The sequence below is a fragment of the Pinus tabuliformis genome, chromosome 5_2, assembly GCF_031772625.1.
Source record: "Pinus tabuliformis cultivar Carrire ecotype Pingquan chromosome 5_2, CPIR1, whole genome shotgun sequence".
Classification (NCBI taxonomy): domain Eukaryota; kingdom Viridiplantae; phylum Streptophyta; class Pinopsida; order Pinales; family Pinaceae; genus Pinus; species Pinus tabuliformis.
Genome location: NC_142306.1, coordinates 194,982,454 through 195,126,632, shown reverse-complemented (window position 1 = coordinate 195,126,632; position 144,179 = coordinate 194,982,454).

Here is a 144,179-nt window from a genome sequence, read left to right as displayed (position 1 = left end):
GAAATCGAGAAGCCTCGAGCACTCGGTCACGTAAGGGAGCTGGAGAACTGCAGGCGAAAGGTGAAAAGCACTAAAGGACAAAGGCGGGACCCACAGTTTGGAAAACCATAGGTATTGATCGTGACGCCCTCAAATGGTAAGTGGTTTTGGTGAAATTGGAGCGATCCCACAAAATGATCGACGCATGGCAAGCGGAGGTGGGAGAAAACTGCCACTGATCACGTGCTATCAGTCAAGCAAGTCAACCGCACGAAACATGCGTATGGCGTTGGATCTGGGGGACCCAGATCAGATAGTTGAGATCGCGCCTAATGGAGGAAGTGAAATTGACGAGGGATTAAGCCACGTTTTAGAAGGATTTGGAATCCATTTGATCGCCACAGTGGAGGAAAGATTCATCCATGACAAAGCTAAAGAAATGAACCAATGAAGTAGGTTGGTGCCATTTAGAGGAGGACATGTAGCCACTCACTCAGTGTTGATGATGACACTGAATAGGGAACTCCAAGAGTAGCTACAGAAGGTGAATCAATAGAGGCAGAAGAGGAGCCAAATAGTCTTGGAAAGAATGGCTAAAAGCCATGAACAGAGAAAGAAGACAGTTATCGAGAGGGACAAAGAACCCCTAAGAGACAGAGAGAAACCAAAATCCTGAGAGGAGGATGGAACATGGAGAAAGAAGACAGTGAAGCAAAAGCAGAAGAGGAAAGATGGCCGAGCTGACCAGAGGCAGTGTCATGCACCAGAGGCTTGAGAGATCCGAGCCATCCCATAGAGGATCTGTCCGGGCTGAGCACCACGTTGGGATCTTTCCACTGTAGACTAGAAGGTCACAGAGTGCGTAGGAAGAAGAATTCTATGTAGTCAAGTGGCTTGGGGAATCCAAGAACCACCCTACCAGGAATATCTGTTTCAGGTGACTCATATTGAGCTCCTACATTGTAATTCTCTGCTTAAAGACACAATAAATTAAGGCCACCACTGAGAGCTGGACCAGAGATGTAGCCTTAGAGAATAGGGTGAACTCCTTATTAATTCCTTGTGCTCTTGTAATTGCTTACTGTATTTCTCTGCTATGTTTCCATTTAACTGTCTGTGTATTGGTAATCTGATTGATCCATTGCTTCAGTAACATAGAACACACACCAACACATGAGTCTGTAATACCTTTGTTTAATAAATCTTCAATTGATGTCAATCATAGGGTGATTATCAGATCAAGTGGCATTAGAGCTTTAGGCTGTAAGGTTAGACAAGCTTGTGTTGGTTAGCTGTTGAATGATCACTAGATCAAAGCTCAAATTAGGAGAAGGAGAGTTGGTGGAAACTAATCCTGAAATTGGGAGAGTGTATCCTCAGAAAACAATGGCAGAGGAAGGTTTTGTGGGGCTAGACCCTCAATTCATAAAGAGTTTCCTAGCTATAAAGTCTATGGTAGAAGAAATGTATAGCGACTTTATAAAGCATAAGGTTGAAGACTCCTCAGGTTCTAAACAAGATAAAGAAGAAGATGAGTCTCACTTCCATGACCACTCCAAAGGAAAGGGGAAAGAGGAAAGCTTTCTCACACCTCCTAATAGCCTTGTGCATAATAAGAAAACATCTTTTATTAAGCTAGATGTTGAATTTGATTTACCTATATACGATGGAGAGCTAAATGCTGAAAAGTTGGACAATTGGATTAGACAAATTGATGTGTATTGCAGGGTACAGAACATAGACTCAGGCAAGGGTAAGATTCAACTGGTAAGCCTATGCCTACAAGGTACTGCCTTGGTTTGGTGGGAAGGCAGAACCCAAGATGTCATGAAAAGACATGGTAAGACCATCTCTGTCTAGAGTAAATTTGTTTCTACAATCAAAAAGAAGTTCTATCCATTGGCCTACATGCAACAAGCCATGATGAGTTGGAAAACTCTTTGACAGTTGAAAGGGCAAAGAATGAAAGGGTATACTCAAGGATTCAGAAAGATAGAATTGATGTTGGGTATCTCATTAGACTCACCAAAGACTCTTTTGAAGTACATTGGTGGTCTACACAGCTACATGAGGCATGCCATCCTCATGTTTAATCCCACTAAACAATGTAAACTTTGAAATGGGAACTGATACTGTTACCCGTTTTGTAGAGGTGGCAAAAAAATGACCCGATTTTCAAAAGTGGTGATGCAGAATACACATGTTTTTTTTAGAACATGGTTTTTGGAACTTTAATTTTTTTCATGTGCATTAAGTTTTAGAATGGTAGTGAATGGTAGTGATTTTCATCCTGATTTTAAAAAGTGAGTATTCTGTATCACACCCTTTTTTTAAAAGACCTATTTTTTGACTTTAAATTTTCTAGTGTGTGAAATGTAAAAAATTATTTTCTAAATTTGATAGTTTTTGAAGTGGTCATTTTATTCATATTTTCTTGTTCTCTATCTTAATTTTTTTTTTTTTTTAGTGGGGTTTTTATTGTTTTGCGTTTTTAAATTAGAAAGTCGATAGTTTGAATTTTAGATAATCTACATATTTATACATCCTTAATTAATTTTTCAATCCACATGAAATAATTGTTTCTAAAAAACAACATTTTTTAACAATGGACATAAAAATAACCATTTTTAACATAAATATAACAAAAAAACTAAACGTTTTGATAATTTTTTGCTAGAATTAACATGTCAAAATCACAATTTTTATACAAAAATATTAACTAAAAATGGTCAAATAATAGTTTTTTTTATGAATTTCATGTCAAAAAAATAATAATAACAACTTTTTTTTTCAAAAAATAATAATTAACTTAAAAATCAATGCGAAAATCACAGTTGTGCTCTCCCCCGCCCACCCCTCCACCGCCACCGCCCCCGCCCACCCCTCCACGGCCACCGCCCCCTCCCCGCCCACCCCGCCCACCCATCCCTCGCCACCGCCACCGCCACTGCCCCCTCCCCGCCCACCCCTCCCCCGCCACCGCCCCCTCCCCGGTCCCCCCGCCCACCCCTCCACCGCCACCGCCCCCTCCTCGCCCACCACCACCGCCCCCTGCCCGCCCACCCATCCCCCGCCACCGCCCCCTTCCCGGCCCCTCCGCCCACCCTCGGGCGAGGCGGGGCGGCCCGAGGGTGGCTCTTTGTCACATTATAGATGCAATTTCCAAATTCTCCCAATGAAAAGGAATTCATTTATTAAACCCATTGATTGAATAGATAAAAAAGAAACACTAATGCATAGTGCCCTAGAATAAATAAAATATGATAAGTCAACTAATTTCTAAGATTTCATGGATGAATTTAGTTTAACAAAAACTCATTACATCAAAGTACATTGAAACCCTCAATAATGTTCCTAAAACTAAAACCATCACAAATATGGAACAGTAGATTTACAATCAATATGCCACATTTATAGAATTCAAATACAAATTCTCAATATGTGCCCAACCTATATGTTGTAGGGTCATATTGGAGTTCATATATGCATGGTAAATTATTAATAATATTATAACTATTATTATGACAATCATTATTTAGCAAATTGAGCGGTATGCAGCAGAAAGTTAAATATTTATATCTGGAACCCTTAAAATAAGAGTTTAAGGCTACAATAAGAAAAGAAAACCAACCCCAAGTGAATACTGCAAGTTAATAGCTTAACGATAATAGTAATGCTTAAATTCTATTTCAATATGTTTTAGGTTTCATTTCGAGTTAATAGTTTAATGATATTAGTAAGGGATGTGGATAAGTCTTATAGAAATGTGAATGTTTATTTATGTAGATATATTAATAATTTACATGCACATTAATAATGAGATATATTAACCAGTACACTGATTAAGTAATGAGCTATATGAGCTAATAAACTTGTGCATTAATATTAATATGATACATTAATAATGAGATAGATTATTTTTTTTTTGGCTAGGGTAATTGACAACTCAACTTGTTTTGTATTAGTGTAACAAAGAGTCAGTCAAGACCTCGAGTCAGCATAAATCCCTTGGGCGAGTCAAGCACTCGACTAGGTGCACATGACACTTAGGCGAGTCATGGCTATGGGAGTGCCTGTATTGTGCATCAGGCATGTGGACGTAGTGGCAAGTACATCTATTAGAATTATATTCAAGAATTCACATCATTGATTGCAAACTTCAAATACCTTATTTACTTCAAAATTTCCACCATATTCTTAATCCAAATTGAATAAAACCAAATTCACCTTATAAAATATCATAAGAAAGTAAAAAATTCCCAAACCTCAAACGCATAGTAAGTAAATACTCATAACCAAAAACTAAAAAAAATGATAATGATCTGTATTAATATAAATTTCAATAATATTTTGAATTGATGCTAAATTAAATCATAATAGTTCATAAAAACAAAAAAAAAAAAAATTCTTTACTAAAAATTCATTATAAGGATTTTAATAAATTGGATTATCTAAACTAAATAAAATTTCAATAGAAATCAATTTACATAATATATGTATATGCTACAAATTTACATTGAAAATTATTATTCATTCTAGACAACCCATATCACGTTTAGAAACTCCTTTCTAGGTCATAAATAACTTTCTTTCATCTCCAAAATTAACGAATACAACACATTCGATATTTGCGTTTGACTCTTATATTGTAATAAATTTTGTAATAAGCTTTAAGTGGTAAAGACGTTCGGGTTGCAGCAGTGAAAGAAAACCAAGCGGTTGACTATATATTACACACATGTTGGACTTGGAGATTCTTCATCCATAACCACATCGTAGTTTTAAATAACGATCCATCAGAGGCCACAGCGGCTGTATGTTCACGGCCACATGCAATATAACTCACGTTGCAAGCGCAAAGACCTCAAGAACCATGAGAATATAGTTTTTACAGCGGCAGCGGCACCCCCGGGCCACCCCGCCCCGCCCGACCGGCGGCGGGTCGATTCCGGGAATCGACCCGCTGCCGGTCGGGCGGGGCGGGGCGGCCCGGGGGTGCCGCTGCCGCTGTAAAAACTATATTCTCATGGTTCTTGAGGTCTTTAACCCTGCTTCCGATATCAATTACTTAGGTATGAATTTATATTCACTATCCATTTAGTGTTTCATATTTTCATGCCACCCTCTGCAGACTCAAACGTATTTTTTCGAAAATACATACAGAGTTCCGACGTGTGATACACCTAAAAGTTTTTCGTTAGCTGAGGAAAGGTAAATAAGAAAAATTGGAATATATATAGGCGGGTCATAAATTGTTCTTAGGATCAAATTGAGAAAGAGGATCTGCAGAGGTCAATTGGATTTGAAGGCAAGGTTCTAAGACAATTTACAAGATATGGTGGTTTCCTCATAACCAAGAGATCTGGCAGGCGATAATTTAATGTTATTGTGCAGCTGTGGGGGTATCATTCTGCCTACTGCAAGAAATTGCGATGACCATCAACTTCATTATGTTGGAGGAGACACCAGACTCGTAAACGTCACTAGAAGCATTTCATTCGAAGGTAATTTGTCTCCTGCAATTTATACGTCACCATGTGTTTCTCATGTTTCTGTATATTTATTTCGATTTCGTTGCTACCAGATTCTTCTGTTTCTCACTGCCTAACAGAAAATCCATATGATATTTATTATGATCTCGTTGATTTTTCTAACCATAGTCATAGTTTATGTAAATTATTATACTGTAGATTTAATGAAAAAACTGGAGGATTTTTTCGGGGTAAGGGAAACGATGTTAAAATGCAAATTGCCAACGTTGGATCTGAACGTCTTGGTATCAGTCACATGCGATGAAGATTTACAGAATGTTGTGGAAGAATACGACCGAGACAACAGCTGTCGTTTCGGTCATCGACTGAGAGGCTTTCTATTTCCACTAAAATATTCACCAGCAGCTGAATCTCAGGCTCGAAAGCAGATATATTTTAATCGACAAGCCCAAAATTCAGCAAAAAAATTGAAGTAGGATCGTGCTAGTTTACGAAAATATGCAATTAATCGAAATGTTTGCATACCTTTTGCATCTCAATCATTGAGAAGAGCTTAAATTTAAATTTTTATTGCAGTTATGTGTCCACAATTTCATTCATTCAAACGGGCTTTTGGTGTAAATTGCATTATGTTCGTAATATAATGATGTTGACGTATTCACAGTTATAGTCGATTACTAGTCCATTAGTTTTTACAGCGGCAGCGGCACCCCCGGGCCGCCCCGTCCCGCCCGACCCGCCGGTCGGGCGGGGCGGGGCGGCCCTGGGGTGCCGCTGCGGACGGAAGATAAAATAACTCACGTTGCAAGCGCAAAGACCTCAAGAACCATGAGAATATAGAGTTGGGAATATGATTCATTTCATGAAACTATGCATATTGGCAAAAAATGGGGAAAAAATCAACAAACATATTTGAATGGGGCATATGTTCTGGAAATAGTTGATATTGTCAACATGGTTCAATCAAAGAAAACTACCAGTACGAGATAGAAAAAAACACAGGAACAATATTTGAATAGTACATATCTTTTGCAAATACTTCATCATCGCAAGAAAGTGTGATCTCTCAAGTTAGGAAAAACGAAAATCTACATACTTAAGATTCAAGTATTTTATATGTGTTAATAATATGAATGTCGCACTATTTGACCCAAGTTCTATTAATTTCTTTGAGTTTATTCGATTGCCAAAGCACCTAATTACTATGAATTTTCCATATAGAGCATAAGTGTGCTCACAATTGTGTCCATGACTATATATATATGTGGAGAAGATTGTAAATGTCTCTATAATTATTTTTTTGCAATCCATAATTTGTTTTCAATGGACAATAACATGTTTAGATACATACATATATTCAATTGCCAAAACCTATAAGAACTATGATATGCAAGTCATTTAAATTTTTTATAAGTAAAGAGAATATGTAAATCTAATGAACTTTCCAAGCCACATAACAATATTTTTGTCACAAATGTTTATAAATGTTGCATCACTTGAATTTAATACACAATGAGTTTTAATTATTTTATTCTAAAATTAAGGTGTTATCTAATTGCATTATATAGTCAAACAACCACTTTGTGTTGAATCCATGCAACCATTGTTGTGAAGATTGGGAATTTGAATTTTGACGAGCATAGAATCAAATATCCATAGTGAAATGTCTCTTTTTGTTGGGGGGCGGGGGGAGGGAGAGGGGGTGTGGGGGGGAATTTTCTCTAAAATAATAATAATAATAATACACAAAATATTCTACAAAAACATTTTTTAAAGAACTGCAAAGCAAATGCAAATATAGATTCTGAAAACATCGAACTCTGATCAATAGAACCTTACTATTTTTCTTTCTAAGTGAAAATATAAGAAATGGGACAAAATAAACAAATTAATTTGATATGGTTTGGATATGAAGAGACATATTGTATTATTCAGTGAAAACATATGCACCAAAATAACCTATATCTAAGTCACTTGCCACCACTTTTGCATTAAGGGTGCCTAGCACTAGTGTTCTTATTTGCTTTATGTCCATAGCGCTATATGTGACTATTAGTCTCTTCCATTTGCGCGAGTTACTATAGAACTTTCTGTGTTTGCATCATAGCATATTCTATGATTGCAATTTTTTTCATAATTTCATAGTATTGTTTCTCAGTAGAGCTTATCTAAACAAATAGACAAAGCCTAACTTCATTTCAACATTACAACAAAGAACAACATAGTATACTAAAGAGTTGGGGAAATGGTGCATGGGTGGGTGAGTTGGGGGTAGCAAGGGCTGGCGCATGGGTAGGGCAGAAGGGGGGAGAGGGCATGGGTGAATGGGAAAGATCGGTAATGGGTTGGGGGAAGGGGGCACGACGACAGCCTACCCATGGTTATTGGGTTATTGAGTTTGAATAATTGTTTAAGACAGTTTATATAACTGATGTATGCATCGTATCTTCAAATAAAATTAATGTTTTCCATATTTTGTTAAATGAGAAGTTATGAAGCATTTTTATGTTGTTGGATTATGTCTTAAGTATGATAAATTTAAACTACAATGCAATATCGAATTAGAGATATAATGTCTGTTTTATTCAGTATACAAATAAAGACTTTTGAATTCATTCAGTGATATAATTTGTTCATAATGTCATGTTTTTTTAGTTTTATAGTTGAAAAAATTTCAATTTCTTTTGTATCTAGCATGTTGTGGTTGAAAACATGTTAAATTTATACTTAGGAAAGAAAAATGATATTCTACCAGAAACATTAATGTTCTTTTTCCTTAAAATTTAACTTTGTTTGAGACATAAAAATTTGGTTTTATTAGCATTTTTTAAAAAGTTTGAAAATTGACCCTAAAAAAAAAATCATTATTCCAGTATCAACACTTTCGTTTTGAAGCTATATTTTGCAGGAAAATTTCGTAGAAAATTTCGTAGTCACTGCCATTTTTAAAACATGTTGAAAATTTACGCCTAAAAAAAAAAACATCGTTCCAGTATACACACTTTTCGTTTTTAGCACTGTTTTTGTGGTTTTTTTGGAGTTTTTGGGCCAGAGTTCCCGTTTTGAGTTTATAGTTCCCGTTTCAAAGTTTACATTGTTACTAATATAGATGAGTTATCTATACAAGGTACTCATCTAGAATCTAGAGGAAAGAATGGCAATCCAGAAGTTGGGGGACCATCCCAGCACACTGTAAGCAAGAGCAAGGAGAAAAGAAAGCAGAAGTGGAAATCAAGGAAGGCTAACACTGCACAGAAAAGCAAAGCTTCATGCACTCACTATAAAAAGGATTGGCATGATGATGAGCATTGTTGGATTCGACATCCGGAGCTGAGACCTAAGAAGTCTGAGGGAAAGAAGAAGAAGACTACTGTAGCTATTCAGAAATATTTGGGGTCAGAATCAAGAGATGAAACAACTATAGTAGCCATAGGTATAAAAGGTAAGAATTCTGAAGCATCTACTAGTAATTTTTCTCAATCTGTTATTGATGAAGAAAATGAGAGAAAAAGACATGAGATTTTTCATATTCGAGTTATTTCCAAAAATCAAAAGATTGATACTTTGTTTGATAGTGGCTCACAAGTAAATTTGATTTCTGAAGCAATTGTAAAGAAATTGGGATTAGCAACTACACCTCATAAGAAACCATACCCATTAGGATGGTTGAATGATAATGCACAACTACAAGTGACTAGACAGTGAAAACTCAAGTTTTCTTTTGGGTCAGCATTTATAGATGACGTTGAGTTAGACATAATTCCTTTGGATATATGTGGAATTGTTTTAGGAAGTCCTTACTTGTATGATAGAAAGGCTATTTTATATAGATCTGAGGACAAGTATCTACTTGTTAAAAATGGAATTGAATACTTTGTAAGAGCTCATAAGCTCAAGAATAATTATACTCTCGTAAACTCAGGGTAGATGAAAAGAATGATTAATTCATGCAAACAATTCTTATTGATGGTTGTAAAGGAAAAGAAACCTAATAAAACCAATGTATTTGAGGGCTGTAATGCTGAATAGCAAGCTGATATATAAAAGTTTGTTTCATAGTATGATGTTTTGTTTCAAGAACCTAAAGGTTTGCCACCCAAAAAGGGAATAGTACATGATATTATTTTGCAGCAAGATGTTCCATTGCCTAAAATTAGAATGTACAGGTTGTCTGCTTTAGAGAATGCTGAAATCAAGAAGCAGGTGCAGGAGTTGCTCGAGAAAGGGTTCATCAGGCCTAGCACATCACCATGTGGGTCACCAATCATTTTGGTGAGAAAGAAAGATGGATCATGGAGAATGTGCATTGACTACCGAGCATTGAATAAGATAACAATCAAAAATCATTATCCCCTTCCTCGCATAGATGATCTTTTAGATCAATTGAAGGAAGTTGTTTATTTCACCAAGCTGGATTTGCACAGTGGATACCATCAGGTCAGAGTTGCAGAGCAAGATGCACGGAACATTGCTTTCAAAACAAAGCAGGGATTGTATGAATGGTTGGTTATGCCTTTTGTCTTGACCAATGCTCCTGCTACTTTCATGATATTAATGAATGATGTACTCAGACCTTTTCTTGATGGTTTTGTTATTGTGTACCTGGATGACATTTTGATTTATAGTAAAACGCGGGAAGAACATTTAAAGCATGTTAAGCATATATTAGATGTTTTGAAAAGAGAAAAAAAATATGTTAAACTCTCAAAATGTGAATTTGGTAGAACATCTCTAAACTACTTGGGTCATATAATAGGGGGAGGTGAATTGAAAATAGATCCCTCTAAAGTGGCAGTCCTTGTGAACTGGCCTAAACCCAGGTCTGCTACAGAAGTGAGGAGCTTCTTAGGAGCAGCACAATATTGGACGAAGTTTATTTCTAACTTTTCCTAAATTGCATCTCCCTTACATGCTTTAACAGGATTGAATAAGGTGTTTCAGTGGGGAGGCAAACATCATAAAGCCTTCGACACCTTGAAAGAAAATATTAGTACAACACCTATACTAGCATTGCCAGATCTACAAAGACCATTTGACATCCAAATTGATGCCAATGACTATGCCATGGGAGCAGTGTTGACACAGCACGGTAAACCCATATGTTATCATTCTGAGACTTTTAATCCTACAGTAGTTAACTATCCTACCTATGATAAAGAATTGTATGCATTAGTTCAGAGTGTGAAAAAGTGGAAACATTACTTAATGGACAAAGAGACAGTAATACATACTGATCATCAACCACTTCAATATCTACACTCACAAACTAAGTTGCAACAATCAAGACATTACAGATGGATGGGTTTTCTACAATAGTTTCATTTAGTCATCAGATATAAAAAGGGTATACATAACAAGGTTGCAAACATGTTGTCTAGACCCATTATAAATGCATCTACCATACTTAAGCATAATTCTATACTACATGAAAGCTACATTGAACAACATGTTCAGGATATGGAGTTTAAAGATGTATATGGAACTTTCAGTCAAGGAAAAAGAGTAGAAGAATTGGATTATCATGTGAAGGACCAACTCTTATATCATTGTGGGAAACTCTGCATTCCACAAACTGAGAGGATAAAGATAATTAGGGAAGAACACACTTCTCTGATATCATATCACTTTGGGGTAAGTAAAATAGTTGCATAGCTGCAAAGATTCTCCTATTGGCTGAAAATGACTGAGACAGTTTCTAGATATATAAGAAGGTGTGCTACGTGTGCTAAAAGCAAGCCCAGCAATAGAAAACTAGGCTTTTACACTCCATTGCCAGTTCCTTCTCACCCTTGGGAAAGTGTTTCCATGGATTTTGTTGGAGGACTGCCTAAATCTAGGAAAGGTCGTGATTATCTATATGCTGTTGTGGATAGGTTAGAAAATTGTGTATTTTGATACCTTGTACTAAACAGATTACAGCTGAATAGACTACAAAATTGTTCTTTGAACATGTATGGGTTCAATTTGGATTACCCACTTCCATTGTATCTGACTGAGACACCCGATTTGTGGGGAAGTTTTGGTCGAGTCTGTGGGAACTGATGGAAACCAAATTGAAGAAAAGCACAACTTTTCATCCACAAACTGATGGCTAGACAGAAGTAGTAAATAGGACAGTGATCCAGTTACTGAGAGGTTATTGCAACAAACATCTTAAGCTTTGGGATGAACACTTGTGTTGTGTGTAGCATGCTTACAACAGAGCAAAACACTCTTCTACACAAAGATCTCCTTTTGAGACCTGTTTTGGTTTCATACCAAGGTCTCCTTTGGATTTTGTCTTTGGCAAAGATACCATGGTTGAAGGACACAATGATGTGGACAAGGCAACTAGGTTCATTGAAAAGATCCAGGAGATCCACCAGGCAGGACAAGAACAACTGAAAAAGAGCCAAGCCAAGTACAAGGCTAGGCATGATAAGCATCAGATGGGGCACAGTTTTCAAGTTGGAGACCAAGTCTGGCTACATATCAGCAAGGACAGGATGCAAGGTGAAGGTAAAAAGCTAAAGCCTATCAGGTATGGACCCTTTAGGATACTTGAGAAGATTGGTGAAAATGCTTTTCACCTTGATTTACCAGCTTACATGCACATCTACTCAGTTGTAAATGCAGATTGCTTGAGATTGTTTGAACCTTCAATGATTGAAGATCCTGAAGAGCATAGTCAATTGCCTTCTATTGATGACTTGCTACCTGAATATCGTAATGAGTTGCAGGAAGACACAGTGCTGGACAGGAAGGTGAGGAAAATGCGCAGGGGAGATGTTGAGTACCTCAGGATTGGTCTCAAAGGTTCAAAGCCAAGCAGTGCAGAGTGGATTGAGATTGGACAAGTGAGAAAACAATACCCTCACTTAGCCGATGGTTGAAAGCCAACTTTTGGTGGTCCAAAAGCTTTTTCAGTGTGAAGGTCGTGATCCAAAATTAGATCCAAAAAGAACTGTCAAGGAACCATGACTCTATCCGGTCAGAAAAATATCAAAGAAAGCAGAACCATGATAAAAAACACCCCTGAACCAGTGGCAATGGAAGCCAGTGTAGAATGACGAGGACCTCGGTCAAAGTGCACTGACCGAAGCCCATGGAGACTGCGCGGGAGGTCAAAGTAGCCTCTGGGAGGCCCGGATAGGGAAATGGAGGTGATTTTTGATGTGCAATATGTTGGGCAAAAGGGGATGAAATGGAGAATCCCCAAGCACTCAGTTGCGTAGGGGAGCCAGAGAACCGCGGGCGAAAGGCGAAAAGTGTGTTGGAAATAATACTGAGAGGGGGGGGGGGGTGAATCAGTATTATCAGATCAATCAAACTTTTTCAATGCTCAGAAACATATACGCTACTTCAGTTAAGTGAACCAGCGTGTACACGCTACTGTGACTAAACAAAACAGCGTATAAGAAGAAAACTCATAATTTAGTCAGCTTATTCTTCAGTTAAGTGCATCAGGACATTATTCACCACATTAACAGTAAACAGGTCCAGTATAACAGAACAGATCAAAAATCACACACATGAACACCAAGATATAAGGTGGAAACCCAATGTGGGTGAAAACCACCTGCTGCAAGTTGTCTCTGTCTTTCTTTAATATGAAACTTCAGTTTACAATCTTTTTGTACTGGTGCAGCCTTATACCAGTACGCAGGCTACAACCTGCAGAAGGCTACAACCTTCTCTCGTTCTCCAAACTTCCTTGGAAGGGAGCTCCAACCCCCTTTGCTCTTGTACTAGCTAAGATACTAGTACATAGGTGCTGACCTACAATCTTCTTTCTTTCAGGTACCACCTTTCATACATTTTCAGACTGGATATTCCTGAAGCACAACATTACAATCTGTAGACCCCAATTCATTCAACTTTCACAACAGATCATTGAAGCATAAAACAACCAATACTAGCATTATCAAACTTTGAATCACTGAACCACTGAACCCTGTCAATCACCAGATACCAGAACACAGAGCAGTCTACAGAACTCTGCAATAACAGTCAGATCCAAATGCAAACCCAAAAATCAAGCTTCAAGAGATATACGCTACTTCGATGAGCGAAACCCGCGTATACACGCGCTTTTACCTAAGCCAACCTGCGTACAGATCTAAAAATAAATTCTCTCAACTTGCAGCTGTACCAGACATCAGTTAGACCCAGAACATAATATTGCGACAGTATGCAGATCTAGAAATACGCATAATCAACCATATCATAATAGTGCATTTCAAACCATTAGATCCCGATTTATCCTTAGATCTAGTCTTCCATCAACCGATGTGATTTCTCCTTAGCTCAGATCAAGCAACCCAGACCCTGCATATCAGATCTCTTTCTCTTTTAGATATTCAAGCCTTGTCGAAAAAGATAATTTTTCCTAATGATCTTCTTCTCCTTATATAGCCTTAGGCCTTGCTCAATACCAAGAGCCAAAACCATAGTAACACAATACCATCAACTTCAAAACTAGGGATCGACACGCCCGTCGAGACACAATGGTCTGAAACCATAGGCACAACTTCCAAGGACTAACCGCCATGGACCAAAGGTACTTTTCCACATACACGCTCTTTTGCTGAAGCCAACCGGCGTGTACACGCGACTTGGGCTTAACGAACCTGCGTATATGAACTTCCTTGGCATGCTGTACTAGGATCTGTCTTCTGATTAAGTTGCCATCACCTGTACCAACCTCTGAGCACCTGTACCAACCTCTGAGTGAGTTGCCATCAAGGACAACACTTGAATCATAATGCCAACAATCTCCCCCTTTGGACTTGATGGCAACCACCACACCAAGTCACTCTCCCCCTTTGACATCAAGGGCAAAGGGCTGTGCTCCCCCTGAGGACATGCTGATACCTCTGCTTGGCTGTGCTGACTCATGCTCCCCCTGACAGTAGGCCAGATCTGCAAAAGATGTTCTTCAACAAGAACCAAGACTTATACACCATAAGGGACCTTCCTATCACCAAAAGACTCAATACATACATCCATACTCCCTACCAAGAGGGGACATATCAGAAACAACCAATTATATTACAGCATTCATCCCAGGCATAGTGGGGAAACCAACATAGGCCGTTACATGACCTTGACACCATAAAAGAGATATCACAAGAGAGATACATGACATAGAGACAACAGATCTAGACCAAGACTTATGAAAGTCACCAGCAGCATATGATAAACATCTTTTTAGATCAGCAACCAGGATTTCTTTCTGAGCTCCTTTTCCTGAAATCAACAACCAAAACATCTGAATGCCAACAATGCTTTATGAGACTTTTAAGCTGCTCCCCCTGAACCTGTGCCTGCTGCACCCCCTGAAACCGTGCCTGAAGAATTCTGACATACCCATTGCTGTTCAGAACTCCAGAGTTTGCCCTTGCTGTTCAGAACTTCATATACGCGATTTCTCCTGCATGAAACAGCGTATGGACGCGGATATACTCTCTGCAACAAGCGTACACCATACACGCGACTTTCCCAGCATAAATCCGCGTGTATACGCGTATATACCTTTCGTAACTTGCGTATACCAACTTTTCTGTAGAACAGACAAGCTTCAACAGCAGGATGAAGCATCAACTACTCCCAGCTTTTGTCTGAGATATTCAAAAGTTTCCCTGGGCAGTGGTTTTGTGAGAATATCAGCAACTTGTTCCTTAGAAGGAACATACTCCAACTTGACCTTCTGCTCAAGCACTTGTTCCCGAAGAAAATGGTACTTGATTGGTATGTGCTTGGTCTTTGAGTGCATGACTGGATTCTTTGAAATGCTGATTGCACTTGTATTATCACATAAGATAGAGACTGGTGGAGTGCAAGTGATTTGAAAGTCCTGCAAGGTCTGCATCATCCAAAGAAGTTGTGTGCAACAAGATGCTGCAGCCACATATTCTGCTTCAGCTGTAGATAAGGCAATCGAACTCTGTTTCTTGCTGAACCAAGATACTAATCTGGAACCCATGAAGAAAGCACCACCACTTGTGCTTTTCCTATCATCCACACTTCCAGCCCAATCTGCATCTGTGTAAGCATGAAGAGTGAGATCTGTATTTCTAGGATACCATAAGCCATAGTTTTGGGTCCCTTGAAGATATTTGAAGATTCTTTTGACTGCCTGAAGATGAGTTTCCTTTGGGTTGGCTTGAAATCTTCCAACCATTCCTACTGCATGTGTAATATCTGGTCGAGTACCTGTCAAATAAAGCAAACTCCCAATCATGGATCTATAAGTGGGTTGGTGAACTGCTGCTGATTCATCATTTGCACTGAGGCTGCATCCTGTAACCATGGGTGTACATACTGGCTTTGACTCTTCCATGCCATACTTCTTCAAGATCTGCTTGAGGTATTTGGTTTGAGACAAGAAGATACCTCCTTCATTTTGTTGGATTTGCAATCCAAGAAAATATGTCAATTCTCCAAGAAGTGACATTTCGAATTCTTTCTGCATAACCAAGGCAAAGTTTTGACTCATAGTCTCTTCATTGCTGCCAAAAATAATATCATCTACATAAACAACAAGAATTAGCAATTTGTTATTTTCAACTTTTATATAGAGATTGCTATCTGCTGATCCTTTTGAAAAGCCTTGTTGGTGAAGATATTTGTCCAACCGATAGTACCAAGCCCTTGGAGCTTGTTTGAGTCCATAGAGAGCCTTTTTCAATCTGCATACAAGGTTTGGATCATTTCCAAGAATGAAACCATCTGGCTGCTCAATATATACTTCTTCTTCTAAGTCTCCATTCAGGAAGGCTGATTTCACGTCCATTTGAAATACCTTGAAGTTTTGAAAGCTTGAGAGAGCAAGGAACATTCGGATGGCCTCAAGTCTTGCCACAGGAGCAAAGGTCTCTTCAAAATCTATTCCTTCTTGCTGTGCATACCCTTTACAAACAAGTCTGGCCTTGTTTCTAATTACTTCTCCATTTTCATTTAATTTATTCTTGAAGACCCATTTTGTTCCTATTACATTTTTATCTTTTGGTCTAGGAACTAATTCCCAAGTGTTGTTCTTTTCGATTTGCTCAAGTTCTTCATCCATTGCTTTGACCCAACATTCATCTTTGCATGCCTCTTTCACATTTTGTGGTTCAGTGGAGGAGAGTAATGCCAAGTAGCTTGAAGCTTCTGCAAGTGTCCTTCTTGTTTGTACTCCTGCTTCTTTCTGCCCCACAATCTGAGTTTCTGGATGATTCTTTTGAACATATCTGGATGGAGTCTTCTCTTCTATTCTTGTCTGCTCCTCTGGTTCTTCTTGAGATTCTTCTTCTTCTTGAGGTTCTTCTTCTTCATCATTTCGCCTTTGAGAGTAGCCTTCATCTTCTTCAATGTCTTCATGATGAACTTGCCTAGGAATATATCCCTTCTCATCAACCACTACATCAATACTGTCAACAATTCTGCCAAGTCTTTTATTGTAGCACTTGTATGCTTTGCTATGTGGAGAATAACCAAGAAGAATGCCCTCATCTGCTCTTGGTTCAAGTTTGCCAAGTTGCTCATCAGTATTCTTAATATAACATTTGCTCCCAAAGATTTTGAAGTGCTTCACGGAAGGAGTTTTACCACTCCAAAGCTCATGAGGTGTTTGAGTGCTGTTTACTCGGACATTTGTTTTGTTAAGAATAATAACAGCAGCATGTGCAGCTTCACCCCAGAAGGTTGCAGGAGTACCTGATTCATCGAGCATAGCACGAGCCATTTGTTGGATAGTTCTGTTCATTCTTTCCACAACCCCATTTTGCTGAGGAGTTCTAGCTGTAGAGAATTCTCTTCTTATCCCATGTTCATCGCAGAAATCGAAAAATTCATTTGAGGTGAACTCCCCACCTCTGTCAGATCTGAGGCACTTAATTTTGTGTCCTGATTCATTTTCAACCAATGCTTTGAAGGATTTGAATTTTTCGAATGCTTCATCTTTGTGCTTCATAAGCCCTAACCAAACAAACCTTGAGAAATCATCAATGAATAATATCAGATATTCTTCTCCTCGAGGTGTCCTTTTCCTAAATGGACCACATACATCTGTATGGACTAGCTCAAGAGGCAAGCTAGCTGATCCTTCCTTCTCTGGAAAGTTAGTTCTGGTTTGCTTTCCAAACTGACAAGATTTGCATATGGTGTTGTCTGGAATTTTGATATCTGGAAGATCGCGAACTGCCTGATATTTGCATGCTTTCCTTATTTGTGAGAAGCTTAGATGTCCCAACCTTCGATGCCATAACCAGTGCTCTTCATCCTTGCTAAGATAGCATTGTTGTTGTCCTTCTTCAAATATGTACAGATTATTTGGAGTTCTTTTGCCTTTGAGAACTGTTTTACCTGTATCAAGATCACGAACAAGACATCCATTCGATCTGAAAATAACCTCGGTTTTTTGATCACACATCTGGCTGACACTTAGTAGATTATGCTTCAATCCATCAACATACAAAACATTTCCAGCCTTGACCTTTTCTTTCAAAGGAGCAATACCTTTTCCTTTTATAGTTGCAGGAGTATCATTTCCAAAAGAAACTTTCTTTCCCTTTTCTAAAGTAGAATAAGATTCAAGTTTTTCTTTATCACCTGTCATATGTTTCGAACATCCACTGTCAATGTACCATAGATTTTCCTGTCCTTCTGCATAAAATGCTATCCCACATCTTTCTGTTTGAGGTTCCTTTATTCTCCATGTTTTGGTGCTTGTGGCTTGTTCCTTTTTCTCCTGAAACCTGCTCCTGCATTCAGAGTCTTCATGACCAAAATTATTGCAAATAGAACATTCAACTTCATTTTCAAGAACCGAAAAGTTGTTATAGGTCCTTTTTGTAATCCCTGTCATACTTCTTTGTTTTTGAGCTTCCCTAGTCATGATTGTTTTATATGCAACACATTGAGCTGCTTTGTGACCAAAGTTATGGCAAGAAAAGCATTGTCCATTGAAGAAGCTTCTGCGGTTATTGAATCTACCAGCCAACTGATTGTAATTTCTATTTTCATCTATTCTTGAACCAAACTGAGAAGATTTTACCTGTGGCTGGTTGTAGCTTTTGTTCACCCTTAAGATGGATTGTCCCTGATAGTTTCTGTTTGTAATTCGTCCCTGCTTTACCTGATTATCTTCATTGTTCTTCTGCTCATTTCTTCTTGCTGCATCAAGATAACTTTTTGAGGTGGATGCTTGAGAGGTTTCTCCATTATAGCCCAAACCTGTCTTGTTTAGAGGAGACCGCTGCACATTGATAATCTCATCCAAAGTTTCAGATCCTTTGACAAACTTAAGATTAATAGCTTTTGTTTTCTCAATTTCTTTTCTGAGACCAACAATTTCACCTTCTAGTTTTTCAAGATGTTTTTCCTTTTCATCAATTTGAAATTGCAAAGTATCAATGATCACATTCTTTTCTTCTATGCATCTCTTGAGTCTAGTAATTTCATCATAGAGATTATCCACATCTACAGCATCCTCATAATCATCATCTTCAAATGCCATTAACAGCTTATATTTATTACCTTGTTCATCTTCATCACTGTTTGATAAGCCATCACTATCTTCATGGGTGTAGTAGCTTTTCTTATTTGCACTTTGTTTCTTGTTCCATCTAGCAGGTTCTTTTCCTTTATCCTTATAAGGACATTTTGCAGCATAATGACCTACTCTTCCACAAGCAAAGCATTTGAAAGGTAGCTTACCTCTGAACCTTCCAGAACCCCTTTGAAGATTTCTGACAAAATTTGATTCTTCTTCCTCTTCTTCTGGAACATGGCTTGCTTCATAGTAATCTTCTTTTCCTGATGCCTTAAAAGCAGCTTCCCTTCTGTCTGATGGACCTCCCTTTCTCATTTCATAAGCAGTTAGAATTCCATGTAGCTGAGACATAGTGAGAACACGGAGATTTTCCTTTTCTTCTATTGCAGATACTTTAGATTCAAACTTGGGGGATAATGATCTTAGAATCTTTTGAACTACTATAGTCTCTTTTATTTCTTCACCCAAATTTTTCATACAATTAACAATCTCATCTACCCGAAGAAAATAATTAGCCACACTTTCATCATTATACATCTTGAGAGTCTCATATTGAATCCTGAGAGTTTGAAGTTTAGCTTGTTTTACCTGTTCATCTCCTTCATAGCTAGTGACCATTTTGTCCCATATCTCTTTTGCTGATTTGAAGTGCATGACCTTCATGAATTCTGTTTGGGATATACTTCCTAATAGAGTACTGACTGCTTTTGCATTTGTTTCATACTGCTTTTTCTCAGCTGGATCTGTAGGAGTAGCTGAAGGAAAAGCATAGCCTGTTTCTACAATGTTCCAAACTTCTGTACCAAGAGATTGAAGATATGCAGTAACTCTTACCTTCCAATAATTGAAATTTGTCCCATCAAAAATCGGTGGCCTGATTGATGCTTCTTTCTCGTAGTTGCTCATGATGAATGATCTACCTTCAAGCGATCAAGCTTCTCTGAAGGACCTGCTCCGATACCAATTGTTGGAAATAATACTGAGAGGGGGGGGGTGAATCAGTATTATCAGATCAATCAAACTTTTTCAATGCTCAAAAACATATACGCTACTTTAGTTAAGTGAACCAGCGTGTACACGCTACTGTGACTAAATAAAACAGCGTATAAGAAGAAAACTCATAATTTAGTCAGCTTATTCTTCAGTTAAGTGCATCAGGACATTATTCACCACATTAACAGTAAACAGGTGCAGTATAACAGAACAGATCAAAAATCACACACATGAACACCAAGATATAAGGTGGAAACCCAATGTGGGTGAAAACCACCTGCTGCAAGTTGTCTCTATCTTTCTTTAATATGAAACTTCAGTTTACAATCTTTTTGTACTGGTGCAGCCTTATACCAGTACGCAGGCTACAACCTGCAGAAGGCTACAACCTTCTCTCGTTCTCCAAACTTCCTTGGAAGGGAGCTCCAACCCCCCTTTGCTCTTGTACTAGCTAAGATACTAGTACGTAGGTGCTGAACTACAATCTTCTTTCTTTCAGGTACCACCTTTCATACATTTTCAGACTGGATATTCCTGAAGCACAACATTACAATCTGTAGACCCCAATTCATTCAACTTTCACAACAGATCATTGAAGCATAAAACAACCAATACTAGCATTATCAAACTTTGAATCACTGAACCACTGAACCCTGTCAATCACCAGATACCAGAACACAGAGCAGTCTACAGAACTCTGCAATAACAGTCAGATCCAACTGCAAACCCAAAAATCAAGCTTCAAGAGATATACGCTACTTCAATGAGCGAAACTCGCGTATACACGCGCTTTTACCTAAGCCAACCCGCGTACAGATCTAAAAATAAATTCTCTCAACTTGCAGCTATACCAGACATCAGTTAGACCCAGAACATAATATTGCGACAGTATGCAGATCTAGAAATACGCATAATCAACCATATCATAATAGTGCATTTCAAACCATTAGATCCCGATTTATCCTTAGATCTAGTCTTCCATCAACCGATGTGATTTCTCCTTAGCTCAGATCAAGCAACCCAGACCCTGCATATCAGATCTCTTTCTCTTTTAGATATTCAAGCCTTGTCGAAAAAGATAATTTTGCCTAATGATCTTCTTCTCCTTATATAGCCTTAGGCCTTGCTCAATACCAAGAGCCAAAACCATAGTAACACAATACCATCAACTTCAAAACTAGGGATCGACACGCCCGTCGAGACACAATGGTCCGAAACCATAGGCACAACTTCCAAGGACTAACCGCCATGGACCGAAGGTACTTTTCCACATACATGCTCTTTTGCTGAAGCCAACCAGCGTGTACACGCGACTTGGGCTTAACGAACCTACGTATATGAACTTCCTTGGCATGCTGTACTAGGATCTGTCTTCTGATTAAGTTGCCATCACCTGTGCCAACCTCTGAGCACCTGTACCAACCTCTGAGTGAGTTGCCATCAAGGACAACACTTGAATCATAATGCCAACAAAGTGGTAAAGGACAAAGGCAAGACCTGCACTCTGGAAAACCGGAGGTATTGATCAAGGTGCCCTCAAACGGTAAGTGGTTTTGGTGAAATTGGAGAGATCCCACCCAACGATCGATGCGTGGCAAGCGGAGGTGGATGAAAACTTCCATTAATCGCGTGTTATTGGTTGAGCAAGTCAACCGCGTGAAACGTGCGTATGGCGCTGGATTTGGGGGACCCAGATCGGATGACTGAGATCGCGTCCGATGGAGAAAGCAGAATCAATGAGGGATTAAGCCGTGTTTTAGAAGGATTTGGAATCTGTTTAACTGCCACGGTGGAGGAAATATTCATCCATGACGTAACTGAAGAAATGAATCGGCGAAGCAGGTTGGCACTCTTTAGAGGAGGACATGTGGCCACTCCCTGAGCGCTGATGATGATGCTGAACAGGGAACTCCAAGCGTAGTTGTAGAAGATGAATCGACAAAGGCAGAAGAGAAGCCAAACAATCTTGGAAAGAATGGCTAAAAGCCATGAATAGAGAAAGAAGACAGTTATCGAGAGGGACATAGAACCCCTGAGAGACAAAGACAGACCAGAATCCAAAGAGGAGGATGGAACACAGAGAAAGAAGATAGTGAAGCAAAAGAAGAAGAGGAAAGAGGGTCGAGCTAACCAGAGGCAACATCGAGCACTAGAGGCTTGAGAGATCTAAGCCATCCCATAGAGGATCTATCCGAGCTAAGAACCACATTGGGCTCTTTCCATTGTAGACCAGAAGGTTACAGATCTGGTAGGAAGAAGAAGTCTGTGTACTCAAGTGGCTTGGGGAATCCAAGAACCACCCTGCCAAGCATATCTGTTTCAGGTGACTCATATTGAGCTCCTGCATTGTAATTATCTACTTAAAGACACAATAAAATAAGGCCACCACTGAGAGCTAGACCGGATATGTAGCCCTAGAGAATAGGGTGAACTCCTTATTAATTTCTTATGTTCTTGTAATTGCTTACAATATTTCTCTACTGTATTTCCATTCAATTGTCTATGTATTGTTAATCTAATCGATATGTTGCTTCAATAACATAGAACACACACTAGCACATGAGTCTGTAATACCTTTGTTTAATAAATCTTCAACTAATGTCACTCATAGGGTGATTATCAGATCAGTGCTCTGATTGGTAGAATCAAATATGGATCTCCACGGAAATCCATCCCTGAGTATGGATGCTCCTCGATGACAAGATTTTGTCGCTCGAGCCAACTGATGAATGCAGTAGAAAAAATTATTGTTGACTGACTCATATGTCGAGCCATCAATTCAACCCACGTCTGCATACGTGGATCTCTAGGACCAACTACACCTAGTGATACATGCTATGGTTGCATCAATGGGATTCTCTCTAAGGTAAAAGCAATTAAGATTGAACCATAGTAGAAATTCTTCGTCTTACCACTTTTTACCTTATTCAGTTGTTCTTTCAGAGAGGAAAGCACAATCTCGCACCAGTTGAAAACTTTTGACTCTAGACACTCTAGTGCATACTGCATATAAGATTTGTTCGCCAAATGTAGTGTCACACTGCCAGCCAATCTTTTGATTGTGAAGAGGATCATTCTCAAAGGAAAATCACCTACATCCCTGATGTTTATTTTCCCATTCTTGCTAGGCTGTGTAGCTGGCCGACAAAACTGTCTAATATAATATCTCACTGATTCACCTTCTTGGGAAAGTCCAGAAAGTGAGATGGGGGCACCTAGCCTTGACAATCTGGTAAGAAAGTAAATATCATCAATGGTAATAGGGACAATTTTGTCCCTAATGTGAAAATTATGATTTGTTGAATCCCATGCATGAACAAGGAACTGCAATAGTTATATTTGTTGCCTCTTTCCGGACAACTTAAATTATTTGAGTAACCCGCAGTTTTTGAGGGCCTCAACTATACCCAGATTATTTAGGGCAACCATGTCTTGTTCTTCATTCTCTCTTTCTCACCATGTAATCGGCATTCTGATCTGATGAAAACCTGAAACACAATCATAATCTTAATTAGGATCCTTTCCATGCAAAAAACAGGACAAATTTTGGAGCAGCAGCTGAATCAAACTTGGGAAATTCACCCAGTGCAGCTCATGCATAGAGACAGTGTGTTGTAGAGAATCCATCCTTCTATCTGGGTGCTCTTTAGCACAATTTCCGATGTGAAAGCCTACACTTATCCCAGGGCAAAAAAATGAAACCCTAGGGCCCCAAAATAAAAACCCTAAAACTTGCATGAAATGACAAAATAATGACTTGAAAATAAAGTAGATAGGTTTAGTTCCTACCTAGTCCATATGGCTCGAGAAATGGTCTGTAGAATCTCTAGCAATCAGCTGGTGAAGATCAAGGTAAAAAACTAGCTCAGAGAACAAAACTGAATGGTAAGTTCCAAATGGTAAAAATGTCATGCTAAAAATTTGTTTTATGCTTATTTCATGTTCATTAATAAAGTAAACATTAGTATTTACCTATTTTTTCCTATGAAATAGATATTTTTAATATATTTGATGGTGTTTTGAGTAGGATTTGCAACTGACTGATAGAATTCAACGTGCTTGATTGTAAATTGTACCTTTGACCATAGAGCACACTTTTATCTCTTTTTCAAGCTCGGTTAAAAATGAATAAGGTTCCTCTTTAAGCTCTTTTTAGACTCTCTAAACATGAAAAGATTGTCGAGCACTTGTCCTTTCCAGCTCATTAACGGATTGGAAATGATATCTCTCTTGTATTATTTTACACTTTTTTAAACCTGAGAGATTAATTTACGATAAATAAATTATGGAGTTTTCTTTTTGTCCTTTTTCAAACTCTCTAAACATGAAAAGGACTGAGTTATCTTTGTCGTTAAACTCTTTAAAACATCAAATAGTGAAAAACTTGTCCATCTAGACAAGACCGAGTTTCACCTTCGCTAGACTCGTTAAAACATCAAATAGCGATGGATTCACCCAAAGCGTGAAATTATACAACAAGCATATGTTATCCTCCTAAAGCTTGATAAAAATAAAGAGGTATTGGTTAGCAATGACTTGGGAAAATTGGAAAAAGGGGAAAACCACTTTATGGTAGCAGGTCACTTTTGAACATGACACTTTCACTCCATCACTTTGACTATCTAGGTTTGGTTATTAGCTTGATGGTTATCAAACCATTGGCCTATCATACCATCCATCACTTTGTTTTAGGTCAATGATACCAATTCATTTCAGTGACGCTGACATGTTCAAGAGAAGTCATTCAGTCAAAATTCATCCTTTGCATTACCACAAACCTTCATTTTCATGACCACCATTCCTAAACCTTGTGTCGTCAGTCAAATTCCATATCTAAAATCACTGTACTCATTTTTTGTCATTGGTGTGGGATACATCAACGTCGTCTTGCAATGAGTCACTTCTTGTCGACATCAGCTCATCATCCAAGAAGTTGACTTAGAAACACGCTTTCAGTACCTTGAGGCTTGCATGCATCAATGGTGGGTTTCTCGCTTCCGACGATAGGCATACATCAATGGCCTTTGACCGAAAGAATTTGTATGGTGTTCGACATCAAAATCATCCATTCACACCATGCAGAATGTATGGCAGTACCTTGAGGATCATTATCATTATCAGTGATTTCTCTCAAATCTATTAACAACTTAAATCATTAGCTGGTAATCAGCTGGTCTCTTCTGATGTTCAACCTCGGATCTAGTTTCATCCATTTAGGTTGTGATTTTAGGAGTACTAAATCATATGTACAATGGCTTTACATTGGTTGTCATTCCGATCATGGGTCTATATCTGTAGATGAATGTTTATGTACATGTAATGAAATTTTATGAGATGAGCATGGGTATGCCTTCCCTCAGCAATTCATGTAAAATAAAATATCATGATATATGTATTGTAATTGATGTAGGTCACCTTCCACTTCGATACCCCCTCATCACATCATAAAGCATTTCATTTGAAATTTGCATTTTTCCGACTTCATGCTTTAGTGGGCAGCTATTAAAGATCCATTTGGGCACATGAAATCCCAACATCTAGATCAGTGTTTTAGGGCTCATCAAACCTTAATTTCAATTGCTTAATTCTGTAAACAAGTAACCCCTTTGAATGCCTTCTTCCCAGACAGTTTCATGACTTGAAGACATCCAGAAATAGCCTCTAGAGGGACCAGTGCAGGTAAGCCCTTGTGAGGGTACACTGCAAAGTAGTTGATTCCACTACCAGGGTGCTCTGTAGAGCACTTAGGCTTCCTTCCACCTGCGCTGGTCGAGAATGAGCGAAATTCACATAGGGTTTCAGGAATATTCTTATATTTTGGATTCATCTAGAAGGTTCCCTCACTTATCAACTCCTATGATCTCACAAATGGGTGAGGAATGAGTTAAGGTTCATCCTATACTCTCATCCATTCCTCCATGGAACTAATTCTAAGTACGGAAGGCCATTCAATGCCACCATTTATGACAAAACCTCCTTCATCTTCCTATAAATTGACCACTCATATAAGTGATCAGGGGGCTAGATTATGTTGAATTGTAAGTAGATAATGATGCTATGAGATTTGGCTTTGAAGCAAGTATTGTAATGCTACAATTTTGTCATGTTTTTGATGTGATGTGGACGGGATCCAAGCTGGAGGAATGGCTTTGAATCAGACACTAATGGTTGTATTTCCTTCTTCTATCTAATAAAGTGTTTGAACCTTTTTCCCATATGTTTGTATTGTTTCATAATGCTTGTATGTGTGAATTGTATATGATTCCTTTCAACTTATATTCAATAGATCATGTGCTTTGTTCGGTTCTTTGTTTTCTGTTGTGTTTACAGGGTACTTCTCAAGTGTGTTAAGTATGGGAAGGAGTGATAGGATCGATACAAGGGAGATGAGAGGAAAGCAGAACTACAAGTAGGTCTTCTTATCTTATCTATTGCTTATAGGAAAAGTCTAAAACACTTTGAATTGTTTTTCTAGATACAGCTACTTATCTAGGGAATTAGTATTTATCTGTAGATACCAAATTCTCCAAAGCAATCATCCCTATATAAAGGCCTAAGAATCATTCTCCAAAACACCTAAGTTTCTTATCTTAACTACCTAATTTAAGTGATTTTAAGGCCTAGCGCACTCTAGTCCTTTAGGGAAACAAGTTTAGTAGTAGGTTGCTCCATTATGGACCTGCATTAAATAGCAGCAAGCTATCCCTTTCTAGTTGTGTGCTAATTCTAGAAAATCAGGAAAAATAAGAAGAAACCCTAAGTTGCCTCTTTTATAAGATTCCAAAGGTTGTTTTAACCATTTACCTTGGATAATAACTTTGAATCCTATTTGATCCTACCTTGGATATTTCACCTCTTATCTCTTGAGCTCATCCTACCATCTCATGTGGATGTCAAGCCTAGATTGGTAAATGGATAAGAATTCCTAAAATACTATCATCTTGTATATATTTGTTGTCATCCAAAAGCTAGGGTTTGATTTTGGAGATTGATTATGCCTTCAAGCTACCTCTTTGGATGTGAGAGAGTCATTATCTTCATGAGTTAGGGTAACATAGAGGTGTGATTTGTGGCAAGGAAGGAAAAGTAATCTTGCGGAGTTATTGTTTGACACCTAATCCTCAATGGGTTAGTGTGGAAGCTAAATAGACAAAAGGAGTCCAAGAGACCTTGGGATGTGGAACCCAATGGTAAAACCATGTACTATAAATGTATATCACTTGTTAATAAAAAGGTATTCTCATGTTTCATCTTTCTGATTATGTTGTTGTCATGTGTGTGTTTATCATGGTATTAGAGCCAGCTCCCAAAATTAGTTTTTTTGTGTAACTCCTAGTGTCAATTTCGTGCCTATATTCTACCTAGTTGCCTGAAGCCTGCCCCAAGTAGTGTCATACACGTTTTTAAATATTGTCTATGCCCTCTATCAAGTTTGTGCCCTTTGTCAAGATACCTGCTGCAAACACAGTCTCACTACGTTAGTGTCAAAGACGTTTTATATTCTCCTATACTCCACTGAAAAATTTGTCTCCAATGCAAACACTATCTCCACTGCAAATGTTTGGTATCCTATACTCCACTGAAAATGTTGTCTCCACTACAAATTTTGTCTCACTGGGTCAGTTTCATAGACATTTTACATTCTCCTATACTCCACTAATAACATTGTCTCCACTGCGAACGTTTTCTATCCTATACTCCACTGAAAACGTTGTCTCCACTACAAACGTTGTCTCACTGCGTCAGTGTCCAAACTGTTTTGTTGGGGTAAGGGTTTCGTTGTGATTCGGTGGCCATGGTCTAGACATATGAAAGTATATGGTGTGAAATGATTGAATTCATATGCGAAAGTTGTTCTGTGGGATACCTTGTTGCATTGATTCGAGTTGCTCTAAAAGTTATCGGTGTGGTGTGATGTTTGCATGATGCCTTTGATGCATTTACATAGAATGCTGTGAATGTTATTACGAGAGCCGAATGTTGTTGAAGCATTGAAATTATCCATAGGTGTATGTTGTGTTGTATGTGGAATGGTGTTGGTTCGTATGCATTGAAGGGAGTTTATTAGTTCCTCTTTGTGCACTGAAGCATGAGATCGTGAATCTGGTTGGAGGCTTACCTCTCCATATTCTTTGTTGCAAAAAAATTTGGCATACACACAGTGAGTATTATTGTACATTGGTGATAGTGTGGATGAATATTGGTTCACCCATAACTATGTTCTTGCATTTACGTTGCTTGTTATAAGTCACTGTATGCGTTACCGAAGCAGTCTAGTTTCTTGAACACTGGAATTGATGTGTTTGTAAGGTTGTTATAAAAGTGTTGTGGTATAAATTTGGTGCATACCCGGCATTGAAGTTTGATTGTTACAATATTCTGTTGGTAATAACGATTGTATAACTTCTGGTGTAGAATCCCTCTCCTCGAATTTGAGCATCAAATGTAAATGCCATGCCATGAATTTTGTGAGCTAGAATCTGTTGTGCATATGGATGGTTGTTTATATGCTATTGTATGATGCATATATTTGAAAAACATAGTCAAGTTTCCAAAATTAGTCTTTTTACTATGTAACTCATAAGTCTCTGCAATATTCTTTGTTCCTGTGTTTTATGTACATATGCATTGAAAGAAGCAACTTTGACAGAAGATAATGCGGTGGTGATATGGTCAATTTAGGTGTTGGCTTTGGGTGTTCAAGTCCATATGCGATGACCATGTTCAAGTGTAGGTGGCCGTAAATTTTATGCGCTGGTAAGTTCCTCTGCGTTAATTCCTTTTGTGAAGGTTGTGTACGTTGGTATCATACGTTGCCCCAGTCATTGTATTTACACTCAACATTATATTGTGGAAGCACTAGAATCTGTCGATTCTCTCAAAATTGTCTACGCGTTGCATGAGTTTTTGTAATGCTGGGTGAAATGTTGAATCTACTTGAGTGAGAAAACCATGTGTTGAAGAGTCTTCAAAGAATGTGAAAAATGTTGCCTGTAGATGGTTATGGCCTCTGAATGGTGTGAACGTTGGCTTTGACTATATTCAATCAGGCGTTGCAAGAAAATTTTGAATGGTATTTTGTTTGGTGGATTGATAAACCGTGGTGCCTCCAGCGTAATCGTGGTGCAGTGTAACTGCGGTGGAGTGTAATAATGGCACCTCCATAGAACGTATCCATGATACCAAGTCTCGTGGTGTTGCATGGTCATGTTGACCAGAATGCTTGAATTTAAATGCTCATCATACAACAAAGCGTTGGAGTTTGTATGTCGAAGGCACTATAGCCTCGAAGCCTTGTAACATAGAATCGAGATATTGCGATACAGCGATGACATCAACATCAATATCTGCCGAGGAAGTAATCATATGAGTCGATTTTCTAATAAAAAGATTACACAGGCTCCTGCATTTCTCGAAAGCAATTATTGAAGATTTGTATAAAGTATACGGGAGAGGAAGATCCCATGAAAGCTGTCAAATCACTTCATGAATCCATACAACCTTTCATAGTTAGTGATTGTGTCTATCTTCGACCCCAATAGACGTCAAGGCCAATGGTAGAAATTTATGCGCTTTTTTGATAACTATTGTTTTGATATATATATATAGATATATATATATATATATATATATATATACATTGTTTTCATAACTGTTGTTTTGACATATATATGCAGTTCAACTTTTGCACAACACAACAAGCAATTTGCAGTTTATGAGATTATGTACAACTCTTTCTCTAGTGATCTGTAATACCACAATTGCAGTTGTTCCACATGCTATCATCAATGGTTACAAGAATGTATTAGCAGTCGCTATTGAACTTGACTATTCTTTTCCACTGGCCAAGAAAGTGAACGAGTATTTGAAGGATCCAAGCAAGTTTGCAGTTGCTTCTGCCCCATTGTGGCATTGTATTTAAAACTCATTATAGTTTTTTGTCTACATATATATGCATTGATTCCTTGATTTGACTGTTGTATAAGAGTTTGGTGGGCTGTATAAAGGAAATGATTGTTCTGACAAATAAAAGTAATCTTTTGTGGAGAAAAGTTTAGTCGGTTGTATTGTCAGAACATGGTGCTGGTCATGAGTAAACTCTTATTGTTATGTAATGGATTGTAATTGGTGCTTGTTGGTTGCACACTAATCATTTGTTGCACATTTATAAAGGATATTGATGTGTATTGTGAGTGGGTATTACTTTTCTGCATTGAGTAGTAGTTGTGATTAGTTTTTAAGGTGTAATTCTAACATTGAAGAAAAACAAAAAAAAAATGGCCAGAATCAATGAAATATTACAGTTCCTAAAAACTCTCATATTGTCTACTACTCATGATACATTAAAAGTCAGCAAAGTTTCTCTCACAGACATTCAGGTCTGTCTACAAAATGCACAAGAGAAAATTGATTTTTTGGAGCTCGAATCTAAGCTACAGCAAGAAGAATTAAAACAGATGAGTCATTCTGAACCTGTTTTTGTTCAAAAGATTGAAATAGACTCCCATAAAGTAGCAGTTGTACATGCAGATGTAGAAGTTCGGCTTGCACTTCCCAAACCCATCATCAGACCTTGGGAATAGCTTGTCCACAACAAGAATAGAACTGGCGTTGGATATGACAAGGACGTGTCCTTTCATATTCTAGACTACTCAAAACCCATTTAGTTTCAGAGTGTTTGATCCCTTCATGACAGTTCACCTTCAGCTGTTCCAGACTCTGCCCTTCTTCCACAACAACAGATTGTGAAATTCCAACACTGTGACCGAGTTGGCCATTTAAAAGATCATTGCTTTGATCTTCATCCATATGAGAACTTCCATAAAACCAGTCATTCTTCAAACAAATGCTTCAGAAACAAATGTCCTGCGAGAACAAAGATTCATCTTGGATGGATCGCTTCTTAGCAATGGGCATCAACAGCCAAGAAGATATTCTAATCGTATGTCAAAACTTGTTCCAGAGTATTGAATAGTCTTGCAGTTGAGTTTTCTCCATCATCTTACCTTGTATCTAATAGGGGGGGGAAATGATGGTCATCTACAAGATTCAAAGTCACATCAAGCGAGCTTGAGCCACAACCTGCCACACCAGTTTCAGAGTTGTAGCCAGAAACAAAGTTTCCTTTGAACATGTCTTCAGTTGGTAATCTGGGACACTTCTCTAGCAGAAGACTTCAGCTTCTTCTTAGTTTCGGAAGAATTCCAGGAACAAAATTGAGAACACTTCCTCTAGCAGAAGACTTCATATTCTCGCCAATTTTGGAAGAGTTCCAGGAATTGCATTAAGCATTCCAGAGTTGTTGGTCATCCTTAAACCATCATAGGTTGAGACTTCCCTTTTCAGGTTGAAGTTCTCCCTTTTATGTGGGGTGAGACCTCCCTTTGATGGTTGAAGTTTCCCTCTTCAAAACAATAGGAGAACATCCTCTAGCAGAAGACTTAAGCTTCTTGCCAGCTTTGGAAGAGTTCCGCGAATTGCACTATGCATTCCAGTGTTAGTGGTCATCCTTAAACCATCACCCCTTATACCAACATTTCAGAGAGAACATTCAGCCTAGTGCTGCCATGCATTTTTTCACATTTTGTATTACATCTTTCTTCTTGGACTCATACATAACCCTTCAGATTAAGGGGGGAATGTTGGACACCTAATCCTCAATGGGTTAGTGTGCAAGCTGCATAGACAAAAGGAGTCCAAGAGACCTTGGGATGTGGAACCGAAAGGTCAAACCATGTACTATAAATGTATATCACTTGTTAATAAAAAGGTATTCTCATGTTTTATCTTTCAAATTATGTTGCTGCCATGTGTGTGTTTAACAGTTATCTAAGAGATCAACTTCTATATTTGGTTATAACTCTCTCCATTTCTATTAATACAAAGAGTATAATGTTTTCCTATATGTGATGTTATGTTTACATTCATATATTTCAATGCCTTGCTGATCCATTGAATAGAATAATTGGATTATGCTACATAGATGTCGTAGATCTTTGGCTTGTGTTGATTGAATGTGCAAGTTATAATTATAGCAATCGAAGCTACAATTGGAGAATACAATCTAAGAGGAGAATGAATCTTACGATAGACTCCAAGTAAGCCTCTCTCCATTATCCAATTACTTTAGGAAAACATTATATTCTTTTACTTTTGTCTTCTAGACCTAGCCACTATGTCTAAGGAAGATAAATTTGTTCACAGTTGTAGATTCCACATAACAATATGGTAACCTTACTAGGGATCAACTCATTCCCTTGGTGGTTTCCTCGTCCTATGTAATTGTCTTGCCTCTTGTTCAGATCTTCATTATCTCACTCAATCCTGAATTGGCCTAGGAATAACTTTCATTGAGCTTTCATTGCATTTTTTTTGTCACAACTTGGCTTACCTTTATTAGCACTCCCTCTGGTCTGGAGGCAAAGCATTGCACTGCAAGCTAGCCCTCTTTGCACTTGTGCTTCAGAGCACTGTTTCCTTTTCAACACCAACACTGACTCCTGTTTGATGCAAAAAATAGCATTTTTGTGTTTTTCTCTCTGTTTAGCTTTGTTCCAACTGCTCTTCCTTTTTCCTCTGTGTATTTTGGTCTCTCAGAAGCCTTCACCTTGTTTTCTTTTGGTTTTGAGTGCCTTTGATGACAATTTGTTTGGATTTTTCTTTGTTCTTTTCATTAGGCCATTGGTAAACTAAATTGTTTTATCATTGAGTGCTTGAAAGAATTGGTTTTCCAATTATTGTTCTGAATAGTTTACTTTATCATTGATTAGACATACATCTCAGTTTTCATCTCATTTGAAAATTAAGTGGAATTGAAAAGAAAAATATATTTTCATTGCATATAGGGGAATTGAATTTAGTATATTCACTACAAGTAAAAAGGTCATTGTGGAGCAATAAAAAGGTGTCTTTTAAACTCCTAATTACCTTCACATTAATTATCAACCCAGGGACGACTTTTTATTTCAAGAGTGTACTCAGTCTGAGGCGGCTATTTACTCAAGAGTAATGTTTTGTAGTATAGTGCTTAAAATCTACAAAAGTAAATGAATGTTTGAAAAAGAAATCTAACAATAACATAAACTCAAATGCTCTGAAATCCAACTATTCACTCAGCAAACATCAATTGAGGATACAGAAGCAATAACTCATTCCTCTAGAGATTGATGCAATTGAAATCAAACCGGAACAAGACAATCAATCTGGGAACGAGGAAGCAATAACCAATGTTCTCTACAGTTGACAGTCCTGCTTTAAAGCAATCAAAAGGAAATCGAACTTGAACTAAAGCTGCCATTGAAAGTAAACTAGGAAAACTCTTTAAAAGCAAACTAGTGAAATTAATCAATAGAAATGAACAACAAAGTAAATGGGTGCATGTCTACAACTTAACTACTTCAAAAGGCTAAATCACACCAAGCATTGCATCAGTCGAAGGTTCGGTAGCAATAACCCATCCTTTTCGTAACTGATGAGAGCAAATCCGAGGTCTGGGAGCTAGGTAGCAGATGCTGGGGCTCACTACAGCCTGAGATCGTCCTTGATGAATAGAAATGAAATGGCAAGTAAAGGAAATAACGATGAAATAGAACAGCAATTGAAATGAAACAACAATTCAGAAATGGAACAGCAACTAAATATGAATGTACAACAATCCAAATCAAGCACACAACACACTTATCGTTAAAAGGGACAGTAATCCAAGCTTCGATACAATATGCATGAATCACAGTTATAAAGTAACAACAATTGCAACGGAACAACAATCCCGAATAAACAACAGTCAGAATTTAAGAATACATCATACAGTTGTACCGATTTAGGAACATACAGCGCGGTTAATCTATAATCGAATGACAATCTGTAAGGAACAGCAATGTTATATCAATTATCAAAAGGAACAGTAATGCGATACAAAGTTAAAATGATAACAGAGCATTCCTGTTGCAGATAACGATAGTATCCAATCAAGTATATCTAATAGCGCTGATATGTAAAATAGTAAAGTGCATCAAATTACTGAACAGAGTAAAAGAAAGAAATCAAACCACACATGAAGCATAAAGATATAATACAGCAGCAGCGTACTCCACCAGAGGCTGGGCCCTTAGCCGCCAGCGGATGCTGCTGGGTTACTTCAGGATCAAAGATGAAATGACAACTAAATTTATATTAAAATATCAAAGCAGAGTTACAGTGGATTACAAAAAGAAGTCTCTCAATCTCTCATCCATTATCCATTCTCTCTGCCATCCTCAATTCTGAATCTCTAATTCATCCTCAATTCCATCATTCGAATCCCTCTGAAATCACCCCCAAATCATCCCCTCTCTGATCTCTATTGTGATTTAAATAAAGGGAGATCAGAGAACAGTTACAATCAAGATAAGTACAACATAATTTCTATTACAAAATTAGATTGTTTCCAACCAATTGATAAACAAGAAGATATATTTCCATCCAGCTTTCAACAAGAGCAAGACGAATTTGGCTTTGCAGCTGAGATTTGGAGGACGGTCGCAACAACAAATCTGAGAAAATCATGCTCAAAGAACCCTACGTTTCTATCAGTACAAGCCGAATTTGGGCAAACCGTTCTATGATAAAGTTAATTTGGTCCGTTTTGGACAAAACCCATGTTCCAGATTTTCCATATTCTGCTTCATTTGCTCAGAATCTCAACCGCAAAATCGTCAATTCTTATTCCAGCGAATTTCTGAGTTGGCACTTTTAATGATCAAGTCTTCAATCTGGAAATTATCTTGGAGGCTAAAAATGGTGAATAATGTTACAACTGATTTATTAAAACTATCATTGATAAAATCACGCATAATCATCAATTTATTAGAAATAAAGGAGAATAAATAATATTCATCCATAAGAGCATAAATCATTTATAAAATGGATTTAAATGATAAATTATAATAGATGATATAATAGAGAAGAGTAAAAATGGATGAAATAAGTGTTACAAAGTGGTCGTATTCATGGCCCAACAGTCATTGGTGAGGGTCATGCCTGTGATGGACCTTTTAGGTCCATCACCAATGTCGCATATGGTGATGGTCTTTAAAAAGGTGTTGTTGTAAGTGTATATAGTGATGGTAATTTAAGGTTTGTCACCAAAGTCATTTTCAGTGACACTTTTTGGTGAGGGTCATTAAAGGCCCATCACTAATTCTCTCTTCGGTGACACTTTTGGTGAGGGTTGTTAAAGGCCCATCACTAATTCTCTCTTTGGTGAAACTTCTAGTGACGATCTTTCATTGACCCTCACCAATGCTCTTTTAGGTTACTTTTGGTGACAGTCAAAAAATGTTTGTCATCATTGATCATTCCAATGATTTTTTGATGATTCTTTATGCCTGTGACAGACCTTTAAGGTTCGTCACAAGTGTCGTATATGGTGACGGTCTTTAAAAAAATGTTGTTTTACGTGTATATAGTGATGGTCCTTTAAGGTTTGTCACCAAATCCATTTTCAATGACACTTTTGGTGAGGGTCGTTAAAGGCCTATCAATAATTCTCTCTTTGGTGGCACTTTTGGTGAGGGTCATTAAAGGCCCGTCACTAATTCTCTCTTTGGTGACACTTCTAGTGACGATCTTTTATTGATCCTCACCAATGCTCTTTTTTGTTACTTTTGGTGACGGTAAAAATATGTTTGTCATCATTGATCATTCCAATGAGTTTTTGATGACGTTATGTACCTGTTACTATATTTTTTTTCAAAAGATAACGATTTAAGACCATTGTTGTGGAGTATTTTTCATTATGTGTCCAAGGTCATAGTGGTTATAGTCAGTCAATTTGTTAAGAATTAATTAATGTGTATCATTTCCCTCAAGTCATAAGAATATAGTTTTCCTATGAGTCAACACATGATTCATCTCTATTAGATTTATTATCTAGAAAATTTCCTTTAAATAAATTTCCATTAGTGTGTGTAGGAAACATATTATTTAATACATAATCAAGCTCTATAAATTCTATTAATGAGAGAGACCTAACACTCCTCAACACTCATGTCACACCTTAACATTCTTTGGAACGATACAATAACATTCTTGCAACACCTCACATGTCCTATAACATCTTTGTACCTAGAACATTTTTCCATGAGTAGGATGCCCAAGCACATGTTGGCATGCCCTAGCATAGCATAGCACTCCCCTATCATTTGTTGGCATGCCCTGTAGTCCCTAGCATGACCTAGAACACCTTGGCATAATATTGCATTGATAGATATTAGCACTTGGCACACATTGGCACTTGGCATGTATTGGAACATATTATTAGTGTGCCTAGCATGCCCCTTTTGAAAAATATAAAGTCCCGACTTATTAACCCTCTTATGTGTTCATCTCCATACATTTTATCTTGGTTATTCCTTTTGTTGCCTTGAAACTCCTTGACACATATTGGCATACTCTAGAACCTTGCACATCCTAGCATGTCTTAGCACTTGGCATGCCTTGGCACTATATGGCACATGTTAGCACACCCCAGAACTACCTAGCACACTCTAGCACTTCTTTAAATGCCATGATTTTCCCTAGCGTGCCTTACCCATACTTAGCATACCTTGTCACTCTCTCCTTGGCATGACAACTATCAGTCCTTGACACTCCCCGACACACACTCATATTCATTCACTTCCATGCATTTTGACCTAGTGCTCCCTTGTGTTTTCCTAGTACTACCTAACACTCCTCAGCATGCATTGGCACTCTCTAGCACACCTTAGTACTCTTTAATATGCTCTTCCACTTCATAACATGCATCACACTCCCTGGCGCACATTGGGACTTGGCATGTATTGGCACTTGGAAAATATTATCATGTTTGGCATCCGTTGAGATGACTTGGTATGCTTTGTCATGCTTTAATATTAAAGTTATTTGAGATCAATTATTGGAAACTATATGAGAATAAATGGAGGAATATTTGACACTTATAATGCATTGACACTTGGCACTTCCCAACTATTGGCACCTAGTGTTGGTGTGCCTACCATACCCTTCATGGAAAAGGTAAATTGATGACTTGCTAACCCTAATATGTGCTCATTTCCTTGTATTTTAACTTGTTCCTCCCTTTTTTTTCCTTGAAAGTCCCTGGCATGCATTGTCACACCCTTGTATATCTTGCAATGCCTTATCACTTGGCACATCTTAGCTTGTTTGACATGTCTTCGTACAATCAAATAGATGTTAGCATGCCCTAGAATTCCCTAACACACCTTGGCAGTCATGACCTCACAACTAGCATTACATTTTTCTATGACTTGGGATACTTACATTCACTAGAACACCTTGTCACTCCCTAGTTGTCATGCCCTCTGTTATCCTCCACAATGTCCCGGGCTGATGAGGAGGTTGACAAAGGTAACCACAGACCAAGCTTTTAGTTTGGTAGCTAGCCCTACCAAACCATATAGGGCTCCCTCTATGAAATCTTAGGCAAGAGATGATTGGAATGTAAACGATTTAAGGCTAGATAGATAGGCTTGGGTGCGTTTTGGAAAATTTAGGGTTTTGTTACTTGATAACGGAGAAAAACTAGGTAGCTAAGTTAGAGGATCAAAGGGTTACATCAGAAAAGATATAAAGGAGCAAGGTAGCATTACTTTTGTGATGGATCTTAGGTTTTTTCAGTGTAGTGTAGTGTTTAGAAGAAGCAAAAGGTCTTAATGAGCATAAAACGTGAATTCATTAAGCAAGAAAGAAGGTAACACATAATGATTTTTCCATCAAAACGGAGCTTTATGCAAAGAATTATGTTTATAATCTGTAAGGAAAATAATTGAAGAATTGATGAATGGAAAGAGAAGATGAATATCTTTCATATAAAGCTATAACAGAGAAAAAACAACATCACAAACTTATTGCACATGAATTCCTAGATAATAGCTGCAAACTGTGTCCTTTGATTTCCAAAAAATGTCCAAGTACAAGCTACAATAGTTCTCTCCTCTCAAATCCAACCCGTTCTATCACTAAGAAACTAATACATAAAGACAAAAAAAACATCTCCCCACTCTCAAATATTGAATCCATGACTCTAGGAACTTTTCCATGAGTTGTTCTAACCAAACACTAATGTCTAGGGAAGTTAAAAACAACTTCTACAATTAACTTTGACTCCAACCTCTCTCATAAATGGGGTCAAATTTACATCAAAATAGCTTACAAAGACTAACCACCCATTATTTACATTTACGTTTACCCTCACACTCATCTACTTCACCATTTTTACTTTTACCAAAGTCAAACTAGGAATTACAAAAAATTACATAGTGAAAATTTTACAAAAATCTAAAAAATTTCCAGGCACATAGTGAGCTGTTGGAGGCCATTTTTGAGTGCCTTTCTGAAGTCCAAATCTAGATATAAAGCCTTTTATGGAAATATAGGAGAGTGTATATGTCTTTAGAGTATTTTTTCACTCAAAAGGACCCATTTTTTGCTTGATATATGGCCATTCTCCCAAGGTGTCTCCAAGTGTGCACCGAAATGGAAAAAGAGGGGCAAAAAGGTGATTTTTGGCCTCATTTTTGTAATTTTTTCAAAACCTAGGACCCAGAACAGGAAAGTGGGAAAATTGGTTTTGAGAGGGGGTAATAATTTTTCCAAAAATTCTATTTTTTCATCATTTAGAGCTTTGAGGAAGAAGCGCAGTGTGAGCTCGCTGCACTCCCAGACAAAAAATTGCCAAAAAATTTCAAGTGTGCACAAAAAAACAATTTTTTCTCGAAATCCTCCCGAAATTTGTCCAGAGATGCCTAATGAGGTATGTTATGCAATAATTGATGCATCATAAAACAAATCTAACTTACCCTTCTCCTCTTGGCTGATTAGGGTTTCCTTGATTTTGACCTTGGCAACCTGATTCCTTGTGTAATAATGGATGGCCATTTTCTTTTGCAAATCGTTATCCCCATTGGCCTTTCCAAGTAGATTCTCAAGGTGGAAATTGAATTTTTCAAGCCAAAAATCCTTGTCCTCATTTATTTCCATGGCAATCTTATCTTCAAAGGTCAATTCTTCCATTGGTGGATTTTGTTCTTTTTCCCTCTAAAGTGCCTTCCTAAGACCCATTGTCCTTGGTCTCTTCCTTGTGACATGTCCTTAATGCTTCTTAGTGTCCTCATGGTCCACCACATCCTTTCCTTTCATCTCTTATTTCTTGGCTTTGAATTTCTCTTTCCCCATGACTAGTTGTTTTGCCTTAAGTTGAACGTTTTCTTGCTCAAGGAATGAAATGATGAATTTAGCCCTTTCCAAATTTTCCTTGACCTCCACAATCTGAGAATCCTTATCTTTAATGACTTGTTGGAGGGTTCTATTCTCATCATGTGCCTCTACATCAACTAGGTCAAATTCATGCTCATTGGGCTGCTCATCATGAAAATAAGCCTCATGATGTGATGGTGATCCTTGTTCTATTAATGTAGTAGGGCATGGCCCCTTCCTCAATTTGAGGAGAAAACACATGCCTTTTTCCTCTATGATATGTCTTGGTCGCCTCAGACCTTGGTGCCTTGGAAACCTCATCATGTTTGCTTGATGACCCCACCTGCATGGGATGTATTAACATGGTTTGGTGCTAGCATGGTAAAGTGGTTATATATGTTTTCAAGGTTGCCTCAATGAAGGTGTGCCATGTCACGTTCTTCTCTATCAAATGATGGAGTACTATAATATTTATGAGGCTATGGTGAAAGAGGCTAGGATAATGCACTTTTCCTTTCAGTTTCACCCTTTTAGACATTTTGATTAGGCTCATATACAAGTAGCTGGACAAATTTAGAGACTTGGCAGCTATAAAGTCCATGAGCAGTGTTATGTGGTATTGATATAGCCTGGAAAATATGCCCTCACATGTGAAGAAATTCATGACAACCTTCATGAGTGGTGCATATATCTCCAACAAGTATCTAAATGGGAAAACATGTGAGTGAGCTCTTTTGTATTGTGATTTCAAGTAGGGTTTTTACTCTTCTAGGTCTAGGTTCATGCCTTTGAACCAGTTTTCACCATGGTTTGGTATGCATGTAGCTTGAGAGACGGCATCCACTGAGAACATGAAATTAATCCCTACAATGGTGATATTTTCTTCCTTCAAGGTTAGGGAAAATATAACAGTGAGATTCTCATGGTAGCCTACTTCTTGCACTCTTTGACAAAACGCTAAACAATTGACATCTTCAAAGCATTTCATGACAAATGGGGATGAGGTGATTTCACTGGAATTAGAGGGCTCAAACCTAAATATCTTTACCCCCTTATTGTACTTCCTCTTCTCTGATGGTGATGAGTGAGGATCCATACTTCAAACCCTAGGCGAAAGGTTAGCAACAACAGTGAAATTTGCTACTATGAGGGAATGAGGTGGTATGATGGACTTAGGAGTTGCCTAAATTTGTAAGGAAATTTAGGAGGGTAGGCGATGATGTCAGTGAGTAGGGGAAAAAGGAATTTTGGGAAATGAGTGAGGGGAGGGGGTGGAAAAGGAAAAAACATAGTCCTATCCTAGAAAGAGATAGGGTAGATTAGGGTTTAGAGGAAAATGATGGAAAATGAGGGGATAAGGCTTTGTGATGGATGGAAATGGTGTATTAGTTGCAAATAGAGGTGTAGGGACAAGGAATATATGGTTTAGGGCAGCAACTCATCATTTGAGGATCAAAACCATGAAAATCATGTAAACCCTAGAAGAAGAAGTATTTGATAATTTTCTTGTCATATGAGGTAGATGAGGGCATGAAAATGATTAAAATTACTTGCTATAGAGCTTGGAGGGTGAAATTATTGAACAAGAGCTTTGAACAATGAATTTTGGTGGTCAAACAACAATTTTGGACAGCTCTGCCCTGTGCGCAGTGAAAGCTTCCTGTGCACAACGTGCTATGTAGGTGCACATCGAAGGCTCTTTGTGCATAGCGAGAGTCAATTTCTTCCAGTGAGGGCTATGGAATCACAATTTTTGCAAAGGAGAGGGGGGATCTCGTTACTAGGATGGTAGAAAAGTGCAAATGAGTGTGAATGATCTCCTCCATGTGCTTTTATAATTTGCTTTTAGTTTCTAAGTGATTAATGAGGTAGGATGGCCCACCTCACCAATTCACTTTATTTTTGAGTTTTGTAGCCTTAGGACCTCTTCTTGCAACTTTAGAACCTTAGGAACATGATTACATATAAAAACATAAATTACATTTGAAATCAAGTGTTATTGAACAAATTTACCTGTTGCTTCTCCTCATTTGTCGAATTTATACATGAAATGACTGATTTTGTGACCTTAACCCTAATGACCTAATGGTGACACTGAGCTAAATGCAGACCATGATGATGTGACTGAAGTGATATTAATGATGTTTTCATGATGGTAGGCTCAACTAAATGATGACAGTGACCGACATATGAAATTCTTGAGAGAGTGGAAGTAACCCTAGACACACTAGCCAATGACCAAATTTTTATTTGAAGACTCACCGAAATGACAAAAATTTGACTTGACACCCTAATAACACCTTGCAAGGGCATATTTGATCACTGGTGATAGGCTGAATTGATTGACACTAACACCCTCTAATATAACCTTACTTTTCTTCTAACTTGGGAACCCAACCAATTCATTAGCAAAACAATATTGTGCCCAACCCAAAGTCTCCCTTTCTCCAACTTGAGGTCAACAATGCCAAGTTGGAGGTCCACCAAGTCGAATTTCAAAAGGTTCTAGAAATGAGAATTTTTATATTTTTATATTTTTTTAAGATTAAAATGAGAATTTTCTATATTATTATTGGACCAAAGCCCTAAAATTTACTCATTTAAAAGAACCCGGAAATTACAAATTTATTGGTCACATGGCATTTGTTTAGCCATCTTCTGCGAATGTTGGTTCCACACATTCAAAAAAATAGAGGTAGGTCTTCAGAATGATGTGGGTGTGCTAAGGAGATCACATACCTCTTGATTGCACATGACTTATGCAAGCTAGATGTGTAACACCCAACAAAAAAATATTTTTATCTCATGAGGTGAAAAGTTGCTATAATATAGTAGGGCTCATCTTAGGACACTACTAGCAGCTCTACTATGGGATGGAGCTTACTAATCTCATCAAGGAAACCTCAAATAGGTCGTCTATATCACATATATTTGGAATTTCTCTTTTTGATTACGACATATCCCCAGAGATCAATTTTAGGAAATTCCATTCTAACTAAATAATAAGAATCTTTTTTTTTTATCCTCCATGAAGAAAAGTAATGGTCATAAGATGCATCGAAAATAGATTTTGGATATTGCAAAATTCCAAATCATAGGGGTTTTGATTTAAGATAAGATGATCTAGTACCACTCATGGATTCTTTTCATCATAGTTGTAAAGATGAGAAGAGGTTTGCACTGCAAATCTTAGCTACCAGGAAGGAATTCTTGGTCGAATCTAATCAACTAGTAGTGGTAACATCATCCGAATTGACTAATGCTATATGTTGGATGAACTTGTTTGCACCCCTCGTTGGTGTGTATCTTCTTTTATGCCTTCTTTTATGCTATAGCATCTTATTGTTGTCCCTTAATGGAAGTCAAGTAAAACATAGTTATCAGGCAAGCTCTATCTCTGTCTATCGCAAAAGGTTAGACCAATGTCCACACACACATAGGAGGAATACACTCATCCCTAACATATATGGTATGGGTTTCTTATGCGTAGGAAAAGGAGATACTTATCAGTGATGTAAACTGGCTTTGATGTGGAGACTATGAAAAAGAATAATATCATGTGGCACATTAGACACATTGAACGGGTTTGAAACCCTCCTCTTGCATAGATACACACCTTAACATGGGGTGAAACACTCATAAATCAATAGGACACATTTAATGGCTCTGATGAGCCTCCAAGCTCCCTCCATATAACACTTGATGGGTTGAAACCCTACATCTAGAAGTAAGGAAGGAAGGATGGGCTTGCATTTTGGTTGCAGACCATCATAGTCGAATGGGGAAAGTTCAACGTCTTGATGCAACTTTCATCGAGCCTCTTAATTGAAGGCATCCTACCACTATTATGGAAACCCCCAGAAATGCCATTTTTCCCAATTGATATTGCCAATGTGGGATTTCCTCATTGAACCACTCAAAATTAGATTTTGATACTATAGCAAAATATGAAATGAGAGGGATCTGCTGGAGTAACTATCATGCTAACTATTTACAAGGAAGGAGGGGTTTGCATAATGAACCATAATAGTAGGTAGGAAGGAATTGGTGTTTGCATAGCTCTCAACCATAACTACTCTCATGGTGGTGCCCTTTCATGGTGGATAGTTCAGTTTAACCACCTCATCAACTATGCAGTTACTAAAAGCCTCTCCTATTTGTTTTGTTGAACCTCACTAACTTCATGGGGAACAACAAATTTGGCTATCCAAACAACCATATGAAAAAGATTCGGCTCGCTCGACCTCAAATAAATCCAAGGGGACACTCCCTAACACTCCCTGGCACACATTGCCACACTCTGGAATTTGGCACAATCTTACCATCTCACCCTGGCACTCTAGCATCCATTAGCACTACCTAACATACCTTTTCACTCCCTCCTTATCACACCTATAACTCACTGACACTCCCTATCACACACTCTTATTCATTCATTTCCATGCATTTGAAACTAACACTCGCTTGTGTTTCCTTGACACTCCATAATACTCGTTCATATACATTGGCACACCATACCACTTAATAGATCTTGACATGTTGCTTTGGAATCTATATTGTGGGGAGCGATTAAAGTTGTAACCCAATTCAAATAATTTACACATCCAATGTAAATGACATCATTATATGTTTGTGTTAGGTTGTTAGAGAGGTTATTTATAGACAATACATTTAATGTACTTAGACTTCATCTTTTCAGGGCCTCAACTTTAACATGGATTTGTACCAAGAACACTTCATGCAAATGAAAGGGGGCCTTTTTGTTTAACCACATACACATAAGACCACCAAATTCTGCCCTTCAAATCCCCTGTGGTGTGTTCAAAATGGGTTTACATTCACATCGAGTTGAAACATAATGACCTTCCTCTTCTTAATATCAATGACAACAAACTCATCTTTGACCTTAGACAATCTTGTAAGATATGAAGTCACTCCTTCACCCTGTATCATCTTGGTGTACTTCAACTTATCCGCAAATACAAGTACCCATTTCTCGTTCTTAATCTAGAACAAATTCTGAAGAGCCATCCACATCTCATGTGCAGTGTTCTTCCTGGACACTTCCAGCTCCTTTAGATCAGTTGGCTTCTTGATGGCTTTCTTGGTGAACTCCCAAATCTTGTTGACCTACAAGACCAACTTGATCCTTTCCTTCCATGGAATATAGTTGGACAACCCCTCCAACTTGTCCTCATGCTGGAGACTAGCCTACAATTTTGACTTGCTTTCTACTTGCTCAGCTGCTCTTGTTCTCCCCTGCCACCTTTTCACAACTGCTAGACGACTCCTAGTTCTTGCCCCCCCGGCTGTTAGCTCCGCAACTCAACTGGTCGTCCCCAACACCTGTTATTTTCTTGTCTTCCCACAAAAACTCAAAACAAAGGCCCCAACAACATACCTAACATGTGTTTGAACTGTCTACCATGTGTTAGCACTTCTTGGAATTTCCTGGCACATGTTGGCACTCCCTAGTTTTCATGCCCTTATAGATTTTCTTACCTTTTTGGTGACTTGGAAACCAACCAAGTCATTGAAAAAAAATGTTGTGCATAGCCCTAACACTCCCCAACACTCCTTGGCATTCATTCACATTGTCTAGCATGTGTTATCACACCTTTTCATTCCTTAGCATGCCTGGCACTCCTTATATATCATGCCTCACAACTACCCTTAAATTTTTTGCAACATGGGAACCCAACCAAATCCGGCCTCAACTATAACACCAACTTGCAAACTATAACAACATCTTGACCAAGTTACAATTACTACAAGTATACTATGCCTTGTTCACCTAATCACTTCCTATAATTCATCTTAGGCTACTCGTGTTGAGTATCAACTCACACAACTTAACAAGTTACGAATACAAGGCTCACATCCAACTGTGGTCGTAAAACAACTAAGCAACAAAGTTTACATCTTGACATGCGATAACATCTGGCATGACTAACAATCCATTGACACTATGTAGCACGTGTTAGAATCCCCTTCATTTCTTGGCATGCTTTGGGACTCCCTAGCACATCCTAGCACTCCCTCATAGTTACCACACCTACTATTTCCAATGTGTATTATTTTTATTGTGTTCACTTAAACACTCTTTTCTAACTCTTAATGCTTTGGCTATAAGTTTTAATCTAAGTTGTTCTATGGTGTTTCATATTTTTTTTCATATAAGCGTGTCATCTTGATGGTTTGGGTATATTCTTTGTGATTTGAGTAGGTGCCATACATTGATCTTATTATACCCCTTATTTCCTTTAGTCAAAATTTATCCCATGTCTCTCTTAACAACACATGTGAAGGCCTTATAAGCTATGGCTAGATTCTAATAGGCTATTTTTAAGCTCTAATTGAAATTCCTAAAAAATAATGGGCTACCTATAAATATTTAAGTTTATTGATAGCCTTATTTACATATTTAAGCATATTTTTCACCTTCTTAAAAATTGATAGATATTTGCCTTATGTGTAAAACTGATATCCATTTTCCCTCCTTATATGAACATACTTACATATATTAGAGAGGCATCATATAGTTTTTATTGATGACCTAATTAGACTAACATTATTACTTATCTTCAACATCATTATATATAACTTCCATGTGAGATGACATCCTTTTGCTCAAACAAAAATAAACATAATGAAAACCTAAGTGACCATAGAAATTGATTTATAATATTTTACTAGCTATTAAAATCTAATTTAGCAGCTAATCTAAAATCTAAATGGACCTATTAAAATTTATTTTCCTGCCGCTATTCTCCCTTGCCAGCTTTGGGACTCTGTTTGCTCTTTCTCTGCTCATAATATTTATGAGTTCGCAGCAGATTTTGTACCCTTATATGATATTCAATTCTTCATTGCCTTATCGATTCCACTAGATTTTTCACATGTATTTATTATATCAGATTTTGGTTCGCTCTTTTTTGAGCTTTAATTGATATATTCTTCTCCTGATTTGGATTTGGAGGCCTTCGCTGCAATTTAAAGCAGAAAACATGTTGTCTGCATATGAAGATAAAATTACAACCTTCAAGAAATCCGAGATGTGTGGATACATTTGAAAGGTTAGATCATTTCCCCCTTACAAATTGATTTTCCACTTGTCAATTGTGCAATGTTAGCATAAAACCTCAGATTAGAGAGAAAGTGGAAATGTTGGCCATTCATTTCCAAGCATGAAAACTCACTAGATGTTTTAAAATTGAAGTGCTTGATTTTATTTATGCTTGTTACACAGTAATTTGTCAGCGTTTGTCACCATCCCTGTTACCCCTCTCCCGCACACTGGAGGACTCATTCTGGGACCTGTGAGAAGTGGCATAACCTAAAAACACTTGCATTATATCCCCTTGAGTATGTACTTCATATGCCCTGAAGACACCTTCTGTAAAATACTCATAAAAATAGCCCTTTTTCCATTGGCGCAGTTCCACTGTGTATCACTCGTGCCAATAGGGGAAATCCTCCAAAGAGGGCACGCCAGCTGGCGCTCTGTCTCAGAGTCACACTCGCGTCAACCCAGTTGGGTAAAGTTTTTAACAAACAAACTTACGAAGGTTCTTCCTAACCTATTCATGAATTGATTCCATCTTGAGTTAGTTTAGTTGGGCTTCAAATCTCCATAGAAGGGAAGTAGTTCTCCACCTCTCATGGAAGCTTCTTAGTGATAAAGCCAATCCCATGAATCTTGTGGATGGCCCTAACTCCTTCTCCTCTATCTATAAAAGCTTGTCCTTTTGCCTTTGACAAGTTAGTCTCCAAGTCCCAAATTCTAAGTCCCAAAGTCTGAGAATTGCCAAGTTCATGCTACAAGGAGCCTTATTCATTCCCATGAGGCTAAATCTTAAGTGAGGAGATTCTTGTCTAAGTAACCAAGGAGAGAGAGGCTTGTTCCCCATTCCCAACAAGCTTTGCAAGGCATGTGTTGCTTATCACCCAGCCAAAGGAGGATTTGACGTCAGAACTATGGTTGTATTCTTCTTTGTTGTTTATCAATAATAGACGACTATCATTATGGTTCCACTCTTATTGTCTTTGTAATGATGATTGAGTTATATCCTTTCTGACTGATATATAGTTGCATCAATTGGATTTTATGCTTGTGTTTGTGTCGTTCTTTTCATGTTGAGGTGTCCGTTCACGAGGATCGTGGGGATTGTGACCAGCCGGAGCAAATGAACGGGAGTGACGACTCTTCTACAAGTACTAGCGTTGGATTCCAGGTAGGCCCTCATCATTGGTCTTTGATTTGCAATTAGGAACCTGCGTGCTAGCGTTGTTTGATTGTTGCTAGACCCTATTTGGGCTAGTAGGGATTGCCTCTGTCCGCAGAGGGGACTTACCTCCATAACAATGCTTAGAGTTAGATGAAAGGCTATGTGCAAGGAAACCAAATCAAAACTTTATTTATGCTAAATTCAAATGATAAACCTTGAGAAAAACTATTAGCATGACAAGATATAAGTTCAAAAAATTGAGCAAACACAATAAATCCTTATATCAAATAAAAGGAAGGTAATCCAATTTGGAATCAATCCCTTTTAAATGGACGACCTGTAGATAATATCATACAAACAACAAATAAAGCTAGAGATTATGCCATCTCTTATGGTTGACCTGGAGAACAAAATATATTTGTAACAAAAGGTGAAGAAATTAGCTCATTCAAATAGGAAAAAAGAAACTTAGTTCTAAAGGTAAAGATACACAAGTCCTAGGCTACAAGTAAACAAAATTTAGAGGAAAAACTCAAAGAAACGATTGGAAAAGAAAAGAAAAGGCCCTAGATGCCTCCTCTAGGAATGGCATCTTATCTTGACCCTCAAGTAAAAGCATTTTTTCCTTGTATTTATGAAGTTTCTACACGTTCCTTGGTGAATGCTTGGAAAACATCACTCTAGGAAGCCGGATTGTATAGAAATCAAAGAGAGGCTATACTAGCATTAGATCTAGCATAAGTAATGCAACTAAAAAACATTAAAATTTCTAAGCTCAAATGTGAAGTAAAGAATTAAATTCTGAAAATAGCCAACCCCAATAATAAAAAATTAGCTTAAATATTTTGACAATGCAACAACATAGGAACACTCCATATCTTAATTGCATTTGTTCATGTTCCACTAGCTCCTTCCTTCAATGTAATGTGCATGCCAAAAATCCTTTCTATTTCTAACATGAGACTAAATGTTTAAGACATAGGAAAAATTTCATACCAATAGTGAGAAAATGAGAGTTTTATTCCATTTCCAACCATGCACAAATGAGAGGAGTGCCATCCTATTATAGGAAGAAAGTCCTCCTAAGCCATCATTACAAAACCATGTGCCACCATGAAATGATGTGCTCAATACAAGCAGTAAATAACTAACTCCCAACTAACTTCCTCACATGTGTGTACCTCTCTTAGATGTTAGGTGGTGCACTCCAACCCTTTCCCATGCTTGTGGGTCAAAATAGTCAAACACAAGAGTGTCTTACTCCCTTTGGCCAACAAACCCTATTTTTTTAAATGTTTAAAATTGAATTTGTTCTTACATCTTTGATGATAGAATTTAATAAATATAATGATATTTGGGAAACCCTAACCCTAATTTTAAAGTCCCTCTTACTTCAAATGACCCCAAATTTATCATTTTAGTGTAAACCTAAAACCATGAAACACAGAGGAAATGTTTCAACACCTTAATGTAATAAATGAGGGCTTGCTAAAGGCACCACAAAATATTGGCAAGCATCCTCTACTCATTCAAACACCTCAATGTACAAGAAGAACCCAAACAAATTCTATGAGGGTAATTAAGGGCTTTCATAGTCACTTCTTAGAAAAAAAAAAGAGATGGCAAGCAGGGGGAAATCTATCCACATAACAAGGAAAAATTGTCCAAAGAATATTAGGAAGAAGAGTTCGAAGGTTACATTTATGACCCTAGGTACTTGATAACTCATGAAACATAGATATTTAACTTGTATGAGTTGTATTGGATGAATAAAATATTCACTGCCGAGGTGGTGGTGGAGAAAGGTAGGCAGTGTCAATTTGTTTTGCATAAATTCAGTGTGATGGAGAAAAAAATTGACTTTTTTTGAGAAGATTTCAACACTAAGATTACAATGCACAGTGATACAAAAAAATACACTAGAGGAAAATGACCAAGTCATAAATTCCAAAGGGGCTCCATTGAATCCCATTATCATGGATGAGAAAAGAAAAGTCTAAAGATGAACAACCATGACAAACATGGAGACTGTTGAAGTATGTAACTCATGTGTACTGTCACCATGCATGTGGAAGAGAAAGTTACCATTGCATTAATCTAGAACAAAGGGTTTGAGGATTAGGTTCAAGTTTTAGATTAGATAAGAAGGCATTTTATTTGCACCACAATCATTGGCTACAATGTGGACTTGTTGGAGTTCCTACTGACATTATATATTGTGCTATGCATAGAAAGAAGAGTTGTTTATCTAGTGAGAGAGTTTACTAGAATACATATTTTCTCCAGTGGCCATGTGGATATTGAGTCAGGTAGAGATATTGAACATTGGTTCTCCTCCACCCATTACTATGCTATTGAAACATGAAGTGCCAAATTTCTCTATTATTCATGGCTATAGCCTCATGGAGATTGCAAGGATGAAGGGCACGAGAATGTGGATTTTATATATAACTATTATCATATAAAAAAATCAAAGAAGGTTGCGTCATAGTTCATAGGAGAGTTATCATTCTGTTTGATAGGTTAAATTTGTGTGTTGATTGAAGAAGACCATTGACAGTTGCATTAGTTCAAGACAATGTTCATGTCCGTTAAGATCCACGTGCAAGTTTATTTATCAATAGAGCGTAGTGAACAAAGGGGTTAGGTCGTTGGAGTATGTCATGGAGCACATGGCTATATGCAATCTCCAAACCACATTGTGAGTGTGTTGGATGTTGACATTGTGTGCCCATAGAAAATGATGCCCACAAAGGTTCAATTTTGAAAGTAGAAGAAGTTCATCACCATTTTTTGCACCAAGGTGAGTGTTATCATTGTGGAGGTTTTCAATGGCAAGTTCGAGAGGCCCAAGCTAGTTTTCAATTTCATAGATTTAAAATTGTTTCATGTTCGAATTGTGTCAAGGTAGTGGAAAAATCTCATGGTAGTGACATGAATTTGAGAGGCCAAATGATGAGGAAGGGTAAAGAATGGTCGAAATTTGTGTGGATTAGAAGGGATGAATCAAAAGTGAAATTTATGAAGAATTCCATGTTAGATAATAAATGCACAACTTACAACAAAAGTGTAAATTTTAATCTCTTTCATGGCATATGATATCTTATGTTTGGTGATAGCTTCGATGACATGTTTTGGAAGTGTAAACAACATGAATACATGCTTAAGTGATAAAATCCCAAGCCTTAATTTCATCTAATAATTTTTCTCAATGGTAAATCTTTTAATGGATTTGGCCTCATAATTTCATGAATGGTCCCATGGATTACATCAATATGTTTGGTGATATTTTGGAAGATGTGTTTTCGAAGATTACATGCATATGTGATAAAAGCCCAAATAACATCCAAAAAATTTCCTCAATGGTGACTTATTTAATGACTTTGGTCTGATAATTTCATTAGTGGTCCCAAGGATTAAGTAAATAATCTTTTTGGTATCTCATTTATATGGTATGGGAACATATTGTTCATAGGAAATTGATTACAATAGAGCTTGTCACATTTAATTATAAGAATAAATTAGATTTAAATGTTACCTTTAAGAGATTTTATTTGAATGATTTCTGTGGATAGCGTATCTTTATAATTTTGAAGTTTTGAATCTACGCACTCTTATTGAATGTTTCTACCACAAAAGGATATAGAATTATTTTGTTAGAATTTTCCACTTTAACAATTGATGGGTGAAATGATATATATTGAAGACAAATATTGAATAGAGACGTTGAAGGTGCAAAGGTCAAAGACATAGTTGAAGATACTAAGCATGAAGAGGAATACAATATTACTATCACGTGTCTTACTTTTTTTTATTGATAACATGTAGTCTTATATAGCAATACTATGTGATGTAAAATAATTCCTAACCTTGCATGCTAGTTGAAAAACCATTCCCAGTGAAATCTTTGTTGATTGATGCACCATAAATCCTCATTTCATTAATAAGTATAGAAAATTGAATATTGAAATAAATACATTTGATAACCTATTATTCTAAATAACTCATAAACAACATAGTTAGTTCCATAGATTTCTTATTAGACTACATCCAAGAAGATTTTAAAACGTTAATTTAAGAAGAAATACCATTTATTCTCAATGGTAACCTTTTTTCTATTTCTTATTTATTTTAATTAATATTTAGGCCGATAGGCCTTCCTATGCATCAAATTCTTCGTCAAAACTTTTATCCTGCTCCGTTAGATTAAGTGAGACACTTTCAACCATTGATCTGAACCAGAAAATGAAACAACAGAAAATCAAGAAAGTCAAGAAAGCACAAAAACTCACGAGAAAGGATTCTATGCAGAAACTCAAGAAAGCACGAAAAAGCTCATAAAAAATAGTGATTTTTCTTTTTTTAACCTTTGGATCCTCTACAATAGCTTAGAACAGAAACAAAAATACTTGCAGATAAAGAATTAGACATAATATTTTCACGAGACCTGGTACTTTCTCTATAACATTTTTTCCTTGGGATTCGTGCTTCAAATATTTTGAGCACGAATTGTCAGCGTCCCGCTCAACAGAGCTGATCCAATTCCATTCTGCAAAAGGTTAAAACTACTCATATCTTTGTCCAAATTTTAGTTTAAATAAAGAAGTTCCACATTAAGTATAATTCAAGTTCTTATAACCTTCTTATTGAATATTCTTAGATATTTTATAGTTGCAATAAGAACAGATAGGTGCTTGTCTTTGGAAATCATCCTTCAAATATTTTGTGTATGAGTTGTCAATGTCTTGTTCAATATGCATGATCAATGGCTGATCCCATTCCATTATGGAAGATCTCAAAAACTACCTATGTGTTTCTGTACTAGTTTAAAATTAAATAGAATGCAAAATCTTATAACATTTTGTTGAAAATTGTTAGATTTTATTTTTTTTTAATGATTGTGTCGAAAACAGATACTCACCTGTTTACATTAAGAAAAATATATCTTCTATCATGTTTTTTCTTTTTCTTTTTGTATCTCTTTTTGTTTAGAAGAGATGAAATAACGCTCACTGATAGATGTCAGGATGGATATGGATGCTGCTGCTCAGTGGGGCCAATTACTGCTTTCATAGGTGCACAACTTCATTCACCGCCTCAGGTATTTCTAAAACTTGTTTATATGCATTGAGTTATTGTTTTATGTTGAAGATAATGGATAGTATTTCTCTCTTCATAGAATCTTTGAATGAATCACTATAATGAATTGCTGAGCCTGGTTTGTGCTGGCAATGCCATCCTAGGCTTCTTGATGGGAAATTTATGGGTTTATTTGATACTCCATCTATTGACGAGCATAACATGCACTGGTGTAGGTTTAACATCCTTTTTTTTGGTGACGGAGCCCATGGGTCCCTCCAAAAGAGGTCTAGTAGGCATTTCAGTGTTGGAAGACATTAATTCCAACCACCCTCATTAATGTAGTTGCTGGACTATTCTAGATAATTCAGCAGACATTTTATGCATAGTTTTTAGAAATGGTTGACAAAATGAGCAAGCTTCTTGAAGAAGCCACTAACCCACCAAATTCCAGAAGTCCCTATGTTGTATATACATATCTGTTTAGACATCGAATGAAAGTAAGCTCTGAGTTGGTTGTGTGTGCATCTCTGTAGCTCTGCTCTCTCTGATATGGTATCAGAGCTGATGGTTTCCACTGTGTCTAGTGTGTGAGGAAGAACGAGCCGTGGTGGGGTGAGAGTCGTGCGTGTGACAATGACTGCTCACCCGTAGAAGAGCTGTGTGCTCTCTGATATCTAGCGTGGTGCAGTGCTCGTTGAAGAAATCAAAAGGACCGCAGAGCAATGTGCGGAATGAAATCGTGAAGTGGTTGTTTGGTGAATTAATCTTTATGCGTGTAAAAACCTGGAGTTGAGTTGAAATTGAAGAGCATTAGGGTTGTGGACGCTACTGAGGGTGGATCGAGCCAACTGGAGGAGAAGAAAGTCGTTGCTGTAGACGATCGTTGTTGGAGTCTTGCTTGACAGATCGCTGTTGGAGTGTTGCCTGGAGTGGGGTAAACTTGAGCCAGCAGTGAAGAGTTGTGTTGTTTTTGGTGTTGCTGCATGACCCATAGAGGGTCGAACAAAGCTGAAGTTGCTGAGAAGTGACAGGGTGCGTAGCGTGCCCGCCTGTGCATGTGTGGCTGCTGGGGCCAGTGGCATTGTGTGGTTGAGGCTTGTGAGCATCCGAGAGGGCCGAGATTTGTGAGGCTGGAAGCAGAGTAAGTCTGTCCAGCTGTGCAATTTCTGTGTTTAATTGCAGTAACTGTGTTGATTTTTATAGTATCGTTTGCTGTCATGTATGAGGCAATTTAAGGAATGAAATTAGTCTTTTCCATAATCCTGATTTGATATTAGAAGAGGAACAACGGGATAAAACTCGGATTTCTAACAAGTTCTTGCAAGGTGTGTCTCTTTTGCACATGGTAATTGTAAAGCTAAAACCAGTGGTCAAGGATAAGAAGTGAGAGGCAGAGCCGAGAGGTGCTATTCCAAGAGTGGTGCTATTCTGAAGTCAAAGCTCGCCAGAGTTTAAGGAAAATTTAAGCCTAGCTGATATGTCTATCTTTTTAGACTTTTTTGACAATGATCCTTTCAATGATCATTTTCTCAGGAACCCATTTGGGATTAGCAGTATTTTTGAGTTCATTGACAAACAATATCATGTTGTTGAAGAAATCACTCATGTTGTTGAAGAAATCACTCATGTTGTTGAAGATCATGTTGTTGAAGAAATCACTCATGTTGTTGAGGATCATGTTGTTGAAGAAATCACTCAGAGTAAAAACCCAATTGTTAGAAGTTTTATTGGATCTGCTTTCAAGATGACTGCTACTGTGGAGGATACTACCATGGATGTTCTTCGGAGGCCGCTCATGTTCAACGACGAGCGCATTTTGGTGGCTCCTCATGGAAAGTGGGGAGAACTTGAATTAGATTACCTTGTTCGGGGTCTTGATCCGGAAAAGGTTGCTGATATTAAGTACATAAGCAAGGAGCAGAGGAATTCTTTTAGGAAAGCCAGAAAGGTGAAGATGAAACTGCACCAGCAAATGAACAAGCATGGACCCCTTAGCAAGAAGTCAAAAATGAAATGTTTTGTTGTAAGCCTAGCTGAGACTTAGACCAGCAGGCATGACAATTAAGAGTATAGTGTCTTGTGCTTTTGTTATATGGTTGGAATTAAGGGGGAGTGTTGGAAGACATTAATTCCAACCACCCTCATTAATGTAGTTGCTGGACTGTTCTAGATAATTCAACAGATATTTTAGGCATAGTTTCTAGAAATGGTTGACAAAATGAGAAAGCTTCTCGAAGAAGCCACTAACCAACCAAATTCCAGAAGTCTCTCTGTTGTATATAGCTATCTATCTAGACATCGAATGAAAGTAAGCTCTGAGTTGGTTGTGTGTGCATCTCTATAGCTATGCTCTCTCTGATAGTCGGCTCTCTGCTCTTGCCTACTTCTCTACATTGTCACTTTCACATTGTATTCCCTCTTTGTTCTGATGGAAATGCCACCTAATTCCTGGGTGTAAACTTATACCAAGTTATAAATCCCCACCGTGTCGAATATTCCCACCAGACTACACACTAGCTTCACGCCACTCACAACTTCCCGGCTCACTCACGCTCCTCGATTTTCCATTGGATTCAAACCGAGAATCTCGACGAGCATCAAGAAGATGGGCATCGCCCTCGTTTCAAATATGTCGTCAAAGAATAGACAGAGTATCAAATAAACCAAGAAATTAGGTGAAATTGGCGTCAAGAAGCTGAGGATGGCGTTGGCCGGCACAAGCCAAGCTCAACACTCTCTTGAATTTTGAATGAATCACTATCACGATGTTAGTTTAATTAACAACGAGTCATCTATATAGCTAGTGTTCGGACATTTTAGAGTTTTTAAATCAAATATCAATTTCATTCTATTTAGTATTTTTCATGATTTTTTTAAATAAAACATAAAAATAATATATTCTTGATTTTTATTATTATTATTATTATTTTCAAATCTATTATACAATAATTTCATAAATATAACCCATTGCAATTCACAATACTAATAGTGTGATTTCGGAATTATAACCCCCATTGCAATTAGCAATACTAAAAGTGTGGTGACAGAATTTAGCAATACCTACCACCATAACCCCCATTTAAATGTCACCATACTATTATTAAATTCTATGATTAATGGAAGAAAATATATACTGTTTGGCTATTTTCCTGCTGCAATTTTTTGGATGAATGCATGTTTGCTGCTCCTTTATCTTTGCGGTTATGGATGCGTGTTTTATATTGTTAGTTCCTTTTATGTTGTCATGGGGCAATCTGTGAAGGCCTTGCATATGGCAATTAAAACACTATTATATTTTTCCTTTTATGTTCATAAGGCATGCTTTCCTACATAGTATCTTAATCTGTATACTACAACTCTTATTTGGAGTGGAGTAAGGATTATGCTTGTCCCAAGTAGGTCCTATTATTGAAATTTTTTTAGGTTTGTGGCTTTGATTCTTTACATCTAGTAGCATTTTTTGGGGCAGAATTCATTGCAATCTTGCATACACACTGTAAGGTACCCTTCAAATTGAAGTAAGTGATGGTCGTTAAATTTGTTTCCTTATGTGGGTTGCTGTTTAACTTGTAATTTGGGAAAATGTGGATTTGGTCTATCATTTCCCCTGATGCTTTCCAACTGATTATACTTTTTCATTGTCATTAGAGTCATAAAAAGTACAAATTCCATACACAGAATTGCCCACTAGGAAATTGGGATTCCATAATCTGGATAGTCTGTCCTAATATGCACAAATTCATACTCTTCTACAAGGTACGCAGAATAAAAAAACTGTTTAGTTGTCAAAGTCATATGATGACATATTCAACAAGATGATTCAGAGTGGAACATCTCCTGAAGATTTCTACAATGATGTTTGTGAGCAGGTTTTAATCTCAACTTAACTTTAACTAAATTTGTTGGATTTCCTTCTAAATTGTCTGCTAATTCTGGTAGCTTGTATGTCACAGGAGATTGAAATTGTTTTGACTGCACATCCAACATAAATAAATAGATGGACTAAGCCTTTCAACCTTTTTCAGCTTATTTGCTTATATCAAACATTCGTGAAGGGTTTCAACCAATTAACATTTCATTGAGCATGTATTTACAAATCAATGATTTTGGGATGAAATTCCACAATGCAATTCTATACCTCCTCTTCAAATTCCTTCAAGCTTTTGAAAGTAAAACCAATGAATTATCAATATAATTTTACCATAATAAAAAACAATTAGAAAGCCTTTAACCAACTCAAATTGCTCATCCGTTAGGCTTGAACCAACATCTCTTCTAGAAAAATTCAACAATTCCAATTTAATAATCCTATCGGCCTCTCTTTGTACCTTTTGGGACAATTGATAGCTATTATATCTCTACCCAACATAGCATAAATCAATCGATGGTGGTATTGAAAAGTGTTCAAATATTAATTTGGTTTTGGTAGTATCGTTCAAATCTTAATTTTGGTTTTGATATTCCAGCGCTCTAGTTTTGTCCTCCATCATAATTTGTCTAGGCTTTGTCTGGGCTAGATTAGGACTGAGTGGATATGAGGTGAGATGTCTGGGTTAGATCAGAACTGGGTCGATATGAGGTGATCATTATTGCCTCAATGGATTTCGCAGATGTGGAAAAGTGCACTCTAAACAGATTGTCATTGTGCCTGCTAGTACAATATTTCTGGGCCACAATAGAAGAAAACCCCTATCAAACTAATCTCATTACATTTCCCAGAAATTTCATGTCAATTTGGGTTGCGGAAACCCATCTAGTTTTGTTCATCCCATCTCTCAAAATTTTATGCATTGCTATTGAACTTCAAAACCCATCCAGTTTCATTCATCCCGTCTCTTTGAATTTTATGCATTAACTTTGAGAGTGTAGATCTAAGACATCAGCTGTCGAGCATGAACCAATAGATTCTAGATCCCCCTATCTTTCCTGAACATCACTTTTGTCTCTTGAGATGAAGAAAAATGATCGACCAACGTATTGTTCCTGCCCACACTCAATGTCCCTGATAGGTAGAGACAGATTTTGCGGACTAGACCATGCATCTAAAGCCATGGAAGAGTCCTTTTCCTTGGCTGTAATGCTCGACAGTTGATATGTTTGGTATTTTTCAGCATTGTGTTTATACTTCGATCTTTTTGTTTTCCGCTTCTCAATTTCAAGACTGCTCTTTTTTTCTTCACTCCATCTATCTACAGACACATCTAAATACTTCGTCCAGCCAAACTCAGAGATTTCTGTAGAAACATAATTCAGGAGCTCTGCAAATTTGGGAAAGGCCAGTCTCTGAAACATATGATCCATATTATTCCCCATCCCTTTTCACCATTCATAGCCACCCATAATCGTTGCGCATGTCAAAACAAACCTTCCATTCAACGAGTAGAGACTAGATTGATGGGGTGCGAATGAGAGATTAAGAAACCAGAAATGAGTGATCAGGCCAATTCCTAAAGCAGGGCCTCTCCAATGACTGCACTTGCATGCAACTGTTTATCATCATTCATTGACTTCCAGGTATGTTTCGCCTGGCTTAGGTGGTGAAGTTTTCTACGGGCTGCTTCGACTGTTTTATCTGGTGCACGACATGCTCTTCCACTGGCTGTTATTGTTGGGTTTCTTTGCATCTGGAAGGATCGTTTGGTATCTCATCTCCTTTTAGCTTATTTGTCTCTGTTTCTACCCTATACCATCTCTTCCTAGGGTATATAGGGTGTATATCATGTTTATTTAGAGTCTCTTGTTGTCGGAACTCTGTCATGTTCTTTTGATATTTGCACTTGCGATTTATTTTTCTATATTGTATTTTCATTATCCACCTTCATCCTCTGATATATAGCCCATATGAACCACCTCACTCAGAGGAACCTATTCCAAATTCCAATTGCACATTGGGAGGCCACAATTCTAGATTTTTAGTGTGCTCTATACAAAGATACACCTGTTGATGCCCAGACCATACCTACTATGTGTTGTCAAATCACCACTTACTTGGTGGGCTACAAAGGCTGCTTGGCCACTCAGGAAAAGTGGGTTTCCTAATCTACATTTGAGCAGTACTTTCCTCATCTTCAGCAAAATTTGAGGACAACATCTTCTCGGTAGGAATATATTAGTGAGACTTAGTTTAGCAAACATGTATGTTGTTTTTTTATACTTTGTACTTGATCCTTATCTCTTTTGGGTGACTGAACCATAACTGATTGCTCACCCACTTTACTGTATTTTATTAGAGATTTGGTTATCTCTAATCAGTTTCCTCACAAATTTGTATCCTGCATAAACACAAAGGAGTGTACAACATGGGCATATTTCCAGCAATCTTCTCTCATGCTTGTGTACTAGCTCTCTTGTGTTTTTTACTATGCATGTGTCTTTCTTCTATTTCCAATATTGTGCTCAGATCAGGGTGGGTGGAAGTAACTTGTAGGTTTTAGTATACTACACATGAAATTAGATTTTTGACCTGAGAAGATTACTCATCCCTACTTTGAACAATGTGGTATATAACAAATAGGCTATGCAACAACAAGAAGCCTGAAGTCTTATTAGTATTGTCAAATTAATATCCATAGAATTCTTATAGATGCACATATCTTAATCAAGTTACACGAACTCCGGTATCACTTCCTCTAATGTTGTTGTGAGAGATATTGAACCCCAAAGCTAATTCCAAACACACTCCTTTTTATGGTCGTGATTTTTTCTTCTACTTTGTTTCCCCTTGTGCTTAGTCTTTGGGATCTGAGTTGGGGCTATGGATAAGGTGTTAACTTAGCTTTACCACTTAGTAAAACCTCTAATTGAACCACTTAGTAGAAGAACAATTACTCTAGGCTCGAAAGGACAGATTGATTTTTACCCTGGTGAGAAAGGATATATCCTTTGCAGATTTACATTGGACACATATTTGAAATTGGGAACACATGTACTTTATGTCCTTAATACTTATATTAGATAAAATTGAATAAACTGTACATTTGTTTTGGGACTGTCCTACAAACAAATGGCAGCTTCATCCCAGAAGGTTTGTCGAAATATGCTAATAACAGTTGGTACTAGGAATTTGCCTTGTTAGCTAGTTTCTGTTTATGATTAAAAATAGAGGTTTATGCAGGACATAATTTGCTATATGTTTATCCCCCCTAGCTTGATTTCTATGGGTGAATTATTTTGGATACTTGGATAATAAGAAACATGTCACCTTCCTGCAATCTCTTATATGTGATTTTTTTTAAAGGTAGTTGAGGGGTGTATATGGTTTTATTGATCATGTAATCATTCTTCTAGGGTGGACTTGGGAATCTTATTTCTGATGTCTTTCACTATTTTGGTGTGAAACTGATTAAATCTATCTAGATATTGTTTAGAGCTATGACAAACTTGAGTCATTCATGCAAGGAAAAATTACAAAATGCCCTTGGTACCATGGCTCTATAGAAAGAAAAAATATATCCTGACTAATTTCACATTAGATAACTCCCTTTTGTGTAAATACTAAATACTAGTCAATTTTGCAAATTAAATTTAAACAATGCTCTGATACCATCTATATGTACTTGTGTTGCCAAGGTTGCATCCCCATGAAGATGTGATCTTGTGTCTTGCCATTGTGGGGACACATATCTCCATCCCTCCTATGCCCAGGTGTGGGATGATGTCCTTGGAGAATCTCGAGGGATGCCCCCCTTAAAGTAATCTGACTTTTTCATTTGTATGGTCTAATCCCGTGCCTAGTTTTTGTTTTTTAAGATTTGATTTGTGTTCTCCATGCCAAACAACCTGATTAAAGGTCTGATTTACATGTTCTATTCCCCGTGATCTGCTGTGTGAATCAATCAAGTATGCTAACATATGAACCTGACCTCCATATTTCATGCCTCTCTAGCTTATATAGAGGCTTAATCTATCTATTTTATGTCCAATAGCCATACAGAGGTTGTATATGTGTTTTATTTTGCCTGGTAAATCGTTATAGAGACCTGACTATTGTGTCTAATGCCCAAATATACTTATGAACACCATCTAACGTTCCTAAATATCTGTATTTCCCACAACTATGTACCCTTGCCCTGTGTTTTGGGACAACCATATAAATTACAATGTGCTCCTACTGCTTCCCAATGGTACAGAATTTGTTTTACAGTTTGGATCACAACGTCTCATGTCTTAGCACTAGTAAATTTTCCTTTTTTATTAGCTTTTTTCAATATTTATATGATTTTAGTATTTTATATTTTGCATACACATGTATGTTATGTTGTCCTGTGCATCCCTACTCTCCCTGATTTCAAAAATGACAATCCATGTTCTTGCACACATGAACCCTGATTACTTAGATATATTGAAATGGTCATTTAGATGACATATTAAGTGATTGTTAGGAAAGATAGAAGAAAACTTTTGATTACTTCTGGCCTTTTCAGTTTCATTTGTTAGCAGGCAAAGTAGATCTATGCCCTGCATGAGATTGGTATATTGGGACATGTACTAAGAGGATTAAAACAACTATGGTTACAATCTTGGATAAACTTTGGAGCTATAGCTACTGAACTCCAAATAACAACAATTTATACAAGTGGTTATTCTAAAAAAAATATCATCATGCTAAAAAATATGATCGGGCAATTGCAACTCATATATAGCATCTTGCAGTGTTGCTAGTTTTCAATGAGAGGGCACCATGCCTCAATAATGCCAATTTTTCATTTCTTTACTAGACTGTAGTATGCATAGGAAACTTAACAACAGTTGAGAGTGAAGAATAACTAAGGTGTGACTATCATTTGGAATATATTTGATTAATAATAATTTTATTAGGCTAGGTCAGCGTAGACTAGCTTCTTGAAATCATTGTCTCTATGATAATCAAATCAGTGGCAAGTGGATATTTAGTGTGCTGAGTATCATGAAACAAAGTTAGAAATTGCTTGCACGAATTATATGGCATTAGGATTTATTTGGTGAATCTTCTTGTACACTATTATGCAACATTCTTTGCCATTCTACGACGACCTAAAATTATTGGGTATATCAGTAAGATTTTAGAACTTCATTGTGAATTTTAATAGGAGATTACCTTAGCTGACCAAGAAGTCAAACCTATCTATCAAGTAATTGGCCAACTTGGTTCCTAGATTAGATGAAGTCAAGTTTTTGATAAATAAATTAGATTCACATTTGCTTCAGCTAACTCTTTTAGAAGTTGAGGAAGTATTTTATATGATTGAAAGGGCACTTTTCACTTTGGCTGAGATGTTCCCTTAGTGCTTACCTCAGTTCTCACCTTTCGTATCATACAGTATGACATATACATCGCTAATACCTTATTCATTGTGTCATGGCTAATATAGGATGACCAAGAATTGCCATTAACAGAGTCTAGAGTCTAGAGTGCTGAAGATATCATGGACAGAGGTATAACTAGGCATTGCTAATATAGTGATGCCAAATATAGCGATGCCTATAGCTTTCTTTTGAGGAAATAAAATGATGCCTAAAGTGAACACATAATTTTCAAGGTTAAGTGTGAATGCCAATTCCTCTTTCAGGTTGATTACCACAATTCAACAATGCCTTTTTAATGTTCACCTTCAATCAAATTCTTATATACTTTGCCCTCAAAACCACACATTCAAGGAGCTATCCATTCACTTGTGTGTAAACAAAAGCAATTTAACTTCAGGCTTTGCTAGATTGTCTCTAGATTTTCAAGTTCGTCTAGTAAGTGGTTAGGATCGTACCAAAGGACTAATAAAAAATTCACTATAACCTTGAGTAGGTCTAGAATAAATGTGGCCCTTGCAGTCATATACCAACAAAATAGTGGATTGTAGCAACATAAATACACCATTAGAAGGTTCTATTACATCTAATGTGTCATTATATAGGGCTGCTAATTTTTTGTTACAAATCTAGACTTATTTTCATCAACATCTATCTTTAGTTTACTTGTGATCTATCTTTAGTATCAACTAGCTTATATAGTTCTTTGTAGATGCAATTTCAAAGGAGCTTGGAACATATTATCTAATGGACAAAAGAAATTGGATGAAATTGAAAAATAGGTATAGGTTGTGTATTTGATTATTCATTGTGATATGCAAAAAATGTATCAATGGTAACTTGTGCTCAATGAAATTTATATGACTTGAAAATGGTTATGTGTAGGACACTAAAAGAATATAGAGATGGGGTTGATGAATTCTTAAAGTTTGTTGAGGAGAATTCAAGGAATAAGATGTCCACAAAATGTCCATGTAATAAATGTGGCATAGTGAAAGTACAAACATTTGATAAAGTACGAGAGCACTTGATTTGTGATGGTATAATAGAATGATATAACATTTGGTATCTGCATCGAGAGAGCATTCCCAGTGAGGTATCTTGAAAAAAATTGAATTGGTCTAGTTTCAACCTTATATGTTTTACAGTAAAGTAATCACTTATTTTTCTATGTGCAAACTCCAATTTTTTTTCTTTGTTTCCTTTAGATTCCATCTATTATTGATTAGGACAAGCAAAATTCTGAAAATGAGTTAGATGAAGTTATCGAGCATATTTCATCTCAATTTCTAAGACATTTCATATTAGTCAAGGGCCCTATTTGACTAGGTTGACCAAATTCTATTGATTTTAATTTTCATAAAAACCATAAAATTATTAACAAAATTTTAATTTTCTTATTAATAGGGCTATGAACATGTTGTCGAACATGATTATGATAATCAGGTTAATGAGCATGAAACATTGTTTAAGAATGATAGTGAACGTCTAAATGATGATGATGATGCAACCATTGTTGGTGATCAAATGCTTGAAATGGTGAATGATGTCAATCGATGACTTAATCAAAACATCAATGAGATTTGTGATAATGAGGGGTTGGCATCAACAAATGTACTAAATGAACTTAGTGAATATAAGAAGCTTATTGAAGATGCCAAGAGGCCAATGTACCCACGTTGTGTTGAATTCACAAAACTATCAGCCACTGTAGAATTATACAATCTGAAAGTGAAGAGTGGATCGTCTGATACAAGTTTTGACCAAATGTTAGAATTGCAAAAAGATGTGCTTCCTAAAGATAACACAGTTCTAGATTCTACATATGCTACAAAAAAGTTGATAAAATCATGGGGATTAAACTATGATATGACACACACATGTCCAAATGATTGCATTTTATATCGAGGAAGTTATGAAAGTAAATATCAATTCCCAACATGTGGAAAAACTCGATGGAAGGTGGATGCTCAATCTTACAAGGTCTGGAAAGGTGTTCCAACCAAGGTGTTAAGATATTTTCCCATAGCACCAAGGCTAAAGAGAATGTATAAGTATGATCTTGAACACTATAATTTTATTCAAGTTTTCCCCTTGTTGTATCATCTTTACCATTTGTCATAGTGTTATTATATGATAATATATTATATAAATGATATAAATATTTTTCATTATAGCTCTACACGCATGTCACAAAAAATGAGGTGGTATCATGAGAATGGAAGCAATGATGGTCAAATGCACCGCCATGTTGATAGCCCAACATGGAAAACTATTGGTGACAAATGGCCTAGTTTTTTTAGCGAACCTCGCAATGTACAACTTGCAATGGTAGTAGATGGATTTAATCCTTTTGGAGATTTGAGCAGCACATACAATGTTTGGCCTATAGTGTTAGTTACATACAACCTTCCACCATGGTTGTGCACAAAAAAGAATTTTTGTATCCTAACATTGTTAATACCTGGTCCCAAGCAACCAGACAATGACATTGATGCGTATTTGGAACCCTTGTTAGATGAACTAAAGGAATTATGGGACCAAGGGGCATGGACATATGATTCTTATAGTAAGACATGATTTAACATGAAGGAAATTCTTATGTGGGTGATCCATGATTTTCCTGCTTATGGGAATATGGATTGTTGCACAACAAAAGGCTATAATGCATGTCCCATATGTGGGAGGAACACAGAACCAGAGTACCTTAGTTGTAGCAAGAAATGTGTGTACATGGAATATAAGAGGTTTCTTCCTCAACATCATAAGTTTCACTCATAAAAGGCACCATTTAATGGGAAGGAGGAGCATCGTTATGCCCCTCCAATTGTAAAAGTATTAGATATTTTTAAGGAAACAAAAGGAAATGAAGAAATTTTGGGGAAGATTGAATCAAATAAAAGGAAAAGAAACAACAAAACAGGTGAAAAATCTGATGTTGTGGTGTGGAAGAAACAATCAATTCTATTCAATCTACCATATTGGGAGGTATGTAGACCCATCAACGATGCCTAATTATTGGACGTAACTTGCTTAGTTGACCACATTGTGATTAGATTTCTTGGTTGAATTTATTGTTTATCTTTGTCCATATTAAATATTGTTATGATATTCTTTATGTGTTGGAATGCAGAAACTCCTAATACGCCACAATTTAGATGTAATGCCTGTGGAGAAGAATGTGTTTGAAAGCATTTTTGGAACTCTTTTGGATATAAAAGGGAAGTCCAAAGATGGAAAAAAATCACATGATGACTTGCAAAAAATGGGTTTAAGGAAATCACCGTGGCCAGAAGTTAAGGGAAAAAAATATTCCTTCCACCTACACCACATACTCTTTCGGAGAAAGAGAAACATACCCTATGTCATGTTCTTTTCATGTTAAAGGTGCCAGATGGTTACAAATCTAATCCAAATAATCATATATCTATGGAAGATCTTAAGTTCCATGGTATGAAATCACATGATTTCATGTTCTAATGCAACAACTCCTCCCATTGGCTCTGCGTCATGCATTGCCAATTGTCGTCCGAAAGACACTTTGTAAGCTTTGTTACTTTTATATGCAAATCTATGAAAAATGAGTTTCAGTAGAGTGCCTTGACAAGTTGGAAAATGATACTGTGGAGACACTGTGCTTTATTGAAAAGTAATTTACTCCATTCTTCAATATAATGTTTCATTTGAATGTACATTTGGTATGTGAGCTTCGATATTGTGGCCTGGTTGCATATAGATGGATGTACCCCTTTGAGAGGTACGTGAAACTTTACTTTTTATCAAGCACAACAACAAGATGAATTTTTTTGAAAGATTTTGACATTACTTAATTCTCTTTTGTTCCTTTTGTAGGAACATGAAAGTATATAAGAGTTATGTTAAGAACAAAAATAGGCCTGAAAGATGCATTGCTAAAAGCAATACTATGGAGGAATCAATAAAGTTTTGTTGAGGATACTTGAAAGGTATGGAAGCTATTGGATCCACACATGATCGAAATGAAGTGTGGGATGAGGAAGTTGAAGAAGTTTTCCTTGATGGAAAGTCATTATCTATTCCAATTCCTTCAAAACTAGATGACATTAGTTGGGAACAAGCCCATAGGTGGTTTCTTTTTCACACAAATGAAGTTGATCCATGGATAGAGTAAGTAACATATTTGCATGTAACTTTTTGTTTGTTTGTTTATGGTTTAACAAAACAAAGATCCATGGATAGATTAACATATTTGACCTTTAGAAATATTTTATTGATATTTTATCAAAACACATTAACCACCATATCTATTGTCGATAATTATTGAATTAGGATGCACAAAATGGAGATTGCCAACTCAATTACCCAAACAGAAAGAGATGAAGCTCTATTGCAGAAATTCCATACCCATCATTTTACTAGTTGGTTAAAACAATAGGAAACAATATTATTTATATTATAAGTGTACTTAAAAATCAGTATATGGGAATATTGTCATGTAGGAAATTAAATATTTTTTTAGAGGTCGAATGTATGAATTCTAACTACATTTAAAAATCTATAACTATACAGGTGGAAAGAGATGGAAAGGTGTCTAATACACCTAAATGGCTAGCATGTGGCCCTAGGAAATTCGTGAATAAGTACAAGGGATTCCTAATCAATGGCTATAGATTCCATACAAAAAGCATAGAGAATGAGAGAACCACCCAAAATAGTGGCGTATGTATGGAAGCTCAAACAATGATGAGGTCAAGTTCCAAAGATGCAAACCTTGTATTTCAAAATAAAACATTTTATGGAGTGGTAGAAGAAATAATTACATTGGACTATTTTTGTATGGAGTACACATTGTTCAAATGTAATTGGATTGATGTATACAATAAGAGATGGATCAAAACTGATGATTTGGGTTTTACAATGGTGAATATAAAGAAATTCTTAAGTCAAAATCATTGGCAAGATGATCCATTTATTCTAGCATCACAAGCTAAACAAGTATTCTATGTACAAGATCCAGTTGAGACTGAGTGGTATGTAGTGTTAACATGTCCTCCAAAAGGATTGAGAAATAATACATCATATGAACCCGATCATGCAGATTTGTCACAGGTTGTAGAATTTCAAGAAACAAAATGTGTAAGTGAAGAACATATTGATGATGTCAATGTCAACGTGGACGTGAATGTGGATTATGTCCATTCAGATTGTGAAGGAATATGGTTGAATATTAAGAAATAAAAGATATCAATTTTGCTATTTTGTTTAGAGAACTCCAAAATTGATATTTAGTTATGAAGAGAGATTCCTTTATGTATTATCTATAAAATGTTTTAGGCCCATTTAGTAGATCTACTTTTAGTCCTTGCCTACAACAGAGACTATTATTTTTTTCTTGCACCATTTATATTATCAAATTGAACACATAAAAATTTGATATGTGCGAAGTTTCTGTAACTTTTATATTTTTATAAATTTTTAAGATTGAAATGAGAATTTTCTATATTATTATTGGACCAAAGCCCTAAAATTTACTCGCTTAAAAGAACCCAGAAAATACAAATTTCTTGGGTACATGAAATTTGTTTAGCCTTCTTCTGTGACTGTTGGTTGCAAAACAAACTATGCAGCTGTGGGTTGCAAAACAAACTATGCATAAAGGTTTGTTTACTAGTTGGCTGATGATTTAATTCTTCAGACATAGATGATTATTATGCTTAATATGCCTTCAGCATAAAGGTTTCTTGAACTTGCTGACTCTCATGCTCTAAATTATTTTGAAATTGCTTACAAAGTTATGGTTTATACAAGTTGTTTCAAGACTTTATGGGCTTCTAATTGGTTGATTTTGGTCCTGCATGACATGTTTGGTCTTGTTTCTTGCAGATGTTGTGGAAAATTGTGTGGTCAAAGAAAAATGGATGCTTTACTATTTGTCTTTACATTTGGACATGTAGAAAAATTTCCACTTGTGCCTTTGTTGAAGGCATATCTCAAGCATAAAAGGAAAGCATAAGAAGAAATAGAAAAAAAAGGAAGAGATCATGTTGGGTCATTGGTATGTTTATTTTTATTGGTGTGGTTCATGCTCCCTTGTTAGTATAAACTATCAAATATTAACTTGTCATTAGACATATTCTCTAAACACTTCCATGTCTTATTGCAGAATTCAATAACCTCAAAAGAAATTCATTCATTCAACAATGTAAGAAAGTGAATTGAAGTGCTTCACATCTATAAACTTTACCAGAGCTATTATTGAGTCTTTGGATGTGGTTATCTTTTCGAAGCACACACGTATAAGAAGAAGAGAAATAATATGCCTGCCTAATTTTAAGTTATCTTCCTATCAATAGGGTGTTCCCTTCCATAAACCTGACGACTTGCTTAGCTTCTTTCTAGTGAACAAATTTGGGACTTTTCATCAATTGTGAGACAATTCCAACCCCATGACTATCAGTTTCTTATTTAAAGTTATACCCACTAGATTAGAACCCACACAAGGAGAATTCCATTCCTGTTTCAAAAAAACCTGTAATTGACTTATACCATGCTATTTAAAATTTTATGTATTTCTTTGCATCCTTGGCATGTGACATAAATATGAAACATGCCACCTTGCATTTTCTATACTAACACTCCTAAACAATAATAAAGTATGCCCAAATATGTCATTTCAAATGATCTATGAAGCTCACCTTTTGGTTTTTCAATTATCGAAGTTGTTACCTATATTGATGAGATCATCTACAACCGAGGCCACAGTGACAATATTTGTTAGAGTTTTATCCATGTTGCACTAAAGGTGTTTTTTCTTCAGCAAAACTACAATACATTGCAGTTTCCATTTAGCGGAGAAGTGTACACAATAGCAGCCTTGGTCTGTGTGTAAATGGGTTGAATTCATAGTAGACTATATCTATTTTTTTGAAGGTGTTTCTCCTTCAATAATAATTCATCTGAGTAGATCCTTTCAATCTACACCTTTAACAAATGCATACAGCCTTGGGGTACATGCTACAGATTCCAGTTGTTCTGTGAGGGTATAGAAACGATGAAAGAAGCACATTGATTTTAGGCATCTTATGGTTGTTTTATGCAAGCATGCTTGTCTAGTGTTTCCCAAAGTTATATGGAGCCATATTTAGTATACTGTTATAGCTTGGCTTAGATGCTCACATTTCTTAATTTAGGTGTTTTTCTTAGTACTATTTTATGCACAAATTTATCTATAAGAAAAGTGAATAGTAAAGAAGGGTTCTATATTTTGAGTAGGGGACACTCTTCTAGGTAAGAGCTACTCTATTCTAGGGAGCTTCTGTCATCCATGTTAGGTGCTTTATCCTAGACAAAGTTCCAAGTCCCTGCCTCCTTGACAAAGTCCTTTCTAGACAAGACATCGATGGACAAATTTCCAAGTCCTTAAATTTTCCAAAAACCCACCTGAGCCTAGCTTTGTAGCCTAAAATCCTTTACATTCTAGTCATCTCTTGGCTATGATTTTATAGAGGAGGCCTTCTCTCGCTTGGTAGGTCTAGCTACCAGACTAAAATATTGGTCTGTGGTTACCTCCGTCGATCTCCTCATCAGCCTGGGACATTGTGGAGGATAACAGAGGGCATAAAAACGGGGAGTGCCAAGGTGTTCTAGTGAATATAAAGTTCCCATGTCATGCAAAAATTTAATGCTAGTTGTGAGGTTATCACTGCCAAGGTGTGTTAGGGAATGCTAGGGCATGCTAACATGTGACAAATAGTACGAAGACATGTCAAACAAGCTAAGATGTGCCAAGCACTAAGGCATGCCAAGATGTTCAAGGCTTCCATGTCCCTGCCTCCTCTTCTTCCATATGTTATCCACTTATGACATTTCCTTTGAAATATTTGGTGCATTTGATAGTTATAAGTCATTTATAGGTTATAAATGTCTCAAGAGTTTAACTTCTAATTGAGTATTCAACGAAATATATTGATTCTCATATACATAACTATTTTTCCCTCCACCCACTTTTCATAACTTTAATAACCATTAGGTAGGGACCTGCAGCTTCGATGCTACTTTGCTTGTTTAGTAAAATATTGTCGAGACTTTAATTTATTGAAAGTTGTAGAATTTACAATTTATGAAGCTTCAAGGTCTAATTTTTAAAAGTATAATTCTTTAAAGGGTGCTAGCTCAATGGAAGAGCATTTTCTTTACAAGTAGGAGGTTCGTGGTTCGATTCCATCATACCGTGACATCCATATGGAATGACAACGATTAATTTTTGGTGACGGAGGCACTTTTGACCATCACCAATGAGCTTTGGTGACATTTTTCGACCCTCACCAAAAATATGAAATGGTGACAATCAACAAACACCACCATATATACACATCAATAGTGACGACCCTCAAAGGTCTGTAACCATAAATCGCTATTGTTCATATGAAATGGTGATGATCGTTGTCCATTATTATAGTCATTATTTGTGACAGACCTTGAATGTCACCACAACAACTATGCTTCTAGCAATGCGGCTTTTGGTGATGGTCAACGAATGTCACCATATATATGCATCAATAGTGATGGCCATTAAAGATCCATCACAATAAATCATTGTTGTTTATATGAAATTGTGATGGTCACTATCTGTCATTATAAACAATATTTGTGACAGACCTTGAATGTCAGCATAACACCTTTGGTGATGTTCAGTTTTCGGTGACGGAGGCTATGGTTCATAACTCTTTCTCACATGCAATGGTGACGGTCACTATCCATCATTATAAATCATTATTGGTGATGAACTTTGAATTTCACTACAACACCTATACTTTTGGTGACACCACCCTTGGTGACGTTCAATTTTTGGTGACAGAGGCTATGGTCCGTCACCATTGCTCATATGAAATGGTGATGGTCACTATCCATCATATAAATAATTATTGGTGACGGACTTTGTATGTCAGTACAACACCTATACTTTTGGCAACGCCACTTTTGGTGATGTTTAGTTTTTGGTGACGGAGGCTATGGTCTTTCACCATTGCTCATATGAAATGGTGACGGTTTCTATCTATCATTATAAATAATTATTGGTGACGGACTTTGTATGTCACTACAACAACTATACTTTTAGTGATGCCACCTTTGGTGACGTTCAGTTTTTGGTGACGATTGCTCTTTTGACCATCACCAATGAGCTTAAGGTGACATTTTTCGCCCCTCACCAATGTCCTTTTTTCTTGTAGTGATTGTTTGTTGCGATTTGTATGTTGTATAGTATTTTTTCTCTCCCCTCCAATATATCTATTTTCATTGAAAAGTAAAGCTTAATTTTGTCATGCTAGTTTTCATTTTTACAATATTCAGGTGAAATTTGCAGTGAGCCCTAAAAACTAAAACATAATTCAAGATCAAATCTATATTCATCTCAATCAACCTAAGGAGCATTTGAAACATAACTCAACACATATAGGTCTAGGCTAGAGATGTGTTTTGATGTATTTAATTAATGGAAAGACCTGTGAGCAATTTTGAAACCAACGTTTGGAGTTGTAATTTTTTGCTAGTGTTGCATTCTAGAGGCGATATCTCATTGCACGTACGTTAGTGTATTGGATCGTTCTCCACATAACATTGCCTATATTGGATGGCGATCCATGCATGAAAAGTATATGGGAATTCTCTCATAAAATGGTTACGCATTAGAAATCACTACTACGGACTTCACTTCCATGTATTGTTGAGTATATTTTGGAAGTCCCCACTAGCTTGTTATCATGGCAAAGATAACTGAGTCGGATGCCTTGTATACTATGAGACACTGAACACAACATTTGGGGAGGTTTTATACCTGTATGTAAATACTTGGCTCTCTAAGGTGGTACATTGTAGTTCACAGTTGCATGGTAGACCCTTTTGCCTAGTTAACCCTATTTTCTTTTGTTTGTGTCTTTCATTTCTAAAATCAATTAATTGATGTGGAAAAACACCCTACACGTGGAACAAATCCTTAGTGGATCTTAGGTTGAGACTAATGGAAACAATTCCCAAGTATACCAGTCAAGAAAACCGCTTTGATGGGAATCCTGGTCCTTTTCCTTCTTTTGGAAATATTGATGCTCCTTATATGGCAACATTGTCCCTTCGTAGATTTACCATTGGTTTACCAATTTAGTTATTTTCGACCTCTTCAGTTCCAAATTTCCATACTACTTCTTAGACAAGTTGTCCTCCACTTTAACAACATAAACCTCAAGATGATCGTAAAATTGACCCTTTTCCTTATTTTCATGTTTGGTCTTCTTACTCTTCATTTGGTGAAAGCCTCAAACTTAGTAACCAGGTGGATAAGAAGAAGAAGAAAAGGAATATTAAGAAGAAGCCAAAAAAGCAGGGGGGAACCTAAGAAACCATTTCTACCAATGCAACTAGTAAGGAGAGGCCTTCCAAACATCCCTGAAAAGTTGAATTACATTTCAAGTTATGTAATGGTAACCACCTTCTTAGATATTGTCCTGGTATTCCATAGGTATTGGAAGTGTGGTTCAAAGTTTGACATTGATCATTGTCGTTAGCCTAGGTGGATTATGTTGGTTATAAACCATCCACTAGTTATAGTAAGGTCCATGGGAAAAAAGGTGAAGTCAAATATCCTTGTAAGTTATGTGAAGGGAATCACTATATTCACCTTTGTCCTTATATCGATGAATCCTGAAAATTTTTGGAAAAACATTACAACTTCTCAACCTCATATTTCGGTTGGTTATCGAAAGCTTTATCCCAATCATACACTAGTCGATGAAGTGATTGATCCAAATCCATCTTTAGTTAATCCCTCACTCTTTGAATGTGAATGCCATAAGTTCATTCCTCACCAACCATGGGTTGAGAAAATGGTTGACCTGATTCCACCTTCATTCGATCGTACTTTTCTCGTAGAGAGTTAAGTTCATACCTTTGAGGTTCTTCTTATTTCTTCTAATTCTACTAGACAAGGGGGTATTTCTCCCATTCCTAGGAAACCCCCTCCAAGAAAACAAGCCATTGCCTATGATTGGAATAGATTGACAGAACCTCGTCTCCCTTCTTACGTGCCTTTTAAGATCATGGTAAAGGCTTATGATAAGAATATCCATCACACTATTATAGATGAGGGAACTATTATTCTCTCCTCAATTGCTTGGAAAGCTTTGAATTCCCCAAAAATTGTCTTCGTAGCTTGGAATATGTTATATTTTAATAGAATAACTAGTTAACCCTTAGCGATCCTTCCTCAAATTCCTATTACCCACCTTTGGCAAGCATCAAGTATTATCAATGAGCATGTGCCTAACCTACCTCAAAGTGTGTCTTATTCGGTGCCATATCGTGTCGTAGTACCTTACCATCATGGTGAATGTGTCAAGTTGTGAAGGTTCCTTCTCTCATGGTCAGTGGGTGTGGACTTCCTTGGGAGGAAAAATTGTATGTATGGATGTTATGGTTGTCATGGGACATTTGGACTTCAATTTTCTCCTAGGACAAGACTATGTTTATGTTATGAATGTTATTGTGTCCACACTCTTTTGAGTGATATGCTTCACGCATGATGGAAAGATTGTCAGTATCAATCAACTTTCATTTGTTGGTCGTGATTTGAATGCTAATCAACCTACCTCTATAAGCATTCCGAATGTGAAAATGGTATATTCCCTGCCACAAATTAATTATTTGGAAACCTATCCCATTCACGTACCTACAAATGGAGATTATCCTTTCATTGTCTGCTCAACTTCCTTCGACCTAGATCAAGTAGTGATATGGTGAGTCATTTACTATGGGCATTGGAGCTTGGTATTTCCAGTTGTTTCCTTGATATGTATCCCTTCTAGAGTGTTGTTCTCCCATCTTATGAGAGCCTCTTGGAAGACATGATCTTCTGCGGGTCTTGATAAAGGTCCCTCAGTAAAGTTCCTTTTCTTGTGTCAACCTCATTAAAAAATGAAAGAAGGTACCTAAGTAGAGTTCCTTTTCTTGTGTAATGCTCACTAGAAAATGAAACAACGCCCCAGACAGGAGTTATTTTTTTTGTGTATTCCTAGTTGAGTATTTCACTTGAACTTCTAAATGAAGCTTCATTCCATCCATCCATTAGTAACCAATAATCTACTTAGGTGCATGAAATGAAGATTGGTGGGTATGTGCCTAGAATTGAGTCATTATGTTGGAGGCATGTCAACTTATTTCAAGCATAATCTCCCATGTTTCAAGATTTTGTACAAATGAAACCATTACTACTTTATCTCTCGTGATTGTCATTTATTATCAACCTATTTTTGCGAGATGAACCTTGGATTTTTAATTCCATCGTCACCACCTCTTTGGCCAATCATACGCTTCTCTGGGGAACCACTATGATGAGTGGTCTTATTTCTCAACTTCTTTAACTCTACGTGTTTTTAGTAGTTCCATCATGATAGGAACTAGTTGATACCCTTTATACCACTTGTTCCACTAGGAAGAGTCGTCTTTCAACTCTTTTTAGACTTCCAAAATATGAAAAGATTATCGAGCACTTGCCTTTTTGAACTCATTAAAGTAAATGAAAATATGTCTACTCAATATAAGTTTAACCCTTTTCCAGACTAAGATTTACTACCTACAAAAAGAAATACCTTACTAAACCACGGCTAAGTGGTTCTCTTGGGTATTTTTTTCTTCCTCTTTGTACTCAAGGAACTATTGACGAAAATGAACTTTTGGAGTTTTCCTTTTCACCTCTTTTTCAAACTCTCTAAACATGGAAAAGATGTTGGGTTTCACCTTCCTTGGACTCATAAAAACATCACACAATGATGGAATCGTTGAACATGATGGGACCAAACGACTCTTTCTTAGGATTCATTAAATATTCTCAGAGGGATTCATATGAAGGGTGAGCTGACATATCAATTATATGTTATCCTCCTCAGTCTTGTTAAAAAATAAAGAGGTACTGAAGAGAAATGATTGACAAAATCAGGAAAAAGGGATACTCCACTTGTTAATGGCAATGAGTCACTTTTGAATATAACAGTCATCCACTTCATATTCGTGAATGTTTGTTGGTAAATCTTCTTATCTTTTGTATTCATCATACCATATCAAAATCTCCTCTTTCGGTTTTTGTTCAATGTTTCCAACTCCATTCACTATAACCAATATGTTCAAGACTAGACATCGTTCATTCAATATCTACTATAATTCTCATAAGCCTTCATTTCATGTCTATCGTTCCTAATCTAGTTCCACATTAACATCTTTCTATCTCAAATAATGATACCAATTTCGTGTCGTTGATGGGGGATAACTCAAGGCCCTCCTACGACAGGTCACTTCCTGTCGACGTTAACTCATTATCTAGCAAGTTGACTTAGAAAGCCTTTTCGATAGCTTGGTGCTTGCATACATCAATGGCAAGTTCCTCTCTTTGGTCAATAGGTTTACATCATCGGCCTTTGACCAAAAGATTTCGTATGGTGTTTAACTTTAACTCTTTCATTCACACCATATGGATTCTACTATAGTACCTTGAGAGATATTAAAGTCATCGATAGTTCCCCTCACATATCTTAATGGCGTACATCATTGGTCGGTAATCATATGGTGTCTACCCTTTCAACTTCATCGCACTAATTAACATGGTTAGACTTCTACACTAGTGGGTCATGTGAATGAGATGGAAGATCCGAGATCTAGCTTCATCCAACTGGACTATGATTTCAAGATTAATACAATATCACAATCTATGATGTCTATGATCATACAGAAAATCATCAAGTCATGGGTCCACCCTTTGTAACCATTGGACATGTCTTCTTGATCACTGTACATGTAATGTTAGCTTTATGTCATGAGCATGGGTATGCCTCCCTCAACAAATATGTCATGATGTAAATGTATTGTAATAGATGAGGATATCGACCAATATTTCTTGATCCTGACTTCTTACAAGGTAAAGAACTTCATTCATCAGTTGTCATTTATGACTTTGCACTTTAGGAGGTAATCTATTATAGGTCATTTTTCTGCATCTGGTCAACGGGCCTTCAAAATGGATCAATTCATATCCTGGAACATGTTTTCGTCATCCTTATACAAATCCCTAAGAATGAATCTTGCAACCCCTAAACTTATGATCATAACTACCATACTTTAGTGCTTTCAAAGGCAAACGCACTGTAGCCCTTTAGGGACCTACGTTATAACACCCCTTTGTGGTTATGTAAATATTATTTCATTAGATTTTTTTTTCTTTTAGTATGATGACTATAATGTTATAGGAAACTTGAATTGAAACACACTATGACGATGTATTAAACAAAATTGAGTAATAAAGATAAACTGGATGATTCCTTCGGAAGGAATTTGAGTAATGAGATCATTAGAAAATAATCGGAAAGGATAAACTTCCCTTAAATTCTCTTAAAAAGCCCTAAGAGTGTATTAATGTGATTTAATAAGATTGGGAGAAAAATATATATTAAGTCACTCGGTGTGGGGAAAACACTGAGAAAGGCTGAATAAAGCGCTGCACGAGGAAAAGGTAGGCTTTAACGAAAAAGGGAATATACTTTTTTGAAAAAGAAAGAAATAAATATAGGAAAAGCCTAGGCCATAGGGCTGCCAGACCCTTAAGTAAATTCTGATAGGGAAGGAAGGCATAAAAATTCTTTGGCCAGAATCACAATAGGTTGTTGATTCTAGGAGGGGAAGGAGATCCCAGCTAGGGGGTGAACCTGTGGTGAAGGTTCATGGTTGGGTGGGGAATTTTTCATCCCAAGGTGCTCTGGTTCAGTTAGAGATCTGCTTGCTAGATATTTCATGAATTATGTTGTTAATAATTAATTAAATCCGTTTGATTGGTATTAGTATTTGGATGGTTACTATAGTAATTTTATTTATTATGATCTTGACATCATGGATATCGTGGTATATAAACATTAAACATTGACGGTAGCTGGGTAGTGATTTGAATAGGAATTATGCAAAAGATTTGAAAAAAAAATGCTTATTCCAAATGTTCAAAGTAACAGAATTAAAGAATTTCAAATTAATGTTGTAGAACTGTCTTGGTTTACAATTTCAGTTAAATTGGTTGCCCAATTAAAGAATTCAAGTAGGTATTAATAATTTCATTTAAATTGGTTGCCCACTTAAAGAATTCAAGTAGGTATTAATAATTAAATCTTTTAATCAGTATGCATATAGAAATTTTCAAGAAGTAATGATATGTTGATACACTCGTAACTTCATTTACATAAAAGAGGAATACTTAGCCTAGTTTCCTCGTTAGGGAGAATTGGTTCCCTAAGTTTTCAATCACTAACTAAGTCTGACTTCAAATGTTGTTGGTCTTAATGGACGTTAGAAATTAAGGAGAGTTACATTAAATAAATCTAATGTAAACTTCTCTAATTCATTTTGAGTTAAGAGTATAACATTACAAATAGAAAGATGACTGGGTAAAATCATAGGTGGGTATTTTTGAGGATTAGTTGGTTTAAAACACGCATAGGCGTGGTATTGTCCTTACCTATTTAGATAATATCAATCTGTAAGTTGAAATTTTAAAACAAAATATTGTGCTTTTTATATATGAATAAGATTAACAATGCATCCATAAGACAAATCTTTGATATGGAGAATTCACATGAATATCTTAGAGGATGTATGACTAAACTAGGTTGGAATTGTATTATTAATCTATTAGCTACAATACCTAGCAGAATAAACTTGTCTAAGAGAACCGAGAGTATATATATAACCACAGAGGATTGATTTGTGCATGCACACGAAACAATTAACAACAGTCTTGTATGCGAGTATATGTACACCTGGAAACTACGAATCAATTGTTCAAGTCCCTATGAAATAGTACATCAGTATAATAATGCCCATGACTCATGAAGAAACCATTTAAAACGCAAATTAATCATAAAGGAAGACAAGGTTGCAGTTGGAAAAAAAAAGGAGTAAATATACAACTTAAGATAAATGTGAGTACATACTCAGTTTCTTCTCTTCACAATATAATGATACCATATTAAAACATACACGATGTTAAAATAAGTGTACAAGTGCGAATATGCTAGAGTAATCTACTTTCAAACATTTAAAAAAGTAAAAAAACCGTTGTTCGCCCAAACCACCGAGAGCAACCAGATTTAAATAATTTTGGCTAATTTTAGTTACAATAGAAGTATAAGTACAGGTAGAAAATTTCACTGCAAGGGTATGGTATAAAACCTTGTTCGTACAACAAATTGCAAAGGAAATTATATTCCTTTGGAAGTAAAAGAAAAACTAAAGGAAATATGATATTGCTATGATTGTTAGTCATGTAATCGCGAACATATTTTGGCCATTACCGAGACGAATGAAAGAAACTGACCTGTAACAATATGAAGTTCATTGGTCGACGAGATTTTACATTTTAGAATTGGCGAAGTGAATATCATCGTTGAATTTCATACCTGTATGCGGACCATTACAAATAAATATTAAAGTATCAGAAAATGAAAAGGGACATACGTAATTTAGTTATAATCTAGTAACAAAAGGGGCAAGGAATAACTACCTGAGATAAAGGAGATACCATATGAGCTCATCGCAGCTAGAATAAATGCACTAGCCATTCATAAAATGAAAAATGAGATTACTCATTAACGGAAATCGTTCTGGAAATTTATCAAACAACTGGGCATGAGGGGGAAGAAAACATATATACCTGGTAGAGTACAGAGTCAAAGTTGTAGTCCTTACCCTCGCTGAGTGATTAGAGGAAAACTGGACGCCAACGACCAGACTCAAATCGAGAAAGGGTCCTATAAAAAAACAATGTTCATGGAAAGAGGGAAATTAGAAATTTACATCAAAATTCTACATTATTTAATGGGGGTTTCAAGACGAGATAAATTAACAGTAGTCAAGAATCTACCCGGTGTTACCTAAAAATGTTAAGCACCGAAATACTGAGAAATCCTTACCATTGAGTTCTTTATCCTTGTAACTAGTAAATTTAGCACCATGAGGGTAATCACAAAGAGTATAGTTAGAACGACAATGTTAAGACTGAGGAATGGAGATGGAAGCGATACCTGAACCACCATGAATCGCCACAGAAAAAGTGATTGCTCAGGTTCGGGAGTCGTGAAGATTTCCATTGTATGCACAATTTGTTAACAGATATTCATTGGTCCAAAAACCAATCGCTCATTATGGTAAACAGAGAGTAATAATTAAGTGTGAGAGAAGACAAGGTTACCATTGAAAAATTTATGCCATGAGAATCTGATTACGGGAGAGACTCTTGAACCCAAGTCTTTCTCGTTCCTATTCAAAACACTCTTTAAACAATAAAGTCAGAGTAATAAAATAAAGACGTAAATAAATCCAAAAGACATGTTAACCTATATCCGAAATCGATCAAGAGTAACCCATATGCATCATAAGGCATTACTTTCCCAAATCTATCACGACAACTTGCAACAAAGAAAACTAAGGACATAGTAGCGTATGAATCATAGAAAAGAGGAGGCAGCTTTAATTTGATAAATGAGATGGTAACAAAAATTGCAACCCATAAAATCATAGCTGAAGCTGGAATTACCTGAACAGAGTGGTGCAATTATAGATATGAGCAGAGGGGCCGCCACCTCCTTTCCACTTTCCTCGTTTCGCTACGGGAATTGTCGACACCATGAAAATAGTTCAGGGCCAGGTGGGGTGCCCTGGTCGAAGTTTTATTCCCTATGACAACATTTCAAATCAACCATCACAATCTATGTTTGAATCCATCACCGGAAGCTCTGAGCAGTGTGATGAAAAAGCCAAAATGCAACAAATCCAGAAAAACCGAAAGTGTTTAAGGGCTAGGGCTTAGGAAGGTCAACCTCAACTGTTAGATCTCCTAAATAGATCGGAATCGTCGATAAAAAATTGAGTCTGGCAAGCCTCCCCATACCATGTGAAAGGAACGTGATCCTTGAGACGTGGCAAGGAAGGATTGGAGGTGTAATGCCGAAGGCATACTCCAAATTCCATCAAATGACACGTTGAGGATATGTAGTCAATGCGCACTAGGGATGCATTTCATAACATACAATTAAAATGAAAATTTGATTCATTGGTTGCTTTAATCATATTGTTTAATGTTTGAATATATAAGAGGGTTTGTAAAGTGCAAAGGGTGACATCCATTTTAGTGTTTTAAAACAAAGGATCACAATGATCGAGGTGTATATATGAGAAATAAGCGCTCTAGGTGACCATAGAGTACAAAATATATATATAAATATATTCACAAACAAGAGAAACTAGTGTAAGTTGAGTACTATGTATACCATTTAATATTGGGTCAAATTCAAATATATAAAAAAAAACACGTAAGGATAGTAAGTACCTTATGGGGAATAGAGATATATGACAAGTGGTATAAGAGTGTTTTGTTTAACATTCGGCCTCCCATAGGTTATCACTGTTACAAGAAAAATTATATATATATATATATATCAAAATATTGATTAGAGAATTGTATTATTTCATAATGTACATACTTGCAGCCTGTTGTTATAGGGTGGTAGATGAATCTCCTCAACCCATAACAAGTGTGGAAGTCTTATATGTTGAATTTGGAGAAGGAACCACTACATCTAATTCTCATATGCTTGAGGTGATCACGAATCTACAACAAGAATTGGCTAAGCTCCTAACCAACAATGAACAATTGTTGAGAGCTAGTGAGGAGAAGGAATGTATGATAAGGGGATTAAGAGAAAAATATAGCCATAAAGGTGTACAACTAGAAGGGGTGAAGTGGGAAGAAGAAGATATAAAATCAGAGAAATCTATGTATGTTTTAATAGACCCTGGGGCTAGTTTAAGTTATATTATTCCTCACATTATGGAAACATGTAAATTAAAATGAGAAAAATTTCAAAATGCATGGTTGGTACAGTTAGCAACCAGTACAAAGGGGAGGGTAACTCACCAAATAAGACAGTGTCCTTTGGAACTGAATGGTTATTCCACAAAAGTAAATTTAAACATTCTTCCATTAGGATCTTATGATATATTAATTGGCATGAATTGGTTAGAGAAACAAAAGGTTGTCATAAACTATTTAGAGAAAACTGTAAATTGTGTAGATCAAAGTGGACAACCCAAATTAATAAGGGGAAAACCAAAACTGGTATCTGTGAGGAAAATTTTAGGACTACATTTGAAAAGGACAACAAGAAAAGGATTTCAAGTATACTTGGTGCATGTGGAAGAAGATGACCAACAAACATAAAAATAAATATTACAGACTATACCAGGCATAAGAGAATTTCCATATGTTTTTCCAAAGGAAATTCCTGAGTTACCCCTCATAGAGATATAGATTTGTTACTGGATGCTACCCCTATGTCTAGAAGCCCATAGAGAATGAGTACACTAGATCTATTAGAATTAAAATTGCAGCTACAAGAACTACTAGATAAGGGCTATATCAGACCAAGTGTGTCACCTTGGGGGGCCCAGTGCTATTTGTTAAGAAAAAATATGGTACATTTAGAATTCACATTAACTATAGATAATTGAACAAGTTAACCATAAAAATTAAATATTCATTGCCTCGAATTGAGGACCTATTTAATCATGTAAGGGGAGCAACTGTCTTTTCAAAGATTAATTTGAGAACTAGTTATCATTTGTTTTGAATAAAAGATGAAGATGTCCATAAAATATATTTTCGGACTTGGTATGAACATTATGAGTTTGTAGTGTTACCCTTTGGTCTCACTAACACACCAACAACTTTCATGTGTTTAATGAATAGTGTCCTTCACAAATATCTTGATATATTTGTGTTAGTATTCATAGATGACATCCTAGTGTACTCTAAAGATGAAAAGGAACATCAAGAACATCTCATATTAGTACTACAGACATTAAGAGAATCAACTTTATGCAAAACTCAACAAATGTGAGTTTTACAAAAACATAATTCAGTATTTAGGCCACATTATTTCTGAAGAAGGATTAGCTGTGGATCCTGAGAAGGTTAAGGCTATCATGAATTGGCCTATACCTAAAGATGTGACAACAATGTGCTCATTCATGGGAATTGTTGGGTATTATCAAAGATTTGTAGAGGGATTCTCAAAATTAGCTTACCCCATTACTTCCTTGCAGAAAAAAGGGATAAAGTTTGAATGGATAGCCAAATGCCAAAATGTTTTTGACAAGTTGAAACAATTGTTAACAACATCCCTTGTATTAAAAATTTTGTATCTAAACAAAGGATTTACCATTTGTCTTGATGCTTGTTTGGGAGGACTTGGTGGTGTTTATTGCAGGATGATGCAGTAATATCCTATTAATCCAGAAAGTTGAAAAAACATTAACAAAATTATGTTGTATATGATTTAGAATTGGTAGTAGTAATACATGCCCTTAAAATGTGGAGGCACTATTTATTAGGAAAGAAGTTTCTGTTGGTAACAGATCATATCAGTTTGAAATACTTCTTCAGTCAACCTGATTTAAATGCTAGGAAAGCTAGGTGGTTAGATTTCCTTAGCGAGTTTGAATTTGATATAAAACACATCAAAGGAAAAGAAAATAAAATTACACATGCTCTAAGTAGACATGCTCATGCTTTGGTAGGAAGTTCTGTGAGTAGTAGTAGTACAAATTTTGGGCAACAAATTAAACAAGCATTAGAACAATATCCACAATATCAAGAAATACAATAGAAAATACAACAAAAATAGGTTCCAGGATATGCTAAAAAATATGAAAAATTATTAACTTACCAAAATAGATTGTATATTCCTAATGTGGCCATGTTGAAACAGATGATACTGGATGAGTACCACAAGAAACCATATGTTGGTCCCCGGGGATACCAAAAAATGATAACAACATTAAGGAAAAAAAAAAATCTTAGCTAGGTATCAAGAAGGATGTAATAGAACATTTGCAAATTTTTTAGAATGTCACCTAGTAAAAGTGGAGGATCAACATCCTACAAGATTACTAAATCTATTACCCAATCATAAATTGGAGTGAGATGTGGTATCAATGGATTTTATTACAGGCTTACCAACAACAAAATATCAACATGATTCGATTATGGTGGTGGTGGATGTATTGACTAAAGCAACACATTTCATACCAATGTAGTCTACCTTTGGAACTACACAAATTGCCAACATTTTCATGAAGGAAATTTTCCAGCTGCATGGTATACCAAAAATGATAGTGTCGGATAGGGATGAAAAATTTACCTCCAATTTTTGGAAATATCTATTTGGGGGCATGGGGACTCAATTAAACTTTAGTACTTCCTATCACCCTCAAATGGACGACCAAACAGAAGAGGAAAACCATATCATGGAAGATATGTTATGCATGTATGTTATGGATCAAGCGACAAAGTGGGAGGAATTTTTGCACTTAACAGAATTTTTCTACAACAACAATGATCGTGATTCCATCAAAATGAGTATGTTTGAAGCTCTATATGGTAGAAATTGTCATACGCCACTCAATTCGCGTCAGCGAGAGAATAAATTAATATTAGGACATGAAGCATTGCAAGAAATGGAATAGACAATGTGAAAGATCAGACAGAATATCAAAACAACACATAACACACAAAAAAGTTATGCAGATAGAGAAAGGTCTCATAAATAATTTAAGGTTGGAGATCATGTGTAATTGTGAGTAAAACCCAGAAAAAGTACTCTCGGAACTAGCAATTGTGCCAAGATGGCACCATGATTCTACGAGCCTTTTGAAAATTTACACTGAGTTGGTCCAATAACATATCAACTTGCTTTGACTAGTCATATTAAATTTCATAATGTATTTCATGTATCATTATTAGAAATATATATTCATGATCCTTCTCGTGTGGTTGACTGGAATTTGATACAGGTAGAATCCGAAGGAGAATTTCTTCCAAAGCCACACTGTATGCTGATGACAAAGAGACCATGGTCCAGAATCAGGTCATCGCTCAGGTTAAAGTGTAGTGGAGGTACTTTACACTTGAGGAGGCTACTTGCGAATGTGAGGATATTATAAAAGAAACCTACCCAACCTTGTTTTGAAATGAGGCAGCAAAAGTATAAAACATCGAGGACGATGTTATTGTTTTAGAGGGGGAAGATGTAACACCCCTTTGTGGTCATGTAAATATTCTTTAATTAGAATGAACTATTTTTAGTATGATGACTATAAAGTCATAGGAAACTTAAATTGAAATACAACATGATGATGTATTAAATAAAATTGAGTAATAAAGATAAATTGGTGATTCCTTGGGAAAGAATGTTAGAAAATTATATATATTTTAGAGCAATGGAACACATAAAATATTGCAAAAATATAAACATAGAAAATGCATAAAACAAGAGACGCAAATATATACTTGGTTCACCGAATTTGGGCTACGTCCACGAAGAAACACCGAGTCCTTCCTTTTATATTATCTAACAAATCGAGGAGATACAACCTACAACAGATCCATTGTAATTCCCTCTTCACTCTCACACAATCTTCTTTCTCTTCCTTACTCAAAATACATATCTATATAGATGCAATACAATTCCCTCATATATAACATATAGCGAGGGGTTTCTTTGTCTTATCTCCGCCTAATGAATGACCCAGATTGACTATGAAATTACAACATTTTACAAGGAAACTCTTCGGGGGCAGTGCTGGGGGGGCCTCCCAAAGGCCCCTCCTCGTGGACACCCGTGGACCCCCCTGCACCGAATATCTTACGGCCGGCGTTCCCGCCCCATTATGAACTGGGGTCCAAAGTGGTGATACCTTTAAATATAGAAGATAATGAGGCTCCACACCTAACAAAGAATTTTAGTAATGAATTCCTTACCCAAAATTCAGAAAGGATAAACTTCCCTTAAATGGTCCTAAGAATACTTAGGAGTGGATTAATGTGATTTAATATGATTGGGAGGAAAAAACCTATTAAATCACTCAATGTGGGGAAAAAACAATAAGAAATGGTGAATAAAGTGTCACAGGGGAAAAAGCAATGTTTTAACGAAAAAGGGAAGATACTTTTTCAGAAAAAACATATATGTATAGGAAAATGCTAGGCCATAGGACTGCCACACCCTACAAAGCCAGACCTCGTTAAGGAAATTATGCTAGGGAAGAAGGCATAAAGTTGCTTTGGCCAGGATCACAAGAGGTTGTTGATTCTAGGAGGGGAAGGAGATCTCAGATCACGGGTGAACCTATGGTGAAGGTTCATGGTTGGGTGGCGAATTTTTCATCCCAAGGTTCTTGGGTTTGGTATTATGGTTAGAGATCTGATTGCTATTTATTTGAAGAATTTTTTTGTTAATAATTAATTAATTCTGTTTGATTCTTATTACTCTTTGGATGGTTACTATAGTCATTTTATTTATTATGATCTAGACATCGTGGGTACCCTGGTATATAAACATTGGGAATAATTAGGTAGCGATTTGAAATAGGGATTATGCAAAACATTTGAAGATTTTTTTTTATTGGAAATGTTCAAGAGAAGAGGATTAAAGAATATCAAATTAAAGTTGTAGAACTACCTTGGCTTACAATTTATAGTTAAGTTGGTTGGCCAATGAAACAATTCCAATAGGTAATCATAATTAAAGGTTTTGATTACTGTATACATAGAAATGTTCATGAAGTAACGATTTGTTGATACACTGGTAACTTGATTTCCATAAAAGAGTAATTAATTAGCCTAGTCTCACTAGTTCCCTAAGTTTTCAATCACTAACTTTAACTCTGCACTCATATTTTGTCAGTCTGAAGGGATATCGGAAATCAAGGAGAGTTATCAGTAAATAAATCTAATGTAAACTTCTCGAATTCAATTTGAGTTAAGAGTATAAGCTTATGAATAGAAAGCTGAAAGGCTAAATTCATAGGTGGGTATTTTTAAGGATTAATTGGTTAAAAACGCGCAAAGGCGTGATATTGTACTTGCCCATTTAGATAAGAGAAATCAGTGTGTTGAAATTTTAAAAAAGAATATTGCGCCTTCTATATATGAATAAGATTAACAATGCATCCGTAAGACAAATCTCTTATTCGGAGAATTCACATGAATATATTAGAGAAAGTATGACTAAAGAAGGTTGGAATTATATTATTAATATATTAGCTACATTACCTAGTGGAATAAACTTGTCTAAGAAAACCAACAATATATATCTAATCACATAGGATTGATTTTTGCATGCACGCACAATGGTTAAGAACAAGCTTGTATACAACTATATGTGCACCTAGAAACTACGAATGAACTGTTCAAGTCCCTATGCAATAGTACATCCGTATAATAATGCTCATGATTCATGTCGCAACCATTTAAAACACAAATTAATCATAAAAGCATACTAGATTGTAGTTGGAAAAAATGAAATGAGGAGTAAATACATAGATTAGGATAAATGTGACTATATACTCAGTTTATTGCCTTCATCATATCATGATACCATATTAAAGATATACGATGTCAAAATTGTTGTACCATCCATCATATAACGGAGTAATCTACTTTCAAACATTTGAAAACAAAACTGTTCGCCAAAACCTCTGAGAGAAACCAGATTTACATAATGTTGGCCAATTTTGATTACGGTAGAAGTATAAGTACCGGGAGGAAATTTTGCTACAAGGGTATGGCACAAAACCTTGTGCATACAACAAATTGCAGACGAAATTATATTCACTTGGAAGTAAAATAAAAAACATAATGGAAATTATTATATTAGTATGACGGTCAGTCATGTAATCCCGAACACATTCTGGCCATCACCAAGAAAAATGAAATAAACCAACCTAGAACAATATGAAGTTCATTAGTCGACAATTTTTTACATTTTGGAATTGGAGAACCCAAGAGCAACGTCGAACGTCATACCTGTATCTGGACCATTACAAAGAAATCTTAGCGGAAGTATCAGAAAATGAAAAGGGACATACGTAATTTAGGTATAATCTATTAGGTAAAGGGTTGGGGAGTAACTACTTGAGGTAAAAGCACTACCATATGAGATCCTCGCAACTGGATTAAATGTACTAGAAACTCATAAAAAGAAAAATGATATTACTCATTAATGGAAATCATTCTGGGAATTTAACAAATAACTGTGTATGAGAGGGAAGAAAACATATGTACTTGGTGGAGTATAGGGTGAAAGGTATAATCCTTACCCTTGTCGAGGGATTAGAGGAAAATGGGACTCAAACGACCAGACTGAAATGGAGAAAGGGTCCTATAAAAAAATAATGTTCCCAGAAAGGGAAATTAGAAATTTACAGCAACATTCTACGTTCTTTAATGGGGGTTTCAGGATGGTACCAATTAACAGTAGCCCAGAACCTACCCAGCGGTACCTATAAATTTCGAGCACCGAAATATTGGGCAATCCTTACCAGTGAGTTCTTTATTCCTGTACCCAGTAAAGTTAGCACCTTGAGGGTAATCACAAACATTATAGTTAGCATGAAAATGTTAAGACTGAGGAATTGAAATGGCATATATATATAAACCACCATGAATAGCCACAGAAAAAATGATTTCTTAGGTTCAAGAGTCGTGAAGATTTCCAAAATTTTCACAATTTTTTAACAGATACTCATTATTCCAAAAACCATTTGCTCAGTATGGTGAGGAGAGAGTAATAGTGAAGTACGAGAGCATACACGGTTACCATTGAAAAAATTACACCATGAGAATCAGATTAGATGAGAGACTCTTGAACCCGAGTCTTTATCCTTCCTGTCCAGAACACCCAGACAGCAATAAAGTCAGAGACTAGGAAACTAACGGCGTAAATAAATCCAAAAGACATGTTAACCTATATATTAAATCAATCAAGAGTAACCCATATGCATCATAGGGAATTATGTGCCTAAATCTATCGTGACAACTTGCAACAGAGAAAACTAATGATATAGTATTATATGAATCACATAAAAAATGCAATAACTTTAATGTGAGAAATGAGATGGTAACAAAAATCACAACCCATAAATTCGCAGTCGAACCTAGAATTGCCTGAACTGAGTGGTGCAACTACAGATTGAAGGAACATCTGCATGAGCGCAGGGGCCGCCACCTCCTTTGCACTATCCTGGTTCTGCTGCGACAACTATTGACACCATGATAACAGTTCGGGGCCAAGTGGGGTGCCTTGATCGAAGTTTTCTTCCCCACAACAGCGTTACAAATCAACCATGGAAACCTATATTCGAATCCATCGCCGATATTTTTTAGTGTGACAGAAAAGCATAAATGCAGCAAAACAAGAAAACCAAACGTGTTTAAGCACTGGTTTTTCTCGACAAAGCTAACTAATCTATTATATTATATACAGGTAAACAGTACATTCAAAAAAGACTGGCTGCCCAGGGCCGACTGTGGCTCCTTGGGTGGCTCTACTAGACTCAGAATTCTCCCTTGCAGGGCAGCATTTCCATTTTAAACCAAAACACATGACACAGAGATGTTCCCAGGTAGTAACAAAACGGCCCACGCAGGGGCAACCACCAAAAAGATGCATAACAGACTTTGCCTAGCTTACTTCCCATACTATAGTAACCGTGAACATGACCAAGAACTGAAAGGAAACAAACAAAGATATTAAGCATAACCCAGATACCAACTGAGACCTCGAACCTATACCCGTCGTGAGAGAGAGAAGTGTATGTTGGAGAGCACCTCTGAGAATTAGTCTTCTGGTTTTTCTTCAAGGATTCTACACCAGCCTTCGCCTTCTGGGATGTCGTCCCACATTGCCATAGGATCTTGCGCGGGGGCCGACAGCTCTTGCTCTTGAGGTCGAGAGGGGGCTTGCTGAAGCTCCCCTTCTGAACTACCCTCTGCATTAGATGGCTGCCCCATTGGGCGTTTCTCCCTATTGCCCTCTCGAAGTACCTCAGCAGGGACCGGTTGCGTTCCTTCTCCAATCTCCTCCGGAATTTTGGTGAAAAGAACTGAGATATGTGCATTAAGGCCAGCATTGTCCCGCGAGCTGCCCAGGGTAAAAATGACTGAGCCGAACGCTGGGAGCATGGGCGCACCATCATTGGAGCTGCCGGCCTCCAGAAACTGACTGGCTGGAATTGGTGTGGCTCCCGCCCTCCTGTAACAATAGCAGCAGCAGCAGTGATGGTGAACATCTGCTGCAGGGGGACGTGAGGACTCACCACGCCCAGTGCCTCTTCTACACGGCATCCTTTCACGCAGTCGCACCATGGTTTCAACGACGCCCTTAGCTTGTTCCAGAGCCGTGCTTGAGGGCCTGTTGCTACTGCGTTCACTCCCAATTGAGTGCTGTCCACAAATTGGCTCGAGGCAGAGCTCAACTGAGCACAAACAAAGGCCCGGATAAACAAGCAGAGAGCAAACCTCGTCCGAGTTAATATCTTCACTCTCAGCATCAACAGCGCAGCATTTTCTCGCAGAGATCTGAGTGGCTTTCTCGGCATTCTGAGCCCAGAACAGCACCATTCCATTCTTCTTAAACCAGCTAACATTCTCTTGAAACTTGCCCGCATTGAATGCTCGCTGCAGGCTCGCCATCGTTTCCAGTGTCTTCATTAAGGCTTCCATGATGCTTCTCCCGTCTTAACGTCTCGGCGGCGAGGAGCATTGAAGTCCTTTGATCCTCACGTGGCAGCACATGCTGGGCATGTGGCTCTCCAAGTCCTAGCTCGATGACACCCGCATCCGGGGCGACAGCCTCTCCTTGGATCAGGCTTTCACATTCCTGGAGCTGTTGCCTGTTAGGAATGATATTCGTGCTTCCAAATAGAAGGGGGAGATCAGTCTCGACCCCAATGTTGGCTAGGAGGTCAGCTATTTTGTTGCCTTCCCTTTTAGTGTGTATGAAGGAGATAGCTCTAGTGGTGCCTAACTTTTGTGCTGTGTCATTTAACCTTGCTTCTAGCCTCCAACTGGGTGCTACTTTCCTCGCTTGCGAGCCATTCTGTAATCGGGTAGCCATGCTGATAAGAATCTGGGAGTCGCCTTCTACAATCAGGGGTTGAAGATTGAGATTCCAAGCTTGCAGAAGGCCTTGCCAAAGCCCTTCCAACTCTACTGAGTTATTGGTATCCCACCCTATGTTCCCAAAATAAATTTGCATAGGAGTGCCTTCATGGTCCCTTAATATGCCACCGAATCCAGCTGCTCCAGGATTGCCTTTGGAAGCCCCATCGAAATTCAGCTTAAATGAGTTTTTAGGGGGAGGTTTCCAATGGCAGATGTTCTTGAGGTTGCTATTAGGTGTGCTGATCTTGAGCAAATCTTGAGGTAACTGCAGCTGCCAATTGTCTAGAATGTTATGCTCATTATCTGTGGATGGGAGATCTTCCTTAGTCCATACTTGAAGCGCCATCGTCTCTTGTATGTTCCTGTGAATCCTGCTCCAGGTTTCTTCTGAAGGCGATCGTTTGTTTTTGAATATGCGTTGATTTCTTTCCTTCCAGACATTCCATAGGACGATCCCCGGAATGATACTCCATAAATGGTTGAGGATCTTGCTTTTGTAGGGATGCTTTGGCCATTGTCTTATGGAGTTGATGATGTCGCTTTCCCCTCTGCATCTTTTTTGGCACCTGAAACTGACCTTATCCCAGAGTTGATTGGCTAGAGGACAGGTATCCAAGAGGTGTTGGAGAGTTTCTTCACTTTGAGAGCAGTTATGACAAATCGAGGGGCCATGAAAGTTCCGCTTTCTAAGCTTATCCCAAGTGAGAATTTTTTTATGTCCTACCAGCCAGAGAAAGTAGGAGATTTTTGGCCAGGGTCCGAGCTCCCATATTTTGCTCCACAAAGGGTCTGGAGGTGAGGGGAAATTGCATATCAGCTTGTAGGCTTCTGAGGTAGTATAGGATCCCTTGGGTAGGTATCCCCATCTGAGAATATCCCCACCGTTATCCTGCCTTATACATCTTTTCCTTAGCTCGATCCGCAGCTCTTCTTCCTTCCTAGCATCTGTGCTATTGAGAATTTGGTTGCTCTGTTTCCATTTTCTGAAGCCATACTCCATCTCCGGCAACCAGAATTGGTGAACTTTTTCTTGCTACTACTCCTGCCTATCTGGAATCAAAGAAGGGTGAAGAACATTTTTGAGTTTGGGCAATTGATTCCAGGCATCAGTCCAAAATCTTGCAGTGCATCCATTCCTGATTTCCCAGAAGCTGTGCTTTTGAATTAACTGATAGTGCTGTTTGGCAGCGTTCCATATTGGAGATCCCTTTTCGGTAGGAATGAATCTGATAAGTTCTTCTTGAGGTCTATTTCCGGCATATTTGGCTATCCAGATTTTGCCCCAGGGCTTATCTGGGTTAGTGATCCATTGCCACCAGATCTTGGCATTCATGATAGAATTGCTGTACTCAGGGTCCCTTAGCCCAATGCCCCCTTATCTTTGGGCATGCATACATTGGTCCATTTAACCAGGGCCCATTTGCGATTAGTGGCTGAGCTGCTCCATAGAAAATTATGCTGAAGGTTTCTTATGCCTTTTAGAACCCACTTTGGTGCTGCTAGAATAGAGAACAAGTACAGAGGCCTTGCCTGCAGGACCGATTTGATGAGGACAATTCGACTGGCTAAGTTAAGAGATCTATAAGTCCAAAGATTGAGACGGTTTTCAAGTTTCTCAAGAAGGGAGCGCCATGCGGGTTGTTTAATGGCTGAAGCCGTGAGGGGTGCGCCCAGGTATTTGGAGGGAAGGGAAGCAGAGGGGAAGCCCAGGATGCGAGAAACAACAGATTTGACCGAGGGTGGAGTATGAAAGAAGAAAACCTGCGATTTGGAACAGTTGATATGCGTGCCCGAGGCTTCCGAAAAATCCTGGAGGAGGGATTTAAGACGGAGGGCTTCTTGAGCAGAGGGATAACCAAAAAGCATAGTATCATCAACGAACTGCTGATGAGAGGTGGCTGAAGAGTTATGCACGGAGATGCCTTTGATCTGATGAGAATGGAGGGCCTGTTTAATGTGACGCCCTAGCCCTTCCGCCATGAGAACGAAGAGAAAGGGGGATAGGGGATCCCCTTGCCGGATACCCCTGGAGGGTTTGAAAGGGCGGGAGGGAATACCATTCACAAGGATTGAAAAATGAGTGGAAGTAATTAGGCTCATGATCCAACGGACCCAGGAGGAGCAGAAACCAAAAGCTTTTAGCATATGATGAATATAATTCCAACTTAGTTTGTCAAATGCCTTGGAAAGATCTAATTTAAGAAGCATACCTGCTTGCTTTGAGTCCTTGAGGGAATGAATGATCTCGTGAGAGAGTAGAATGCCATCCATTATGTGTCGCCCTTCCACGTACCCTGACTGTTTCGGAGAGATGAGCCCGGGAAGGAGAGGTTTGAGTCGATTTGCTATGACCTTTGATATAACTTTGTAAATGACATTGCATAATGCAATTGGCCTAAATTTATCAGGGGTGATGGAGTCCTCCTCTTTGGGGATAAGAGTAATGAAAGTGGAGTTGAGAGAGGGAAGAAGCCAACGCGTAGCGCTGGATTCTTCGACTATCTGCCAGACTTCCTCGTTTAAGCACTGGGTTTTAGGAATGTAAGCCTTAATCGTTAGATCTCTTAAATAGATTAGAACCATTGATCGAAAATCGAGACTAACAGCACTCCCGAGACCATGTGAAAGGTGCATGGTCCTTGAGACATGGCACAAAAAGATTGGAGGTGTAACACGCAAGGCTTACTCCAAATTCCGTCAAACGTCATGTGAAGGATAGGCAGTCAGTGCGCACTCGGGATGCATTTCATAGCATATGATTAAAATGAAAATTATATTCATCGGTTCTTTTAATCGTATATTTTAATGTTTGAATATATAAAACAGTTGGTAAAGTGCAAAGGGTGATATCCATCTGAGTGTTTTAAAACAAAGGATCAAAATTTTCACTTTGGATATATGAGGACTAAGAGGACTAAGGGTGCTATGTAACCATAGAGTAGAATGAAAATGTATATATAGATATTAACACAAACAACATAAACTAGTGTAAGTTGGGTACTATGTATACCATTTAATATTGGGTAAAATTCAAATGTAAAAAAATAAAAACTCGTAAGGATAGTAAGTACCTTATGGAGAATAGAGATAAATGACATGCTTTCAGTAGCAGGTCACTCCATTCTAGACCTTTGTTGATTAATAACAAGTTTTTCCTTTTTGCGGCTGTGTTTATTCTAGAAATTTGGGAATAATAAAAAGAATCCTGAAACTTCCTCTTCGAGAAGCTCCTAGAGTTTATTTTAAAATTTTACCTTGGATAACATCTTCGAATCCTATCTAATCCTAACTTGGATATATTGCACCTCTTATCCCTTGAGCTCATCCTCCTATCTCATGTGGATCTCAAGCCTAGATTGGTAAACGGATAAGAATTTTGGAACTACCATCCTATCTTATATATTTACTGTCATCCACAAGCTAGGGGTTGGATTTTGGAGATTGATTATGCCCTCATGTGGCTTCTTTAGATCTAAGAGAGTCATTATATTCATGCATTAGAGTGACATACATGTGTGCTTTGTGGAAAGGAAGGACATATCAACATCGGGGGTCGTCTACAAGATCAACTTCTATATTCAGTTTTAACTCTCTCCATTCCTATTAATAAAAAGTACAATATTTTTCTATATGTGATATTATTTTTACAATCATATATTTCAATGCCTTATTTATAAATAGAATAGAGTAATTAGATTATGCTACATAGATGTCATACATATTTGGCTTGTGTTGATTAAATTTGTAGGTTCTAATTATATTGATTGAAGCTAGGATTGGAGCATACAAATCGAGAGGATAGTGAAGCTTGTGACAGATTATGATTAAGCCTCTTTCCATTGTTCAATTACTTTAAGGAAAACATTAGATTCTTTGCTCTCTGTTGTTCTAGACATAGCCACTAGGTCTAGGGGGAGAAACTTCTATCTGTAGTCGTAGATTCTGCATAACATAGTGTTCCTTCATCTTCATTCCTGATGATCATATTATCTCCTTAGATCCTTAGGTTTCTTATAGCATGGTTTCCTTCTCCATCTCCTTCATCATCATCCTATCATGAAATAATAGAATATCTGTGACTACAATCCACCCAAGATAAGATGACATCGGTCTAATATACCGCTAGCCTAAGCTACTTCATGAAGTCTCTTGTTAGGGTTGGAACAGGTGATTGATTAAGCGATTGAGTTAGGGATTGTACAATTCTAGGGGCCAATGGATGGTACTGGGGCTTGAGACTACATAATGCACAGTTCAGGATGGCCAGGTTCAAAGGTCTACGCAGTTGAGGGAATCAAAGAATTAGGATGGAGGCTTGAGCCTTGAGACTACACAATTCATAGTCATAGAGGCCTGGGAAGAGGGTCTGTGTAGTTGAGGGGCTCAAGGGCTCAAGATGGAGGCTTGATGCTTGAGACTACGAAGTGTGTAGTTCTGAAGGCTTGGGATGAGTGACTTCACAATTGAGGAAGTCAAGAGGTCAAGCTTAAGGATCGGCATTTCCCAATGTGTAGTTCAGATAGGAGAACGGGCCAAGAGATTGAGCAATTGAGTGGTTCAAGGCCTGAATCTTTAGGCTTGAGGCTTGAAGTTTCCCAATGCATGTTTCTATAGGGAGAATAGTCTCATGGATTGCCGACTTGTGGGGAGGCTAAGATTTTGATCATGTGACTTCCCTATATAAGTTACAGTGAACTCATAATCTTATTTTTTTCCATTAGACCATGCATAAATTATACAAACAAATGCCAAGAACGCAATTTTATTGTTTAAAATGATTCCACTTAACATACCCTAAAGATTAAAAGAATGTGCCATGAATTATATTATGACAGGATTGACTGAAATTTCATTATAACAAGGGACGACCAACATATAGTTGGTAATACTATTGGTTTAAATATTGTGGGGTATTAGTAAATGGAATATAACTCATGGGTTCGATCCTAGGTCTATCATCCCACAATGTTTTAAATATTAAAATAATTATCACTGCACCATAGTTTTGTATATTAAATTTATAACAGAGCCAAGGGCCTTTTGACGAATTCATTAATTCCTTTACATTTCATTAAAATTAATTGTTGGTTTGAGTTCGCTCATATAAATTTAAACATTTTTAACAAACTAATTCATTTTAACAATTTGACATCCATATGTTGGAAAGAATAATTAATTCACAATACATCTATTTTCCAAGAGATTGATTCTTAGCCTAGAAATATAGTATAATATGAAACCTCCTTGGTCATTGAACATCTAAATTCAAAAAGATCCATAATATCTCAAATTGAAATCTTTGATAGACAAGAATGAAGTTGGTTATCCTCCTCCAATCACTCGACCACCACTCCTCTCTCAAATCAATAGAAATTGTGAATAACATCTCAAAAATTTGACGATTCGCTAGGTTCTCACAGAAATTATGTCATATATTTTGATGGTGTCTCAAAATATAACCTAGGCATGGGAGGTGTAGGGAGGGGAAGTGTTAGCACATCCATGAGGACATGAGCAAATAACCTTTTATTGGATTTTAGGTAGAGCCTGAAACGAGGAAGAAGATGCAAATGTAATTAATCATCAAGTCAAGCAATGCATAACACTAAATATTAGAAAATTAATCATTGGAGTGGATTTCTCTCTAACAATTAGGAATCTTCATTCACATTCTTTTCTACTATATTTTCAAAAAGTTTTGGTTGATTCTAAATTATATTCACTCATGTGTTATGTATTTTTTTTTAAAATATATACATAGATGTCTCAAACAAAAAAATCAACTGACCTTGAGGTAAAATTCAGCCTACATTTCCCACGAGATTTGAATGGGTAGAAAATGTACTCATTCTAATAAATCACCAATTGGGTGGTTCCATCTAACCCAAAAAAAATCAACTAAAAACTTCTTAACGAGGCAGTAGATTCTAACAATTCTTTACAAATGAAATATATATTTGTGTTCTCAGGGGCATGTGAAAGACAAATAGTTATTATTTTGATAGAAATGGTGAGTGAGACCCACAACGATTATGTGTTTACTTTGATATAAATAGCGAAGCGAGAATGGAAAAGATTTTGTATTTTGATAGAAATAGCACGGCACACTTTTTGTCATCCGAATAATGGCATCAACAGACTTGTGAGAAGAATTGAAAATAAAACTTGGAGCTTATGTTTCTCTTCTCAATATTACGAATCAATTAAATAAGATTGCATAGAAATCATCAGTAATAAATGACTGGAGTGAAACTTTACTAAGTTGCAGTAAATTTGAAGTAACTATGACACCTAGCATAAAATGGAATCAAATATGATGACATCTGTATAATTTCCCTAGGGTTGTTATCTTATGTCAAAAGAAATATTAGAGATAACCACAAACCTACTTTTGAGATCATGATCTAGCCTTCCTAATGCTAGGAGAGGGCTCTCTCTTTATGATTTAAATTTGTTGAGTTAATTGATTTTAGGCTAGTTATTTAAGCTTGAGTGTGTTTTGATTTTGGTTTGGTGGTGGAATCACTGACTTAGATGGATAGAGGGATTTCTTCTACCATTGGGCTATGGCATCAAGTGTCAAGAAAACAAGACTGAATCAAGTTCTAAAGATAGTGTTCACAGGGCAAGTGTTATCAGGAAAACTAGTGTCTATGCAGAGCTTCTAGTCCCACTAAGGCTGGTAGCTACCCTAGAAACAAACAAACTAAAGCTACCTTCATTTTCCTTTATGAGAAATAGATAAGAGGGGAATAAGGAGACCAACCTCTATCTTGCGCTTGGTTCCTTGCTCGATTCCTCTCCCTTCAAATAGATCTTTGCTACTCGCTTCCTTATCTACCCAGCTTCACAGAGCACCTGTAGAATATAAGCAGCATAACACTATTCAAGAACATAGACCTATTATCATAAACAATATAGGACCAGATATATATTGACCACACAAATGCACATAAAATTAATCATACAAGAATGTGGAGGAAAACTTGAATAGCTTTATTGATATTCAAGAAAGAGCAAAGAGGATTAAAAATAATTGTTCTGACCCAGCATCATCCTCTCAGCAAGAAAGCCCTTCTTCACCTCATGAAAAGCTTAGATCACCCAACACTATGATATTGCACCAAGAAACCAGCAGCACTTCCTTACAAGATACAAAATTCTAGCCTCTGGATCTCTGGGATGAGGGATCCATATATAGATGTTTGCAAGGGGAGTGAGTCAGCTTTTGAGAGTTGATTAGTGTACTCTCTCTGATAGTTCTTGATTCCACTTGGAGATTGATGATGTCTTACTCAACCCTGGGTGAATGAGGAGAGGCAAGTGTCACAGAGATTCCATGATCCTCCACCTTGCAGACTGACCCAACCATTTGTCCACTCTCGCCCATCGCACCCCATAGAAGGGATTTTCAAGATGTATCGCACCTACTGTGTGCATTTAGGTGGGATGCAGCTCACTTTGACCATGGAGCAGGTGAGATGGTCCAGTTTTGACCAGTTCCGAGTAGTTTTTCATGGAGAACTTCTGGGAGAAGATATAATTAGTTGACCTTGTTCTTTTAGACGTTGGAACAACACTTTTAGGGACTTAAGAGCCCTTGGTTTATGGACATTTATGATTGGGGTTGCAGTGCCCAAAAATGACTATAATAGTTTCCCCCTAAAGCATGAGGTCGTTAATCTGTTGATGTCGGGTGAAATGATTTATCATGAGGATCTGAAGTTCTTTCAAGCTGGAAGGAAACCTGTAATAAGATACAATACAATACATTATCTTCATAATATTTTCATGATCTAGCTAAGGCGGGCATTCCCATGCTCAGCTTTATAAATTCATTTTCATGTACATAAGATAGACAATCGTTTGAGTGTAGACTGATGATTCTGGTGGAGCCATCATCCCTTAGATTGGATGATTATCTGTGCAATAATGATGTACATTTTATGTCTTTATTTTCTTGAATATATATCGCAGCTCGGATGGATGAAACTAGATTCGGGGTCTTCAATCTCATTCGATCTTCACTCAAATTACAAGTCGATCCATGTGAGAGATGTTCTGGAATCGAACATGGAAGGACATCGCCTGATTACCAGCCAATGATGTAAGCTGTTAACATGCCCGAGAGGAGTCACCAATAATGATGACGATTCTCAAGGTACTACAGTACAATTCACATTGTGTGAATAATGGAGTTGGTGTCGAACACCACGCAAAATCTTTCGGTCGAAGGCCATTGATGTAAACCTGTCGCCGGAAGTGAGAAACTTGCCATTGAGGCATGCAAGCTTCAAAGTACTGAAGGGTTGTTCCTAGATTGACTTCTTGGATAATGAGCTGATGTCGACAAGAAGCGATCCATCATAGGAGGGCCTTAGTGAATCCCACATCAATGACATGGAATGGAGCAAATGATTTTAATGGAGGTGAAAATGATCTGGTGATGTAAGGTTCAGGATGGCGGTCATGAAAGAATGGAGCGTGAATGTATTGCAGTGGGTGAGACACAGGTGAATTCTCTGAGTGACTTCTCTTGAACATATCGGCGACACTAACATGATGGATCGGTAGCATTAACCCCAAATATGGATGGTGTGACGGAACCACAATGATGTGACCAGTGAATGGAACAACCAAACCCAACTCAGATGCGGAGTGAAAGTGTCATGTTCAAGAGCGACTTGCTACCAATAAAGTTTTTTTCAAGTTTTCTTCCCAATTTTTCCCTAGTCATTGCTGACCAGTACCTCTTTATTTTTGTCAAGCTTGAGGAGTATAACATATGCTTGTTCTATAATTTGCCCTTCGGGAAAACCCATCGCTATGTTTTAACGAGCCTAGCGATAGTGAAACTCGTTCTTGTCTGTTATGGGCAAGTTTGTCGCTATTCGGTTTTAACGAGTTTAACGACAAGGATAACTCGGTCATTTTCAATTTTAGAGAGTCTGAAAAGGGACATAAAGAAAACTCCAATAATCCTTTTTCGTCATATAATCCCTTGAGTCCGAAAAAGTATAAAACAATACAAAAGGGATGGATTTTCGGTACTTTTAACGAGCCGAACAAAGCAAGCACTTGATCTTTTTGTGTAATAATCCCTCAAATCCAAAAAGATTATAATCTAAAGGAGGGATAGCACTTCCGGTCCCTTTAACGAGCTGGAGAGGCCAGTGGCTCAGCAATCTTTTCATATTTTATGAGTCAGTTGAAAAGAGCTTAAAGGAGACTCATTTTTTGAGGAATGAGTGATAAATGCAGGTAGTAGCTGATTCCAGGTAAGGTTTGGAATTTTCCAATCACGGCAGTGTCACAAGGATGGCTAGTAGGATCACTCTTCGCAGATGTTCCTCAAAAGGGTAAACAATCAAATGGAGGTGAATGATCGGCCAAAACAAAGTGGAGGTGATGATGAGAACACGACCAAGGCTTCAAAGGCTGATGGTAATGCATTCACAATGGTTATTTACCAGAGAATGGTTCATTTTTTAATGAGCTTAAACTCTAGGGGAACATTTGCTCATTGCTTATGTTTATTTTTTAACGAGCTTGAATTCCGCGTTAAAACTGTTCGATTAATCTGGTTGTATAATAAGGATGTCTCATATATAAAAACGACATTATTTCAAAGCTTTACCCCACATCCTTTCTTTATGTAAGTTAGGAAATGACCAATCCTACGAGTTTAAAGGGTTAGAGGACCTATAAATTTAAAAAATAAATGGTCGCTCTTTGCTTGCATGCCAAAAGGTTTGCATGCCCCCAGTTATAGCGAAGTAGAGTTTCCATGTTACCCCTTAATTTGCAGACAAAACATTTGTTTTATCGAGAAAGGCCTACCTTTTCACGTTACCCCTAAATTTGCAGACAAACCATTTGTTTTATCAGGAAAGGCCTACCTTAACAAAGATATCTTATTCCGGTCTAATCCCATTTTCCAAAATGGATGGGTGTGTCAGGCCAGTCATATACTCTCCGCGGAAACCCACCCTATACCCAAGGTTTTCCTGTCGAAACAGGCCAGGGGGCATGCCCCCTAGGTTTCAGTCATATCCTCCGAATCACTCGTGCTCATCAGGAGGATGGATTGGGGATTGATGAGACATTCCTTGCGTGAAAAGACCATTCAGGGTTGGTATATGACTATTTACTATGTGTGAACCAGGGAATGAAAGCTGGTGTACGAGCTTGACCACTCTTCCTTCGTGCAGAAAACACATTACTCTAAAGAGTGAGGAGACAATGGCTCCCATGCAATAAATATAGTCTCGTCCAAGGAGTAGATTATAATCCAGGGGTCCTTGGACTACCATTACGTTCATGTGAACGGTTTTCCTTCTCAACGTTATCGGCACATTGGGAAGGATCCCTAACGGTCGACTAGTTCCTTTGTCAAAGCCTGTTAGATTTCTCATCTCAGGCAAAAGCGATGGTGAACCAAGCACTTTCCAAGCAGTTGAGGAAAGGATACTCACAGAAGCCCCTTCATCTATGATGGTACCCGCCATGACCATTCTATATATTTGAGTGATGATTCGAAATGGTACACTAGCCGGTAAGCGGGGTCTACCTAGTAGATTCCAATCGAAGGAAACAACTAGGTTGCTTGGAGGTGGGACCGCATAGACGACCGGATACGACTCTGACGAACTTCCTTCCCACGGTAAAGGAACGGGTAGACTGCCCCCATGTTCACCGGAGTCTGTGCTTACGAAAAGAATTTGGACGGTGTCATCCTTATTCTCTTCGATGACTATATCATCTGAGGATGGATCCTCTGAAGGCAAGACGGGGTCAACTACCGCCTCGACCTTTTGAATTTCGTCTGGTGTGGATTCAGATGGTTTATCTCCAATGATAGATGCTTCGGCCGACCACAAGGGCGTGTCAGCCGGATTTTCAACTAGTGACAGACTCGGCAAGAGCCTCTTATATCCAGGAGGAAGCCGTAATGGTGAAACTGGACGGTCGTCCAAAACTCTTTTAGCCTCATCTAAGAAGGGACAACGATGGACAGCGTGATCGCCTTCACACAATTTACAAGGAAATTTACATTTTCCTTTTTGTCAAGGGGCTTCACTTTCACTAGTTGACGGTGTACCTTCAACATTATCATCAGAGGTTGACGACACCGGATTGTGCAAACGGGGAGACCAGTCCCTTAAGATCCGAGGGATGCAAAGACAATCTCGATGATAGTGGTCTCCTTTGAAAATGACACATGGCGATTTAGGCCTGGTCGGTGCAGTGTGTGGATTTTTGCTAGACGATGCTTGGTTGCCCCTTTTCGCCTTTGGCTCCTTCTTCTTCTTCTCCTTCTTCTACTCGGTTACTTGATTTTTAGCCTTACCAGCTTCATCAAGTGAAGCGGAAGGAGGAGAGGAAGAATTGGACGAAGTAGAGGGTTGGGGGGTAACTTTGGTATCGTTTAGTTGCTAACTTGATTGTTCAGGAATCACGGGGTTCTGAACGACAGAAGTTGAGAAGAGCCATACAGGCAAACCAATTGTCAATCCCGGAAGCGACAATGTGGCCATATGGGGCGCACCAACATCTCCCCAAGAGGAGAAGGGACTAGGATTTCCCCCACGGGGAACTCCTTGGTTGGTGGGTTCCATTCTTCTCAACCTAAGACCAATGTAGGAAAGGTGATATTTATTCCATTTAAAATAAATTTTAGACGCTTTGACACAACTTGTTTTTTCAATTTTTAAGAGTCGAGAAAAAACAAAATATGACTCTAGTCGCCTTCGATTTTTAATGAGCCTGAAGTGACAAGTGCTCAGATGGACCTTTTCTTTTAAGGAGTTTCAAAAGGAATGAAAGGGATGCTCTGGAAATCTAGACAGAGGGATTACCAAACCAATCGCAAAACTGCAGAATACTTTTTATGGTACGACAGTCAATCTTCCCAAATGTTGTGTTCTGTGCATTGCGATCAATAGGGCGGCAGACACAGCTTCCTATGGATAAAGGATAAAGCCTATTGTGGTCTCCCAATATACACTTGACAGTACATGGGAGCACAAGTCCGTACTGGCACTTATCATCTCAAGGTGGAGGAATCACCCAACCAATAATGAGAACAACAGTTACCAGGATTAACGACACTAGAATACGTCTCTAGACTAGACTTCTAGATGTTGTGCATTAGGTTCCAAAGCGTTTTTAGATTCATTAAATTTATTTTATAGTTGATCTTGCTTAAGAAATTTTCCTTTCAGGTTCACCGCATGATGTAGATGTACAATTCCTAAAATGCAATCTGAGATGATAAACAGTTGTTTAATCTTCTTTTTGCAATGAAAATCCTAGCTACTAAGGAAAGAGAGATGGCATTCTTTCAACATAGAGCATAGAGCACACACTATATGCACTGTCCTAAATCAAACCAACAAACAGTCTAAATGCAAATGCACATGCATGTATTTGTTTGCAGCCTTCTTAATGTGTGAATGATAAAAAGAAAGCTAAGCGCAAATCTGAATTATTTTTCAAAGCGACGTTACTAACAAGTTTCTTTTCAAGACAAAATGAGGACAATGACGACATTTTGTAATTTGGAAATGAAAACTTGCTTTTGACACTTGAAAAACTACTAATTCAAATAAAATACAAGAGTAACAGTGTAATCGACTATCAAGAACAATCAGATTCTCTTCCATGACTGAAAACGACCCTTGCGACACTTTCAAATCAAGAAACCACAGTACGATTACGCTACTTATTTGTAAAAGAGAACTGAAAATGGCTCAAAATACATAAAAACATTTACAGTCCTTTGCACAATAGAGGCGGGATAATGGCAAGGAAGGGGGTTTCAACAGAGGTGTACTGACTACAGGCAGCAAAACTCTTGAATAGAGCTGAAAAGATCGAACACAGAAACCAAATCCAGGACCAGCAAAGGCCTTGTCTGATCAGCGGACCTGTAACACAGTGAACTGGAGATGCAACACACCTACTACACTCGGGAAGTGCGATGCATCTAGAATTCACAGAAGAGACAGTGCACTGGACCAGGGATGAGACTTTACTAGGTCTTGGGTGACAGTTTGCAACTCAGTTCAAGGATTTAGGCCGAGCAAGTGGTAATCAATAAATAAATCATAGGGGTAGATCTAAAGAGGTTACTAGAGCCACCACAAGGGCAATTAGAGAGCTTGTAAATCAATTGTTCAGTTCATAAAGAAAACCTGGAGATAGACTGAAGCAACATTGATCTAATATGCACTTGCATAGCAAATGCAGTTCGAAGGCTAGCTGGCTTAACATCAGGCTTCGTCTGTAAGTTTATAAAGTAAACAAATGCCGATAAACAAAGAATCTATTCGCTCCCCAGCAGAGTCGCCATTTTGTTATCGGGAAAACTAGTGTCTACGCAGAGCTGCTAGTCCCACTAAGGCTGGTAGCTACCTTAGAAACAAACAAACTAAAACTACTTTCGTTTTCCTTTATGATAAATAGATAAGAGGGGAATAAGGAGACGAACCTCTATCTTGTGCTTGGTTCCTTGCTTGATTCCTCTCCCTTCTGATAGATCTTTGCTACTCGCTTCCTTATCTACCCAGCTTCACAGAGCACCTGTAGAATCAAAGCAACATAACACTATCCAAGAACATAGATCTATTATCATAAAAAATATAGGACCAGATATATATTGACCACACAAATGCAGATAAAATCAATCATACAAGAATGTGGAGGAAAACCTGAATAGCTTTATTGATAATCAAGAAAGAGCAAAGAGGATTACAACCAATTGTTCTAACCCAGCATCATCCTCTCAGCAAGAAAGCCCTTCTTCACCTCATGAAAATCTTAGATCACCAAACACTATGATATTGCACCAAGAAACCAGCAGCACTTCCTTACAAGATACAAAATTCCAGCCTCTGGATCTCTGGTATGAGGGATCCATATATAGATGTTTGCAAGGGGGGTGAGTCAGCTTTTGAGAGTTGATTAGTGTCCTCTCTGATAGTTCTTGATTCCACTTGGAGATTGATGATCTCTTACTCATCCCTAGGCGAATGTAGAGAGGCAAGTGTCACAGGAGAAGTTTCTAGAAGATTCCATGATCCTCCACCTTGCAGATTGACCCTGCCATTTTTCCACTCTTGCCCATCGCACGCCATAGAAGGGCTTTTCAAGATGCATCGCACCTACTATTTGCATTTAGGTGGGATGCAACGCACTTTGACCATGGAGCAGGTGAGATGGTCCAGTTTTGACCAGTTCCGAGCAGTTTTTCATGGAGAACTTCTGGGAGAAGATGTAATCAGTTGACCTTGTTCTTTTAGAGGTTGGAACAACACTTTTAGGGACTTAAGAGCCCTTGGTTTATGGACATTTATGATTGGGGTTGCAGTGCCCAAAAATGTCTATAACAGTAAGGTAGCTGAGTAAATTCATATCTTTTAGGCTGGATGGTGAAGTAGTTTTCAATTGGGCGAAAGGAGCAGTTAAGGATTCCTCAAACCAGATAATGAGGGAAATGAGAGAGTTCAATCAAAACTATGGAACACTGAAGGATTCCATACTCTGGATATTAGAAGAAAACATTAAAATGAATAACTGTTCAAGACAGAGTGTACTTAAAAAAATTCTGTAATAATATTCCAATTATCGCATTCAATTTAGATCACATGCAAGTATGTGAAACACTTAAGAAGATAACAATTTGACAAACATAAAATACTTCACTAAAGTGGCTCAACACATGAATCCTGTAATGCAATTCCTTTATTACTCAGTCCAGTCTGCTAACTTGAGAAATGGTACAATGAACCCTTAGGATTCAAATCAATACAACTATAGAAATGTTTAGCAATCGACACCCTATGCTTCGAATTATGAAGTATTTATACAAAAAACTATTAAAAAATAACCTAAACTGATTTAGGAATTATTTAAGGAAAAGGAAATATCTTCATGTAAGAAGATAGAGGCAGATATGTAACTGATGCAAGTTGTCCCTCTTTTATTATTTTTGTTGTTGGCTCCTCTTTGATATTATGCTGCTTTTTCTCTTTTATTGTTTGTCTTCCATGGTGACTATTCTTTTACTTTTCATTTTGACTAATACTCTTTCACCTGATACTATTTGACTTATCTGATCTGCTACTTTTCTTTCACTGCTCTGTATCCACTGTTTACCTTGCATTTTCACAGTAAATCATTTAATTTTTCCCAAGTCTCTATATCTGGTAATTTAATATTTACCATTCTTGTGTAGACTTCATTATCTTCTATGTATTTTGCAAAGGTGGGCTTGTTTACAAAAATATGTTTTACCTCATGCTGTATGTAAAAGAGTTTCTCAAAAGTCTAGCATAGAAAATTTCCTATAGGCATCCCTCTCATAGATGAAATATTGGCTTACTCCTTTGCCACTTCTCTGATTCTCTTGTTATAGTCTTCATGTGGCATTAACCCATCATTTATTAATAATGAATTAGGCATACCTTTTTGCCTGAAAGCATCAAATTTGACCATGAACCTGACTATAGCTAACTCCATTGTTGGGCATTTGTCCTCAAGCTGCATCATCAAGTTCCTCTTGGTGATTACCTTTATCACGTCTAGTATAGTACTAGTTCTGTCAGCTATGCCAAGCTCCTGCAATTCATATTTATTCTTTGAGTTAAGGAATTAGATTATTCTTGAAGCTTCTTCTGGCATATTTCCATGTTTAACCTTAACCCTTCAAATTGCTTCACCAGCCTCTTTGACTAAACCATTTTGTTCAAAGATGAATTGTATAGATGGCCAAATATCATTGATAGAGTCAATGATATTGGCCCATAGATTCTATTTTTCTTGGGCAAGCGGCTCCTTCAATGTTAATTCCTTTTCTAAGTTCTTTATCCTCTTAATCAACTTGTTTGACTTCTGTACTTCATTTTTATGCATGATTTGAGCTAGTTTCTTCTCATCCTCTAGAATTTTTATTTGTTCTTTGAGTCTATTTATTTCATTGGTCTAAATGAACATGTCCTCCACAACTTTGACCCGTTTACTTGCTTCTTCACATGGATGACATGCTGTTGTTGTTGAACCTATTGTTGATGTAGTTGTTGATGCAGTTGGAAGTGCTTTCCTTAGGAACAATGGGGATTGAGTCATGGTGTTTGTTTTTAGTCTTCTGAATTTTGTCTTTTATTGTTCTATCATGCTTTATTTGCAATTTTGTTTTGTTTAGTGGATGATCATGCCACTTTTTTTCGAAGTCGTGTTGTTATTGGTTTTCATGGTTTTCTTCTTGTTTGTTTCTTGTCTTGCCTTTTATGTTTTGAGCCTTGGGAATTGTTTGGGCAAAGAGGAAACTTAATGGAGCTAGAGGAGAGATGTGCTGTACCCAAAAGGTAATGTAAGATTTAGATGAAGCTGGGTGCATGAGTAAGCACAACCGAAGGTAAGATTATGACATTCGATTGGACTGGCTGGGTCCATTATGGTAAATGGATGGTGGCAGTATAGTCATGATAAAGGTAATAGGAAAAGGTAATGTAAATGGATTTCATACCTTATTATTTCTAGGGGTGATTTCATCCTTAAAGTTCTTAATATGACGTGTTATACTTGCTGCTTATGAAATTCAAGATCTACTTGATTTTTTTAATCATATTACTATCCTCAATAATGGTGAATGTATGACCTAGGAATAACATAAAAAATTCAATGGAGCACATCACTAAAGAATGAGAGATACATGTTATTGAAGTATAGTATGAATGAAATATATTAAGAGAGGAAAAAACACATCTTCTCCTTGATACCACAAAACATATAAAAGTTAGGTTAGTTAGAACATAAGCTAATACTGAACATCCCATTAGGGATCATAAAGCACAAGGAATTTTTTGTTTATAACGAAGCATGTACTAATTTTATTGTGGGATCTGATGAAGAAACTTGACCTCAATGGATAATATTATTGTGGAATATTTATTTGTTATCTAAACTAAATTCTAGGATAATAAAACATATTAAAAATTTATGTGAATAAGCTTTGAGAACATACTTCCTAGGCCACACTAAGAATGCATGAGTTTAATAAACATAGTGCTAAAGATTTATCCTTAGTATTTGTGAGCAAAAAATAGATATAAATTATGAAAATAAAAGTAACTCCTTATTAATTGAACACATTTCTAGTAACCCACCACATATTCTTGTACTAGCAATTTGTTCTACTTTATAGTAAGAAAATGAATTTGGGAGTTCAAATTGTAGGCATATATTGGTAAGTGCTACCTAATACCATTATGCGAAAATCCTCTCATATACTATATTAAAAATAAAATTCCCCATATATGCAAAGCCCAAAATGGATGACTAAATAACTAGAGTATACTTACAATACACGACTACACCTAGAAATCCTTTGTTAAAAATCTTCTTCCAATGGAAATATATATATAGGTACTTCTGGTAGCTCTTTTTTCTAATTTGTTTCATTGAATGGAATGAATAATACCACTAATGTGTAATTACAATATTGTAAATTCATATCTTTATGAATTCTATCTTGATTTACATTGCTTACTAAAAGGTGACTAAGGTTTATAGTTTTCACTTATGGAAGATTTTTTTTATATTTCATTCAATTTTGAGATATTTGAGAAAAGAGTTAGCATAATTTTTTTCACTACCAATTGGTACTATAATTTGTATTTCATATCACTATTAAAGTTGATGATTACAAAAATATTAAACATAACAAAATTCGACGTTGAGGTGGAATTTTTAAATTCCCATTAAAAATTGTTTCAAAGAAATTTCGGTAGCAATAATAAACATGAAACTAGCATAAATTAAAATTACAAAAAGTTACGTTTTATTCTTTATTATTATTACTTTTTTTACATTAGACTTTTGAAGTGAACTTTGATGTAGGTGACATATCTCTTTCATCCTAAGCTAAAAGAACACCTCTCTCTCCTAAATGCAAAGACAATAACAACACCTCTCTCTTCTCAGTGCAAAGACAATAATTAGATAAAAAAATGTTATTATTTGCGAATTAGATGTTTAAATGTCAATAATATAATTCCTCATTTATTATGACATATTAGGTGCATTTAACAAAGAATGACATATGCTCATTAAATTGGAAAACCAAAAAATTGTCAATAACCTTAAATATAAATTGAGCATGATTTTTTACTAAGATTACTTATGACACCAACTAGATCAGAGAGCGCTATTGTTAAAATTCACTTTTTAAAAATCTAATAATAAATTTTAAATGAAGTACACATACTCTGAAGCTAAGGGCTGCCTATTATATAGGGGTTTAAATATATACTTGTGACTACTGCAATTAAATAAAGGTAGGAATTATGTAAAACCCTTATTATCTCCCAATATTAGATTATTAGTCTCAAAAATAGTAATATAATTTTTTTTAAAACCAATTTCCTTGACTACTTCTAGAGGTCAAAAAATTGTGTCAAATCAAGTAATAGCTAGATCAAATCGAGGAACTGCAAAGTCCAACATGTTTATCACTAAGAAATTATTCCACGCCACTTAACTCAATAACTACACTAGACATTGAATCAATTTGAAGTTTTCAAAACATAAATAAATCAAGAAAAGTTAAACCATTTTCCATTGTTAATTATGTTTTCATTAGAAATACAAAAGAACCTCCATTACATCAAGCAAATGCAAAAGTCCAACATGGTTATCACTAAGAAATTATTCCATGACACTTAACTCAAAGAATGGATGAGACATTGAATCAGTTTGAAGTTTTCAAAACCTAAATACATCAAGAAGAGTTAAACCATTTTCAATTGTTAATTTTGTTTTCATTAGAAATACAAAAGCACCTCCATTACATCGAGCAACTATAAAACTCCAACATGGTTATCACTAAGAAATTATTCAACACCACTTAATTCAATAAATGCATTAGACATTGGATCAATGTGAAGTTTTCAAAACCTAAATACATAAAGAAAAGTTAAACCATTTTTAATTGTTAGTTGTGTTTTCATTAGAAATACAAAATCACCTCAATTACCACTTGGATTAAGTAATCTAATGGCAATTTTATTCCAAAAATATAATGGTTTTAGTACTAAGTTGTTTTTCAATAATCTGGGTATTTGAGGTGGAAGGTTGATGAGTTTCCTTTGAAACTGCTGGAGTTGTTATTTTTTTAACCATTGTGTCAATATCAATGATTTCAACTATCTCAATGGTCTCTTCTTTCTCATTTACAAGATTAAGCTTGGGCTTCTTCCTATACATGATTTCAAACCTATCATTTGTAGTATCCATTTTAGAGATAGAACCTTCTTCCCTAGTTATTTTTACATTTATGTCCTGCATGCCTAGAGTCTATAGAATGGGACTAATACCCATTTGTTCATGTAGGGTTGGAATCTGCAAAAAGGAACTAGTATCTATCTTGTTTTCCACATCTATAAAGGTACTTTCCAACCACTCTGACTAGTTGGCATATTTTTCAATGTTTGTCCTGGACTCATGCATAAAAAGGCTTATTTTGAATTTGAGCCTTAATTTTTTTATGAAACGATTAGGGTGATACCGCCACACGAAACTGCTACTGAAGTTTATTTGTTGTAAAGGTTTCTCAGTTTCTTGTCTAGGTTCCCTATTATTACAAATAAAAGGGCCCAGCTTGTTTTTTACCTTGAAATGTGTTTTCTTCCTAGCTGATAGAAAATTGACATCATCTGAGTTTATGATTTGCATGAAATATTGTAATGCAAATATTCTCATGGGGAGATATCTAGGCAGCTTGTAGGGAGTGAGCTGGCATCCATATATCATAATTTCAGTGTGGTCTAGGTACATATACTAGTCTCCTACTCTACTCTTTTTAGACAACTGCAAAACTCTTTTTATCTCATCACTAATTCTTGGTTGATTTCTACTGGTTAGCATATTTACAACTGTATGAACAAAGGAATCAATGAACTCCTTATAACTAAAAACAGTGGAATAATTTTGGATTAATGGTGTCCAAAATATGACAGGTTTTGGTTAGCCCTTAGTCTCCAATTTTTGGATGCTGAATGGAAAATTGTCTGACTAGAAATATATGAACACGTGGAACAATACTGAAGAGTAGTTGAATACTCTTTCATTTGGAGGTCTGATCAGTTGAACATGGATTTTGTCTACCAAGAACTAGACAAAATTGAAATTGCAGCTGGAAGCTTGCCTGGGAAAAAAATAGAGAGGAAAGCAAGTATAGGTCCATCTACAAATTCATCAGTAGTATACCCAAGTATACAAGAAAACATGGTTACAATTTTTCTTTCCCTCTCAGAGAAAATGGTGGCAAAGTATGGAGGATTGTCTATAGGAGTATGAGAATCTTCCAGGATGAAAGTCTGAAAGATTTGAGCCCTCTTGGGAAGGTCCAGCTTTATGTAAAATTCATGTTGGTTTTCATTGAAAAATGGGGTTTCATTTGGGCTTTGTTGGACCTACAGCATTTGATTTTTTGACTCTACAGTAATGGTGAATAAGCTATATTGGTCAGGAGAGACTATGGCTCTTTGACTTGGGCTATAGCAACTTGGCAGAAATGGATGATTTTTGGGGATAGGTATACCTATAGGAACAAGTATTTGAGAAAATTTGATTCCCATAGGTGAATGTCATCATTCTAGTTAAGGAATTTATCTTTACACAAACAATGGAGTTCTAATAGATCACTAGAAGTGGATGTGTCTTTAATTTGGAAACCTTTGTTGGCCAATGGGAGGAGGGCAATGTCAAGGTGAGGAGTTTGCAGCCTTTTCTCATTTAGAATACTCTTGGAAGCCATAATTAGTTTTGTTTCTATCTGAATTACTCTTTCTCTAGTTGTAGGCATAGGGTTAAAAGCTCTAGAATAGTGAGAAGGGCTAATATACTCTGCAGGAAAGGGTTTATTCGGATGCACAGTGGGTTTCTTTAATTTGGCAAGGTTATTTATTTATTTATTTATTTTTTCTTTAATTCAGTTAATTAACCTTATATAAATAATGTGCAGAGCTTAATTACAGGGCCATTCTGGTTCTTTCAAGAATACCTGGAAAAATGATGATTACGTCTGTAGACAGGGTTCTATGGTAGCAACAGAGGTTTTTGAAGATTGAATTGTCTGTGTGCTGCTTCAATTTGGACTCCGCAACGTTTTCAGGTTGCAAATGGGTAGAAAATGGTTGAATAGAGTTCCCAGGTGTTAGAACTAGTTGACAGAGATTTTTACAATGAAAATCAGTGTAAAGAGTGAAAAGGGGCTTTTTTGGTTTTTAACCAACAGTGGTTACAATTGGGTGCGAGATTAATAAACGAATAGTTGGTGGTTTCATTTTATGTGTGGAGGTGGTTTTATGCAATATGGCAGTACTTTTGGGTGGAGGGCAGTATTTTATGAGAGCATGTGATACAACTTGGTGCTGCAACATAGCGAAACAGTAATCAGAAAAAACTGCGAACCTCATGTGCTTTCGGGATTTTAACTGTTGGGCGATGGGAGCGCACGATATGGATATGGGTTGTCTGATCTATGAGTGTTTGATCAGAGGGCTATCTCACGATGGAGTTGCAAGGGTGACGTTGGGATGTGGTTGGCGGGGACCAGGGATAAATAATGTGTCGGGTTTAATACATTCAAAGGTTTAGTGAGGGTCCGGGAATTATAACATGGGGGGTTAAATAGATAAAGCGGGACTATAGATTAGGGAATAGCTTAGTATAAATGGGTTTTAGTGGGTTTTTAAGGAAAAAGGGAAATTAATAAAGGGGAGGGTATTATTTGTGATGGGAATGGTTTTCACACTAGGGAAAAGAGGTTTTGGGAAGTGGAAATGGGATGAAATAACGGGGAAAGTCAAATGAAGTGGAGGGGATATTTTACAAGGGGAAATGAAAGGAATCGATGCTTAGAAATGAAGAAGGGGAAGAAGGATTAGGGAAATAAAGGTAATGAGGGGATAATGAAGAAGGGGAATATTAATAAAGAGTTTAGTGAAATGAGGGGAAATTAGTGAACAAGCTTTAGTGAATGTCCTTTGCCTTTGATAATTCCTCCTGCACATAAAACATAGGATTAAGCATGATGAAGGTGCATTTGAGCTAGAAACCTGGTATATTTCAAAAACTTGTTCTGCCTACCCTTTATTTACCCTAGCATTTTCTCTTCATTCATTGTGTGAATTTGAGATTGATGACCCTTTATTCCTTTTTATTTGACAAGAAAACTATCTAATTCTAACCTTATAACTTCCAATGGCTTTGATTAAACTAAAGAGCTCATTATTATTCTCTACCTAATTACTGATCTACCAAGATTAAACAGTTTCACTAGATATTTATTCTCTATCTATCAACATGAAATTAAAGCATGAATGAATCAAGATTAAACTGTTTGACCATCATGTATTGTGGCATTTTTTTGACAAATTGCACACAATATTATTTTGCAAAGTAAAGTAAAAAGGAGTAGCATTTGAATTTCCACGCTTTCATGATCTATTCTTATCTCTTTTTGGGGTTCATATTTTATATATTTTTGATCTTTTCTTTCTTTTGGTCCTTTGATTATTCTTTTAGGACTTCACCCTCTTTACAGTTTTTATTTTTAATATGGGAAAACATTTTTCAGAAAGAAAAGGTATGTATAATATTACAAGACTAATCATAGTCAATTCAAAATTATGAATCATATTATTATAGTACCCTAACAGTGGTTCCACATGGGGATGGCATTTCCTGGTGAAATGTCAAGAACTTTAAGAGTACTAGCCTTTGAAACTTTGACTATGGTTGCCTTGGAACTGCTTCTTTGTGATCTGATTTATCCATACATATGATGCTACACCTTTTAAAGCTTAGGGCCTTCTCTTTAGGCTTCAACCTCAAAAAATAATCATCCAATCCAATCTAAACTTCGCAATGTTATGTACAATGAGTAAAGTAAACAAATGAACTAATGTTAATATGGGGACAAGGAATGCTTCGACATTCTACCATTGATTAGTCCACCTGGTAGATCTGCTTCATCTAGTTGCCTCAAGAAAAATGCATTGTTACCTTTGTAACCATAGATGATATAAGGGCCTTTCCATAGGAAATAAAATTTACCATGTTTACCGGTTTCTTTTCTTTTGGAACTCCATTTGAGTACTTTGTCACCTATGTAAAAATAATCATTTTTGGTTTTCTTATCAAAAATCTTTTTTATTTTACCTTAGATCACCTAGGATTTTACATAGACTTCTTTCCTGGTTTGTTGCAAATGTATTGTTTGATTTATCCTCCTTTAGATATCATTTGTTTCTACTTGCAACTCTTGAATCATTTTCATCACTGGTACTCCTAAAGAGGATGGAAAAACAACATCTATTCCATATACTAGGTTATAAGGAGATGTACCAATGTAATTTTTGTTAGTTAGTCTATATGCCCATAAGGCATTAACCAAATTTTTGTTTGTGGTCTTCTTATTGTCTTCTAAAAGTTTCTTGATGATATTCACAAGAATTTTTTTTGAGGTTTCTGCAAGTCCATTACCTTGAGGATAATAGGAAGTGGAATGGCCAAGGGTAATGTGATATCTATTACAAAAGTCTACCATTTTCTTGGATTTGAAAGCAACTACATTATTAGTAATGATCTTTTGTGGGCATCCAAACCTAGAAAGGATGTTGTTCTCAAGGAATGAAATGATGACAGAGTCTATGGCTTGTCTAGAAGGGATGGCTTCTATCCATTTAGTAAAGTAGTTAGTGGCTGTCAAAATCCATTTATGCTGGGCTCAGGAGGACGGGTGAATTTCCCCAATGAAGTCCAAATCCCATTGTTGAAAAGGCATTCATGTGGAGATGGGTTTGAAAGGTAATGGTAAGAGTTTCTCTTTTCCTTCAAATATTTGGCACTTGTGACAGGAATTCACATATTTCTTGACATCTGGAAAAAGGGTGGGCTAGTAAAAACCTACCCTTAAAATCTTATCAGCAGTTGTTTTCTAGTATAGGTGTCCTCCACAATCTCATGCATGAAATTCTTGCATAACTTTTTCAGCTTCATCTTTTAATAAACAATTCAACAAAATGCCACCATTATCTTTCCAAAATAAAGCATTGTTTATGATACAATACTTCATTGGTTTAATTTTCAAGAATCTACCTTTAGCTCTACATAAACTAGGAGGAGCTTGTAAATTTAGTAAAACAAATATGATATCTGCATACCAGGGTGAATCTATGAAAGCTTCAATGATTTGTGGAGTCACCATCTCTTCTTGATCATTGAGGGCACCAATGAAATTTATATCTAAGTCTTGACAGTTTGATTCAACCATGCGTTTAGCTAAACCTTGGCCTTTGAAACATTTTGTAGGATTTATTTCAATGTCATATTCCAAAATAATGGCAATCCATTTTCCTCTCTTCCCTTCAGGCCCAATCTGTGTTAGAATGTCCTTTTTTACTGAATTTGGAACATATTAAATGATGTGTGAGTATGAGATGTACACTCTGAAATCGTTAATAGCTTTCACTAAAGCAAGTTCTTGCTTTTCCATTGTATCATACTTTAGTGTAGCATCTCTCAAATATTTTCTGAAGAATGCAATAGGCTGCTCATAACCTTGATCATTCTTTTGCAACAAGACTGCTGCAATAGTATGTTCTGAAGCAAAAGAAAAAATTATAAAATCATTTTTGAAATCAGGACTTATGAGGACAGGTGTTTTACTAAGGGCTTCTTTGATTTCCTCAAAAGACTGCTTAGCCTCTACTGTCCACTTATCTTTCTTTAACATAATTCTTTGATTATTTCTGCTAAGTTAGAAATGAATCTTCTAAGAAAATTTATTTTACCTAAGAATGATTGTAGTTCTTTAATGTTTCTTTGGTGGCTGATGTTTAGGATTGCCTCTATTCTAGCTAGATCTATTCTAATTCCATATTTTGATATTATTTGTCCTAGGGGTTTACCTTCTTCCAATCCAAAAAGTCATTTTTTAGGATTTAAGGATATGCCAATTTTTCTACACTTAATAAGAACTCTTCTCAAATGATCTAGATGTTCATTATTTGATTTGGAAAACACTGTGATATTGTCTTGGTAAACAACTAAAAAGCCATGTATTTCTTTTGTAAAAGCTCTATCCATAGCTCTTTGAAAGGTAGCCCCCTCACTCATCAATCGAAAAGGGATTTTCAAATACATGAAAGTTCCCCAAGGAGTGGTAAATGCAGTCCTTGCTTGATCCTCTGGTTGAACTAAAACTTGGTTGTATCCAAAAAACTCATCAGGTAATGAGATTCTAGATGATCCTACCACCCTCTATAGAATATGGTCCATTTTAGGGAGGGGATAATTATCCTTTAGTGATACTTTGTTCAAGTTTATGAAATCAACACAAAGTCTGATTTCTCTTGTTTTCTTTCATGTGGTGACTAAATTAGAGACCCAATCTAAATATCTAATTGGTGCTATGATTTGTGCATCATACATCCTTTTTACTCCTTTTTCAATTAATGGCATAAGATCTAGATTAATTCTCCTAAGCTTTTGTTTGAAGGGTTTTTGATCTTCTTTAATAGGTATTTTATGTTGGATAATGCTGGTGTCATAAAATTTGAGGTCTTCATAACTCCAGGCAAGGACATCTTGAAATTATTTAAATAGACTTATGTATTTCAACTTTTGATCTGGAGGTAATGGTTTGGATATTTTAATAAGCTTAGGTTTTTCTTCTGTTCCTATATTACATTCTTCTATGTCTGATCTTAAAGGCTCCATTTTTTGTTTTCTAGCTACATCATTTGAATCAAACAAATCTTCTAATGGGACTAATCCCTTAGGCAAAAAGATATCTTTAAGGTTTAAAATCTCAGAATCATCATTGATTATTTATTTTATTTCTACTTTTTCTAAGGTATATATTTCTACTTTAGTGAATTTAGTGGGTTTATTTACATCTAGAGAATTCATATATATCTCACTATTTATTATGTTGTCTACTGTACAATCAGTATCTATGTTATAGTTTTGGAATTCTCCCTCAGCATTTATGAAATCATAGATTTGAGAGTCTTGTGAGGAAATATGCCAATATTTCAGATTATCAGGTATAACAGGTCTGTGTCTCACTTCTGCAGTGTACTGGTGGTTGGGCTGAAAAGGTAATCTGCAAGTGCTAGCAAAAGTAGCCAAAATGTAAGCTTGCATGTTCTGTTTCCTAGGAATACCAACAAAATCAGTTTCAAGAAGTTCCTTAATTAGATCTAGAACAATTTCTCTGTATTGGCTAAATCTAGGATTATTCACAGAATACTCTCCTTTAATTTTTTTTATGATAAATTCTGAGTCTCCCATGATAGAAACTCTCTTGGCTCCAAGTTTTCTTACAATTTGTAGTCCTAAGATTAAAGCTTCATAATCTGCCATGGTATTTGTGCATTTAAAGTTTAATCTAAAGGCATGACCTTCAGAATGATTATTTTTCATGTTATGAATCCAAACTCCTGCACCTGCTCCTAACCTATTTATAGAGCCTTCAAAATCTAAATTCCATAGAGACTCATGTGTTATGTTTTCACTATCAGGTGCTTTGTATTTTTCTTCTACAGTTGTGATTTCATTTTTGCCATTGTCTAAATTATACAAGATAAATGAGTCCATATCAGAATGCATGGAGTATATAGGGTAATTATGTGGCTTTTTTGAGCTACTTACCATGTATTTCATCAAGGTTTCTCTGTAAAGCTTTATTTGCTGACCAAATACAGAGATGGTAGCATATGGCATGTCTAACTATAGCTATCCCTGCAATTTTTCTCCCTTGAGCGAGTTAATAGCATTCCATACTTGGGTGGGATATCAACAACTACTATGTTCATAACATACTCTTTGCCGGGCACTGGACTAGAGTTACACACAAATATTTAATTAGGTCAAGAAATTTGACTTGACTAGAATCAAAAGAAAATAGGCCCTTGTATGGTCTAGTGATATATAAGTTTAATCTTTCCATGATTTCTTTAGGCATTAGGTTATGGGATGCCCCTGAATCTAGCATAGCATTATGTAAGATTTTATCATGAACATTTAAGCTAATGTACAATGGAGGGATACCACCTTGTTGATGTTTTCTATTTACTTTTGGACCAAATAATAACTTAGGTTGATCATCATTAAGGCTTACAACATCTTCGCCTGCACCTATGTTTAGTGTTTCAGTGATTTGTGCTTTTTATGATTCATTTTTCACTAGCTCTGCCAAAGAAACTGATATTTTCAATTTGGCTATCTCAGTCTTAATGTTGAATGGAAATTGAGTTTTTCTTAATTGAATGAGTTCTTCCTTAGCAATTGTGGTCTATGTACTTTTATTTTCTTTATCAACACTTGGTAACTTAGTTTGTGTACCAACAGTTTTGTTTTGAATTTTCTTATTTGGAATAGCTTGAGTAACAGTTGAAGTTTGAGCTTTAGCTGAAGTTATGTCTACAATTTTTGGGGTGGAAGTCTCCTGAGTTCCTCTAGGGAGAATTTGTAGAACTTTGGTCACAGGAGCTTCTGCTCTTTTTTTAGTCTGGGTTTGGACTGATTTCCTAGTGGGAACTTCTGTATTCTCTTTGCTTCTAAGGCTATGCTATTTGTGAACTTCATAAATGGCATATTCATAGCCTTGTTTTTAGTTAAAGGACTCTCCAGATTCTAATTTTAATTTTTGTAACATGTACACTTCATGTTCTTCATAAGTTAGAAAAACAACATCTTCATTTTTAATCCCCAATAGGTTTATCTGGGTGTCCTCCTCTTCTTCATGGTTTTTCAAACCTTCAACATAATTTTCCTAAAAAGGTGATCTAATCTGTTGATAAGGTATAACATCTCTTGTTTTTCTAGTATGAGGATTTTTCCTAAACTGGGGGTCCTTGTTGATTTTCCCACTGAGATTTTCTTTCAACATTTTCTAATATATCCATTATCCTTTCCACACTTTTAGCTAAACTTTCTATCTTACCATCTAAATTGGATGGTTCCTCTTTAATGGTAACTCTTTTCTCATTTCTCATCCTAGATCTCTTAGCTAATAAATTGGCTTCTACACTAACAACATTACTTTGCATCTGTTCCAATGTTTCAAGGTTTCTTTCTCTTAATTGGTAAGACATATCAATGTCAAGAACATCAAAAAACTTGATTAGTGTCAAGTCTGGTGGAGGTTTGATATTTCCAAGGATTGCATTATAGATAATGTTGAACCTAGTACAATAGTCCTAAACAGATTCATTTGGGACTCTTCTAATGTTTTCATATTCAGACAATATTTGTAAATGGTTTTTCATTCCTTCCCATCTATTGATAAACAATCTATGGAAAGCAGCTAAATCAACAATATGATTTATAGGTAAACCTTTAAACCATTTTTTGACATATCCTACTAGTGTTTGGGAAAATAATCTCATTTGCACATCAGAGTCGTCAATCTTATGTAACTCAAAATAATCAGTCATTTTATTCACATGTTGTTGGGAAGTATACTGACCAGTAGCATCAAACAGAAAGATTTTACTCTGGTAGTCTTGGGGCATGGCATGTAGTTGAGCTGGTAAGACCAAAGGTGCATATTTGTCTTCCATGGCTAAGGCTTTGTTTTGACTGGGGGGTAAAGTAGTGGTGCTTGAAGAAGCACTTGAAATGGGTGTATATGAACTAGATAAACTTGAGATGTTTAGTTGGAGAGGAAGTTGAAGTATGAATGGTTTTCGGGAATGAACTATGGTGGATATTATAGGTGAGGTGGTAGTAAATGAAGCTGTATTTATAGTTTCTGAAGACTCCATAGAAATTTCAGGGGTAGCAGTAGTTAGGGAATCCAATTCAACTAATTGTTTGAAGATGGGCTTCGTCTATATACATTATCAAAGCTGAGGCTAAAGCTTCTAGTTTGTCAAAAGTATCCAAAACATGTTGATCTAAATCAGGATGTATAGGAGCCTTCCTTGATTCAATAAATTGAATAAAATTGGGGTCTATTATAGTATCATGAATTGAATTTTCATATTTGGTATGAAACAAAGAAAGCTCAAATGGCATATCAAATTGAATATCCTCTAAACTTGATAACTCTTTAGGCAGTGAATTTGATTTAATTAACTCACTACTACTTCCTTGAGTTTCTACCTTTTTTTATTTTCTTCAAATTTTGTCAAGATCATCAACTATCATAGCAGGGTTTGGATCTGGATGTGCCTTGGTATAGTGTGTTCTTTGGGAAGCCATAATTTTAATTTTTTATTTTTCAAATGAAACTTTTTAAAAATCCTAAAATGAACTTAAGATGAAGAGATTAGATTTTAAGATTTCCTTTAAAGTTTATTAGACTGAGGACTAGTCCCTAGTATGGTTGCCACTATGTTATCACTCTAATAATTTCCCTAGGGTTGCTATCTTGTGTCAAAAAAATTATTATAGGTAACAACAAACCTACTTTTGAGATCAGGATCTAGCCTTCCTAATGCTTAGAGGAGGCTCTCTCTTTATGATTTAACTTTGTTGAGTTAATTGATTTTAGGCTAATTATTTAATCTTAATTGGGTTTTGATTTTGATTTCGTGGTGGAATCAATAACTTAGATAGATAGAGGGATGTATTTTACCGTTGGGCTATGGGGTCAAGTGTCAAGAAAATAGGAATGAATCAAGTTCTAAAGATAGTGTTCACAGCGCAAGGTAGTTGAGTAAATTTAGATCTTTTAGGTTCGATGGTGAAGTGGTTTTCAATTGGGGTCAAGGAGCTTTTAAGGATGCCTCAAACTGGATAATGAGGGAAATGGTAGAGATCAATAGAAACTAGAGAGAAATGAAGGATTCCCTACTCTGGATATCGAAAGGAAACATTAAAATGAATAATTATTCAAGACACAGTGTACTTAAACAAATTCTGTAATAATATTCTATTTATCTCATTCAATTTAGATAACATGCAAGAAATTAAGGATTTTTTCAAGCATTCTATCGAGTTTCAGTTTGCAGTACAACTTTTAGTTTAGTGTCTATTTCAAATTTCAGTGTACATAATGGTTTTGATTTTAGTTTGAAAGTTTTTTAGTAGCAGGGATTTTATGGTAGAATAGGTTGCAGGTTTTGGGATGAACACAATGGATTAGGCTAGTAGTCTATGGTGTTCTTGACACCTCATAAGGAGAGTTCCATCCTCAGGTGGAACCTATGTTAGGTTCCTATAATTTTTATAGGATCATTTGATTATACCTGATCATTATTATGTTTGAAATGTTGTAAATTATTTCCAAAAAAAATTCAAAACCTTAAGAAAAATAAAAAAATATGCTTGCAAGTCAAAATGCAGCATTTGAGGATAATTAAGTATGTTTAGATTAAATTAATCACATCATTTAAATGTGCTTAAATGCATTGTAGTAAGGCCTTGGTACTATAAATTTGATTTTAGTGTAGAGTTGAAAACAACAAATGGAGATTTATCGTATGTGGTTAAATAATGCACATATTCCTCACTCCGAATCACATCACCTTTTTCATTGGACATATCCAACGTCTTTTTGTATCCCCTACTATGATTCACCTTAATGGCGATGGGGATCTAAAAAAGGGTTTCCCCACTACTACGTGTCTTCCCCTCATGATTTCAGACCCCCCCTCTAATACCACAAAAAACTCTGACCCCCCTCCGAAAGTGGTTTTTGCTATTCCTGTCATAACCTGCCTTCCCACTAACATCACCCCCGACTTCCACTCAACCTCCATTCCCCTACCACCACGTATCCTTTCCTCCTATCACCTCTCACCAATATTTAACCTCACTGACACTCCCGCACCACTCACTGCCTGCCACTTGGATTTTTTTTCGCACTCATATCCAAGTGATTTCTCCATATCACCCTTGCGGACTCCACTTACTTTCCACCAATGGTGTGCCTCCATATCATCCCCCACCTCCATGTCACCTCGTGCCTCCATGTCATATGTTTGGTTCATGGTAAGTTAAGCTACGTTCTTTCCTATACACCATAGTAATTTAAAACATGGTTTACAAACCTTAAAGAATCCATTCGGTTTGGCTACCTTGCCCTGGGAGATCTATCTGTAGATACTACAGTCAATCTGTATTTTATGTAACAAACTCGATAGCCCAATGGTAATCTAGTTATCAACCAACCATTCAAATACAAATCAAACCTTAAACTTTATAGCTAGCCTAATATTCACTCCAACAAAGTTAAATCTTAGAGAGAGAGCCCTCTCTGAAGTTGGAAAGGCTAGATCTCAGCTTTGAAAGTTGGTTTGTGGCTACCTTTGTGATTTTCTTCTATAACCTTAGAAAATTACAGAGTGATAACATGTCCCACCATGAGGTGGAATCATTGTTTGATGGGTTGAGGTGGATGCCCTCTGGAAGCCCTGGATGAGTCTTGATTGTTGTGTTCTATGAGATCCCACATTCATGCTTGGAGTATGGCACGAGGTTGAATGACTGAAGAGAGGTTTGACTCGGCCATTCTATGGTCAGTTGGAATGTGGTAGTCCCATATCTGGTTCGTTCATTGCATTCATTAATGAGAAATCCATTCCATTGATTTTCCTGTGTAAAGGTATTGATGTATTTATGATTTGATGGCTTACATGTTTATTGTATTATTGTTCCTATTATGTTTTTTATATGCACATTTTATGACAGCAGGTATGTATGGCTCTTAGCATGTTTTTACTTGTATGTCAAAGGATAATGTGTCTATGACTTAATGGAGGATAATGCAGTAAATGGCATGAGGGAACAATGCTTCATAGCGATTCTCATATACATATGAGATCCATACACTTAATTATGTTATTTACACTTGTACATTACATATCAATACCATTTCCTTAAAGTCACCAAGGAGGTTGAATCTTATCCATAGTGGCCTCTTGTCACATGTTTACCCTGGCTGGCTAGTTGCTTGGGTAGATATGGGAGGAGGGCATTACAAAGTGGTATCAGAGTGTGGTTGTGCTCTCCTTGGGTGGCATGTGTCGGTCATGCATGCATGTCAATTACATGTGTATCTCTTACACTTGCATTTCATGTGCTTGTTGCACTTGCTTGATGATTGATTATGGCTGTAGTATGGTTATCATGGAGAATTTGATATTGATTTAGTGGAATGAATATGTCATGAGTAAGTGACTCATTGTATATGGTTATATATTGCTTACATGTTGATTTTATGTCACATAATTACATCCTTGTAGGTTAGGTTACATGTATCAGTCTTGTAGGTTGATTACAAGAATTGATCACCTATGCTCGACTACATGCATTTATGAGTATGTATAGTTTATTATGCATTCCTTATGCATGTTGATGGTTGCATGTGGAAATGCGTATAGTGGAGTAATGGTTGTTTTCATGCATGAGGTCATCGTTTGTGTAGTTGGTACTGTCATGAATTGATAACTAGATTCTAGCTATAATGATGAGTATATGGCTTCGTACTCATGTTTTATATGTATATATGTAGTTGTTATGCATGTATGGTCTTGGTTATAGCTATGCATGAATAGTAGGTCAAATATTCCTTGTGAAGTCATTGTATGCAATTTATGTCATCATGATGTTATTGGTTTTTATGATGCTAATGTGTTGGCTGAGATAGAACAAGAGATGTATATCATCATAATGAGGATGCAACACTAGACTTTGGGGTAAGAACAGATAGTCCTATAGGTATTATTTATTCGACATGCAGGTATGTTAGTTAATGGATTGTGATATACATTAGGGTTATATAAATTAGGTTTATGAATAGGTATTTTATGTTATGGTCCCGTTCATGATAGATGTTAGATTATTAGTGTGGTTATATGCACATGTGTTGGATAGTTATGAATGATAGTAACATGTGGTTGTACACATTGCTATTGTTGTTTTATGTTAGATAACTTGGTGATTAGGATTATATGTTGTTGATCAGCATGATATGTAGCTTATTGTTTTTATATGCTATTAACTTGATGATTAGGGTTATTTCATTGAGATAATGATGTTGTAATTTGGATTGGTCATATGCGTGATGGTTATGTTCATTGCATTAAAGATCTTAATTTTATATATATTATGTTAGCCTAGTTTGACTTGTGCATATGATTATGGTTGCGATATTCATGTATGAGTCGATTTATTATGTTGCATTGTGTGGTACTAATCTAGACTAATTGTACATATGTGATTGTTATGCATGAACGAAAAATGCTTATAAGCTTATGATGTGAACATGTTATTTAGTTAATACTACGGATATCATGATTTATGTTTGAGTTGATAAATTGTGAAGTTGTATCGTGCTAACCTAGATTGATTGTGTAGACAGGATAGCCTCTCCTGAGGTACACTAAGGTATGAGGTTGCTTATATAGTATACTTGGTGCTTCATTCTTGATTATGTTGTTTATTGATGTTTAATGTTGGTCTCTATTATGTCGTCTAGTTAATTTAGTTAACATGGTATTTTTGCAAGTGGTTGAATGATTGATGAATTGCTTAATATGAGTATGTGTTCAAATGCTTTTGTTTTAAGATGATTGTACTAACATATATGTGTTGAGATATTTGGTAGGTACTTTAGTGTATTAGGTAATAGTTGTAGAATTATGTCTAATGACTATGAGTTGACTATGGATTATGACATGACTATTCATGAAATTTGATTTCAAATTGATAGTTATGATTGTCATGATATTTGGAACATGTGTTTGACATGCGTGAGCAGTTGCTGGAAACATGCTTGGTATTAACTTGATGAGGTAATAGTTTATGTGTTTATATAACTAACAATTGGGTGACGTGACAATATATAGTAAGATTCAGTTGTAGTAGCGTAAAGGTAAAAGAAAAGAACCGGGTAAGAATTCCTTTGGCTATGTTTGGAAACCCTAATTCCCATTGAACGAGTGCTTTACATATAGGGAGTCTTCTTAACCTTGAATTTGTTTGACATTATGTGGATACTTGCTAGATTCATGAACATCTAATTGATAGGTATCTTAGCTAGCCTCTAGTTACAGATGGATTTGTCAAGATAATTGGAGTCCCTTGAGAGATGGCATGGATGTGTTCAGTCACAAGGTAACATGCTTTGTTATGAAACCAGCTCACAAAAAGATAGAAAAGATAGATAAACACCTTACAATTCAGCCTCTTCGTGGGGGCAACGTACTTTACATTACACAAATAAGCAATTCTTTGATGATAAAAATGAAAATACTTCCTTTCTATATATTGGAGTCTAAGGGGACATAATATAATCCGAGCCAACATAACAATAATAATGTAAGGGCACAATAATAACAATAGTGGGCTTCTATGGGGCACAATAATAACAATATGGGCACAACATGCATACAACAATATAATAAGGGGGTTGTACAAATAACACTAAGGTGTTACACTAGTAGTATAGGGACCTAACATGCCCCTCTCCTTCAAAAAGTGTTGTACTCAATGCTTGAGTAGTTCTTGATGTTCCTGTATAAAATGCTTGTCCTCACATGTGGAATCTTTGGTTGGTAAGTTCTTCCACTTGATGAGATACTTTGAAATTGATTGATTTCGTAGCTGTCAGGTTCTTGTTTCTGTGACTGCTCCAGGCTCCAATATGATTTTTCCTTCCTCGACAAGTTCTGTAAATATCATTTGAACTGGGATCTTCTACCATTTTTGAATGAGTGGCCACGCTTCTTCATCCTTCTTCCATTCATACCTTGTTTCGTTTATTTAATCTGATTGGATATTAGAAATGGCACATAACAATGTTTCCACATCCTCATCCTTTCTTGAGAGTGTATTTGCCACAACATTTTGCTTCCCTTTTTTGTAGATGATTTAAAAGTCATAACCCAACATCTTTGTGACCCATTTTTGTTGCTCTTCAGAGGATAATCTTTGTTCTAAAAAGTATTTAATACTATCATGATCCGTTTTTACGTTGAAGTGTCTTCCCATTAGGTAAGGTTGCTATTTCTTAAGTGCGTGTAGTATTGCCAACATTTCCTTCTCATAAATAGATTTCTTCAGGGAAATTTGTTTGCATGTATGTAACTATAAAAGTACCCAATCACCTACATCAAAATTTCTTTCATTGTGATGTTGATTTGCCTGTTGTTTCAATCGATTTTGCACCAAAGTGGTGTTATCCTTTAAAAGTTGGAGAACTTGTTGTTGATGCTCAATGTGATATTTCACTACTTGAATCTTTTTCTTCTTGAAATATCCTTCTATATTTAGCATTTGAGGAGTGGTAATTTCTTGTAGTGCATTACAAGATATGGTTGGATTCATTTCTTGATGCTCTATGTGATCTTTCACTTCTTGAACATTTTTCTTCTTGATATGTCCTTCTATCTTGATAGTTGGAGGAGTGGTAATTCCGGCCATTGCATTACAAGATATGGTCTGATTCATTTCTTCTTTCTTGATGTGGTCTTTCACTTCTTGAACCTTTTCTTCTTGATATGTCCTTCTATCTTAAGAGTTTGAGTAGTAATTATTTCCAATGATTTACAAGATGTGGTTGGATTCATTTCTTCTTTCTCTGAGGTTGGTTCCTGGTGTATATACTCTTGTTTTGATGTTTCTTGATCCTTTTCTTCCTCCTCTCCACAATCATTGTAAAATAATTTCTTCTCAGCACACTTATGACCTTTAACATATTCTTTATCACAATTGTAACAAATCTGTTTTTCTCTTTTTTCTTCCAATTGTTGTGGTGTAACCCTTGTAGGTTGTGGAAGGCTAGGAGAAACAACACTTCCATCTTTATAGTTTTAAAGGGTAGAATCCATTGTTGCCATAATTTTTCTTTCCACTTTGTAACAAACCCCTTTTTCTATTTTTTCTTCCAATTGTTCTGGCATTTCTCTAAAGAAGGTGTTGCTCTTTGTATCCTCATAATGTGCTATAATTTCCTCCATGAAAATTGACCATGTAACAAGTGGATTATGAGAAAAAAGCCCACTATACCATAAAAATTGATCTTGTTCTAAATATAAAGATGCAATACATACCTTTTGTAATAGTGGTACACCATGTAGATCAAAATATTTCTCCATCTATAGTATCCAATTTACCAGATCCTTGCCATCAAACTTCCTCATCTTGATTTTTCTTGATTTTAGGAGCTCGATCTTGAAACGAATATAACTCTGTAATTTCGGATCTCCAAGTTCTAAAATTTCTTCCTGTTGTAGCTCTCTAATTTCTCTTTATAACCCTGCAAGTCTGATTAGAATTTGATTATCCAAGAAAGAGTTATGGTAAATCTCCCATGGTGATCTGATTATAGAATAGCTCAGTAGATAGAACTTGTACAACATGTCACATCTCACTATTTCGACCTTAGTACCTGAAAATGATATACATAAAACTACAGGCAGTCCTGTTTTTGAAACTTCTTATGAAATTTCAATTTGATGCTCATAACAAAAGTTAGGACGATTTTCCCAAGGTGACCTGTTTGGAATGTAATTCGGGGGTCTGAACAAACCCTAACTTCCTTAGACTATATCTCCAAAAATATAGTGAGACAAGATCAAAAATTCAGAGCTGAGGTTCAGACCGATTTCATATCAAATCGGTTTTTTCTAGCTTCTAAAACTTCGTAGTGAAAGATTTATAGCGAAAATTCCACAATGGCCTGTTTTAGATGAAATTTTGGAGCTTTCCAAAACCCTAACTTCCTCATATCATATCTTCGAAACTATAGTGAAAAAAGATCTGAAGTTTGGATGTGAGGTTCAGAACAATTTCTACTCAATGGGTTTTTGTCGATTTTGAAACTTTGTAGCGGAAAAATTATAGCACAAATGCCATGATGACCTATTTGGGGTAGTGAAACCCTAGAATCCAAAGCTCTGATACCAAATGTTAGGAAACCAGCTCATAAAAAAATAGAAAAGATAGATAAACACCTTAGAATTCAGCCTCTTCGAGGGGCAACCTCGTTTACATTACACAAATGAACAATTCTTCGATGATACAAATGAAAAGACTTCCTTTCTATATATAGGAGTGTGAGAGGTCATAATATAATCAGATCTGACATAACAATAATAATGTAAGGGCACAATAATAACAATATTGGGCTCCTATGGGGCACAATAATAAAAATACGGGGACTACGTGTGCACAACGATATAATAAGGGGGTTGTACCAATAACAATAAGGGGTTACACTAGTAGTATAGGGACCTAACGTGAATGGCACAAAAGATGAGGTAGTTGGTGTATTTTTATGTTTATGATTGCACTAAAAGTTATGTGTTAATGGCACTATGATTTAGGGGATTGCATGGAAAAGAAAATTTCCATGAAATCTTCAAGAAGGTTGAGGTTGAGCTTTCCTTAGGAACCATGGGGATTGGGTCATGGCGTTTGTTTTTAGCCTTGTGAATTTTTTCTTTTATTGTTTTCTCACACTTGATTTGCAATTTTATTGTGTCTAGTGGATGATCATGCCACTTTTTTTTTGAAGTCGTGTTGTTATTAGTTTTCATGGTTTTCTTCTTGTTTGTTTCTTGTCTTGCCTTTTATGTTTTGAGCCTTGGGAATTGTTTGGGCAAAGAGGAAAATTAATGGAGCTCAAGGAGAGATGTGTTGTACCTGAAAGGTAATGTAAGATTTAGATGAAACTAGGTGCATGAGTAAGCACAACCGAAGGTAAGATTATGACAGTCGATTGGATTGGCCAGGTCCATTATGGTAAATGAATGGTGGTAGTATAGTCATGATAAAGGTAATAGGAAAAGGTAATGTAAATGGATTTCATACCTTATTATTTATAGGGGTGATTTCATCCTCAAATTTCATAATATGACATTTTATACTTGTTTCTTACGAAATTAAATCCGTACTTGAATTTTTTTATCATATTACTATCCTCAATAATGGTGAATGTATGACCTAGGAATAACATAAAAACTTCAATGGAGCACATCACTAAAGAACGAGAAGTACACATTATTGAAGTATAGTAATAATGAAATATATTAAGAGAGGAAAAAAAACATCATCTCCTTGCTACTGGAAAACATATAAAAGTTATTTTAGTTAGAACATAAGCTAATATTTAACATCCCATTAGGGATCATAAAGCACAAGGAATTTTTTGTTTATAAGGAAGCAAGTACTAATTTTATTGTGAGATCTGATGAAGCAGCTTGACCCCAATGGATAATATTATTGTGTAATATTTCTTTTTATCTAAACTAAATTCTAGGATAATAAAACATATTAAAAGTTAAGTGAATAATTGTTTGCATGAAAATTATGAAAATTTCATAAGCTTTGAGAACATACTTCCTAGGCCACACTAAGAATGCATGAGTTTAATAAACATAGTGCTAAAGATTGATCCTTAGTATTTTTGAGCAAAAAATAGATATAAATTATGAAAATAAAAGTAACTCCTTATTAATTGAACACATTTCTAGTAACCCACCACATATTCTTGTACTGGCCATTTGTTCTACTTTATGGTGAGAAAATGAATTTGGGGATTCAAATTGGAGGCATTTATTGGTAAGTGCTACCTAATATCATTATGTGAAAATCCTCTCATATAGTATATTAAATAGAAAATTCCTCATATATGCAAAGGCTAAAATGGATGACTAAATAACTAGAGTATAATCACAATACAAGACTACACCTAGAAATCCTTTGTTAAAAAATCTTCTTCTAATGGAAATATATATATATATGTACTTCTGATAGCTCTCTTTTCTAATTTGTTTTATCAAATGCATTGAATAATACCACTAATGTGTAATTCCAATATTGTAAATTCACATCTTTATGAATCATATCTTGATTTACATTGCTTACTAAAGGGTGACTAAGGTTTATAGTCTTCACTTATGGAGGATTTTTTTTAATCTTTCATTCAATTTTGAGATAGTTGAGAAAGGAGTTAGCATAAATTTTTGCACGACCAATTGGTACCATAATTTGTATTTCATATCACTGTTAAATTTGGTGATTACAAAAATATTAAACAATAATAAACATGCAACTACCATAAACTAAAGTTACAAAAAGTTACATTTTATTATTTTTTATTATTATTTTTTTTTACATTATACTTTTGAAGTGAACTTTGATGTAGGTGACATATCTTTTTCATCCTAAGCTAAAACAACACCTCTCTCTTTGTCATGTCCCCAGACTATTGTAAATATTTTTATTTACCTCAGTTAAAAAGGACACAAATAAAGGGATGATGATTATTATCTGTTGCATGAATTAATTAATATTTTTTTTTTTTCAGAAAATGGAATTGAGGAATGATTTCCTAGTAACAGGAATGTTATGTAACTTCTAAGGAGAGAAGTTAATATAATTAAAAAATATAATAAAGAAACGGTTGCAAAACCCTAACCACTTTTCCCCTCCCTAACCGTGGAATGGATTCCAGGAAAAAGGGGAGGAAGGGGAAAAAATAGAACACTGTGTTGTAGAGGACAAGCAGTGAGGAAAAGGGGTGGCTTACCATGTTTGGTGATGATCAGATGGTAAGAGCGCAGAGTGCATGAAACTCGCAAAGAATGAAGTCTTTGAGCAAGCTAGGGGGGAGACTGGTCTCGAAAGACAGTCTCATGGTCGGGTGATTGACTAGCTATGGAGAGCAAAAGGTGACCGTATCTCAGCACAAAAAAAAAGAGGCACACCTACAGGAGGCATTACAGGTATGCGTTACTGACCTGAAACTAGCAATTATTCATTTCCTATGGGTCACAGTTATTTTTAGGTTCTCTGTAAAAATACTCAATAGACAAGAAAATGATGGGACGGGTAGCCTGTTGATGAGCTGTTTTGGGATAACAATACATTTAAACTTTTGGAAAAATATTCGAATTCGGTTAGAGAACTTCAGGTAAACATCTCTACCAAATAAATTATTCTCAGACAGAAGCCTAGGAACTAGTCTGGTTTTCCAGATGTAACAACAATTGATAGAGTGACCAGAATGCAACCACAAAAAAATACAATACTAATTATCACATTTAGTTCCATGCAACAGTTAAAGAGAGCAAAGAAAGACCCTTAGAAAACATAGGGAGTAGGCTGGCGACCCTAAGAAATATTAACATTAAAATTGAACAATGTTGTGCAACGTGTGCATAGACCTGAGTAAAAGCATGTTTAGCTGCCTGTTACAATGCTTAGAGTTTTATTCTAGCTTAAAGCAGTTGTAAGGTTAATCTTGTTCCAAGATAAAAGTTATAAATGATAGCGCCATTGTTCGCATTTCAGCGAACGTGCAACAGTCAGAAAATACCATTAAACAGGAAACCAAGACCAGAGCGGGTTTTGGGTGACACACGAAGAGTATCATTGTGAAGGGGTAGGAGCTGATACGGCGTGGGTGCGGCTGAAGGCCTGCTCCACGAGTATTTGCTTAAACATGAAAGAACTGGATGAACCCAGAACCTCGGCAAGAACGGTGAGTAGTTTGGGGTAGGGTTACAGCCCATCAATGAAGAACACCACCAAATGACAAGCAGTGACCTAGCAGCAGAGGAGATCGGGGAGGGAATCTCAGGGTGTAGAGGGAATTAGAGCTAGGACCCTTCCACTGTAAAGGTATATGCTGATGAGAACAGTTGAATTATAAATTCAAGAAAATAGAGAACATCACAGAACTATGCCTTTCAGTGCAATATAACCAAAATACTTGATAACATTATGACTATGAATTTAGAACAAAAGAAACTACATTCTCTACAATCCATCCGTGGCATGGCTTTTCCTTAGAAGCAGAATAATACAAGGAACCCATGTGTGTAAATGAAAACAACTATTCAAAAGAGTGAACTATAGTCCAGTGGAATAAGAGTATCTTAATGCCGAAAACAAGGGCACAGTACATATTTCAACTATTACAGTCACAATGTCCCAGCAATGGGAGCTGTCGTCGGACCACCCGAGTCCAGAAATCAAATTACATATGTCTACCATAAAAGAAACCTGGAGCAAGGTGGGGAGGTAAATATTCCCCGCCCCAATAGTTAACCAGTACACCCAGTAGATTATCATTAAAAAAAAAACTGGAAGGGCCACTCTCCGAGTCATCAGACAAGCCACGACCGAAGGCTATTCTCATACCTGGACCTCTTCCATGCTGAGGGAGGATTATCCATAAACAAGTCTGGGCCACCGCCTGTGGAGCAAGCGCCCAACCTACATGGAAACGTCCAGGCATACATATTACATAACTGTAGAAAACAAGCGAACGACAGAAGATAATTAGAGAAATGGTTCTCCACTGTATTAAACTTACCCATTAAGGAAAATTTCCTCCATCGTATGAGGACTCTTGTCGTGGAACTGAGGAAGCCTCCAAAGCCTTTCACCTGCAGTGTGTAGGAAACCTGTTAAGGTGAGTAGTCCCTCTGCAATTCGAAAAACGCATACCAAGTGAAAGCAGAACAAAATAGAACCGTGTACCAACAAATTTACCTGAAGGTGGTGGCAAAACTGTAAACAATCGAGCCAGGTTCAAGGGTTTGGCTCCCTGGAGCCGAGTACTCGAGCAGAACCCAGAGCAAGCCAAGGGAAGTTGCCATACCAAATGAGCCATCAACCAACACAAGCGAAGGAGTAGGTAGAGAAGTCGTGAGGGATGGCCACCGTAGGATGGTGCAGAATGATCTCAGCTTGGAACAAGATCTGCCATGCAAGCCGAGGAACTAGACTCTCCACTGGCCACATACAGAATGGAGCCAGACAGGGAAATAAATTTCAAGAAGTTGCGGATAAGGTCGCCATGGGAAGGCCTAGGGAGAGGAGGAGGTCACCCCAATTGCTGGATGTCGCGTGGTCTTCAAGGGTACTCCAAACAGTAGCAGTAAATCACGGATAAGACTTTGAGCATTAGAATCTTAAGGGAACAATCATGTCGTATGTTAAACAAAAAATTAATTGGTGCCATAGAGTAATAACCTTAGACTGTGCGGGCCACCTTCCCAAAAATTACCCTCGGTAACGACCAACCCATGTATTAAACCATGCAAAAAAAAAATTTATTAGCTGTAGCTGTATGGAGATGTTACAAGTGGTATCAGAGCCACGTTACAAAAACTGTGGCCTCTGGGAACTGAAAACTGAAAATTGAAAACTGTCAACAGAATTGTGTATATACAACTTATAGTATCTTTAATGAGAAGTTAAAGGAACAGAATAATGTGATAACCCTTCCGCTGTTAATTGTTTTGTGTAAGTACAGGAAATAAAGGATCGACAATATGAGAAGAACAGACAGTATGTCACACAGGTTCGTGGCAGGTCAGGGACCTGCAACAAGACTTGGAAGCAGTCCCAAATTATTGGTACAGCTGGGTGAGGAGGCGCGCAATACCAATCAGGCGATTTTGGAGATAGTACAAGAGCTGAAAAATGAAATGGCCCGGTTACGGGAAGATAATGCAAGGTTAACTATGGAGCAGGAAAGGATCATAAAAAGCTTATCCGATAGACAGAATCAGCAGCCACCAAATCCCAGTGCTGAGCAGCAAAGAATGTCAGGAGAACAGAATCCCCACACAGAGCCTGAAGAATCAGAAGGAAGGGAGGAGGAGCACTCGGATAATGCCTCCGAGCAGCAGACGTCCAAAAGGCAATGGATAGAGTTGCAAGGGGAATTCTGTAAAATCAAGCCACCGCACTTTGACAGAGAACAGGAGGAAGTAGCGGAGGCCTGGTTGATCAATATGAACAAATACTTCCAGCTGTATGAGTACGATCACAACCTCAAGGCACGGTTGGCCATTTTCCAATTATAGGAAAAGGCCACCTTGTGGTGGGAGGAGGTTAAGATGGTAAAAGGAGTAAGCGAACAGAATATCACCTGGGAGAAATTTCAAAGATATTTTAAGGAAAGGTACCTGACCGAGCGCTTCTACGACGAGAAGGCAAGAGAATTCCATGACCTGCGTTTGGGGCAGCAAACTATGGACGAATTTATTACTCGTTTTACTTCCTTACTCCGTTACGTGCCCTATATACGAGAAGAGAAAGAAAAAGTACAGAGATTTTTCAGTAGTCTACCTGCAAGTATGAGGGAGAGAATCGAATTTGACAACCCAAAGACGATGGATGAGGCTATACGCAAAGCCTGAATTTGCTACCAGCAAAGTAAGCAAAAGGGGGATACTCTGGGTAAGAAATGGGTCAATAAGAGGAGAAGCAAGCTGGCTGGAAGTACTAAAGGTAATCACAATGGAGGTAACAAAGGATTTTCCAAAGGGAAAAACAACAAAAACTCACAAAAGAATACACTCTGGTTAAAGCCCCCCAATGAGTCCAGAATCAATGAACAACCCGGGAGGGTAGACAACGAAGGGACAACAAGGCCCCCAGTGCAATGTTGGGGTTGTGGTGGACCCCATTATGTGAAAAACTATCCCCAACGAAAAAGAGTAGAACAGGTTTCCTAGGTTTATGAAGCCTCTACAGTCGATGATGTAGGACAAAGTCTGCCAAAGACTAATGCCGTGTTGCAAGACCGCCAGGCGGAGTACCAGCCAACCATGGAGGAATTTGAAGGTAAACTCTTAGACTTTGCTATAACTATTTTAATTGACCCTGGTGCAACCTTAAGTTATATTAATCCTAGAATCCTGGAGCAATGCAAGTTGCAACAAATTAAGTTTAGGGACCCTTGGCTAGTTCAGTTGGAAATGGGAGCAAAAAGAAGAGTAATGGCTAAGGTGAAAAACTGCCCTTTAAAGATAGCAGGACGGTCCATTACAACAGATTTAAATGTGCTTCCCCTTGGCTTGTATGATGTATTAATTGATATGGACTGGTTAGAAAAACACTGGTCCATAATTAATTGTAAAACCAAGACTATTTGTTATAAGGATGAAGTTCGAATAAAACAAGAGATGCAGGGGATTAAGCAGTTAGTGCAGATTCGGCCCATAACCAACTCACAGTTAGCCAAATGCATCAAAAAAGGGTGTCAGATTTATGCCATCCAAGTAGGGTATGCCAATTCAAAAGATAAAATAGCCACATTGGAGAATATTCCTGTGATACAAGAATTTGCCAATGTGTTTCTGAAAGAGATTCTCGTATTGCCACCCAAAAGGGACATAGATTTTACCATCAAACTAGTCCCAGGAGCAGCCACAGTCTCGTAGGCACCCTACAGAATGAGCGTACCAGAATTGACAGAGTTGAAGATGCAATTACAGGAGTTGTTGGACAAAAAGTACATTCGCCCCAGTGTGTCTCCTTGGGGAGCCCCGGTACTATTTGTTAAGAAAAAGGACGAAACCCTCTGTATGTGTATGGACTACCACCAATTGAATAAATTGACAATTAAAAACAAGTACCCCCTACCTCACATAGATGAACTGTTTGACCAGGTAAGGGGAGCAATAGTTTTCTCAAAGATGAATTTGCGATCGGGGTATCATCAAATCCAGATTAGAGAGGAGGACATAGCTATGACAGATTTTAGAACTCGGTATGGCCACTGTGAGTTTGTGGTGTTACCCTTCGGGTTAACCAATGCCCCTACCACCTTTATATGTCTTATGAACAGTGTGTTGATCGATATTTGGACAAATTTGTACTGATATTTATTGACGATATATTGATCTACTCTCGGACTATGGAGGAGCATCAGGAGCACCTCAGGATAGTATTGCAAACCTTCCAAGAACAACAATTATACGCTAAGTTCAGTAAATGTGAATTCTTTAAGGAGAAGATACAATATTTGGGCCACATCATCACTAAACATGGGGTCGCCGTGGATCTCGAAAAGATAAGAACCATTATGGAATGGTCGGTACCCAAGGATGTGGTGGACATCCAATCTTTGATGGGATTGGCAGGCTATTACAGACAGTTTGTAGAGGGATTTTCAAGAGTAGCTTATCCAATTACCTCCTTGCAGAAAAAGGGAAGAACTTTCAGGTGGACCCCTGAGTGCCAAAGAAGTTTTGAACAACTCAAACATTTACTCACCACGGCACCTATTCTAAGTATAGCCGATCCCAGTAAGGAATATGTGGTGTGCACGGATGCAAGTAAGGAAGGGATAGGAGGTGTGTTAACAAAGGAAGGAAAAGTGATAGCATACGAATCAAGGAAATTAAAAGAGCATGAGCAGAAATATTCTGCTTACGATTTAGAATTGGCAGCTGTAATTCACGCCCTGAAAATGTGGCGACATTATCTTATGGGGAGGAAATTTCTGTTATTGACAGACCACCACAGTCTGACCAATTATTTTAGCCAGCCCACTCTAAATGCAAGGCAAGCACGGTGGGTGGATTTCCTAAGCGGATTTGATTTTGAGATCAAACATTTAAAGGGAAAAGAGAATCAGGTGGCGGAAGCTTTGAGTCAAAAATTGTAATGCTTATACGAGATTTCTGGCAGTGAAGGGAAAAGCCCTTTTGGGGAAATGATTAATAAGGCAGCCGAACTAGATGTTAATTATCAGCAAATAAAACAACAAGTACAGTAACCATCCAGCAAAGAAAAACAACTGGATTATGCTTTGGATGCTGTTGGAAGGTTATATTATAAAGGAAGGCTATTTGTGCCCAATTAGGATAACATTAAAAATCTGATAATGGATGAGTATCATAAGAGCCATTATGCTGGACACCTGGGCTATCAAAAGATAATCACTGCACTCCAAAAGGAATATTATTGGTTAGGTATGAAGAAATATGTGGCTGGTTACCTGGCTCGACATCTAGAATGTCAAAAAATTAAATCAGAACACCAACATCCTGCAGGTTTACTACAACCATTACCCATCCCGGAATGGAAGTGGGAAACCATCTCCATGGACTTTATCACAGGTTTGCCCAATTCAAAGAAAAATAATGACTCCATCATGGTGGTGGTGGACAAGCTAGGTAAGTCAGCACATTTTATACGGGTGCAATCTACATACAGAGCTGGGCAGATCGCTCACATATTCATGCAAAATATATTTAAGCTGCATGGGTTACCAAAAATGATAATTTCAGATCGCAATGTAAAATTCACATCAGTATTATGGAAAGCATTGTTTGAGGAATTGGGGACTCAGCTGAACTTTAGCACAGCTTATCACCCTCAGACTAACGGGCAAATCGAACAGGTGAATCAGGTGGTGGAAGATATGTTATGGGCATATGTGATGCAGCAACCAACCAAGTGGGAGGATTATCTACACTTGGTCGAGTTCGCATAAAATAATGGCTACCACACATCATTGCAGATGAGCTCTTTTGAGGTATTGTACAGAAGGAGGTGCCACACCCCCTCAAGTTGGAGTGGACCTGAAGGTAGATTGATGTTAGGTCCATAAATGCTTAAGGAAATGGAAGAACTGTTTAAAAAGGTTTGATCTAATCTGAAGGCAGCTCAGGACAGGTAAAAGAATTTCGTTGAACAGAAAAGGAGGTTTAAGGAGTACCAAGTCGGTGATCATGTGTATGTGCAAATTTGAGCAAAAAAGAGCACATTACAGTGGAGCAGGTGTGTTAAGATGACACCTCAATACTATGGACCATTTTAGATCTTAGCCAGAATTGGACCGATGGCTTACCAGCTCGCTTTGCCTAGTCACATATGATTCCACAACGTCTTTCATGTCTCAATGTTAAAAAAATATGTATATGATCCTAAACATGTGATTAATTGGTAGGAGATTCAGGTGAGAATTATCTATGATAAATCAATCTAAATGTTTTCTCTTAAAAGAAAACTAACTCAGGATGTTGCTTGTTGCAGGTAGAACCAGAAGGAGAAATTTGGGTCGAACGCTGAGCATTCTCGACCGGAGAGATGTCACGTTGCGAAAGCGAGATATTACCCATGTTAAAGTGTAGTGGCAGCACTTTGGGCCTCATGAGGCCACTTGGGAGGATGAAGAACTTATGAAACAGGCTTACCTAGGGTTGTTTAGTACCAAACGACATCGAGACAATGTCTAATTTCAGGAGGGGGAGATGTCATGTCCCCAAACTATTGTAAATATTTTTATTTACCTCAGTTAAAAAGGACACAAATAAAGCGATGATGATTATTATCTGTTGCATGAATTAATTAATATTTATTTTTTTCAGAAAATGGAATTGAGGAATGATTTCCTAGTGACATGAACATTATGTAACTTCTGAGGAGAGAAGTTAATATAATTAAAAAATATAAAAGAGAAACGGTTGCAAAAAAACCCCAACCACTTTTCCCCTCCCTAACCATGGAATGGATTACAGGAAAAAGGGAGAAAGGGGAAAAACGAAACACTGTGCTGTAGAGGATAGGCAGTGAGCAAAAGGGGTGGCTTACCATGTCTGGTGATGATCAGATGGTAAGAGCGCAGAGCGCATGCAACTCGCAAAGACTGTAGTCTTTGAGCAAGCTAGGGGGGAGACTAGTCTCGAAAGACAGTCTCATGGTCGGGTGGTTGACTAGCTGTGGAGAGCAGAAGGTGACCGTATCTCAGCACAAAAAAATGAGGCACACCTGCAGGAGGTGTTACAAGTATGCGTTACTGACCTGAAACTAGCAATTATTCATTTCTTTTGGGTCACAGTTATTTTTAGGTTCTCTGTAAAAATACTCAATAGACACGAAAACGATGGGACGGGTAACCAGTCGATGAACTGTTTTGGAATAGCAATACATTTAAACTTTCGGCAAAACAGTCGAATTTGGTTAGAGAACTTTAGGTAAGTGTCTCTACCAAATAAATTATTCTCAGACAAAAGCTTAGGAACTAGTCTGGTTTTCTAGATAAAACAACAACTGATAGAGTGACCATAATGCAACCACAGAAAAATACAATAACAATTATCACATATAGTTCCATGCAATAGTTAAAGAGAGCAAAGAAAGACCCTTAGAAAACATAGGAAGTAGGCTGGCAGCCCTAAGAAGCATTAACATTAAAATTGAACAATGTTGTGCAACGTGTGAACAGACCCGAGTAAAAGCATGTATAGCTGCCGGTTACAATGCTCAGAGTTTTATTCTAGCCGAAAGCAGTTGTAAGGTTAATCTTGTTCCAAGATAAAAGTTATAAATGATAGCGCCATTGTTCGCATTTCAGCGAACGTGCAACAACCAGAAAATATTGTTAAACATGAAACCAAGACCAGAGCGGGTTTTAGGTGACACACGAAGAGTATCATTGTGAAGGGGAATGAGCTGATATGGCATGGGTGCGGCTAAAGCCCGACTCCATGAGTATTTTCTTAAACGTGAAAGAACCAGATGAACCCAGAACCTCAGCAAGAATGGTCAGTAGTTTGGGGTAGGGTTACAACCCATCAACGAAGAACACCACCAAATGACAAGCAGTGACCTAGCAGCAGAGGAGCTCGGGGAGGGAAGCTCGGGGTGTAGAGGGAATTGGAGTTGGGACCCTTTCACTGTAAAGGTGTACGCTCATGAAAACAGTTGAATTATAAATTCAAGAAAATAGAGAACATCATAGAACTATGCCTTTTAGTGCAATATAACCAAAAATACTTGATAACATTACGACTATGAATTTAGAACAAAAGAAACTACATTCTGTATAGTCCAGCCGTGGCACGACTTTTCCTTAGAAGCAAAATAATACAAGGAACCCATGTGTGCAAATGAAAACAGCTGTTCAAAATAGTGAATTATAGTCTAGTGGAATAAGAGTATTTTAATGCCGAAAACAATGGCACAGTACATATTTCAACTATTACAGTCACAATGTCCCAACAATGGGAGCTGTCGCTCGACTACCCGAGTCCAAAAATCAAATTGCATATGTCTACCATAAAATAAACCTGGAGCAAAGTGGGGAGGTAAATATTCCCCGCCCCAATAGTTAACCAGTACACCCAGTAGATTACCATTAAAAAAAACTAGAAGGGCCACTCTCCAGGTCATCAGACAAGCCACGACCGAAGGCTATTCTCATACCTGGACCTCTGCCATGCTGAGGGAGAATTATCCCTAAACAATTCCGGGCCACCGTCCGTGGAGCAAGCACCCAACTTACATGGAAACGTCCAACCATACATATTACATAACTTTAGAAAGCAAGCGAACGACAGAAAATAACTAAGGAAATGGTTCTCCATAGTATTAAACTTACCCATTAAGCAAAATTGCCTCCATTGTATGAGGACTCTTGTCGTGGAACTGAGCAAGCCTCCAAAGCCTTTCACCTGTAGTGTGTAGGAAACTTGTTACCAACGAATTTACCTAAAGGTGGTGGAAAAACTGTAAACAATCGAGCCAAGTTCAAGGGTTTGGCTCCCTGGAGCCGAGTACTCGAGCAAAACCCAGAGCAAGCCAAGGGAAGCTGCCATACCAAATGAGCCGTCAACCAATGCAATCGGAGGATTAAGCAGGGAAGTCATGAGGAATGGCCACTGTAGGATGGTGCGAAATGATCTCAGCCATGGATGGAACGAGATCTGCCACGCAAGCCAAGGAACTGGACTCTCCGCCGGCCACATACAAAATAGAGACGGACAGGGAAATAAATATCAAGTAGTTGTGGATAAGGTCACCATGTGAAGGCCTGGGGAGAGGAGGAGGTCACCTCCTTTGCTGGATGCCGTGTGGTCTTTAAGCGTACTCCCAACAGCAACACTAAATCATGGATAATACTTTGAGCATTAGACTCTCAAGTGAACAATCATATCATATGTTAAAAAAAAAATTAATTGGTGCCATAGAGTAATAACCTTAGACTGTGCAGGCCACCTTCCCGAAAATTACCCTCGGTAATGACCAACCCATGTATTAAACCATGCAACAAAAAATTGACTAGTTGTAGCTGTATAGAGATTTTACACTCTTCTAAATGAAAAGACAATAACAACACCTCTCTCTTCTCAGTGCAAAGACAATAATTAGATAGAAAAATGTTATTGTTTGGGAATGAGATGTTTAAATGTCAATAATATTATTCCTCATTTATTATGACATATTAGGTGCATTTAGCAAAGAATGGCATATTCTCATTAAATTGGAGAACAAAAAAATTGTCAATAACCTTAAATATAAGTTGAGCATGATTTTTGACTAAGATTACTTATGACACCAACTAGATCAGAAAGCGTTATTGTTAAAATTCACTTTTTAAAAATCTAATTTTTTTTTTTGAATGAAGTACACATACTCTAAAGCTAAGGGTTTCCTTTTATATAGGGGTTACATACATACTTGCGACTACTGCAATTAAATAAAGGAAGGAATTCCGTAAAACCCTTATTATCTCCCAATATTTCTTTATTAATCTGAAAAATAGTAATATAATTTGTTTTAAAGCCAACTTCCTTGACTAATTCTGGAATTCAAGCAATTGTGTCAAATCAAGTAATTGCTAGATCAAATCGAGCAACTGCAAAAGTCCAACATGGTTATCAATAAGAAATTATTCCACACCACTTATCTCATAAGTGCACTAGACATTGAATCAATTTGAAGTTTTCAAAACCTAAATAAATCAAGAGAAGTTAAACCATTTTCAATTGTTAATTCCTTTTTCATTAGAAATACAAAAGCACCTCCATTACATCAAGCAACTGCAAAATTCCCACATGGTTATCACTAAGAAATTATTCCACGACAGTTAACTCAATAAATGGACGAGACATTGAATCAGTTTGAAGTTTTCAAAACCTAAATACGTCAAGAAAAGATAAACCATTTTCAGTTGTTAATTTTATTTTCATTAGAAATACAAAAGCACCTCCATTACATCGAGCAGCTGTAAAACTGCAACATGGTTATCACTAATAAATTATTCCATACCACTTAATTCAATAAATGCACTAGACATTGAATGAATGTGAAGTTTTCAAAACCTAAATACATCAAGAAAAGTTAAACCATTTTCAATTGTTAATTGTGTTTTCATTAGAAATACAAAAGCAACTCCATTACCACATAGATTAAGTAATATAATGGCAATTTTATTCCAAAAATATCATGGTTTCCAAATAACCAACCTAAAATTTTTCTATATCTTTTACTTCACATTTCTAAATCTTTTACCTCACATATCTAGTTCAAAATTTTTATGTTTAAAGGTGTGTGTAATGAATATGAATGTAATCAACAATTCCATCCATCATGAAATAAATTTTACGTTTTTTTACAACAAAAAAAAAGTAGTATCATTTTTTGTTCCATCATTAACAAATATTGGATGATGCTTCCATTTTCTAGTTTTATGACCAACAAGTCAAACTTGCCATAAACAAATATTAAGTTTTTCTACAACAACAAAAAGTAGTATTATTTTTTGTTCCATCATCAACAAATATTGCATGATGCTTCCATTTTCTAGTTTTATGACCAACAAGTCAAAATTACGATAGGAGGCATAAAGTCCATGAACTCAGATTTAGTTTACTTCTGAAACTATATTTACCATTTGTATTTTCAAGAAGCAACAATCATTAATATATTGAAGAATAATCAATGGACGAGGGTGTTCAGTGTTTTCAAAGAAATATTTTTTTATACCTTCATGATTTTATCTTTGAACTTTTGAATAGAAATTGTAATAAATATTTTTAATGAGATTCAATCTATAGTTATTTTTTAATAATATCACGGCTCCTTAGTGTTAGAATAAGAATGCAAAAATATATCAAAAAATAATTAGAAACTTTAGAAAAGAAAACAAGTAAACATAATCTAATTTTGTAGAAAAATAAATGGCAAACAATAAACCTACTTTATTTACAGAAAATAATAGAAATTAGATGTACTTTATTCAAAGAAAGGTAAAGAACAACAAATAACCCTATTCTAATTGTAGGAAAGGAAAAGAAACAAGTAAAGCTAGTTTAATTGCATGAATGTAAACAAAATCATTTCCATAAGCTTGAATAAAATATCTTTTGTTCTATCATCCCCTATAAACCAACTTGAAATTGAAAGAAGAAACCATTCAAATTGTAAACCTTAATTTGCAAAAAAGAAAGTTGTTTTGCTGCAAGTACCAGGTTAAGGATTCTAAAGGGTCTCCAAACTTCTAGATTCCATATTTAGGGTATGGTATGCACTGTATTGTGATAAGGAATGATAAACATGATTTGGATGAAAATATGGAGGTGTTCCAATGTAATTAATTGACTACTACAAGATGACCCTAGGTTACTAGAGGATATGAACAGTTGTCATATGAAATAAGTTATATGGTTAAAAATCTTGTTACATGTTTTTTTTTTTTTAATTTAGTTAATTCATGTATACAATATTAATATATACGAAGAAAAGAAGCACCTAGTATCAGTTTTTAAAAGTATAGGCTACAAAGAAAAAGAAATTAGGATGGCTATAGAAAGGGTTGAAAAAAGGGTGTTTTCTCCAAAGCTGAAAGCTCAAGATGAACCTTAGGGTGGGAAAGAATTTCTACCTTATATTCAAGGTGTAACAGACAAAATTGCTAGAATCCTAAGAAAGAAGGACATAATCACTCAATTCTCAGCTCCCGGAACTATTAGACATAGTATGAGGTCTGTCAAGGATAATATTGATAGACACCAACTTAAAGGAGTTTATAAAATAGATTGTTCATGTCGGAAAAGTTACATTGGTGAAACAGGTCGTTCCTTGCAAACAAGACTGAAAGAACTTGTAGCAGATATTAGGAATGATAGATCTCGTAGCTCGACCCTAGCAGAGCACTCCTTTAAAGCTAGGCACCATCTCTATGTGGAAAACGCCTCAATTGTCGCAAGAGAAGAACATCATCATAGGCGAAAAATTAGAGAGGCTCTTGAGATTATGAAGCATCCGCATAATCTCAATAGGGACAATGGCATCGAGATCAGTAGTAGCTGGTTTCCCTTAATCAGAGAAATTATGACCTCCAATGCTTCCTAGGTTTGCCCTCAATAGGTAATTTCCTTTTTTTTTCTTTTTTTAATTAATCAAACTCAAGGCATTAATAATTAATATTCAAATATAATAATTATTAATCTACTAAATTATTAATAATAATTAAGTAGTAGATAATTCATAATTTGTACTATTATTAATTATGACTATTCATTATAAATTACTACTTATGAAAAATTATTATTAATTATCTCTGATTATTATTATAGATTATAAACTATTAGTATTATCATTAATTCATAAAATTAAGAATAAATCCAATTAACCCTAAAATAATCTAATTAATATTCAAATTAATTAATAATCTCATTAATTTTAATAAATTAACTCATTATTATTAATATTTAGTATAACATAACACTTAATAATTATTACTATTATTTATTATTTATTTACAAATAACTATTAACAATAATTATTTATAACAATTATAATACTTATTATTTATTATTTTTATTAATTATCATAAATTATTATTATCAATTATTTTTAGATGATTAATAAATTTAACTACGAGAAATTATTATTATAAATTATTACATACAAAAATAAATTAGATTAAATTATTATGTACAAAATTATTATTTATTAAGAAAAATTATTAATTATTAAGTGAGAAAATATTTTACTAACTAATTTCACCTTTTATTCGTAATATTATTTATCATCAGAAATCAATATTATATGATTAAGATTAAAATAAACCTAATTTAATAAAAAAATTAAATATTTTGATAATATTAGTTATTAAACAGTGGAACTTCAACTTTTTTCCTTAAACCAATACAACTTACCTCATAACTATTTATATCTCGCTATCAAGCTCTTCTTCTATCAACACTCAATAATAGTCCTGATGATGGATCCCTGTTGGGATTTGAAACGTTGACAGCAAAATGGTTTTTACTGTGGGTTCTCCAGTTACTAAAAAAATATTAATATAATTATTTAAGATAAAGTTATTTTTTATCATTTATTTATGTGCAATTTGAAATATAAAATGAAAAAAATATTGTCATATTTAATATATATTAGTTATTTAATTTACATATATAAACTAATTTTTTTGTTCGAATAATAAACTAATTATAATTTTACGTTACCCGTGTGCATGTATTTATTAGTTATTTAATTTATATATATAAACTAATTTTTTTTGATTGAGTAATAAACCAATTATAATTTTAGTTAGATAACCATTATTAAAATAAAAAGGCAGCTAATTTCCATCATTTTCCATATATATATTTAGTTACCACATACCGGTAAGATTGCCAACTTCAATTCAAAAATACGTTTTTTTTTAATATTTCAGTCTTTCCTAAATTATCCAAATGCCGAAATGCCGACGTTTTAACCAAACTCGAAGTTCAATAGTT